At 28.6% G+C, this 144,179-nt stretch overlaps 4 protein-coding genes, 2 long non-coding RNA genes and 2 pseudogenes across 12 annotated transcripts; 5 read left to right on the top strand and 3 right to left on the bottom strand.

The window, feature by feature from the left end:
* Positions 1 to 6,818: 6,818 nt before the first annotated feature.
* Positions 6,819 to 8,878, bottom strand: LOC132947631 (uncharacterized; annotated as a pseudogene).
* A 5,535-nt stretch (positions 8,879 to 14,413) lies between these two features.
* LOC132947845 (uncharacterized) lies at positions 14,414 to 15,278 on the top strand. The gene is made up of 3 exons (XR_009664943.1): positions 14,414 to 14,499; positions 14,571 to 15,088; positions 15,185 to 15,278. It is a non-coding gene; the product is annotated as an uncharacterized LOC132947845 (long non-coding RNA).
* A 41,229-nt stretch (positions 15,279 to 56,507) lies between these two features.
* LOC132946570 (uncharacterized) lies at positions 56,508 to 63,237 on the bottom strand. The gene is made up of 5 exons (XM_061016615.1): positions 62,951 to 63,237; positions 61,154 to 61,784; positions 58,614 to 58,682; positions 58,408 to 58,500; positions 56,508 to 56,633 (listed from the first exon to the last, which is right to left on the bottom strand). Exons 1-5 carry the CDS (start codon positions 63,235 to 63,237, stop codon positions 56,508 to 56,510), a joined length of 1,206 nt encoding a protein of 401 aa, XP_060872598.1.
* Positions 63,238 to 77,479: 14,242 nt separating this feature from the next.
* Positions 77,480 to 101,007, bottom strand: LOC132947437 (lamin Dm0-like). 5 transcript variants are annotated; one of them, XM_061017717.1, is made up of 9 exons: positions 100,732 to 101,007; positions 82,031 to 82,322; positions 80,972 to 81,101; positions 80,717 to 80,905; positions 79,577 to 79,717; positions 79,138 to 79,512; positions 78,839 to 79,072; positions 78,652 to 78,748; positions 77,480 to 77,909 (listed from the first exon to the last, which is right to left on the bottom strand). In XM_061017717.1, the coding sequence occupies exons 3-8, from the start codon at positions 80,996 to 80,998 to the stop codon at positions 78,692 to 78,694; spliced, it is 1,023 nt and encodes a 340-aa protein (XP_060873700.1). In that variant the 5' UTR covers positions 80,999 to 81,101; positions 82,031 to 82,322; positions 100,732 to 101,007; the 3' UTR covers positions 77,480 to 77,909; positions 78,652 to 78,691. The 5 variants fall into 5 exon arrangements, with proteins under 5 accessions (XP_060873700.1, XP_060873702.1, XP_060873701.1 ...); XM_061017719.1 differs by having other exon boundaries at positions 78,839 to 79,003; XM_061017718.1 differs by having other exon boundaries at positions 80,753 to 80,905.
* Positions 89,179 to 99,488, top strand: LOC132947629 (serine/threonine-protein kinase ATR-like; annotated as a pseudogene).
* An 856-nt stretch (positions 101,008 to 101,863) lies between the features above and the next one.
* LOC132946194 (uncharacterized) lies at positions 101,864 to 104,499 on the top strand. Its single transcript, XR_009664681.1, has 3 exons — positions 101,864 to 102,077; positions 104,005 to 104,159; positions 104,247 to 104,499. It is a non-coding gene; the product is annotated as an uncharacterized LOC132946194 (long non-coding RNA).
* Positions 104,500 to 106,172: 1,673 nt separating this feature from the next.
* LOC132946768 (uncharacterized) lies at positions 106,173 to 110,091 on the top strand. Of its 3 annotated transcripts, XM_061016828.1 has the most exons (10): positions 106,173 to 106,298; positions 106,371 to 106,549; positions 106,934 to 107,123; positions 108,072 to 108,215; positions 108,471 to 108,584; positions 108,665 to 108,820; positions 108,913 to 109,026; positions 109,418 to 109,659; positions 109,728 to 109,887; positions 109,963 to 110,091. In XM_061016828.1, the coding sequence occupies exons 2-10, from the start codon at positions 106,535 to 106,537 to the stop codon at positions 110,073 to 110,075; spliced, it is 1,248 nt and encodes a 415-aa protein (XP_060872811.1). In that variant the 5' UTR covers positions 106,173 to 106,298; positions 106,371 to 106,534; the 3' UTR covers positions 110,076 to 110,091. The 3 variants fall into 3 exon arrangements, with proteins under 3 accessions (XP_060872811.1, XP_060872810.1, XP_060872812.1); XM_061016827.1 differs by having other exon boundaries at positions 106,186 to 106,549; XM_061016829.1 differs by lacking the exon at positions 108,913 to 109,026 and having other exon boundaries at positions 106,186 to 106,549.
* Positions 110,092 to 110,717: 626 nt separating this feature from the next.
* LOC132946767 (uncharacterized) lies at positions 110,718 to 112,897 on the top strand. The gene has a single exon (XM_061016826.1). The coding sequence runs from the start codon at positions 110,718 to 110,720 to the stop codon at positions 112,731 to 112,733; it is 2,016 nt and encodes a 671-aa protein (XP_060872809.1). The 3' UTR covers positions 112,734 to 112,897.
* Positions 112,898 to 144,179: the final 31,282 nt, after the last annotated feature.

The following is a 144,179-nucleotide window of genomic DNA, read 5'->3' as shown; positions in this document are numbered from 1 at the left end:
TTTTGATTCAATAGGTATATGTCGGGTCCGCATGTGTCAAATCAATAGGTAAAAAATCGAAAATCTTACGGATTTGCATCTCCAAATATTGGTTTACTTATCACATATATTTTTCGAAATATAACCATACAAACGAGAGACAGTAGGTACTTGCCACTGCGCAATATAGCGCATAATATATAGGATGAACCGATAACAATTAGGAGATGCTATACAAAAATATTGTCGGTTTGATTTTCATATACCTAGGTATGTACAGCTGTATGTAGTCTAAACATATGGATCATTATCCTATGTATCCTATTAGATTTAGATGAGCAGAGACGCTGAGTAATTGTGTACTCGTGTAGCTCATAAATAACTTTTAAATTTACCGTTTCACCTGGGGCAAGTTTTGACCGTCGAAATCTCTGAAAATAAACCTAGTCAAGAGCATAGGCCAATTGTGGTACACCTTGGTCTACACTCTATACACCACGGTTGTAAGCAGTATGGTCATTGGTCACAGTCTACGGAATTATTATTATAGATATAATATATATTAATATTATGTTATTCTGTCGTATGGTTGAGAGCGATAATAGTTGGTATCATATGGTATACGAATAATCTTTAAAAACGCTATTTACTAACTAACACGATTAAAGACTGTCTATAAAAGATACTTACTATAGTAGATAACAACGTATTTGATTGCTCTATAAATAAACGAAAGGGCCATAAGGGATCAGACCCCCGAATCCCTCCCCTCCCTTGTATGCGCACCTAGAGTAGTTCCATAATGGATCAACATTTTATATGGTTCCCCCGTACCACCGGTGAAACACGATTGCGCTCATTTTACCGATCAACTACACTTAAAATATTTCTATACATTTATAATACAATAATTAACAACTTGTTCGAAATTTGATTTTTGTATGTATAGACAATTTAAATATAGGTAGGTACTCGAAAAACTATTTTGCTTAGGAAATTGAAATTCAAAACGTACGGTTGTCTTCCAAACAATTTTCAAAAAATAATAACGATAACAGATTAATTTGAAATAGAATTATTTTTTTATTTATAGTTGAATGGAAAGACTAAAAAAATTATAGCATTATTATTTTTTTTTAAACAATTGTATTATTTCCTTTTTTCATAATATTTGTAGTAGAAACAAACCAACATATAATACACCCTATCAAGCCCCCTAAATAGGTATCGGGTAGTAGATTAGTGGAAAAGTATTATAATTTAGGTAGCAACTAAAATATAAAATTTTATTGAATTTTGGAACATTTGAAAAACTGGCACTCTTAAGTCATAATTAGATTTAAAATCCATTTGCAATTTGTAATTAATAAAAATGTTCCTATGCCTACACAACATTAGTATAATATTATTAATAAAGTTTACTCGTTAACATATATATTATATACTTGTTTATAGAAATGATAGGTACATTGAGTAACACTCCAACACACCTTTGATTTTTCTGTTTATAGGAAAATTGTAATAATTTAGAATCGTTATTAATTGTTGTTTTGTTCCAACACGTCTTTTATCTTTTCGTTTATAGAAAAGTCACAATAATTCGAATTAATTACACTGATATAATGTAGACAAAAGGAAATTGATTATAAAAATTATATTTTGTATAAAAAATATAAATAGGTATGGATTTAAAAAATAAAGATAAAGAATATATAGATGACCATAACTGGGATCGATATTTATCGTATGATATTTAAAAAAAATACTATATTTTAAAAACCCTATGCATCATTTAAATTTCACTTACGAGGTTTTAGGAGTTTATAGGTACCTACTTATCAAAAAGTCCAACATTTACCGAAGAATAAAAAAGTATATTACGTGATGAAAATAACAAATATTAACGCTCATTTAACTATATTTTAGATAAACAAATTAAGGAAGATTCTATAAGGCATAATGTTGTTTCCGAATATGATGATTTAGAGATCGATATACTTTATAATTAATTCCATTATTAAATGCTAGTATTTATCCCCTTTTTTAGTTTGATAATAAATATAAATGTCTTAAACAAATATATTTTAGTGTTCTTTTTTGATTTATACATTCATATTATGTATGATATAACAGTGTAATAATATTAAAATAAATGTATGTAGAAATTAATATACATAGGTAGATCAAAAAAAATTGTATTATAATTACCTGTCTATGTGGTTTTTTTACTGGGGATATCCGTAAACATCGTGTGACGCAATAGTCTATCGAATGTTTTAGAGCAATTTAATTACCTAGTTATTAAATACGATCGACGACTGACGAGCATATTTTTTTTCACACTTGCCAACCGTTTACAGAAGACGTTGATCGCTGGTCGGTACTCTCCCTGAAATAACTACTTATTCGAAATTCGATTTGTGTATGTATATTGTATAGACGCAATATTTAAATATAAGTAGGTACTAGAAAAAATATTTTGCTTCGGAAAATGAAATTCAAAACGTATATGTTGTCTTTCAAACCATTTTTAAAAATAATAACGATACAAAATAGTAAAACTACGTACAAAAAAATAACTCTCACAAAGTCAAAAAAATATTTTCAGAAACGTTTATGCTTTATTAACGATATAAGTGTTTCTGTTCAAAAACCCCTCTGTATAATATGTTATATAACTGAAACGCATTGTGATAAACTCAATGACATTTAAGATATCGCTCACAAGTTGTGGACGATGGTGGTGGTGTTTGTGTGTGTGTGTGTGTGTGTGTGTGTGTGTGTATACTGTATAGTGTAATATACACACATTATTATGTATATCGAACGACGACGGGTCGGGCAAAAGCCGGCTGCCAACGGAATAATAATATTATTATGTTTGCGAGAACGATCGCAGTACCCTTCGAATCCGATGGGTCCTATACATACTCCTACTATAGCCGCACCACTCCCTCGCACACATCCAATAAACATATTGTACATAGCTTTCTTTTTTTATTTTGTTTTCCCGTAATGTCATAATAAAAACGAGGGGCCATGTCCACCCGACCGTTAGTTACCAGTAAATAGTTATACGATTGTTACGCGGTATTAATAAGTATATATTATTTTGTCCGCAGTTACGATTGTTTGTATACCTATATCACTATACTTATAGATTTTTTACGACGGTTATATTATATTATTCATTCTAGCCGATATTAAAAAAAAATAGGTACCAAAACATAAAGGTTACCAAATTTCATATAAATTGTTGTACATAATATAATGTAATATGCTTGGCCGCTTGGTACCTACTATCGTAGTACTAATAGTAGATAAGTGGCTGCCAAGATATTATAGATACAGGTCGCAGATACTTTATTTGATGTTGAAGTCGTGGTTGTTGAATAAATAAAAGACAGTTGTTGTTTATTGTGAATTTTATTATATTGTTCGATAATTTTCTAAGTACAAAATAATGTTGTACAGAGTGGCGTGAAGGTGCTTGCACTAATGGGTGGTAGTACACGTCTGAAAACAGGCCGATTCGGGCTCCCTTTTATATGAAGTTCCCCATACCCCTTGCCTATAGATACTGTATCTCGGCTCACGGATGTGGTTTGTGTGAATATCGTTCCAGCCCACGCCTTTTATGACTTCCAGTATAATTCTGTGTATTCGATTTGAGATAATCATTTTAATATTTTTTATATTGAATATCGTCACGTACAGCGTTGTACTAAAAATAATCATTCTATTGTGTCATATTTTTATATTTTGAACATTGTGGTATACAGAGCAATTATATTGTTCCGTGAGTTTCTTAAACAAGAAATAATAATGTGATATTATTTACTAAACAGAAAGAACCCTTATTTCCGTTTCTATTATCCGATATATGCCGAATTACAGTATCTAAATTATAGTATAGTATAATTATGTACCTGTGGGATTTGTTTTATTATTAAGTAGTAACTTGCTTACTACAATAATACGGAATTATGTATAGCTTAATGGGTTGTATTAAAATACGTTTAGGAACCGGGAATTTAGCACACTCAAGCTTATTCTTAACTTGTTTAATTTCTTTGCATGCGAGTGTGCCACGTGACGTTACGGAAGACCGCCTGTGTGATGAACCCGAACAGGCAGCGGAGGCCGCGCCTAAACGGCCTAAGCGTAAGATGGCATTTTGGAAAAGAACAAAGCGTCTTTTCAGACGCATGTTTTGTTGCGCCTAACCTAATGGTATGTCTTGTGATACACAGCGGAAGTTATGTTAAAAAATGTTAAAAATGTAATAATGTAATAATGTAAAAATGTAAAAATGTAAAAATGTAATAATGTAATAATGTAAAAATGTAAAAATGTAAAAATGTAATAATGTAATAATGTAAAAATGTAAAAATGTAATAATGTAATAATGTAAAAATGTAAAAATGTAAAAATGTAAAAATGTAATAATGTAATAATGTAATAATGTAAAAATGTAAAAATGTAAAAATGTTTACTAGTACATAAAATTGTTATTCCCAGGTCCCACTGCAAATGCAGTAATAATTATGATTTACACAAATAAACGTTTTTGTAACATTTGTTGCCTATTTAATTGGTTTTTATTTGATATTATTATATTATTTGTTATTAATTATTATTAACGAACAAATCAACACGCTTGTGGAAAATTAATTAATGCGGCTTGTGAAAATCGTGACTATATTGTACTGCAGGTATACTTTCGTTGTTTTTTTTTGTAATCAGTTTAAAGATCTGTTTTTATCGAATGATCGACAACCAATAGTGGCTGAAATCGTTCGGTGAAGTAAGAGCGCTTACTCTTGTTCTAGGTCAGGGTCAGCAATTAGTATCCAAGGGGCCCGGATGATTTTAGGAAAAGGGTCCAGAAAACATTTTTCACTAAGCAAGTTATTTATAAGCTGCTATATAGATGTATATAAAGAGAAAAATAATGAAAAAAAATTCAGCTCTAAAGTAAAATCGGGGCCGGAGCACGCAGTGATCACGCAGTTGACTGCGATTCACACGTTCCACAGTCATCCTTAAAACCTAACATAACCTTTCGATTCATAGCAAAGTGCAAACATATATGTAGTTCAACGCGATCACCATTTTCCCGTGCTGTCCTCCGATTGCGCCATCGGGTTTCCAACCAAGTCCCACTCCACCGGGAGTGAAGACCGCACAAGTCTCCTCTTGGAGAAGGGTAGTAGTATCACCTACTACCCACTTGTGATGATGAGCGTTGACAAAGACCCTGAGGTCGTTTCAATGAACACAATTAATACTGAAGAAGAAAATTAAAGTAAAAATATATTTTTAGCTATTCATTTATTCCCCCCGTGTGTGTGCCATGATTCAGCCTTAAGGCAGCCTATTTTACCGACCGCTGAAATGTCTGGATGGTAGCAAGGCCGTAATATACCGGACGAGGAGGGAGTCAAGAATAATAATATATTATACAGAGTGTCCCACTGAGATCTGACAAATGAAATAACTTTTGTTCTAATTAATATTTTAAAAAAATTTCTTTTAAATATAATTCATAGACTACTGCGCTACATTTTTAGTATACATTTTTTATTTTTTATTTTTTAATACTGAAAATAAAAAACTTAAAAACTAATAAAAAAAATTTCCAAAATATCCAAAATAGCCAATTTGTAAATCTGATTTTCAGAAAAATTTATATCGTAAAAACATTTATTTAAGTCAAGTGGCTGATTTTTTACCATTTTTTTAAATATCAATATTCTCGTTAAGTAATATATGATCTAGTTTATGTTAGAAACATTATAATTTCAAAAAATATAAATCATTTTGAAATTATTTTATATGAACATTTTGTAACATAATTTCAAAATGATTTATATTTTTTGAAATTATAATGTTTCTAACATAAACTAGATCATATATTACTTAACGAGAATATTGATATTTAAAAAAATCGTTTATTTTGTGATCATTGACCATTGTACAGATTTAAAAAAATTAAATTATCGTTACTTAATAATTTTTTTATAAAGAATAAATATCTAAACTGACATAATGTCAATAAAGAGCTATCATCTGGATCATTTGCAACTATAAGCTTAATTTAAAACTGAAATCTATGATCAGTATTTAAAAAACTTATTATACTCCCGGGAAATTCCCGAAACTATATTCCCGAAAATTTGCCATCACTAGCCATGACCATCTTACAAACCATAATATGACGTTTTATGTCTTGTATAATTATTAATTTATTTCTAATTCTTACGAAACGTTAAAAAATTAATTAAAAATGTATTTGTCTTAAGAAATCTTGTGCATAGTTCTATACGTGTTCAGTCTTCAGTGCATATTGTATTAGAAAATTACATTTTACACTACAGTATAATAACTAATAAACGCTTATTTTTTACTTTTGTAATGCTACAATATTATATTCCCAAAACTCGTGTTTCTCGTGTTTCAAAAATATCACCGAGGAAAAAAGTTTCCGACGAGAACAAACCCTGTGAGACGTCCTCTTATTAAAAAAATATATTATTATAGTTAAGTAAGAGTATATATAGAGCGGTCCTCACATCGTCGTTAGCAGCTGCATCGGCGACGGAGGAAGATGACTACGTACATGGTATAATAATACGAACAATTTACTTCCCGGGGGCGAATTTAATTCTCCCCTCCTCACCCCCCTACCGCCCTGCATCACCGCGGCGAGTACGGATTTCGTCAAATTTTTCTTAAGGTTATTATTATTATTATTTTTTTTTCGTTCCTCTCCGTATTCCGTCCGAACCGGCGTGCGCTTCCGCGGCAACGGCGTCGCTGGTGGGAGGTGGAAGGCGCTAGTCGCGGCACAGCGTCCGCGAGTGTACTATTACTATGCGCTGCCAGAGTGGGTTAATACGAAAAATCGGTTTCGGGAACGTCTGTGTAATTGTAGCTGGTGATGTTTGTGGTACTGGGAAAGATGTAATATTAGTATCACGAGTTGGCAATGTGTATGGCAGTGAAGAAGAATGTATGTTTTTCGGATAACTTTGTAGATTATAATTATAATTGTAAGTTGATGGATCAGAATAATTGTTGTAGTTATTTTGATAAGGTGATGTTAGTTGTTGATTAAAATATCCATAATCTGCTTTAAATAATATATTTGACATTTCATATTGCACAATACTTCTTACTTGTTGGTTGTATGTTTCTAATTTCTTTCCAACAAACTGTCCAAATGATTGACTTTCAGTATTTCCAGCTGAGGCCGATGCTGCCGATTCCAGAATTTTAAACGCTTTATCTAATTTACTATTATCTTCGTTGATAATTTTCCTTTTTTTAGATGTCAGTGTTGATGTACCTTGATTTTCTGAAGTAATCTGTGGTTCCTCAGTATGAATTTGGTTACTTTCGCTTGGAGCATTTTCATCGGACATCTAAAATAAAGTATGGGGATTGTAAATAATGTACATAAGAAGAAATAAAAATGCATATGTAAATGTAACCTCTTTGTTCTAAACCAATCATATAGTTCAAACTGGGAAAAAAATACTAATAATATAGGTAGGCACCTACCGTATTATGATAATGATACCACAAAAATATTATTATGATTGATTTAACATGGAGGATAATTATGGATATAGGATAACATGGAGTGAATATTTTACCTACAAATCTTCATTCAGTATTGTATTATTTGCTATTGTCGACGCGAACTATAATTTCATATTCGTCGATGCAGGTTGCCAAGGAAGAATTTCGGATGGGAGGTGTATTTCAGGATTGTCAACTTAATAAAAAATTAAAATCTAATTCACTAGATTTACCATTATTAAAACCACTACCGGGCAGACGTAAAGAAATACCATTTTTTTTTATTGGAGATGGGGCATTTCCTTTAACAGACAACATAATGAAACCTTTTCCTGGCTTATTTTCTAAAGGCACGCCAGAACGAATATTTAACTATAGACTTTCTCGAGCCCGTCGGGTGGTGGAAAATGTTTTTGGTATTATCTGTATTTAGAGTTCTCCGAAAGCCACTGTTGTTGAACCCAGAAAAATCAGAACTAATTGTTATGACCATAGCACACCTTCATAATTTTTTAAGACGCAATAATACCTCAGCTGCTGTTTATACCCCCCAATGGAATATTCGACTTTGAAGTAAATTGAAACTTTATTGAAGGAACATGGCGGGAGACCAACAATGAAGAAATATCATCCCTCAGATCAATAAGAAGAGTACCACGTAAATTTACAACAAATGCGATGCAAATACGAGAATAAGTAATGCAATACTGTATTAATGAAGGGAATGTTATTTGGCAAGAAGAATATGCATAATCTAAATATTTAAAAAAAAATTAATTATTTGTTATTTTTATAGGTTTGGTTTTATATTTTACTAATTTTTACTGAAAATAAACATGAAATAAAAATATTTCAATATTTTTTAAATTATTTATATCTGTATAATAACTTCTAAATTTACCGTGCATCTTCTCAGACGAGGATTATCTTTGTCCATTAAAAACTCGAGGCTTTCAAATGCGAACCATGATGACACATACACGTCTTGAGTACCTGAGTGAACAAATTTAATCTTTAACCATTAAATAATTTAGTTTAGGTAATATTGACTTACCTGAACTGGTTCCTACACTTTTCCTTATTTTCATTTTTTCTCTTCTATGTGCGGCTTGTATCGACACCATTTTATTTCTACACTCATCCGGCGTGATAGCAGTTGAAATGTGATCGGAAAATTCACTTGCTATTCCATTCCAAGCTTCATTTTTAAAATCTTATTATAATGATTTTTGTTTGTAGGATCCCATATAATTTCCTTACTACGATATATTTCTATAAGTTTTAATACATTTTCATTTGTCCAGTGAGCCATCGTGACAAAATGTATAAGTAAACGAAAACAAACGACTATATAGTGTGTGATCGGAGGTTAATCGGCAACTAAATGTATATTGTAAAATGGTAAAATAAAATGTACGCTGTGATTTTGTATATAAATATATTGATTTACATTATAATAATAATATCATATGACAAGTCCAGTTATAAATAGTTATTTCGACAATCGATAGGCATAGCTGCATATAAGCATCCTTTATTAATTGTTGATACGAAATAAGTTCTCTCTCGAACTTCGTTTAAGTACATACGATGTACTATAATATAATAATATAAATAATATAGTATATTATTATTCGTATGATGTTACACGGTTATGTTCGTCATATCGTCCATACATGTTGTAACGTAAACGCGTATCACCCTTTGATGTTTCGCCAAAATACCGACAATCGGCGGATCGGCGGTTTGTTACAGAAGTATATGGTACAAGTTCGACGATTTGTTACACGCATATGACACACGAACACTGTTACATGTTACAAGTTCGCCGTTTTGTTACGCTAGTGTGTACGCGGCTTAACAGAACTGCAATCCGCGTGGCACCGATGGTACGTAAACACCGACTGTATACACGATATTATATTATTTTATAATAGCATAATAATAATATACGACGCACGAGCCGCGACGTCGGTCCGAGGTTTCGTATTCACCTCCGTTTCGTGTGCGAATTTTCCTCGGTCGTTGTTTCCCGCCGGAATTTGGACGGAAAGATTTATTGCGTCTCACTTTCAAACTATCAATCGTCGATATTTAACATTGTTTAATATTTATAATATGATATAGTTATTTACAATATACGCGGTCACGTCGTAAATCTTTCTAAAATACACGTCGAGCAAATAATATACAGTATAAAATTATTATTGTTATCACTGACGTTTTAATATCGATTTATACAACGGACAGTTCTCGATCATCCCCCCTGTACGCACGCCTATATACACCATACATAATTATATAATAGTATACAATGTGCCCAAGATGGAGTAAGGTCAAATTGCAATTATTTTTGGCGAATTGCGATCGGCTCAAAAAAGGTTAGGTTTAACTTCAAATTGAAGACCTGAGAGCAACAGCTTGACATCTCCAATTAATACAATTTTTCAGGAGGCACTTAAAAATGTTTTAAAAAATAACAAAAAATATATTTAAATCCAGCTTCAATTCGTATAAGCCCCCAGTGAAATATTGTTAAAATCAAATTTGTATGAACTCAATATCAAATAATAAAACTTGAAGATCTCTTGTTGTTGCACTAGAAATAATTATAAAACAAATAATATAGGTATACATATACTCGTAATAAATAAATAATTTTATTTACCACCAATATCATATCCATTTATATGATATATTTGTATTTAACAAGCGGATTTGTTTGGTTGTTGCACCAAACGATGTTGTTTTTAGATTCAGAGTAGAGCGATGAATGCAGTGCCGCAACAATAGGGTAAGCAAGGTATGCATTGCATTCCCTTGCTAGATTTTATGTTTAAATGAGGGGCCCATCAACAAGAAAAAAAAATTAAATAAGTTATTATTCGAAAAAAAAATGGAAAATATACCTTCTATAATATATTGATATTATTTTAGATATGTTTTATTATTTTGATATTATTCGAAAAACAAAAAATCAAACAATTAAATAATTGACATTTTTAGATTCTAGCGAAGCGATGAATGTATTGATTTTACAATGATGTGTGTTTTTTTTTTATTTTTGTGTCTGTCATCACCTTTTAGGACAGTAAAAGTGCTTGGATTTTCTTCAACAGTAACTTTTCTGACAGGAAAGTGAATCTAGTTGGTACTTTGGGGGGTCAAAAGTAAAAATTTCCCAGTAGTTTTCAAAAGCGACGTGAAAAACAAAAGAAAAATTAAGGAAAAACGGGAATTTTTACGCAAGATCTGTTTTCGAGAAAATCGATTTTGGTTTTTGGTGTAACTCTAAAACAAATGACCGTAGAGACATGAAATTTTGACTGAATGTTTATATTAGCATTTTCTATACACCATAAAATCTTGACTCTTTTTGAGCTGCTTACGGACATTGTCATTTTCAATTTTTTTAGTTTTTTTTTTCTATAAATATCAATAAAATTTTATCTGTTAAGTAAAAAAGCTTGAAAATTTAATAGAAGGCTCCTAGGTTATTGTTTCAAAGGCAGATGAAAAAAATTAAAAATCCTTAGTCACAGTTTTTATTTATAAGCATTTAAAGTTCAAATGTTCACAAAATACGGAAAACTCACGAAAATTAGCAAATTATTTTGAGTAGGTCCATTTCAATGGCCCCCCCACTTTCGAAATTTGAACTTCTGACCACGCCAAACGTTTGTGCAGAAATGTGCACCAAGTCCAATCGTTTGAGCACAAAAACTCCCAGTGCTATCCAAAAAACAAAGTGGGGGGGGCCATTGAAACGAGACACCCTCTTTTTGGAAAATTGAAATTTTTAATGTGCCAAAGGTTTGTGCATCGTTTGTGCAGAAATGTGCACCAGGTCCTGACATTTGTGCACAAAAACTCCCAGCGCTATCCAAAAAATAAAGTGGGGGGGCCATTGAAACGATACAACCCCTTTTTGGAAAATTGAAATTTTTATTGTGCCAAACGTTTATGCATCGTTTGTGCAGAAATGTGCACCAGGTCCCGACGTTTTTGCACAAAAACTCCCAGCGCTATCCAAAAAACAGGCTGCATGTTACTTGCGTCCCAAAAAAAAATATTTTTTTCAGGTAGTAAATTTGACCGGTAAGTTGCGTCCCGTTTTGGGGGACGCAAGTCAGCCATATTATTATCATCGATATTATCTTCAAAAATCATTAAAATCGATAGTATCGTGTCACTAAAATCGATAGTTCATAAATTGTACTGTATACATGTATACGATGTATACATGTGTGTGAGTGCGTGCGTTACTTACTTACAATATAGATACAATTTATCTATGATAGGTACTTTATGATAGTATATTATATTAATAACTTATGTGGGTATTATTTTATGTGAAGAAGGTATGGGAACATGTATACATAATACATCTTGTTCGTTGTTAGATTCGATAAGATATAGCAATTACGTCGATAATCTTTTGTATTTTACTCATATTATATTTTCACATTTTACTTTTATTCAGTATGATTCGATCGATTCGTCTTATTAGACCAATAGTTGTGCAATTACCTCTCAAATTAAAAAAAAAAAAAAAAAAGTTTATTTAATAAAATACGAATTTTTAAGCTATGGAAGAAATGTGTAGTTCTAAATTGGTCACGAATAATGGTTTTAAAATAATTGATGGTTACAAGTTCGGGTATCATAAGATGTTAAGCAATAACAATTTTCGATGGAAGTGTACGAATAAAAAATGCAAAAGCTATATGAAAGTAGACGTTCATCAAAATGTAATAAGTAATCCTACCTCACATACGCCTTATCATGCTCCAGACGACATCACTCGCCTCAATCGACAAAAATTAAGTAATTCTGCAAAACGAAAAAGCCTATCGGATCTTAGCACAAGACCATCGAAAATTATTTGTGCAGAACTTAGTGCTGGTGATGCTATTCAATGTACAGTTAATGATATAAATTTAGTTCGGAAAAACATTTATAACGCTCGTAGATCGATCCTACCAAAAATTCCGATGAATATAGAAGATGTACACAACGTATTACAAGAGCACCCTGTACTTACAGCTGAAAATGAAAATTTTCTCCTAGTCAATGACCGGGAAAATAATATCATATTATTTTCTTGTGATAAAAATATTAGTGTGTTGATAATATTGAAAACAATTTACGTCGATGGCACGTTTCAATACTGTGCAAAACATTTTTTACAAATGTTCACAATTCATGGACTCATTAATGATCATTATATACCATTAGTATTTTTTTTACTTCCCGATAAAGAAACTCAAACATATATTGAAGCATTTACGCACCTAAGGGAAGAGTGTGCAAAGCGAGGGTTTATATTTTCACCAGACACTGTATTTGCTGACTTAAAAATTTCAATACATACTACAATTCAAAAAATTTGGACAGAATCTAAAGTTAAAGGATGTCGCTTTCACTTGGCCCAATCCTGGTAAGACTTAATACTATAAATTAGTATCACATGAAATTAGTAATAATAAATAAAATTCTACTTTAATAATTAATTAATACGTAATTTCTATAGGTGGCGAAAAATTCAAGCTATTGGTTTAACTAATGATTTCAGAACTTCTACAGAAATCGGTAAATTTTTAAAGAGCTTTTTTGGACTACCTTTTTTACCTCCTGAAATGGTGAGTGATGTGTTTGTGTTTGAGCTTATGGCCATTATTCCGACTGGTTGTGAAGAATTTACAGACTATATATTAGATAACTATATTTCTGAAAATTCTAAATTCCCTCCTCATGTTTGGTCTGAATGTTCAAATAGTATAAAAAGAACAACAAATGCATGTGAAGCTTTTCACTCGAAATTTAATTCATATTTTTACTCTAGTCATCCACATATTTTTCAATTCATTGAATTCTTAAAATCATTCCAGATTAATACATATGTCTTAATTAATAGCGTTAATACTAAAAAGAAAGATTATAGAAAAAAAAAACATTTAAAATTAGATTACTTAAATAAACAAATTGAAAGTTTTAAAAAAAACGATATTTCACCATTAAATGTTATAACTAACGTTTCATTTAAATTTCAACCAATATAATAATTCATAACATATGATTTTTTTATTATTTTTTATTATATTATACTATATTTATTATGACAAAATGTATAACATGAATTTTTATATTATTGTTATTGCAATTGAATTGAACTGATAATTTATTATAACCATTTTTATTTGTATTAAATTTGTATCATCAATGTACATTTTTATATCGATTATATTAGGTATATCGGTCATAGAAAAAGGTATACCGGGACGCAAATACGCTATGACCTTTTTGAATCTTTTTTTTGCGGGACGCAACTCACCTACTGATAATAATTTCGGACGCAAGTAGTATGGTCCCAAAAAACAAAGTGAGGGGTATTAAAACGATGGTCCCCCTTTTTTGAAATTTTAAATATTTGTCATATTAATAAATGTTGTTTACGTAGGTACCTAATAGGTTTAATAGAATTTGACTATTGCCATGTAAACGTATGACAAATAAAATCTTCAAATATTTTTAATTTATCAAGAAAGCATTATCTTGTTCTAATGTTTTTGATTTCAAAATTGTATGAATAAATACAGTTTTTTCTTTATGCATTTCTTTACTTTATATTTTATATTATATTTTGTTGATGAAAATGTGTTTATGGACAGGTACCTCAACTCGACGTCTGTATGTCCGGTCCAATAATGTAAGTTATAAGTCATTGTGTATATTTTAATACAATAAAAGCATAGTAAAAAAATAATTAATAGACTATATTAATATAGTACCTACTTAATTAATTTAATATACCTAACCGTACCTGTATACATATAAAAATATTATAATAATATATTATTTATGTTTGAATTCATTAGAACAATGGCGTATCAGACGTCGCTCCCAAACCGGTCGACATCCATCTGCATAACTGTGAGTTGAAAACGTCTATATTTAAAAATTGTTATAGTATAATATTTATCTAATAAATTAATTTTCTTTAGCATTCCGCAAGAATGAGCGGTATAGTTTGAAAACTTACCAAAGTTATCTGGTGGATGTCGATACGTTGGTGAGCAGCCGTCGCACATAGGTCTGATGTACCTATGGAAAGTTATTATTGGATCGGTCATAATATTACGTTGAGAAGTTATCTGTCCATAAACTTATTTTCAGATTTGTAGGCCAATTCCGTTGCCATTTTTTAATCATTCTTTGTTTTTATTAAGGTTGAGGTGTAACAGCATTTTAGGGGCTATTGTAATTCCCACTTCCAGGACTTTATCATACATACAGCCGACAGCCCGATGACCTACATTTTTGTGTATTCTGGTCTACCCTATGATGGCCGCGAAGTAACGATCACGTCACCGTTTATCAGATTGCCCAGTTTCAAAGAGTCTCCAACAATTTCATCAGATAGGTACGCCATAAACCGTGGCCTAGCGCTGGGCCAGCATCATTTTGTCCGGATCAATATCTACAAAAATGACGTCCCAATTATTAGAAGCTAATAATATAGGTACTTAATATTTATTGTAATATAATATAATATTAAACTCATTATACCCAGTTATTACGATTAAGTAGAAATAATATTTTTCAAATAATATTACAGTGTCTTTGTCGAACAGTCAGCTGTACGAAGTTTCCGCTGTGCCACAAAACGGGTCGACGCCGGTCGCTGAACATGGGAATTCCTCAAGTCCACCCAGCATCGTATTGATGAATCAACAATACATCTTACATCTTACATCTATTATTGCAATCTTATAATTATTCACCTGAATGCATGTAATCCTGAATGTACAGTTAATTTATTACTACCCATCTACAAAGTCAATACTGTATTAATAAAAGTATTTATTGTTAAAATAAAATTGAGTTCTATATTATTTGTAGGTACTTAAAAATGATTTGGGTATAAAGGAAACATATTTTAATCATACAAAATTAGATAAACTAAAAGATAAAAATAATAAGTAAATACGTCGTGTTAAAAATAGTTTTTAATTAATATAGGTAGGACAGGTACCTATTATGTAGGTAGGTACTTATCCAAAACTCGTTTATCAGGAATTAAATAAAAAGGGAGGTCAATTAAAAAAAGGTGGGTAAGCGGATGTCACTCTGCTGTACAGTAGGTTACAAGTGGGTCACTGTAATGGATGGTGTTAAATTTGAATTCAATGATATAATATCATTGTATAAGAAAAAAGATTCTGAGCGAAAACGGTCCGTCAGCCTATGATATTACCAAGTATATTATTTTGATGATATTATAGTAATATAGTGAATAAAGTAATTTATATATAACCTATTTACGTGGAACCTTGTTTTAAATTTTTAATCCTTAGCTACAAAAGTTGAATATTTTATAAATTTTTAACTACAAAATAATTATTAAATTATAAATTTGATAAATGTTGTCAAAATTTGAACTTTAAATGCTTATAAATAAAAATTGAGCCAATGTATTTTTAATATTTTTTAACTGCTATTAGAACGATATATCAGAAGTCTTATATTAAATTTTCACGCTTTTTTACCCAACAAATAAAATTTTATTGATATTTATATAAAAAAAACTAAAATAATTGAAAACTGACTATGTCCGTAAACAGCTCAAAATAAGTCAAAATATTAGGAAAATGTTATGGTGTATAGAAAATGCTAATATAAGCATTCAGTCAAAATTTAATGTACCTACGGTCATTTGTTTTAGAGTTGCACCAAAAACCAAAATCGATTTTCTCGAAAACGGACTTTGCGTAAAAAAATCCCGTTTTTCCTTTGTTTTTCACGTCGCTTTTAAAAACTACTGGGAAAATTTTACTTTTGACCCCCCATAGTACCAACTAGATTCACTTTCCTATCAGAAAAGTTACTGTTAATGAAAATTCAAGCACTTTTACTGTCCTAAAAGGTGATGACAGACACAAAAAAAAATAAAAAAAAAACACGCATCATTGGAAAATTAATACATTCATCGCTTCCCTCAGAATCTAAAAAAAAAAATTGGAAATGACTCTGCTGAACAGTAGGTTACAAGTGGGTGACTGTTATGGATAGTGTTAAATTTCAATTCAATGATATAATATCATAGTATACGAAAAACGATTTTAAGTGGAGACGATTTGTCAGCCTAGGATATTGTATACTATATTTATATTGATATTATTAAATATTATTAATACCGTAGCCGGTTAAGTTGAATTATTATTATTTGTTTATTATCGTATTTGTATATGATAATATATTTTAGACGTTTCAATTACCCACGAATAATATTTTTAAAATAGGCATATGTATATATTACAAGTAACAACGATTTAAGAACGATATTGCAAAAAATAATTGCCGGAAATCATTAGTTTTTAACTGAAAACGACAGGGAAGTCTGAACTTGGCGGTCAGTCTTATTTTTAAGTTATATGTATTATAACTAATTGAAATTTTTGGTATTTTCATATGTACCCGGTGTACCACACTGCGCTTGCTCGAACAATTAAAATCAAAAACATCCCTCGACTTGTTATGTAAAACCACCATGGGTGGGTGTCAGAATTATTTTTGCATCATCAATTTTAAAACGTTGATTTACCTAGATTAAAAAAAAAATTAATTTGTAATACTTAAGCTCGGTAAACTTTAAGCGTTGTACGGGTGCGTAAAACACCGAAAATCGTGAACTTCGTAAGGCTATAGCAGAAAAACCAATGATTTGCAGGTAGTCGAGTTTTGGACAAGTACCTACATAGGTAACTTATAATAATTCATATTGTAAATTAATTAGGTACCAAAAAAATATAACTTCTCAAACACTTTGTCTATTGGCACTGGCGGGAGAATGTATTAGAATGTCTATAAACTTGCGGACCAGTTTGTATAGTTAAATTTGGCATGCGAACTATAATTTAAATAGAAAACCAGAATAGGTGCATTGCAGATCACAAAGATTTTTGTAAAAGAACATACGATTTATAAATATACCGTATAAGTTTACTGAGTATTTATATAATAATATATAAGTTCTTTGGATTTATCATAGTAAATAATATATTTTATGATATCTATGGCAATCGTCAATTGTCGAAATTCGTCGGCGACGGTTAACAATTCTAATAATTTCAGCAATACTATTGTATTATAAATATAATATATTGTATATTTTGATTTCAGTGAACAAAAAAATAATAGGCCACAAATATAAACGGACAGTTCGTTAAACCGGATAAGTTGTAACACAAACTCGCAAATTTCGTTTGATCAGGTTATTTTCATAAAATATTTCGATACTTTCAAGTTTCAGCTCATCGGAGTGAGATGATTAGATAAAGATGGATGAAGATAGCTGTTTCTTCGGCGATGGCGGCACTCTAGCTACGTTTCACCGGAAGAGTAGATGTTTACGAGTAAGTTTGTTTTCATATTATTACCTACTATTTTACATTTACTTTTTAGACTTAAATTAAATATTTATTGCCACGGACAATCTGTTAACTAGGTGACGTAGAAGCATTTATAAGTTTAATCCCAATAGCGCAATGTATAAAATACGCGAGACCGTCTTCGTTTCACCACGCCAAGTTTAATACGCACCTTTTTGCATGTTATACTATACGCCGGGTATCACCTTAGGTTTGCACGAAGTATTTAAAACAATATAATGTTATTAATCTTTATATTTTATATTTGTATATACATAAATATTAAATACATTATACACCTCATATACTTTATTAGCATACTTACACCTTTTTTAGTGTAGTTTATACCCTAGATGGCTATAGATATAGGTATTAAATGTCTTGCAATTATATATTTTACTATAATTATTAATTTCATTATAATATAATATAACAATACACTCTAAATTAAATTAGTTGTTATCAAGACAGACAGTCTTAAAACAAACTCTTTTCTGGATGTTTTCAAAACGTATTATGCTTAAAAAAAATTGCACAGTTGTCGTAGCAGTCAGTTGCTAGATCAACCCGTGTGACATCAAATAGGAATTAATCTTGTTTTTTTTAAATAGTTTTTTCGAAAAATATATGTAACATGTATAGCTCATACAATTATGAATTTATAGTTAATGGAAATGCGGATGTTTATGCTTCATAGATATTTTTTTAGTTAATAATCGTGTAAATTTGATTAAACAATAAGGTACTTACCTACTCATCACTAGTATCAATTTTATTATATTACGTGTAAAATACAACACAAGGTGCAGACTGCGTTTAAAAAATTAAAAACATAAAATAAAATATAAAATAATGTTGTAGTAGAAGCTTGAAACTGTAGTTTATTTTAATTTATAATCCAATAATTGGATATTAATGTAACCGAGAATGTAACTATTAAATTCATCATTGAATGATTATTCAGAGATCACTTTGGGATAAATGTAAATTAAATTAAAAATAATTAAAAAACATTTTGTGAAAGGAACAAGATTACTGCTAATATTTAAGTCTTAATTATTATAAACAAATAAATACAAATAATAGATTTTTTAATAGCTTTTTACTATTAACATTCAGTGTAAATATAGTTTCTGATCGACTTACCAATATGTAATAAACCTATATGTAATAAAATAATTATTCATATCAAATAATCCTAACAATTTAATGCAAGGATTCTCATAAATTGATCTTACAGCAGCCTTAAAACACCAAAAATACATTTGTACATCATTTACAAAATGTTAGTTCCCTATTATGGTGTAGGTATTAATACAAACAATAAATTGCTGTTTGAAAACACAATTTCGTATACCTATTATTATTTACTAAATACCTACAATTAAATTAAACTAAAAATAAACATATGATTACATACTGAGTGCCTATAATATAATATTATATATGAAAATTGAATCTTTATTAAGAATACTTATCGTTTACACACACCACAAGAAAAAATAATTAAAAATATTTAAAAAAAAAACACACATCATTGTAAAAATATAGTTGGTATTATAGTATTTGATGAATTTACTGTATACGTTTATGGCTTTATGTTAACTCTAAAATCCAGTAATCACATTTTTATTTAATAATTCATAAAATACAATATGCTCTTATAAAAATATTCTTGTGCTTCTGATATCTATTCACCACCTCAATCAATAATTAAATTGATAAACAAAAATAATAATTTAAATAATACCTATATCATATTATTATAATTCAAATTCAAAATTATAAACTATTTTGGTTTATTGTCTTATCAAATTTCAATGAACAAATTGGTCCTTAACACAGAACTCTTTGATATAAAAAGTTGCATTATATTATATCCGTGGATTCATCATATTGACGTTCCTAGTATGATATCTATCATTTATTTATTTAATCTATGGCAAATCTCAAAGTCGTTGCAGAAGACACAGTCGATTAAAAATTCTAAAATTTCAATAAGCAAAGAAGATATGAGCAAAAAACTTACTGCGTTTCGTATAATTTTATTTTTCATAAATCACAATATTCTAAGTTCTGGCTGTATTCTGGAGCGTTTCCTCGTGGGCGTCGCAGTTCACACACGTCACGGATTCCGCCGAAAAAGTCGATAGTTAAAGTAAGTTTGTTTTTATATTATTTTGGGGCTTAAATTTACTTTTAAGACTTAAAACCAGGGCTTGCATTTGAAAAAAAAATATTGTTTTACGTTGTTTACAATTAAAACGTTATACAAATTTTGAGTTTATCGTTATTCAAAATTTAAACGTTATTCAACTTTTGTGTTTATCGTTATTCAGAATTAAAACGTTATACAATTTTTGCGTTTAACGTTATTCATAATTAAAACGTTATACAATTTTTGCGTTTATCGTTATTTAATATTTAAAAGCATTTAGATACCCGTTTTAAAAGTACACAGGCCGCAATTAAAAAGTATATGACTATGACCTTTTTTGGGGACATAATTTCCCTATTCTGAGTTTTAAGTAGGTATTGTGTAATTTTATTTATTTAATTAAATGGGTTAGATAACCCAATTACATATTATTTACAAAATATAGAGTACAGTGATACAGATTAAATTACAATATACATAGTTCGTACAGAAATGGAAACAAAATAAATGATAAAACAGTATGATGATAATTAATCTTAAGTTATAAGTGATAATGTATTATTGAATTTAATAAATTGCCTAGGCTCTAAGGACTTTATTATAAAATAATAAATATAAAATATACAATTACACAAACACTGACGACTGAACAAATCTGAGCAAACTGATCACCGAACACAATAGTTGAATAACTTGAATGGTATAAATTCCGACCGTAGTACAGATAGTACAGTACAATATTATCAGAGTATCACTATTATTAGCTATTGGTAATTAAATTATTCTATTAATACCTTCTTATTAAATTTTAAAATAAATCTAATACGGGATCTCTCGGATAGGCCGGATACGGGATAAAATTAATTCTTGGATCGAATAAATAATTGAATAATACTAAGTATTATTATATAATTGGAAATTAATTATTTTGTTTAATGGAGTACAATATATACCGTTTTGCGTTATGTTTTGTTTAATGATATATCATATATTTTGTTAAACGTTACGTTTTGTTTTGTGTTATTTATTTATTTATGTTTATCGTTTTTCGTTATAATTACGTTTACAAATTTCAATCGTTTTTTATCAAATATAACGTTATAATCATAACGTTATTATAACGTTTGCAAGCCCTGCTTAAAACAAATATTTAATGTCACGAAAAATGTGCTATCCAAGTGTTGTAGGCGCATATTTTAGTTCCGAACTAGAAATGTATAAAATACGCGAGATATAAACGTCGTCGTGGTTTTTCCAGTCGCTGTTCGTAGAATAATTATAATTAATTGGTACATACCTATATAGGGTACTTAATTTAAATATATAAATATTTTGGTTTAATTTATAGAAATATATGTTATGACTTATAACTGATAATAGTCATAAGATACAATTTTAATTAATAACTGGTAATTTTTTTTCCAAATACAACGTTACCTATAAGTTATAGGTAACTATTAATTTAGTGTCACATACTTAACTTCTATTGTTTACCTAATATCTATATTCTATATCATAGGGATTAGGGATGTATAACCATGTACACATAAAAGTATATTCACGGAATGGTTAACTGCCTATCCTGACGTGTGCGCACTTATGAATAAGATACCTACTCATATACTCGTATAGGTATATAAATATACCTATATAAATAGTGTAATACTACATACACGAATGTGTTACCTATTATGTCCCTAAAAGTTCAACAGTTATTATTAAATTTATTTATTTTTTAAATATAGGTAGGTACATTACAAGACTCTAATTAAAATCACATTTTTTTTTTATTTTTTTGAACACAATGTTTTAAAAATAATTAATTAATATATAATTTATTGGTATAGTACTAAATAAATTAATGAAATAAAACAAACACAACTACTATAATTATTAGTAATAAGAATATATCCACGTATAAATTATTAAAATACAAAACGAACAAACGAAAAACGATTCTGAGCAAAGATATCGTTAACTAATAAATAATATTGAGATTAAAGTAATTTATTTTTCGGTAGAAAATCGGTATAAATATGAATTATAAATATTTTTTTATTTTCATACCATGATGCGTGTGTGAAAAATTGTTTATATTAAGTGTTTAAGATGTTAGATTTTGGTTCGGCTGATTGTCCATCCCTTTACTCTTCCGCATCAATGCATCAGTAATTATTATTTATAATATTTAAATATAAACTGCATTTTCTGAATTTTCTAAAACATTGCTTTCCAAGCAAAGAATTCGTTTCATATATTATCAACGAATTGAAAAATGAAATTAGAACATTTATATGGGATAAAGTCAATTTATAAAAAACTTATTAGAAAAAAATTAAATAAAGGTAATTTTTTTTCTTATATTTCTATTTTTTTACGTACCCATTATGTTCGATACTATAACTTCAGTCTTCAGTTATAGAAAACAACACTTGGCAATATGGAATTACTGTCGAATTTTTTTATTTTAAAATATTAAATAGCATCTGATCGACTGATGTGCTATAATGAAACTCAAAATATAACGAATACACTACCTATACACAGATCTAAATTCTATTTTATATTCGTTTAAATTGGACTTTTAATTTTTCTGGCCATTTTATTAAGCTTTGTAATATAAGTGCATTAAATCGTATTTTTAAGGCGTTTTTCTTATTTTTAATGCATTTAAATCCACGTCCTATTTATAACTTAACGTTATTTTGTATATACCAATCGATTAGTGTACACAATAAAAAATATAATATTATTGATGGGTTAATAGGTTGATAACTATTATGTAGGTAGGTACAGTTTTGTACGTTCAATGTATCGTTTTTAATTCATAAAGTAGCTAAATGAGTCAAATGATTTTGTCAAGGGATGGGGGGGGGGGGGGAAGATATGGCTGATTTTTTAACATGCACTATTTCAAGGGCTCTTAACCTAAGGGGTGCACCGCTCTAAGGAGGAGTGACACAATTTCGTAAGGGGGGTTAGGGGGGTGTGAAAATGTTTAAAAAAAAACACGAATTTATTTAGTTATTTTATTATTTAGGTAATACATATTAATTAATAGGTATTTCTTAAATTTTTTTATTATTTTATTTGAAACATTATTTTTAAATATTGGGATCAATAAAACTATTTTTATATAATTACTATTTTATATTAATTAGAATTTGTTTATAAACCAAGTAATAAATAAGTGGTTACCAAGTAAAAAAACCGTTATCTATATTATAAATTTGAATTCAATTTACCGCATTTGCGTCTAGTAGAAACAAATAAATGTTTTTTTGAAGATAATGTAAAAATATCCATCATCCATCGGTTAGGACCATATATATATTTTCTATGATTAGGACGGTGAGGTTATAATTATAAATAATCTATGGCAAATGACAATCGTCTGAGACGAACAGCGATTCCAATACGTACTCACATATTTCGTTCCATTCTGGTTATTAAGCTAGGTGCCTATTTTTATAAATGTCATTAATCTCAATACTTCCAGACTGAACTTTTGGATCGGATATATGAAGACGCGCGCTGCGTTTTCCTTGACGGAGACGCACAGCTCTGACACTAGACAATATTATACACTCAAAGGGACCGCGTTTCGCCGGAAGAATAAATAATTACGTAAGTTTTGTCCTACTACTCTGTTGACGCGGTAGACCTAATGTAAATATTTATTGTCAGACAAACTTATATACCCGCTAGACGTAGAGTAGTTTTTAAAATCCAGTTGTTATAGGTGTACAAAAATTAGGATATTATGAAAAATACCTTAAATTATAATACTTTGCCTACAACTGTTAATTTATTGTTATAGTAGAATAATTTTTAAAATTTTAAATCAATGATTAGGTAATGCTTTTATAAGTAGGAAGGTAGATTTTTATACCTACCTAACAAAATAAGAAAATACATAATGATTTATGTTATTTAATATGATTTGTAAGTACATAGCAGATTATACCTATCACTTGGTGACGATTATTTTTGTTTTATACGTTCTTCGTAATTCAGTTCCGTCACGATAGTTTTAGTTTTCGTTAAATGTGTAACATACATTTTCTATGCATACGGGATACGGGCATTAAATATTTGGGTTTTAAGAGAACACCTCAAACGTACGTTTTATTTTGGGGGTTTTACGGGATATACCTATAGGAAATTTTCTTCAAATTTTCACATTTCACTATTTGATATTGTGATATTATTTGTACCTAGGTGAAGTTTCTGTTTTAGAATCGATCGATATGTTACCTAGGTATATCACATTCATTAATTTAAATTCTGGTAGTCGAGTATTGGACAAGTACCTACGTAACTTATAATTCGTATCGTAATTTAATTACTAAAGAAATATAATTTCCCCAACAGTGTCTATAATAGTGTAAGCAGAATGCACTATAGAATGTCTATAAACTTTTGGTCTAGTATATGGTTAAAATTGGCATGCGACCAACAACTGGGGGCTTGTTCTGGAAAATTTAAATGATCTAATAAGGTTCATCTCATTATTTGAATTAAATTAATTTTTAAGCGATTGTTGTGTTAGTCAATTTTTTAATTTATTTCATTCAACACACTCGTCTCAGTTTTCTAGTACCTCTAGATTTCTCACAAAATTCATATCGATCATCTCACAGCTTTCATATTCAAAACCAAAAAAATATGTATTTTTATCTTATTTCAATCTTTTTCATCGAACACCATTATATATTACAGATCATAAAGATACTAGTATTGTATACTAGATAAGTTTCAATTAGCGAGATGTAGAGATAGATGGAGATGGAGCGAGATGTAGACGGATGAAGATAGCTGTTTCTTCGACGACAGCGTGTGCTGCAGTACAGCTAGGTTTCACTGGAAGAGTCGATGTTTATGCGTAAGTTTGTTTTTATATAATTTTGGTCTTACGTTTACTTTTTAGACTTGAATTAAATATTTATTGCCGCGGAAAATCTGTTAACTAAGTAACGTAGAAGCATATACGTTTACTACTGCCTACCAAAGGCGCAATGTATAATAATAATAAATTATACGCCAGTCCGAACAATCCAAACGCTGTCTTACTCGTAGTCGAGTTCTAGTTGATAACTGACTTGTGAATAAATGTAATTTTTGTTAGGTATAAAAATAAAACTAATAAATCCTTGAATACAACATTTAAAAATACAAACTCTGTGTAATAAAAATTAATATTAGGTATTTATTGGTAGGTTTATATAATACCTGTAGACTGTAACGCATAGGTCATTAGAATATTGTAGAACATTTTACTGCATAAGATGCGTGTTATTTCAGAAATGGCATTCGTCAGTGAACATTTTCAAACTGGGAATAATATATCATAAACAGATTGAAATGTGTGAACGTTTCAGTGTTTCGAAGACTAAGTTTCGTAACAGATTTTGATTCCGTCACGGGGTATGTATTTTCTTATTTCTCAGTAGGTTTTTTTTTTATTATAGTTAATTGATCAGGGGATGTATTGCCCGAAAATTTTCAATATTTGTATTGTAACTATACTGGTATAACACTATTCGGGCTATCAATAAAGTCGTGTTCAAAATTAGAAAATTGGTGAGGTATGATATTTTTTTAAGCAATTCTTTCGAGTAGGGAATTCGCTCAATGATATTTAAATATTTTCACCGATAATCAAGTACGATGACTTGTAGGTAACTAGAGACTGAGTGAATAGGAATTAGGAAGTGTGTGATATGGCGAAGATAAGGAAATGGATCAACAGGATTTCAGAATGTTTGGTGTATGAAAGGGAAAGATGAAAAAGAAATGTAAGGTTAGGGTAGGTAAGTGGAGTGAGAGTAGCAGATATGAGAATAATAAGTAAGGTGTTAAGGTACAAAAGAGGATAGAATAAGAAATTAATTAATTAAGGGCAGTGTAGGGTAGTGTACATATTGTAGTGAAAACAAGAGAGAATAGGTTTAGGTGGTTCGGTCACTGTATGATAAGAGATAGTGAGAGTGGCTATAGAAGTTAATTTAGGAGAGAAATGATGGACGAGAAGACTGAAGAAGAGATGGATAGACAGAATACCAATCATATGGAGGTGTGGAATGAGAGTGGCTGAACCTGTATATAGCTGTGAGAGACGGGGGAAGAAAAAGTGTAAAGGTAGAATAGTTATGTTAACAATGCCGAATACGTAGGAAAAGATCTTGAATTGCAAAGGCCCTATTGACTCTTTGGCTTCAACTAACCATAGGTTTACCTAACTAACCTTCTTATGACTCATTAGGACACTTTGAATAAAAAGATCCTGAGTTGCAGGTTGCCGAACTTAAGTGTTTGATTATCAAGTTGATTCTTTGATTGTTGACACCTTAATCCATGCTAGGGTTGATTCCCATAGATAATAAAGATATGGATAGTCCACGCCTATGTTAAATTCATTTGAGGCCGCGTTCCCGGGGTGGAAGGCAATTGAGGCTCCTTTATATTGATAGTCAATAGTCGATATAAGTATACTTTATTTGGCCTCAATTTATTGTTCCCCTCGCTAATAAGACCATTATGTCCTATCCAATATCTTAATTATCTATGATGGAGCCATACCCAGCTCACTCGTGTAAACTTGTTGCCGGTTGGGATGTCAGCGCACTATTTGTTTTCCATCTTTGACCCACGCGTAGCATACCAAATGTACGATTAAGAAAACACTAAAATGATTGGGTCAGAGAGAGAAATAAATGGTGCGCTAAAAATCCGACATCCTCTTAGTGTTATCAAGTTGAAAAAGCAGTTGATTGTTGATAATTTGACAATTAACATTAACTGTGATAGGTATTATGATTGGAAGTAAAAGTAATTAGCAGGGCTGTAAATTTAATGCAATGAAAAAGTGTTAAATATTTGCCTGCATGTATGCACTAAAAACAGGCAAATATATGCACTGAAATAATCAAAAATATGCACTTATAATTCAAAAAAATACTGAATGAAAACGTTTTTATTAAAAAATTTTTAAATTAATAAATTATAATTCAAATTGGTTTACAAAAAAAATTCTTTATTTACACACTTGGTAGGTAGGTATGTAGGTAGGTAACGGATGAACCGAAAATATAAAAACATTTTAAGAAAATAAGCATAAATACGAAGAAATCATGAAAACATGCAATTATATTAACTAACCAAAAAAAAAAAACGCATATTGGTAACGGTGTTGTAATAATAGGGATCTCCCAAAAAAAAATACGTACTAATAGTTCAAACAAATCATAAAAGCCAACTGTAATAAATATTAATTTATGAAAAAGTATATTAAATAGCATTATTATTAATTATTATAAATGAAACAAAACTATGAACTATGGACCGTGACATAATATAGGTATTTCTATATTTTTAGCTCCATAATTTTTGTTAAAATATTAGGAAAATGTATTAAGTACCGTAAAAGTGCTAAATTTGAGCTATTACTTAAAATATTATATTCATAACAAATTATCATAGAAGGTTAGGTACTGTTATTCCACATACTTATTATAGTTTAATGTAACTACAACATTCTAGTAGAGTCTGATAAAATTTGGTTCCACGACTTTGATCATACAAACTTTAAATACTAAACTATGGGTCTGAAATTTAGTTTATATAGATGTAAATAGTCCAAAACATATATTGCTTCAAAATATAAAAATAAAGTGTCTTGTATTGTAGTAGGTGGGTAACTTTCAAAAAAAAAAAACTAAAAATAATCATACTTGAAATCTATGTATAATATACGTATATTGTAATAAATGTTCAAATGTTTACTATAGTACATTATAAAAAAATAACTTAAGTTCAATATAATACATTATAACAGGTGTTCAAATAAACATTTCATACCAAAAATTTTGTTAATTCACACAGTCTCTCTTCAATTTTAAATTTTTCTTCAAATTATCTACGAAATATAAAAGTTGTAACGGTTAGGAATTGTACCTAATACGATTACATATATAAATAAATTATAATGCATGGATTTTTAGGTAATCAAGTTAATTTTTATTGATTCGTGACAACATTAGTTATAAGCTTTTGTATATAATATAGACATATAATAAATAAGAATATAAACAGAATTTCGGTGTAGTGTTAATAAATAAGAATATAAACAGAATTTCAGCGTAGTGGTAATAAATAAGAATATAAACAGAATTTAATTTCGGTATCGCGTATACTTCTACGGTTGGAATACGTCTTTTTAGACCATAATAATATGACTCACGGATTTTACAATAATATATTCCCATTCACAATTATAAATAACAAATTACTCACGGTTTCGTCGAATTAGATCTCTATAATATCGTACCCACGAATGAAGTCACGTTTAGTGTTCCGTAGGTAGGTATTGGCGTGTGATGAGGACGACGGTTGCAATATGATTGTCCGGCGTCGCACTCTATGTCGTAATAAATGATAATGATATTAATTCGTTCGACGGCGGTGGTATTGAAAGCGTTTAAAGTCGATAAGATTATACGTTTGGACTACACGGCCCACAATCACGGCGGTGGAACACGCGATAACGGTGAATACGGTTCGGAACGATCGCAAGTTAATACGGCGGCCGTCAATAAAAGACGTGCTCGACCGATATTATTATAATGTACGTAGCGGCGATGGGTCGGCCCGTTCTAGCTTGCCACGGAAGGTAGCTGAAAACGTGGTGCGCGGCGATGCGAGAAAAATGAGTGTCGACGGCGGCGGCAGGCGCTCTACTCGCTCTGACCCGTATTACGATAGTGTACGCAGCAGAGATGGATCGGCACGCTCTAGCTTGCCACGGAAGGTAGCTGAGAACGTGGTGCGCGGCGAGGTGAGAAAAATGAGTGTCGACGACGGTGGCAGGCGCTCTGCTCGCTCTGACCCGTATTACGATAGTGTACGCAGCGGAGATGGATCGGCACGCTCTAGCTTGCCACGGAAGGTAGCTGAGAACGTGGTGCGCGGCGAGGTGAGAAAAATGAGTGTCGACGACGGTGGCAGGCGCTCTGCTCGCTCTGACCCGTATTACGATAGTGTACGCAGCGGCGATGGGTCGGCCCGTTCTAGCTTGCCACGGAAGGTAGCCGAGAACGTGGTGCGCGGCGATGCGAGAAAAACGAGTGTCGACGGCGGCGGCAGGTGCTCTGCTTGCTCTGGCCTCTGACCCGTATTACGATAGTGTACGCAGCGGCGATGGATCGGCACGCTCTAGCTTGCCCACTGAAGGTAGTCGAGAACGTGGTGCGCGGTGAGACGAGAAAACGAGTATCGACGGCGGTGGCAGGTGCTCTGCTCGCTCTGACCCGTATTACTCGACGGTGCCACTGTGTGAAGGTTAGCTCCGAGTAGTCTAGGCCGAACGCATCAGTGGTTCTAGCCTTCCCAAGGGTGGCCGAGAACCGCTTTAGCATTAACCTAAATAACCAGTGGCTACTGGAGTTAACGATAGTCCCTTTCTGTGTTGGCCGGGCTCTCTTATATGTACTTAGACAGCAGACCGTGCGTGTTAAATTAACGATATTTTTTATGGTCGCCAATGCGTTTGTTATTGATACGCAACTGTTCCGTTGAAAAGGCCGCGCTCTACGGGCAACGGTGAGCGGCTAGCTATATATTTGTACGGTGGTCAGCGGTTAGGTAACGCGTCGTTCGTTTTATACTTAGTTATTCCGTGTTCGTAACAAAGTTTAGTAAATTGGAAGACTTGATTAAGTATTTAATCATTTATCTAAAAGAGATGTGCCGGGTCGCCACATTACTATATCGAGGGGCCATGGTGCAAGTCCATAAAATATATCATAACATATATTATATTAGAAATACAAACTTAATATTTCACTAACAGTAAATATTATAAAAAAAATATTACGAAATGTACTAGACTTATATTATATTATGATTGTATTAGTTATAAACTCTTGAATTAAGAGTTATGTTTGAGGATTTAATTAATTTCCTAAAAGGAAATGCCTCAAGGTTGCCTAAGTAAGTTGAGGGACCGTAGTTAAAGTGCCGTCCACCAATAAAGTAGATAGAGAGTCGTTGATCGCTTTTATGTGCTTCAAATTGTTTACACGAGTGAGCTGGGTATGGCTCCATCATAGATAATAAAGATATAACATAATGGATAGGACATAATAGTCTTATCAGCGGTCTGATCTTCGAGGGGAACAATTGAGGCCAACTCGAGTATCGACTATCAATATAAAGGAGCCTCAATTTCCTTCCCCTCCGGGAACGCGGCCTGAAATGTATTTAAAATAGGCGTGGACTATCCATATCTTTATTATCTATGGGCTTTATCCATAGCATGGATTAAGTTTGTCAATAATCTAAGGATCAACTTGATAATCAAACACTTAAGTTCAGCAACCTGCAAATCAGGATCTTTTTATTCAAAGTGTCCTAATAAGTCATAAGAAGGTTAGTTAGGTAAACCTATGGTTAGTTGAAGCTATGGTAATGATAGACGACTACCATCACCGGTCGTGAGCTTTGCGATGATCTTTTTCTACTAACTATCAAGGTATTCGATATTGTAAACATAACAATGAAAGAAAATATTTAAATATTATTAATTTGGTTAGGTTAGGTTGGGTTAGGATAGGGCAGGAAATTAGATGTTAACTAATTATCATAGTTTTTAACACGGTCTTAAAGACTGTCAGCAAGAGTTGTACCAGTATAGTTATTAAAAACTTAAATACAGCCAACATTAAATAATGATTTTTTTACCACAACAAATTATAAAATGTATTATAAAATATAACAAATTATTATTTTATTAGGGTTTTATAAGGTTTTCAATACTTATGAGTTTTTGTAAATAGAAAATGTATAAAATCAATAGTTTTAATTTAATATATGGTTTTGTGTTTTAATATCCTATTGTCAAAGAATTCTCAGGGTTTCCTTTCCACATTTTTTTACATTGTACTAAATCTAACTTTTTTCAGCACATATTTACAAAGACTAAAACAGATATCTGACTATGTTTTTATTTGCATTTAGACTTTATAGTTTGTAATTTAATATTGACTGTAGACCCACCAAACACAATATTATTTTAAGTTAAACATTTTATGTCCTTTATAAATTACAATCACATAGTAGAGTCCGTGCAGGACCTTTTATCATTTAATTTCTTTGCATCCTTTATAATTTACATTCATTTTTATACATTTTCTAATACATATATTACCGTGATACACCTCTGATCGTAATAACTGTTCGAATTATTATAATGTAAACAAAACCTAGTTCTTGGATTGTAGTTAATATGTATTGTAGTATTTAGCTTCCAGCGTCTTCTTTTGTTTAGTGTTATTTCACCCAGATTTCTCAAACATTTTTTTTTTCACTTCATTGAACTCTAGTAGATTTTTTGTATAGAAATTTTTCAAGATTAACCGACTATACCTGGGAATAAGCTGAGTACCTGTGTACATAATATATAATTTGAAAAGAGACTGGCTAGGTTCTCTCACGTTCCCCATTCAATTAATTTTTTTATATATTTAACTTTTTTTGATTCTTTTATATATATCTTTTTTTAAAACATTAACAACCTGGTACCATATGATTTTTTTAAAATTTTTTATCTGCATCATAAAATGCGTTTGCCTGCGGTAGCCCACGTTCACCTTTCAATTTTTTTTCATAAATTTAATTAAATTGATTTTTAATATGAATATTGTCAAATTTGTGAGTCTTCAGAGAATTTTTTTCTGTTATTTAATTCCTATCTAGATCTTTCTATATTGATTTTTTAAACACTGACAAGCCGGCGTCGACACCCTCCTTCATATTTTTTTTTGTGATTTAACCTCTAGCGAAATATTTTAAACGTTGACAATCTGCTACCCTTGAATAATCCTTATCTTTAATGAACTAAATATATTAAATAGTTTTTTCTTTTTAATATTCTGGGCATTTTAGTTTGAACTTTGAAATGTATTTTTCTTCGGTACAATTTATTAAAATTTTTTTTTTGGTTTCCTAAAATGCATTTGCCTGCGGAAGCCAACAACCTCCTTCATTTTTTTTTTTAGGATTTAACCTCTAGCCAAATATTTTAAACATTGACTATCGATTACCCTTGAATAATCCTTATCTTTAATGAACTAAATAATTTAATAGATTTTTTTTGTTTAAGAATATGGGCATTTTAGTTTGAACTTTTAAATGTAATTTTCTTCTGTAAAATATTTTCCAAATTTTTTTTTTTTGGTTTCCTAAAATGCATTTGCCTGCTGGCGCCAACACCCTCATTTAATTTTTTTTTTTAGTAATGTAACTCTTGTTGAATATTTTGTATTGACTTGAAAATTGATAACTTGGTGCCCTATGAATAATCATTCTTTAATGAATTAAATGTTTTTAATAGTTTTTTTTGTTTAAGATTCTGGGCATTTTAGTTTGTACTTTGTAATGTATAATCATACAGTTAAATGTAATCAAAATTTTTTTTGGTTTCCTAAAATGCATTTGCCTGCAGGCGCCAACACCCTCCATCATTTTTTTTTTTAGGATTCAACCTCTAGCCAAATATTTTAAACATTGAATATCGAGTATTCTTGAATAATCCTTATCTTTAATGAACTAAATATATTAAATAGTTTTTTCTGTTTAAGAATATGGGCATTTTAGTTTGTACTACGTAATGTGTAATCATACAGTTAAATTTGTTCAAAATTTTTTTTTGGTTTCCTAAAATGCATTTGCCTGTGGGCGCCAACACCCTCCTTCATTTTTTTTTTTTATGATTTAACCTCTAGCCAAATATTTTAAACATTGAATATCGAGTACCCTTGAATAATCCTTATCTTTAATGAACTAAATATATTAAATAGTTTTTTCTGTTTAAGAATATGGGCATTTTAGTTTGTACTATGTAATGTGTAATCATACAGTTAAATTTTTTCAAAATTTTTTTTTGGTTTCCTAAAATGCATTTGCCTGCGGGCACCAACACCCTCCTTCATTTTTTTTTTTAGGATTTAACCTCTAGCCTAATATTTTAAACATTGACTATCGATTACTCATGAATAATCCTTATCTTTAATGAACTAAATAATTTAATGGATTTTTTTTGTTTAAGAATATGGGCATTTTAGTTTGAACTTTGAAATGTAATTTTCTTCTGTAAAATATTTTCCAAATTTTTTTTTTGGGTTTCCTAAAATGCATTTGCCTGCTGGCGCCAACACCCTCCTTCATTTTTTTTTTTAGGATTTAACCTCTAGCCAAAAAATTTTAAACATTGACTATCGAGTACCCTTGAATAATCCTTATCTTTAATGAACTAAATAATTTAATAGATTTTTTTTGTTTAAGATTCTGGGCATTTTAGTTTATACTTTGTAATTTGTATTCCTATTATTAAATTTTTCCAAATTTTTTTTTTGGTTTCCTAAAATGCATTTGCCTGTGGGCGCCAACACCCTCCTTCATTTTTTTTTTTAGGATTTAACCTCTAGCCAAATATTTTAAACATTGACTATCGAGTACCCTTGAATAATCCTTATCTTTAATGAACTAAATATATTAAATAGTTTTTTCTGTTTAATATTCTGGGCATTTTAGTTTGAACTTTGAAATGTATTTTTCTTCTGTAAAATTAATTTAAAATTTTTTTTTGGTTACCTAAAATGCATTTGCCTGCGGGTGCCAATACCCTCCTTCATTTTTTTTTTTAGGATTTAACCTCTAGCCTAATATTTTAAACATTGACTATCGATTACCCATGAATAATCCTTATCTTTAATGAACTAAATAATTTAATGGATTTTTTTTGTTTAAGAATATGGGCATTTTAGTTTGAACTTTGAAATGTAATTTTCTTCTGTAAAATATTTTCCAAATTTTTTTTTTTGGTTTCCTAAAATGCATTTGCCTGCGGGCGCCAACACCCTCATTTAATATTTTTTTTTAGTAATGTAACTCTTGTTGAATATTTTGTATTGACTTGAAAATTGATAACTTGGTGCCCTATGAATAATCATTCTTTAATGAATTAAATGTTTTAAATAGTTTTTCTGTTTAAGATTCTGGGCATTTTAGTTTGTACTTTGTAATGTGTAATCATACAGCTAAATTTATTCAAAATTTTTTTTTGGTTTCCTAAAATGCATTTGCCTGCGGGCGCCAACATCCTCCTTCAATTTTTTTTTTATGATTTTACCTCTAGCCAAATTTTACAAACATTGACAATCTGGTACGCCCTTGAATAATCCTTCTCTTTAATGAACTAAATATTTAATTAGATTTTTTTTTTTAAGAATATGGGTATTTTAGTTTGTACTATGTAATGTGTAATCATACAGTTAAATTTTTTCAAAATTTTTTTTTTGGTTTCCTAAAATGCATTTGCCTGCGGGCGCCAACACCCTCCTTCAATTTTTTTTTTATGATTTTACCTCTAGCCAAATATTTTAAACATTGACTATCGAGTACCCTTGAATAATCCATATCTTTAATGAACTAAATATATTAAATAGTTTTTTCTGTTTAATATTCTGGGCATTTTAGTTTGAACTTTGAAATGTATTTTTCTTCTGTAAAATTTATTTAAAATTTTTTTTTGGTTACCTAAAATGCATTTGCCTGCGGGTGCCAACACCCTCCATCATTTTTTTTTTTAGGATTTAACCTCTAGCCAAATTTTTCAAACATTGACAATCTGGTACGCCCTTGAATAATCCTTCTCTTTAATGAACTAAATATTTAATTAGATTTTTTTTTTTAAGAATATGGGTATTTTAGTTTGTACTATGTAATGTGTAATCATACAGTTAAATTTTTTCAAAATTTTTTTTTTGGTTTCCTAAAATGCATTTGCCTGCGGGCGCCAACACCCTCCTTCAATTTTTTTTTTATGATTTTACCTCTAGCCAAATATTTTAAACATTGACTATCGAGTACCCTTGAATAATCCTTATCTTTAATGAACTAAATAATTTAATGGATTTTTTTTGTTTAAGAATATGGGCATTTTAGTTTGAACTTTGAAATGTAATTTTCTTCTGTAAAATATTTTCCAAATTTTTTTTTTTGGTTTCCTAAAATGCATTTGCCTGCTGGCGCCAACACCCTCATTTAATTTTTTTTTTTAGTAATGTAACTCTTGTTGAATATTTTGTATTGACTTGAAAATTGATAACTTGGTGCCCTATGAATAATCATTCTTTAATGAATTAAATGTTTTAAATAGTTTTTTCTGTTGAAGATTCTGGGCATTTTAGTTTGTACTTTGTAATGTGTAATCATACAGTTAAATTTATTCAAAATTTTTTTTTGGTTTCCTAAAATGCATTTGCCTGCGGGCGCCAATACCCTCCTTCATTTTTTTTTTTAGGATTTAACCTCTAGCCTAATATTTTGAACATTGACTATCGATTACCCATGAATAATCCTTATCTTTAATGAACTAAATAATTTAATGGATTTTTTTTGTTTAAGAATATGGGCATTTTAGTTTGAACTTTGAAATGTATTTTTCTTCTGTACAATTTATTTAAATTTTTTTTTTGGTTTCCTAAAATGCATTTGCCTGCGGGCGCCAACACCCTCCTTCATTTTTTTTTTTAGGATTTAACCTCTAGCTAAAATATTTTAAACATTGACTATAGAGTACCCTTAAATAATCCTTATCTTTAATGAACTAAATGATTTAATAGATTTTTTTTGTTTAAGATTCTGGGCATTTTAGTTTATACTTTGTAATTTGTATTCCTATTATTAAATTTTTCCAAATTTTTTTTTTGGTTTCCTAAAATGCATTTGCCTGCGGGCGCCAACACCCTCCTTCATTTTTTTTTTTATGATTTTACCTCTAGCCAAATTTTTTAAACATTGTCAATCTGGTACCCCTTGAATAATCCTTCTCTTTAATGAACTAAATATTTTAATAGATTTTTTTTTTTAAGAATATGGGTATTCTAGTTTGTACTATGTAATGTGTAATCATACAAGTTAAATTTTTTCAAAATTTTTTTTTGGTTTCCTAAAATGCATTTGCCTGCGGGCGCCAACACCCTCCTTCAATTCTTTTTTTAGGATTTAACCTCTAGCCAAATATTTTAAACATTGACTATCGAGTACCCTTGAATAATCCTTATCTTTAATGAACTAAATATATTAAATAATTTTTTCTGTTTAATATTCTGGGCATTTTAGTTTGAACTTTGAAATGTATTTTTCTTCTGTAAAATATTTTCCAAATTTTGCTTTTTGGTTTCCTAAAATTCAATTTCCTGCGGGCTTCAACACCCTCCTTCATTTTTTTTTTTTAGGATTTAACTTCAGGCCAAACATTTTAAACATTGACTATCGATTACCCTTGAATAATACTTATCTTTAATGAACTAAATATTTTAATAGATTTTTTTTGTTTAAGAATATGGGCATTTTAGTTTGTACTATGTAATGTGTAATCATACAGTTAAATTTGTTCAAAATTTTTTTTTGGTTTCCTAAAATGAATTTGCCTGTGGGCGCCAACACCCTCCTTCATTTTTTTTTTTAGGATTTAACCTCTAGCCAAATATTTTAAACATTGACTATCGAGTACCCTTGAATAATCCTTATCTTTAATGAACTAAATATATTAAATAGTTTTTTCTGTTTAATATTCTGGGCATTTTAGTTTGAACTTTGAAATGTATTTTTCTTCTGTAAAATTTATTTAAAATTTTTTTTTGGTTACCCAAAATGCATTTGCCTGCGGGCGCCAACACCCTCCTTCATTTTTTTTTTTTAGGATTTAACCTCTAGCTTATATTTTAAACATTGACTATCGATTACCCATGAATTATCCTTATCTTTAATGAACTAAATAATTTAATGGATTTTTTTTGTTTAAGAATATGGGCATTTTAGTTTGAACTTTGAAATGTAATTTTCTTCTGTAAAATATTTTCCAAATTTTTTTTTTTGGTTTCCTAAAATGCATTTGCCTGCGGGCGCCAACACCCTCCTACAATTTTTTTTTTTTAGTAATGTCACTCTAGTTGAATATTTTGTATTGACTTGAAAATTGATAACTTGGTGCCCTATGAATAATCATTCTTTAATGAATTAAATGTTTTTAATAGTTTTTTCTGTTTAAGATTCTGGGCATTTTAGTTTGTACTTTGTAATGTATAATCATACAGTTAAATGTAATCAAAATTTTTTTTGGTTTCCTAAAATGCATTTGCTTGCGGGCGCCAACACCCTCCATCATTTTTTTTTTTAGGATTCAACCTCTAGCCAAATATTTTAAACATTGAATATCGAGTACCCTTGAATAATCCTTATCTTTAATGAACTAAATATATTAAATAGTTTTTTCTGTTTAATATTCTGGGCATTTTAGTTTGAACTTTGAAATGTATTTTTCTTCTGTAAAATTTATTTAAAATTTTTTTTTGGTTACCTAAAATGCATTTGCCTGCGGGTGCCAACACCCTCCATCATTTTTTTTTTTAGGATTTAACCTCTAGCCAAATTTTTCAAACATTGACAATCTGGTACGCCCTTGAATAATCCTTCTCTTTAATGAACTAAATATTTAATTAGATTTTTTTTTTTAAGAATATGGGTATTTTAGTTTGTACTATGTAATGTGTAATCATACAGTTAAATTTTTTCAAAATTTTTTTTTTGGTTTCCTAAAATGCATTTGCCTGCGGGCGCCAACACCCTCCTTCAATTTTTTTTTTATGATTTTACCTCTAGCCAAATATTTTAAACATTGACTATCGAGTACCCTTGAATAATCCTTATCTTTAATGAACTAAATAATTTAATGGATTTTTTTTGTTTAAGAATATGGGCATTTTAGTTTGAACTTTGAAATGTAATTTTCTTCTGTAAAATATTTTCCAAATTTTTTTTTTTGGTTTCCTAAAATGCATTTGCCTGCTGGCGCCAACACCCTCATTTAATTTTTTTTTTTAGTAATGTAACTCTTGTTGAATATTTTGTATTGACTTGAAAATTGATAACTTGGTGCCCTATGAATAATCATTCTTTAATGAATTAAATGTTTTAAATAGTTTTTTCTGTTGAAGATTCTGGGCATTTTAGTTTGTACTTTGTAATGTGTAATCATACAGTTAAATTTATTCAAAATTTTTTTTTGGTTTCCTAAAATGCATTTGCCTGCGGGCGCCAACATCCTCCTTCAATTTTTTTTTATGATTTTACCTCTAGCCAAATTTTTCAAACATTGACAATCTGGTACGCCCCTTGAATAATCCTTCTCTTTAATGAACTAAATATTTAATTAGATTTTTTTTTTTAAGAATATGGGTATTTTAGTTTGTACTATGTAATGTGTAATCATACAGTTAAATTTTTTCAAAATTTTTTTTTTGGTTTCCTAAAATGCATTTGCCTGCGGGCGCCAACACCCTCCTTCAATTTTTTTTTTATGATTTTACCTCTAGCCAAATATTTTAAACATTGACTATCGAGTACCCTTGAATAATCCTTATCTTTAATGAACTAAATATATTAAATAGTATTTTCTGTTTAATATTCTGGGCATTTTAGTTTGAACTTTGAAATGTATTTTTCTTCTGTAAAATTTATTTAAAATTTTTTTTTGGTTACCTAAAATGCATTTGCCTGCGGGCGCCAATACCCTCCTTCATTTTTTTTTTTAGGATTTAACCTCTAGCCAAATATTTTAAACATTGAATATCGAGTACCCTTGAATAATCCTTATCTTTAATGAACTAAATATATTAAATAGTATTTTCTGTTTAAAAATATGGGCATTTTAGTTTGAACTTTGAAATGTATTTTTCTTCTGTAAAATTTATTTAAAATTTTTTTCTGGTTTCCTAAAATGCATTTGCCTGCGGGCGCCAACACCCTCCTTCATTTTTTTTTTTAGGATTTAACCTCTAGCCTAATATTTTAAACATTGACTATCGATTACTCATGAATAATCCTTATCTTTAATGAACTAAATAATTTAATGGATTTTTTTTGTTTAAGAATATGGGCATTTTAGTTTGAACTTTGAAATGTAATTTTCTTCTGTAAAATATTTTCCAAATTTTTTTTTTTGGTTTCCTAAAATGCATTTGCCTGCTGGCGCCAACACCCTCATTTAATTTTTTTTTTTTAGTAATGTAACTCTTGTTGAATATTTTGTATTGACTTGAAAATTGATAACTTGGTGCCCTATGAATAATCATTCTTTAATGAATTAAATGTTTTAAATAGTTTTTTCTGTTGAAGATTCTGGGCATTTTAGTTTGTACTTTGTAATGTGTAATCATACAGTTAAATTAATCAAAATTTTTTTTTGGTTTCCTAAAATGCATTTGCCTGCGGGCGCCAACATCCTCCTTCAATTTTTTTTTTATGATTTAACCTCTAGCCAAATATTTTAAACATTGACTATCGAGTACCCTTGAATAATCCTTATCTTTAATGAACTAAATATATTAAATAGTTTTTTCTGTTTAATATTCTGGGCATTTTAGTTTGAACTTTGAAATGTATTTTTCTTCTGTAAAATTTATTTAAAATTTTTTTTTGGTTACCTAAAATGCATTTGCCTGCGGGCGCCAACACCCTCCTTCATTTTTTTTTTTAGGATTTAACCTCTAGCCTAATATTTTAAACATTGACTATCGATTACCCATGAATAATCCTTATCTTTAATGAACTAAATAATTTAATGGATTTTTTTTGTTTAAGAATATGGGCATTTTAGTTTGTACTACGTAATGTCTAATCATACAGTTAAATTTGTTCAAAATTTTTTTTTCGGTTTCCTAAAATGCATTTGCCTGCGGGCGCCAACACCCTCCTTCATTTTTTTTTTTTTTAGGATTTAACCTCTAGCCAAATATTTCAAACATTAACTATCAAGTTCCCCTTGAATTATCCTTATCTTTAATGAATTAAACATTTTAAATAGTTTTTTTTGTTTAATATTCTGGGCATTTTAGTTTGAACTTTGATATGTATTTTTCTTCTGTAAAATGTATTCAAAATTTTTTTTTGGTTTCCTAAAATTCATTTGCCTGCCGGCGCCAACACCCTCCTTCAATTTTTTTTTTATGATTTAACCTCTAGCTAAATATTTCAAACATTAACTATCGAGTACCCTTGAATAATCCTTATCTTTAATGAACTAAATATTTTAAATAGTTTTTTCTGTTTAATATTCTGGGCATTTTAGTTTGTACTATGTAATGTGTATTCCTACAGTTAAATGTATTCAAAATTTTTTTTTTGGTTTCCTAAAATGCAGTTGCCTTTATAAATATTGAATATTGATTTTGAAGTTTTTTTGAATTATTCAATAATATTTGAATATGGAAATAGATATTATTCATAGAATACCTACATAAATACATTTTTTTATTGGTATCGCCATTCGCATAATTAGTAGGGACTTTTGGTACAGTAGGTTGGGTTTTTTTAGTTTTTTAATACATGATAAATTCAAAAAGTAGTTCAAAATTTAATTTATTCAAAAATTAATTTGGCGCGAAATTTTCTTTTGTCAATCTTAATGTCGATACTTTTTTGAGAATATAAATTTGATTTCAAGTCTTGGCTGCGTTGAATCTTGAAGACTTTAAGTCGATACGACCAATATTGAATGATTTACGTTTTCGATTTAATACGAATTTGAAAAGCATATCAAACAATTTAAAAGGCTTGACTGCGTTGTATCTTAAAGACTTCAAGTCGATAAGACTATTATTGTTGAAGTTAGGATTTCAAGTATTTTTAAAAAAACTCCAAATCTAAAGTTCAATTTTTGGAACTGAGATCAGCTATGATAAATTCTCATTAAGTACCTACTTGAGCAAAAGTATACAAATACTTTTTAATCACTTGAATACGCGTATTTTACATACTTTTCAAAACAGGTATCTGTATTTGAATACTCTTAAAAAGTATTTTTTCTAGTAAGTATTATATTAATTGTTAAACTAACATTCTAATAGAGTCTTTCTGAGTCTTCGTAAAGGTTAATAGACGGAAAATAAGAGGAGAATTCATGGACAAAAAATGTGAAATCTCCCTGTAAAATGCTATACAGTAAATATTTTTGTGTGAGAGGCAAATAGGCAGACAACGAGTTTGAAATCTCTCCATGACTTTTGTTACAGTAAAATCATTGTGTTCAAGTGGGACATGTGAAAAAAAAACGTACTGTGAACATACAAATGTATACTACTCACAAGGGCCGGATCTAGGGGGGGGGGGGGGGGAAGTCGGGGATTTATCCCCGGGCGTATAATTTTCGTGGGCGTATTTTTAAAGTCTTAAATTTGTAAATTGAAAATTAAAGATGGACATTAAAACAAAAGTCAAAACTAGGTACAAAATAATAAAAGTAAAAACTAATAACATTGTTTTAATAATTAAAAAGGACAAAATAAATATGAAAATATAGGTACGCAGTGCCGTGGAAATAGGAAATACCCGTCCGTAACTGTCAGCGGGAGTGTACGCGCCTTAGTCCATCATAGATTAATGTACTCTCTGATTAGTGACATAATAAAGTCTGGTAAAGATACTGTTGAAGAAAATCCAAGCACTTTTACTGACCTAAAAGGTGATGACATAACAGAAACAAAAAAAAAAAAATAAAAAAAACAACACATCATTGTAAAATCAATAAATTCATCGTTTCACTCAGAATCTAAAAACTATCCTATTGATAAGTAGCCCAAGTCAAATTGAAAATTATGTTTTACATATCATACCTATTAAAATAATTTAAAAAGAAATTTATATTCTATTTGGTTAGGTTTTTTTATTACAAACTGTTTTTTTTATATAATTTATTTTTATAGTTCAAGATATCAAATAAACAACCGGGTTCTTATTATTTTGGAAATTTATAAAATGTAGAATGTAAAATGTAGATATTTTAGTATATACATATTTTAATCCATAAGTTAAAATCTATGATAAAGTAAATTTCTTTATCATTTTATAATCATTATATTACAATTTTAGTGAATTTTCAGTACATTATCACATTTGATCCATTGTATTTTTTCCGTTCCTAGTACCCCCGTACATGATATTAAGTTTTGATTGTAACAAATATTAAAAATTAAAATTGTATAATATTGTTAGGTAGTTTTAGTATATTGTAAATTAAATATTGTTCTTTTACACTTGTTCTAACCTAATTTAGATTTGTAAATAAATAATTCATACATGTTATTATTATCAATATATTATTTATTCTAAACCTGGAACTTAGAAATATTGACCACAGATTTTAGTTTTAAATACAACATTAAGAAGTGCATCTAAAACTATTACTTGAATAGTTTAAAATTTAAATTTTTTATTTTTTAAGTTAAAATCATTTAAATTATTTGTGGTAAATAAATTATTGGTCCAGTATATTGCAAAAGATTTTATAAATGTTGGTCCTTACAATACAATAATTTTTCGTAAAAAAAAATACTAATTCTGGTAATCTCCCTGAGATGGCCGTATTTTTTTAATTTTACTTACGAGAAATTCGGTTTTTTCAACACATCGTAAAAATTTTTTTGTGTCACCTTATTAGTTATCAGTTCTTCTTATCGCCCTCCAAAACTGCTATATAAAATATATTTTTAAAATATATCAGTTAATATATATCAGTAAATATAATCAGTTATGTTTTTACAGTGATTTAAAAAAAACACTATGTTATTCACTCGTTTTGCTACGATGAAAATAATATATATTATATACATTTTTAATTAATATTCGTTAAGAATAGAGAATACTAAGTAGAGGTTTTTAAGAATAGTTATATAGATCCAAATAACTTCTAGGTATCACTAAAAAATTGTAATTTATTTTTTAAGCCATTAATGCTGTAGCAAAACGTGATATTGTTTTAAACTTAAGAATTAAACATTTCATTCAGTAAAATACAACAAAGTGACTTTGTCAAATAACAATATACATACTTATATACTCGTATACAATGGTAATATAATGTAATTACCTAGCTACTACCATCCATGTGTAAGGAGGAACATTTAGGTAAACCGAAAAACAAAGATTTTTAAAAACACCAAGCACTACGCATCCAATAGTCTTTATTGTGCCAGTATGACCGTTTTACAGCACACAGACAGAGGATTTGGTTTTGCGTAAAAGGGAGAGGGGTACAATTTTTTTATGGAGAGTTCAAATGGGTACAAATCGGGTACAAAAAAATGAGATATGTTAGGGAGGGTTTTGACGATTTACGGGTGCCAGGGCGACGCACCTGATAGAAACGTTCAATTATATATTTTATACAATATGATTTTTTTGATATAATATTCGATTAAATGTCGTTGTCGTAGAATTTAATGCGGGCCGCCGGTTGCCGACCACTGGTATTGTGTGTATTGAAAGAATTCAGATTTGTTTGTTTAATTAATATAGTATTAAAACAATTTTGTTAATTTAACACAAGAAATCGATAATATTTTTAATATTTATTAAAAAAATTAACTTAAATTATAAACTTGCTATATATTTTATTATGATTGCTTCTAACAGTAATTCAAGAAAGATAATGTGTTTATTGGTGCAAATGTATGTTTTCTTGCCAATTATAAAAATATTGAGTGCTGAGTGGGTATAATATTACATATAAATAATAATGTTTATTTTAGTAACAGTAAAAAACTGTTTGAGGGATACATTTTCAATTCAGAATTAAATTAAAAGTGTAAAATTAAATGTTATACCCAAAATACGTATTATAAAATGTAACAACTAATTAGGTTAAGTTGCGTTCGGTTGTATACGACTTAAGCAATTATTATATTAATTTATAACTTTTTATTTTTAAGTTAGTATTGCTAACCTGTGGTTATAATTTATAAGCGGTAGTTATGTTTTTAGATATTTTAAAATAAGATTTTTGTATTTGTATTTTAGAAACACTGGTATTTAATTTTTAAATAACCTAGGAATATTTAAAACATAATATTATTATATTATTCATATTATTATAATACAATATTTAAATATAATATATTATGAACCTATTGCCCTACTATTTCTAGACGTTTACATGGCAATAGTAAAATTCTATTAAACCTATTAGGTACGTAAACAACATTTATTAATATGACAAATATTTAAAATTTCAAAAAAGGGGGACCCTCGTGTTAATACCCCTCACTTTGTTTTTTGGATAGCGCTGGGAGTTTTTGTGCACAAACGTCGGGACCTGGTGCACATTTCTGTACAAACGTTTGGCACATTCAAAAATCCAAATATTCAATGTGGGGGGCTACCGTTTCAGTGGCCCCCCCATTTTGTTTTAGGGATAGAGCTTTCAGTTTTTGTGCACAAACGATTGGACTTGGTGCACATTTCTGCACAAACGATGCACAAACGTTTAGCGTGGTCAGAAGTTCAAATTTCGAAAGTGGGGGGGCCATTGAAATGGACCTATTTTGAGTTGAGAATTCATAAAAATTTTTCTTTTTAAATCTAAGATTTGAAAATGTAATATAAGATTACTCATAAGTTTGTCTACCTTTATCAAAAAAAAATGTCTACAAGAAACTTGAATTCAATTTTTATGAGCGTCTGAAATTTATATTTTTACAACATTTGATATTCACTCGATATAAAATATTTCGGCCATAAAATATTTCGCATCAGGGCCCCACAAAACCTAGTTGTGGCACTGGATGAATGTATTGATTTTACAATTATTTGTGTTTTTTTTGTGTGTCCGTCATCATTCATCACCTTTTGGGACAGTAAAAATTCTTCGATTTTCTTCAACAGCATCTTTTATGGTAGGAAAGTGAATATAGTTAATAATTGGGGGGGTCAAGGTCGTCAAGGAAGAACAAACCAACAATTAAGGAAAAACTGAGATTTTTCAGCAAAACCCGTTTTTGAAATATTACGATTATTTTTTTTAGCTATTCGTAAGTATAAGAAAATGTCATGTTTTATTCGTTTTTTTTATTTATTGTCGTCAAAATTTTTTTTAATTAATTTTGGTCAAAAAACTTGAAAATATAATACGTATTTTAACCGTAGGTGCTTGACATTTTCATCAAATGTTTATTGTATCATTTTCTATACATGATAAAAATTTCAAAATAATTTTACTCGTCTTAAGTTATTTATAGATATTTGAAAATGGTTTAGTATTTTATTGTATTAATGTTAATAAAATTTTATTCGTTCGGTCAAAAAGCTTAAAATATAATACAAGTTCCTTATAAGGTGTTATACTTATAGCAGTTAATAAATGTTAAAAATCCATAGGCACGATTTTTTTTATAAATATTTAAAGTCAAATTTTGACAAAATTTATAAAAATCTCAAAAATGACAAAACGTTCAATTATTATGCTTAAGAATTAACATTTTAAAACATGGATTCTTTAAATTATTGATCATACTGTAACTAAAAAATCTATTTTTACAGACATTTTAAGTTCAAATTTAGAGAAAATTACATATTCCAAATTTAAAACTAAGAATAACAAATTTAGTTATTTTGTTATAATTTAAAAATATTATTCGTGGGTACCTACCTACTTGAGACTTTTAGAGTACATTATTATATAACAGTGCCTATACAGTACCTATACACATCGCAATGACATTTTCAAATGCAATTAAATTTAGTCTACTATAGTACTAATAATGTCTAAGTCTAATAAAAAATAAATTACTTTAATCAAAATAATATCATAAGACTTACTTAGTAACAATATAGGCTGACAGACAGAATCTCAGAATCGATTTTCGTATACAATGATTTTATATATTTGAATTCAAAAAATTAAACACACTCATTACAGTTACTTGTTTTAGCATTGCATTACCTCTCTATACACCTAATGTACAGCAGAGCGTTACCCAATTACCCGCTTTTTTTGTCTTAAGAATATGCAATTAAAAACTAATAATGTCGAAAATATGGGTATATCTTGTATTCTTGTTGCTTTCAGAATTACACGCGCCACTTATTCCAATAATTTTACTATAATCAGTCGACAGTCAGAAGAATAATTTTTACGTTTAAAGTTTATTGTTTTAATTAAAATAAATACATATAGCTACAATTTAAAAAAAAGATATTGATAAGTGGCTGCCCCAGTGAGTAACTGTAATGGATATGTTAAATTTTAATTCAATGATTTAAGATCATTGTATACGAAAAACGATTCTAAGCGTCAGCCTACATTACTAAGTATATTTTATGTTATAAAATTGCTATTAAAATTATTTATTTATTATTTACAAATGTTGATGATAAAAAAAATATTAAGGATTGGTAATCTCAATTTTTTTTTTTTTTTAATTACACTAACAACAATTTATGAGGAACCATGTATTCAATTTTCAAGTTTTTTGATCAAGAAAAAAATGTTTTATCGACAATAATAGAAAAAAAAACTAAAATAAATCAAAAATTGTTCATGATAGGCTATAAATGGCTCAAAAAGTGTTTGAAAATGTATCACGTATAGAAAATGGTCACATAAAGATTTTGTGAAAATGTCAAGTTTCTTGTGGTTATTAATTTTTAATTATAAGTACTTACTAAAAAACTTTTTAAAAAAAAATAAAATCTATTTTGTCAAACATTGGTTTTGCGTAAAAATTTCCATTTTTGATTAAATTAAAAAAAATGTTAAGTGAATGAGAAAAAATCGCAATTTAAACAAATAAAAGAGATTGTCAATTCCTTATATGAGGGATATTAGGATATTATTCGATAATTTTATGAATATTTTCAAAAAACGCATACCCTTCGGGCCTCCCCCCTAGGACACGTTGTAACGACTAAAGTTTTTATTATTTTACGACAAGTTTTCCCTTGCAATGTCCCTTTTCTTATAGTTTCATTTTCATGTTCAATTAACAATAAAACAGTATTATACGGTCGAAAAGATGAAGTGTCTTTTGTCTTTTATATAATTATTATGCAAGTAAACAATCGATAGGTGTAGTGCGTTAATGCGTTATAATATGCATTTATAATCATAATGTACGCATCTTATTGTGTATTAAAGATTGGTAGCCGGTAGGTATTAAAAAAATAAAAATAAATGCACACGTGTATACCTATTCAGATTATACTGATCGGATATGTAACGCGGTAGCACGTTTAAATTTTATAACATAAAAATATTATAATAAAAAGTATTGTGTTTTTGGGTCGGCTACAACTTTTTTTTCTGAACGATTTTCGTAACGCTTACCTATAACTTATAAGTTATAACATTTATTATTGTTACCATGGTTGTAGTGATAATATTGGTATCAAATACTTCAATCTTACGAAATATAATCTACATTCCTCTTTTGAGTATGGTTTCCATTGGTGCAATTATTAGGGATATGCTGAGATGACTTGTGCACCCCCCAGTTTAAAATATGCACCCCCAAAAATAAAAGACTTTTTCATTATATATTTTGATTATTTTTGAGTAAAAAATAAAAATTATCAGTAAATACAAAAATGTTGTACTATAGCTACTATGTATTGTATATTGAGGAATAAAATACGTAGGTACTTCGCTATTATATATTCCCAGCTATAACATAATAATATTATGAAATAATCTTTAGTTTATTTCATGTGTTGTACAGAACAGGTCACAGATACGTAGTTATTACCTATTCGTGTAACAATAGTCATAGTATTATTATATTATCAGTATTGACGAAATAACTTTGTACCCCGCGGGATAACGAGATTTCCTCTTTATCTTTGGCAGGATGAAAGACTGCCTATGAATGCGAGGGCGTTGACATTGCCTCCTTGTTTATAATTTGTTATTGCAGTGTATTGATTATTGAATATACTATCATAATAGGTATCATTTATCTCAAAATTTTTGTTTTTTTTAATTTTTTTATATTCCTACGTGTCTTACAAATGGTGCCACACTGATGTTTAGAAAAAAATAATTTTCTTATGTGATTTCGTCATAAAGGGAAGCGTCCGAACATTTCTCCAGCCCCCGAGGTTTCGTACATTTGCGCTTAAACCACCTGTGATCTGTATCCCTCCAAAAGTACCATGGTTTTATATTATACAAGTTTTTAATCTTATTATTTGTGTTATCTGTAACTTCAATTTACTCGATGTATAGGATGCTGCAGTGTCGCGTATGTTTCCACACATGTTTCAAAAACATGAGGTATTACCCGTGGCGTGTTTTTTTTTATTTTGTGTCCCCTGTAGGCCTAATCCACATCGCAAGCGAGAACACGCGAACGCCGGTGAAACCGGTCGATTACAATAATAATATTGTAATTTACATAGATCGGTGTAGCGAAAATTGCACTTCTCTCATATAACATTTTCGTTATTTATACATCAATAAAATATATTTTAATATAAATAGTAGTAGTCACAATTTACTGTTACAGTTTCAAAAACTGAATTTACAATTTACTGTTTAAAAATGGATAAGTAGTACAATAGTACATAAATATACATTTTTTTATTTTTTAATAATAATGTAATTGTTAAAGTATTAAGAACCTTTATATTAAAAATTTTTTTTTTTTTGTTAATATGGGTCTTATTTTGACAACCACCATGGATTTCTCCATTTATTTGGTATGGGTACAGGGTCTCGTATCCACAAAGTTTTCTTTTTGGTTTTACTGCCTAGTGATTAAATTCGCGCGTGTTTGTTGCGACAGAACTGAATGGAAGTATGTCATCGATATGAGTGGCTGATCCGATTTCGAACTATCTATTGATGACGGACTGCCGAAATTTATGTTATTATGTTTTAAAAAGGTCACATAATTATAGAGTACTATAATAGTTATCTATCGGTAGATCACGCTGTCGACGCTGTTCCCCAAACATTTACCACAAAGAACATTATCGGCCATTAGGTATAATATACTTTATATACGTATCCACTTAAATGGATCTCTCGTAGTGACCACTTCATAGTTCATATATTAATAATATGTTGTTTAGTGTGCGTGTTATAATATAGTGTATTATACGCACAATGTACGAATAAATACGTTATTATGTAGATGAAGCGTATTGGATGTCGGTGGGCAGAGCTGAGCTGAACGACGCCCTGAACGTGGTGGTGAACAACAATGTGGCGAAGAACGTGATCCTGTTTATCGGTTACGGGATGGGACCGAACACGGTAACAGCTACCAGAATTTACAAGTACAATGAGAGCGGACGATTGACTTTTGAAGAGTTCCCGCACGTGGGCTTGCTTAAAGTGAGTAGGTACACAATTGCAATACATCGGTTGTATTATATACCTATTACACTAATACTATTCTCATAAATCATAATAAATATGGTATATGGTACAAAGTGAATCTTTTAAGAGTAAATAACTTTGAATAAAAAGTTTTGTACATAATGCGAAGTCATCGGAGCAACAATGTTGCAAAATCGTTTTATAAATATTTTTTATCAATATCGGTTTTGGTTTTTACTTATTTGAATGACGCAGCAAACATTTTTAATTTCAAAAGCAGAATTTTTTCTGAGAATTTCAAAATGTAGGTAGGTACAATTTTGAATGAGTAAGTTATTTAGTTATAATTCTGTGTATTTACGAGGACAACGGTGTCGTGGACCTCGTGGTCCTTAAGTGATCGAATAATGTCAAGCCAAACAATGTATAATATTATATACACGGAAACGGTCACTAAACCATTTATGTCACCAAGTCGTTTTTTCACCGAAGGTCATTATTTTCAATGGGTGACTACTGACTATTGTCAGCTATTGTTAAAATCCAACATAATTGTCATGCAATTATTATTTGGATCACTGCAGGAATAGGAAACAGAAGAAGCAATTTTATAAAAATGTCATACTATCTCGATGTTTGTGACACACGCGCTCTGTGTAATGTTGTATATACTTTTGTCATAATACACATAATTATAGTAAGAAGAAACGTTGTTTTAACCAGGGCCTTGCACCCGATTTAACCCGAACCCCTAACACCCCTAAACACCTTTAAAAAATCAAACACCCGAAACCCGTATAACCCGAATGATTTTGTTTTCAAAACACCCGTGTTAACCAAAACCGAATAAATATTCGGGTTAACCCGAAATCCCGAATAATTTTTTTTCTCATTCTTCATGCGACATATTATTTCGTATGTATTTCTTGTGGTGAGTTCGATTTTGTAGAGTTAAATAATCAATAATAATAATAACAGGAACAATCTAACAAACAATCATGAGTAATTTCTTGAAAATAAAATCCATTAAAATGTTTAATAATTTAATTGATTCTGATTAAAATATTAAGTATTTAATTATTTCTCATACCTATTATATGATATAATTTATTACTTTATTACTTTATTAGTAAAATAAATCCAAATATAGCCAATAGCAATATAAAATAGACGTGGTCTCAACAAAACTGAAAGTATTGACAGCCGTGACCAATAACTATAATAACTTGTGTTATTTCATTATTTGCGACGAACTTCCAAAGCGGAATTACCTATGTCCTATAATATCTAATTTAGTAACTCGAATATTGTAATACGCGGCTATATTTATTATTTACCAGTTTTTCGGTAATCACGAAATCATAATTTATATTTTATTTTATTTGTCTATGGCTCAATAAGTCAGCGCCCCTATGGCCATATATTTTAAACATTTTAATATTTTATTATTTATTATATCCATCGACTTGGCATGGGGGAAATTGTACTATTAATACAAACTATTAAGTATAAATGTATAATTTACCTTATATTATGTATTATTAAATTTCTGTGCCATTCAAATATTTCGCTAAACAAAATTATCAACATTGTCTATCAGTTATTATACGTTAAGATTATTTCCGAGTCATAGTTGTAAATGTGTTAACAAAATATTTGAATTTTACAACCTAACCTATGCTGTCAGTTAATGCCTAGGCATTGACAATATTAGCTACTATTGTTATGAATTTATGATATTGGCTAAGCATTTACGTTATTACATAATTTACATCATCGAAGGTAACATATATATATATATATATACTTATACATAATATATCAGGCGCCTAACCTATATAGCGTACCTATATATTATACTTGTTGGTAACATTTTTAAAAATTTTATTTACACAATTGTACTCATCAGCAGCCGCTTTATAATTACAATTATTTATTACTACAATATTACCTATAGGGCAAACAGTTATGAGATAATAGCGTAGGTAATATCACATATTATCAGTAGACAGTAATAAATTATAATCTTAGAATATAAGAATTATTATCTATTTTGTTATAAAAATATTATATTATTTTATGTACCTACTAGGGTTATATTTATATTATTATTATTCCGATATTTTTACATAATGTAAATACCATTAAAATATATTCAACCAACTTTTCTAAAAATCATTTATTTTGTGAGTATTAAAATATAATAATTATACGATATTTAAATATGTAATTTAATTTAAAATATGAGAATTCTTAATAGCATTACGAATTTCAAGTTTTTACGTAAGTATGCATTCTACAAAAATATCATCAAAATAAATGTCTACTATTTATAATGATCGTAAATTTAAATACAGTAGCTAAGTGAATTCATTTGTTAATTGTTATACCTAAAAATAAGTGAATTAGTCATTATTAAATATAGTGTCGTGTTTTTTATGCACACTTCTGTTGTTCTGTGTAAATTGTTATTAATGATGCTGACATAGAATATTATTGCAAATTAATTTTACACATGTAAATATGTAAATTTGTTACGTATTCATCCAATTGCTAAACACAATTTTACTTACAAACCTCTTATTTAAATTAAAAAAAATCTCAATATTTTAACGACTGTATAAGAAATTTAATTTCGTGATTTTTCATTATAATATAGTTATAGTTTCCTTTAATAGTTATTAATAGATACAGTATATAGATATATACGTCTACCAAACACATTTTTGTGCATACTACATGCAAATCAATTTTAATAACATTTTAGATTTTGAGCAGTGCGATGTGTGTATTGATTTTATACAATGATGTGTATTTAATTGTTTTCATTTTTGATCATGAAGAATGTATTGATTTTACAATATTGTAATATTAATGATATGTGTGTGTTTTTTTTTGTGTGTCTGTCATCACTTTTTCGGGACAGTAAAAATGCTTCGATTTTCTTCAACAGCATGTTTTCTGATAGAAAAGTGAATCTGGCTGGTAATTCAATGTGAGGAGGGGTTAACTCTAAACAAAATAACCGTAGATACATGCAATTTTATGCATGAAAGTATACTAAAATAGGATATAAAGTCTTATAATGTAAAATAATGTAATATAATATTATGAAATTATATTGTGTTGGGTAATATATACGTGCGGAATCACATTTTGCGTTTCAGACGTATTCGGTCAACAAACAAGTGCCGGATGCAGCGAGTTCAGCAACTGTAATGTTCACGGGTGTAAAGGTCAATCAGAAGACTATTGGCCTGGACGCGAATTACCATATCAATGATACAACTCACATATACCTATGCGTTTTATTGATATGTAAGTAATAAGTTTATAATATTATGGTATAATATTTGTAGATAGGTATGTGTGATGTTGTAGGTACCTACCTTATATTATATTATGACCATGACGTATGTTCGTATATATATGCATGTATGTATGTATGTATGTATGTATGCATGTGTGTTTGTACGTAAGTGCGTATGTAAGTAGGTATTTATAGATACATGTGCGAATCCTTAAACGTTTGATGGGTTTAGAGTCTAGACGAAGGAATACATATAAATAATATATATATACATTTAAATATTATGCTGACGCACATGTGATAACTGATAACATAGATAATGATGACACGGCGGCCCTTGGCAAGGTGTAGTGGTGGTGCGGGGATATCTCGTACGTATGTAGCGATAGTCGTAAACACCAGTTAAATGAGATAGAATTTATCATTAAATCATATGCGAGTGAGTTGCACAGCGGTGAGGTTGTCGTTTGAGATGCGAACGACTCGGCTTCAAATCCCGATCTGGTATATGAATTTTTAAATTATTTTCCTCGCGCGGCGGCGGCTAATTGATAGTGATGAGCCGGGTGGTGTGCGGGTGTGGGATAGATGGTGGGGGGGTATTGGAAGAGCGTGGCGGGGGGGGGGGGGGGGGGTGTCGTATACGTATGTGATAGATTGAACCATGGGTTGAGCCATCAGGTATAGGGTTGAGCCAGCAGGTTGAGGTTCCAGAAATCTCTTTTTTATCCTACTTATAGGATATTATATAGGATTTCATAAAAATATAAATAGTTACGAACAAATATAGAAATAATACTGTGTGGTGTACACAAAAAGTTAATTTAACTACCTATACTTAAATATGAGGAAAAACTTATTCCAACGTCCACGAATTCAGGACATTAATTTTATACATTGTGTTTGTTGTTTGTACTTTGGATTATTTATCAATCAGATTTAAATATGTAAGAAATGTTAATGATGCCAACAAACTTGCAAATGTATAAAATATAATAAATATAGCTAGTTATTTTATAAACATTCGTAATTTTAAGAAAATGTATTTTCAATACTAAAATATATGCAAGTGAATTATTTTATACGCAAAAACAAATATTTGTTGTAATTAATTATGAACTAAATTACTCCAAACAATTGAAATAGTTGAAAAAATAAATTAGGTATACTATAATTTCGTGACAAATTATTACTTATTTAGTTAAGCTAATAATAATTATTTTGTCATAATCAACATAATCGTCAGAATATTTGATTAGGTAGGTACCTATTTGTATAATGTATATAATTTACCTACGATTTACCTATATTGATTTAAATAATATCAAAAATAAATAAATTAAAACCTCATAATTTATCCTGTTTATGGTTAATCAGTTATTGTTATTTTATGTTAAAAATATTAATAAATAATAGGTATATACGTATTATATATATAGGTAAATATCTAATTAAATTTCAAACATCTGCACTTTTATTTTATTGTTTCGATAACACTCCACAACACTCCATCATATTATTATGATAAACTCAGTGTTTGGCAAGTTCCTTATAAAAAGGAATTCTTTCCAATCCTCGTTATTTTTAAAAAAAAAGGAATTCGTTCCAAAAAAAAAAAATCGTCGTTCCTTTGTCGTTCCTTTGGAAAATGAACGAGTTCCTTTTTTAGTTCCAAATAAAATAAATATTCTTATTTCATCACTTATGTTTTTTTTTTCATATGCATTAATTAATTTTTAATTATGATGTATAACTGCAAGTATAGGTACATAATATTTTATAATTCTATTTTGAGATTTTCTTCAAAATTAAATTGTTGGCCAACGTATGTCGATTGTCTTAACGTCGATACTCGATAACAATCACTAATTAGCAATACAAATTATACACATTAAAAAAAAAAATCTTAATTTCAGTTATTTACATAATTATCTGTGTAAATTATTGGAACTAGAAAAGAACGAACAATTTTGTTATTTTTCCTTGAAAAAAAGAACTAGTTCATTTCCTTGTTCTTTTTTTATAAAAAGGAATTCGTTCTAGGAATCTGTTCCTTTTGGAACTCGTTCTTTCCAAACACTGGATAAATTACAAATCATTAATACGTATGTACCTACTTACTTAGGTCTTCATATTTAACACATTTATTACAATGCCATACTCGACAACTACTGTACTTACAACAGATCTCTACACACTTGTCCATCTTCTTTTTTTTTTAAACAAGTTTATATTGACAACAAGGAATAATAATGGTAATATTATAACTTCACTAGTGGAGTAGCCAACGATTTTTTATGAGAGTTTAACATTTTGTACAAAAACTAACCAACATGAACATGATAATGAAACATCATTACAGATTATAAGTGTAAAAGTTATTTTTTTTAACATAAATATTAAAAGAATCAACGGAATTAAACTTAAAAAAAAAACAATAACGTTTTAATTGCAATAAGACGAAGAAATGAATGACAGTCGGCAACGACACGCGCGCTTAAAACCTATCATTATAATGGCCTTCTATTATATAATTTTATTTGCTTTGACGCCTGTGAAATTGCCCTTTTAAAAAAACTATTTTACTATATTATATTATGCAGGTATACATTGTATAGTGTATACGCTCCGGGAGATGATGTTTTTATTGTGTGTGGGCACGCGTGTGTATAATAATATGTGTGTACCTATGACAATAATATATTACATTCGCCGTCGTTAATTTAATTTTAACTTTTTTACTTAACTGGTTACTTTTGAATTAACGTGAAATTAACCAATTCATTTTTAATTTTCAGAAGTAAAACGAGTTAATTTATTTTGTTTTTAATTTTATTACATTTCACTATTTCAGTCTATTTCGTTTTTATGGCAAAAAATATTAACCGTGAACTGTTTAAAATTAAAAATTTAATATTTTTCCAATCTAGCTTCTATGGAAATACCATATCAAGTATAAACACGACTATAGTCTACAATTTAGTTTTGGTTTGGAAAAAAATTAAGTACACTAGAGTTGTATAAAAAAATGAACTATTTTAACATAATAAAAAGTTAACAAAAATTGTATATTAACTTGTAACTTACTGAGTTAATCTATAATTTGATTAACTTTTAACTTTTTGTTATTGGTGCATAATATTAACTTATCTTAACTGAATTAAAAAAAAAATCATTAATTTTCCCAGCCTTCGTGTAAGGACCGGGAACGAACAATAATATGCTCGAACCTAACCTATAATACGACGAAGCAAAAATAAAATACAACATTCAAATTTCACTCAAACCAATTTGAAGCCGTAGGCGTTATCTCACAGTTCAAACGACCGTTTTCAAAGATACTAGACTGGATAACTAAATTTAATAATTACAATAAATTAGGCTTAGGTCGATCATGATTGAGTTTAAAAATTAGAAAACGTTCTACAAAACCATGATTTTTAACTTAGGCTATTCTAAGTAGTAAGTACATAACAATCTTTATAAAAATAATAATAATTTCCGAGAAAATAAGTACTTATATTAAAGTATATACCTTAAAATTAATCACCTTTGTGTATACAATTATTATAAAACAATATATTTTAGTATAACAAGTCTATATTTTTACGCGTTTCAATTATTAATTAGAACTCATGTTTCAAGATATTATATTTCATATTATACTATCATAAATTACAATGCTTATAATATTTCTCCCCCTTCATAAGAAACTAAAATTGTTAATGTATAGGGCTAATAATAGTATTATATTCAACTTTGTAACTATAAAGTTTTAATTCAATATTTTAATGATTGCATGCGAAATAAACGATAGGTAATATGCACTTAATTGAATTTTGTGGCATAAATTTTTTTCAAGAACGATTTAGTGTCATTGTTAAATTTCAATATCATTGGGTGATCTTTTATCTGTAACAATGTGATTGTTCCACTAATCAACAATACAAGCATCTGTGAACAAAAAAAAAACGATATAACTAAGTAGGTACTCAGAACAACAGACTAGGACCTAGAACTACAGACCTATAATAAATACAAAACACAATTTTAAGACATACCTATTTGTAGTTTAACGGATTAAAATGTAATGATTACATCAGTGGTTCTCAAAGTATCACATGTTTACTCTAATGTAGAATACCTATATAATGACCGTAGGTGTATCGAAAACGTGGGGACCATAGTTAAGTACTAATTGAGCACTAAAATTTGACACTTTTACGGGAATTAGTGGTTTTCACGATCCCCCTTGCTTACGTATGTACAATGTATACTAATAAAAAATCGCTCAGTATTAATTAAAATATAGGTGTTAATTATAATATTATGTTTTTGGTAAAAACTTAAATGATCGGGCCGAATAGTAACTTGGTTTGTAGCCGGGACCCAATTTACCTACTACTATTTTTTACGCGGGACTCAACTTACCGCTTTCAAAATGTACCAAAATTATCGCGGACCCATTTTACATAGCCCCATAATTTCAGTATCGGTTCCAGATAATTATACCGAAAAGTATAATTATTTAAAATAGATACCTATCTAGAATGAAAGTTTGGTTAATAGTATGAGAAATATTAGAAAACTCATAATGATCATACATAGTTTATGCACAAAACAGTAATACCTACTATTAGTTATTAATTTATGATAAATAAAATAATTTTATTTTTGAACCTAAAAGAACCTATTCAATTTAAAAATTCCCGTTCGGTTCCGATACTTCATTTATTAAAATAAAGATTTCGGTTCGGGTTCCGGTTCCTGTTCTTCAAATTTAATAGGTTCCGGTTCTTTTAGGTTCGGTTCTAGTCCCTGCTTACAAGTGCTGAACAAAGCAAATTGTAGGCTCAAGATATCCCGTTTAGCCCCGTTTGTTTAAAAATTAGAGTGAATTGACCTCTTATACAATTTAAAGTTAAGATTATCTAGGGAATCTTTTTAGTTTTTTTTATTATACATTAATTTTAAAGCGAGTTATGAGTATTTTAAGATGTACAAACAATTTACATTTTTTAAATGCTCGTAATTCGTTCTAAAATTAAAATATAATAAAAAGACTATGAGATGCCCTAGCTCAGTGCTTCTCAAACTAGGGGCCGTGGCTCTATAGGGGGCTGTGCCTATATTACTTGGAAGCCGTGAAATATTTATTTTATTTAAACTATTTTCTTTTCTTTTTTAAACGTTTATAAAAAAAAAAACACTCATTTATTTTTTACTTACAATTAAGTGGGCTAGGTTATTTAGTTATTTAACCAACAGTATCATTAATAATTGTCAATAATTTATCGCCGTTTGAAAAAGTACATGATTTTGATTAAGGGGGCATAGTTGATAATTGATAGTTTTATATTAAATTTAAGGGGCTCCATAACAAAAAAGTTTGAGAAACACTTCCCTAGATAATGATCTTTCCTTTAAATTTTATAAGACGTCAATCCACTCTAGTTTTTTAACTAACTAATATAAACGTGATCTGCTGAGTGTACAATTTGATATGTTACGCATTTGTAAGACGGAGACAGTGTCTACGTAACGTCCTCTTAAATAAATTATTAAAAGTTATATTGAAGACAACAAATAACAATACGACGAAAGAATACCTAATAATAAAACATTAATAATTAACATAAAGATAATGACCGGTGTAAACAATTATAATACACTTAGGTATTATGAATTAAGATTGGTTTATAAAGAAGACGAGTGTTAAGGTACTTACCGTTGTGACAAGATTTAAATTGATATTGAAAAATCCAAATCCCGAAATTCGGTCTGAATCGCATACAAAGATTTGATTCATAAACATTTTGATCTGGATAATAAATTATTAATATAATAACAAATTAAAGAAATCATGGGTAGGTATCCTACGTAGTTTTCTATAGTAAAATAAATACTATTATATTAATAGAAAATCTAAATTACCTGTCTTTTTTTGTCTAAGTGTAAATTTGAAATACGGTATAACCGTAGGTATGATATAATCTCCATTCTCTGTAAAATAATTTGAAAATACTTTTTTTTAATGTGATTGTCTATACTCTATATGACTATATTATTATGTTTAATTTGGTATTACAAAATATTTAATTTTACGTTTGTATAATTATTATAACCGTGTTGAGAGTTGATTTAGGTATTTCAATTTTCGATTAATTGTTTTTCTTTATTTTATACCTACCTCATGTAGATAATTAGTTATGTTAACATAATATTATTGAAACACAATTTCCATTTTCAGAATATTGTAAGCGTAAGTATAATATAGCGATGTATACTTAAACGGAAATGTTATGTTATTGCAGTCTACACGATTATTTATTAATTATTATTTATTAGATATTTATATTTTATGAATACAGTGGAAATAGAATATTTTTTTTGTATATAAAATGTACGGAATAGGTAAATTGCGTCGTTGAAAAAATGTCACATGTCTTATACTAAGAATATTTACAATCTGTGTTAGAATAACACAATAAGCAAATTTGATAATTTATGTACAATATTTTAACTTTGAATAATATGAGGAAGGGAGGCTAACCAGTGATAGAACCCAACACATTTAAAAAAACATATTGATACGTATTCTATTAGTTTGAAGTCAGGAAACAAAAATTGAATAATTTTGGAAAAAAATAATATAATTTAATATTATATTACATTATTACGTACCCATATATTATAAGAAAATATGAAAGAATTGCCAATAAATTATATAATACAAAAACCATACCACGCGTACACTACTCGATATTTTATCGCGCGAGGGAAATCTATGAATCATAAATAGACAAAGAGAACGTCTATTTTGCAAAATTGGTTTGAAAAATAAATATAAAATATCTGTAACCCGTCAAAAATTATATTTATTTTAAAAATATTCGTTTCTACTTTGTGCAGGAATTATCATGCACAATTTTATTAGAAAAACCGATATTTTTAATAATACCATTATTGATACAATTATTATGTGCCAGTTCTTATTCAGAAAATAAAAAGATTTCTCTATGCATTAATCCATTCATTTTGCAAAAATATTCCTAGCCGTCATTTATGTAGGTATAGGTACAAATAATATTTTTCCCAATTAACACAATTTCCACAAGTAATTTACAAATAATGTATAAAATACCTACTAACATACAGAATTAAAAATAGGACGAAATTTACTGCAGAGACTCTATGTATAGAATCTATATATATATATATATAAATGGAGCGTGAAAAATTTTTGTTACTTCATCAATCGAGAACGGCTGGTCCGATTTGGCTCAAATTTTTTTTTAAGATGTTCGTAATTGTCAGGAGAAGGTTTTAGGAAATTTTAGGAAAATCCACCGGAAAAGTAGGAAATCAGGATGTAAAAAATACATTACAATGGCGCAACAGTGTATTATAATATATTGGTTTCTATTGGTTAATTTGTTGATTTGTATTATTATTTTTGACCTTATCTTTATATATATAATTCTACTATATCTGTGTTCTGATTGAACTCCTCCTAAACGGTTGGACCTATTTGAATTATGCGTTTCGTTGACGCCCCGGATTGTTTAGATTCACAAATCATCCCCCTAGATCCATCCAGAGGATGTGCTCAAGCGGAGATTTAGAGATTTACGGTGGAAATTTTTGTTTATAAATGGTTTCCATGAGTTTTAAAACTATTTTAATAATAATTATTGGTTGCCGTAAAATCAGTGTATTCATCCAATGCATTTAATTTTGTTGTACGCTGTGTTTTGATATAATATGTATCGCAATTAAGTAAATATTGAGCGTATTATACTCACATATAAGTTACGTACATAAAACAATGCCACGTCTTCGTGGACGAGGAGAAAATATTTGTCGACAGACTCGGCATTCACAATTAGTCCAGCCGTTTAGGAGGAGTTCAGTGACATACTTGGTATAACTTTGATATTTTAATGTTAAATCATAAAGTTACGTACAAACAGCATGAAGTCCGCGATCTAACGCAGTTAGATTGCCTACCTGATAATATACTGCTGCGAATCAGAATTTTTATTCCAGGCAACAGAAAAGTTAAGATACATTTTGAACACCATACACCGAATATTAAATAACGAATTCAACAAAGTTTGAGTCATATACATTTAGTACATTCAACGGGAAAGTCAGCTAGTTATTATATAAATATCGTGTCATAATATTATATTAAAAAATAATATAAATAATAATATATAGGTATACCTACTTAACAATACATTAAAATTAAGAAATTTGACTACAAAATAATAAATAACAATTTAACATGCATAATATTATCATGAGTATATAATATTTTATCTTATCTTTTAATTCGATGGGTTCGCTTTAGAAAATATAGGTAAGTAGTAAGTATTTTAAAATATGATATTTAAGTATAGGTAAAACATAAACATTTTAATATAAATAAAGGCATAGTGGTTAAAAAAAATATTCTTTGAGATACCTACCTTCTCGTTTATGAATGAAACAAAAACGATAATAGACATCAAAAACGTGATAATTTGTACGTGGACCATCAGCGGAAATATTAGATCCCACAGTTTTGGGGATGGGCCAAAGAAGGTTTCCTTGTTGATAATAAAGTAAATACTGAGAAGTAAACTGATATAGCTGGATGTGAAGAAACCCAAAAGCAATGGACCGTAACCAAGAGTAAACATTTTTAACACGTCGCAGAGTTCAGAGTGTAACAGCCGCGTGTTTTCCATCAGATCCATTATTTCGATGTGTGTCCATTGGCCGGGTACATCAACTAAATCAGCAGGAAGACATTTCCAAAAATCGTTTAACGTCTGGAATCTGACATATAAGTTTTGAAGAAAGAAACACGAAGAGATCGTAACTACATAATCCATAACATATGGTATGGTGAATATTGCATGGTTTGTCATTAATGCTATGTTTTTTATCTGCATGGGCCAAAAATATAATAATATGAGTTTAAATCCAATAAAGTAGGCGCATAACGAAATAAAAACAGTTTTCCAACGTTTTTTTGTCCATGAACGATGTGGTGTCATCAATTTTGTTGAAAGTTGTGTAATTTTTAGATCAAACTCAATAATGCCATTAATAAATCTGAAATCAAAAATAATAAATACTAATTAATGTTATCAATTTTTTATTACGACAATTTATGTATATATATATATATATGACAATATATACTGTTCTTAAGACATTTAATTTGAGTCACTGCCGGTTGCCCTAATAATTGAAAATAGATGTATAAATGAAATATTTTATATTTCTGTTTAATATTACTGAATGCTAGTACATAATTAATTATGTTCTACTTTTATGATAATACTAAAGTAATACACCTCAAATGATTTAATCGCACTCATATTTTGCACAACTCTGTACTGGTTCTGCAGTAAAAATGCTTTTATTTTCAATTTTGGAGTTTTTTTCGTAGATAATAAATCTAGTTATTTCATGAAGTATCTAAAAATATAAAATACTTTTCAAAATAATCGTGAAACAATTAAATGAATTGCGGAATTCTATTTTTGGTACAATTTAAAATAGAATAATTACTGTAGATACGTAGGTACATATAATTGGTACCTAGTTAAAGTTTTCACTGCTATTATTTCACCGTGGTGTGGACTTTACAAGGTGGGAGCTCCTTAGGTTTTGGTTAAGGTTTTGTCTTTTGTGAACCGTGCCGTATTTACTCTTAATATGATCACATAATAATATTATTATTTATTTGTTACAATAAAATTAATACAAATAAAGCCAATTGCAATTTAAAAATGAGTTAACAGTTATATAAGAATAAGAAGTAAGTATAATATTATTATTATTTGGTCTGGAATCATGCCAAAAATCTATTGGGACATTGAGACATTGTCATGGGTAACTTTTTTTTTTAATTTGCAATTTTGCAACTACCTAACTACCTATCAACTTATCACTTGACATTTTAATAACGTAACAGCGGATATCCTGGCTTTTTTCCTCGTAAGAATAATGCCATAGCGCAACTCTTAATCTTAGATAACACTATAATTATAAGTCTCTAAGAGTACAAATGTGCGTAGTTCGTGGTAAAGGTTGCACAAACATATTCTTTTGACTTTGCCATCTGGCGTAAGTACTTACTCCCTATAACTTATATTTAAATTCTATTTGATAAACCCAAATTTTATTAAACATTTACGGAAAAAAACAAATTTTACTTCCTTGAATAATATATTATATAAGTACTTATGTAAAAAATAATAAATATTACATACTTGATCGTCCATACTGATGACATTCTAGCTGCGACAATGATAAACCAAAATTTTACTACATATATTATTTGAAGAATATGCAACTCTTGATGCGATTGATAAAAATATGTATAAGTGCATAACAATAACACAATCATCCGAGCTATTTCTAGAAATGTGCAAATCTTTGAGTTTCTATTCCGATGCAATAATCCAGTTGACTCCACGGTATACGAAACATCAATTAAACCTATACACTTGGATAAAATTAAAATAGGTCTTAAGGTTAAGTGAAAAACAGTCGTCATTTCGATATAGTTTTTTACCAAAACTGCCATTTATGTAAAAAATAACAGTTCTATTATGTTAAACATTATAAGCAACGCGAAATTTAATAATAACACTTACATTAAAAAGCCGCCAAAACAATAACAAACATCATTAGGTATTTATTAATTTATTATCCCTCATTGGAAATTATTTTTCTTGGAAATGACAATTCCCGCGAACGTTTTAAATGAATAATCATCTAGTCTAAGGGTGGATTTACACATAGCAAATAGTCACGTGCCTATCCGCCTAACGCACAACATTTTTTGGAGGTGCACATTTATAGAATTAATTTTTTAGTACCTAATTTTTTACTTTTTAGTACCTATATCATTTGTTAAATAATATATATTCATGAAGCCAAGATAAGGAATATTTTTAATTAACAAATTAACTTTTTCAATATTTTATATAGTATTTACATAGGTAATAATCTATCTATTAATTGATATTTATTAGTTAGGTGTTGGTATAATAATATTGTGAATGTATACATTTTTTAAATATAAAAATAGAACTCTAGAAATCCGATGTTTTGATAGAAATAATACATAATAATAATTGACATCGTTACGACGATCAAATATCATAAAATTGATTATAAATACTATTTAGTTGTAATGCTTAAGTCCGCCCCTGATATAGTTCGTAGTAATTATCATCAAACTAATAAAATATGCAAATTTCATGTTCAAATGTGTAGATAAGTAACTATTGACTTTGACATTGCACAACATTTTAAAAGTGGAAATACTTAGGTAAACTCTAGGTACTTAGAGGGAAACCTTAGTAAATATATTATTAAAGTATAATTATAATATGAATACAAACAATACAATGAAGAGAGGTCATGCACTCATGTGTACAACAAATATTTGTTTGCGAAGTGACGTGAATGCAATTTAACTAAATAGCCATATAGGTACCCACATATTATTATAAGTTAAAGTATAGGTACTGTAATGATAGCCACTCATTATAACTAATGGCTAAAAAGAGTGTCATTATCATAATCCTTAATATATACATATATATCATAATATTGTACCTATATACAGTCACACATATGTTTATATTATAAGTCAGACATCTGTGGTCATATATTGTTATGTACTTATCTAAATAAACTAAAAATGTTCGATCGGCTCGGACGACACCCTTGGTGGCAGTCATAGCCCATAGGTACCCACGTGATGAGCTTTTTTGTGTCTTAAATAAAAAATATCTTTCAAATATCTCTTATTCTCTTATATATTCATTGTATTCTTAACTAATATTAAACAATAAGTAAATCAATATTAAACCTATAAATTCTTCTTCCTCCCGTCATCGAATGTATAACAAGTACCTATGCAGTTCAATTATGGTGAGTTCATATTTTATTATATGATAAAATACTTATAAAATAATAATATATACGTAATATAATATAATAAGGTAGAAACTTAGAGTGTGTAGTGTGTAGTGTGTACGCAATAAATATAAATAATAACACCTAAATGATACATAAATAAAAAGAGATAGATATGTATTGCATTATATTGCACGCACATTCCTCTTTTACATACCTATTACAAATAACACCCAAACTCGTGGCTCGTAGGTAACACGAAAAAATATAAAAATATAAAATTAATACATTTAAAAAATAATAAACAATAATTAAAGAACGTACAAATATAATTACCTTATCAAACAACAAATTATTAAGGAAACTACTGACTGATATAAACGTAATGATAATTTAAACACAAACACTTCATCGATCTATTCAAAAGATTCCTACCAATTATACTTATGCAAATAAACAAGGCGCTCCGATATGTTTTCAGTGTGGGATTCCGGGACACATAAAAATAAACTGTATTACCTATTTTGTACAATAAAACTGATGGTTCCGCAGATAACTGGGTCTGCACAAGAACGCCAATACAATACCAGAAACATACTTTTAAAATATAACGTCAAAAAGGTGGGCAAGTGGATGTCGCTCTGCTGTACTGTAGGTTACAAGTGGGTCACTGTATAATGGATGGTATTAAATTTGAATTCAATGATATATCATTGTATAAGAAAAACGATTCTGAGTGGAGACGATATGTCAGTCTAGGTATAAGACATATTATACACTTATCTATGGTATTAAAAAAAAAATTGACCTATAATAAATTCCAAATTAATCATATCACAATATCCATTAGGTACATATAACGCGTTATACATCAACAACAAACCGTGATACTATCATCATAATATATCGATGAAAATATTACAAATTAGAAGTTTCAAGTGCCCACGAATAATATTATACAATCACAACAAAATAACTAAAATAGTTATTCTAGGTTTTTATGTAATTTCGTCCAAATTTGAACTTAAAATGACTCTATACAAATAAACTGTGCTTGTGTATTTTTTAGATTTTTTGGTAACCGAATTATCTATTTACATGGAATCTTGTTTTAAATTTTCAATCCTTAGCTATAAAAACTGAACATTTTATAATTTATTAATTACAATGGTTGATAATTTTCGAGATTTTGATAAATTCTGTCCAAATTTGATCTTTAAATGCTTATAAAAAAAAACTGTGCCTATGAATTTTCAATATTTTTCAACTGCTATTGTAAAAATATATCAGGAGTCTTGTATTAAATTTTTACACTTTTTGGCCCAACAGATAAAACTTTATTGATATTTATAGAAAAAAAAACTAAAAAAATTGAAAACTGAAAATGCCCGTAAACAGCTCAAAAAGTGTCAAAATATTTTCAAAATTGTATGGTGTATAGGAAATGCTAATATAAACATTCAGTGAAATTTTCATGTATCTACAGTTATTCGTTTTTGAATTACAAGAAAATAAGGAAATCGGTACATGAGAAATCGAGTGAATATCTAATGTTGTAAAAATATGAATTTAAAACGCTCATAAAAATTTAATTTGACTTTCTTGTAGAAATTTTTTTTTTGATAAAGTTAGACAAACTTATGAGGAATCTTGTATTAGATTTTAAAATCTTAGATTTAAAAAGAAAATTTTTTATGAATTTCTAACTCAAAATAATTTGCAAATTTTCGTGATTTTTCCGTATTTTTTCAAGATTTGAACTTTAAACGTGTATAAAAAAAAACTGTGACTAAGGATTTTTAATTTTTTTCATCTGCCTTTGGAACAATAACCTAGGAGCCTTCTATTAAATTTTCAAGCTTTTTTACCCAACAAATAAAATTTTATTGATATTTATAGAAAAAAAATTTAAAAAAACTGAAAACTGACAATGTCCGTAAACAGTTCAAAAAAAGTCAAATTATTTTCAAAATTGTATTGTGTATAGAAAATGCAAATATAAACAACCAGTGAAAATTTCATGCATCTACGGTCATTTGTTTTAGAGTTACACCAATAACCAAAATCGATTTTGTTAAAAATCGATTTTGCGTAAAAATTCCCGTTTTTCCTTAATTTTTCTTTTGTTTTTCACATCGCTTTTGAAAACTACTGGGAAATTAAAATTTTGACCTCCCCAATGCACCAACGATATTCACTTTCCCATCGAACAAGATACTGAAGTCGAAAATCGAAGCATTATTTCGACTACTTATCGTGTACACAGACACAAAAATAAAAAAAAAAAATAAAAAAAAAAATAAAAAAAATAAAAAAAAAAAAAAAAAAATAAAAAAAAAAACACACATCGTTGTAAAATCAATACATTCATCGTTTCACTCAGAATCTAAAATACAAATAATACTATTTATACTTATTATGATAATAATAAAGAAATAATTAAAATAGAATTATTATGAAAAATAAATTACCAAACTTCTACATTTTTATTAGATACAGGGGCGAGTGTAACACTTATAAAAAAAACATACTATTAAATGTAATTAATGAACTTCAGAGAGCGAACTCTACCTTGAAACGACAAACAATTCTTAACTAAACATTTTAGAAACAACTATGTCTCGGATAAAAATAGGAACAATAGTAATAAATAATTATAGATGACAATATAATATGCAGACCCGTAATAATAAGAATATACATAATGAAAAAAATGAACACAATTCTAGATTTAAAAAATAATTTAGTTACGTTTAATTATAAAAGAAGGCATACCAATAAATACCATACAAGACACAAACAATATTATACAAAATAAGCAAAAAATTAATTTTCAACAATTTCTATTACAAAATTCAGAAACGTATAGTACCCACCAAATGAAGTATTCAGAACGTTCACTAAAAAAACTAACTTGTTCACGTTCACGTTCAGTCCTTAAAAAAGCAACTCCTTCACGTTCGTGTTTTTCAAACGAACGCGTTTATTGGGTCGTTCATTTAATTTTTTTTATAAATCGTTAGCCCACAGTCAATATAAAAATGGAAAACCCATAAACATAATAATAATGACATTACTGCTAAATAACGTATTACTACGTTATAAACGTTGTTTTTTTAACAACTTCAAACTATGTAAAAAAATATTTTCAAAAACATTTATACTTTTTGAGGTAATGACTGTTTTACGCTTAATGAATCACCCTGTATAGAAATATATGAATAAAAATAAAGTCCTTAAAATACCGAAAAATCAAAATAGCATTATAGACATCTTTAAGTAAAACTGTTTATAATTACAATTAAATAACACAACACATAATCTTTTTACATCAATGTTTACAATTATTGTAATTTTTACTGTCAAATATTAGTATTTTATAATATGTAAAACCCCTTTAGGAAAAAATACGTATTTAGCACTAGACTAACAAAAACATAGCCAAGACATCAGCATTTTTTATACTAACTAAACTATTGTAATATTATAATATATTAATTAAATTTTAGTAAAAATAATAAAATATAATATTTATATAATATGATATATCCATTTATAAGTATGTATGTCATGTCTTTGTTCTATACCCTTTGTAATAAATTATAAATTTATAAATTTCAAAATACATATACTTAGATTTTTTAATAATAAGTTCAAGTAAGTTATTTTTAAACCAGGTATTAATTGTTTCCAAGGTGCGTGTAGCCAGTATATTAACTACATTGTTTGAGGCACCGCTAACCAAAATTAAGGTATCATCAGCTAAACTAATTATTTTAGCTTTTAAATTTAAGCCAAATAAACCATTTTTATAAATTATAAAAAATAAAGGTTCTAACACTGTACCTTGTGGGATTCCATATTTCCATAGTTAATTGGTAAAAAGTTACTTAAATCGTTATCCACTCTAACAGCTTGATATCTTCCAACCAAAAAAGATGAGAATAGATTAAGTGCTTTACCGCGAACTCCAGCATATTCAAGCTTACTGATTAAAATATTATGGTTTACCGAATTGAATGCTTTTTTCAGATCAAAAAAAATATCCATTATTTTATCATTTTTATCTAAATTGTCCCTAATATATTTATCTGCTTGATTTAAACGTCAATGGTTGATTTACCTGACTAAAAACCATATTGGTTTTTTGAAAAAATTTATTTTTTATTAAAAAGTCGTAAAAACGTTCTTTTTTTTAATTTCTCAAATATTTTACTAATAGATAGTGAAAGTGTAATAGGTCTAAAGTTGTCACAGATTTTCTTATCGTCTGTGTTGAATAAAGGAACAACAACACATTTTTTAAAAAATCAGGAAAAACTCCACATCCAATAGTCTTATTAAATAATAAAGAAAGAGGTAAAGATATTTGTTTAGACGATCTTTTTAAAAAATAATTTGTGATTCCATATTAATAATATGAACACTCATCTTTTAATAAGTTTAAATAGTTCTCAACTTCATCAACTGAAATGAGATTTAGAAATAATGATTCATCTTGTGACAATTATTATTTAAATATTTCCAATCTAATTTATAATAACTTTTTTTAAAATATTTTTTGATATATTCTTGCCAACATTGGTAAAATAATCATTTAGAATATTACAAATTTTAAATTTGTCTTCAACTATTTTATCATCATTACTATAAAGCTAGGCAATCGGAATTTTAGTTTATTTTTATCATCAATAATTTCATTTATAATACGCCATGTAGATTTAGTATTTGAATTTGCTTGTATGATTTCATTTTGATAGTGTAGTATACGTGCATTTTTAATAACAATTTGAAGTAGATTTTTGTATTTTGAGAATTTAAAAGCAAAATTTAAATCAAAAGGCCACTTTCGATTTTTTTGTACATTTTTTCTTTTTTATTAATTGAAACTAAGATACTCCCTGTTATCCATTTTTTTAGTTTAATAAAATTCCGGCAATTTTGTATTTTAACTTATATTGTACAACTATTTATAAAGTACTAATTTTTTAATTAAACATAGTAAACACGAGAAAACGCGATTTCCCCCTGTCCGTGCTGTAGTAAATTATGTATTGCTATAGGTACAACTGTACAAGTATTCGCTGGAATCATATTTATTTTTCAAAATGAGTACCACAATGTTAATTAAATTATAAAATACATTTTAAACTAAGTATTAAAAACTTGTTATCCTTAGTTTTGGTTGTTATAATAATGAATATTATTGGTAACGTTGACATTATTAAAGTATATATATTAGAAATTCGATATTATTTTCAATTAGTGATACTATAGTGATTTGCTCTACATGCAAATGCCTTTTATTGACCACTTGTCACTTTTAGTCCTGTACGTAAACCACTATTAAATACAACAATTCCCCTGATATAATAGGTATGGATGAGCGGAATGATGAGTGTATTGATTTTACAATGATGTGTGTTTTTTTTTTATTTTTTAATTTTTGTGTCTGTGTACACGATAAGTAGTCGATATAATGCTTCGATTTTTAACTTCAGTATTTTGTTCGATGGGAAAGTGAATATTGTTGGTGCAATGTGGAGGTCAAAATTTTTCACAAAATTGATGTTGGTTTTTGGTGCAACTCTAAAACAAATGAACGTATAACATGAAATTTTCACTGTGTTATTTACGGCGATTGTCAGTTTTTATTTTTTTTGTCGGTTTTTTTTCTATATATATCAATAAAATTTTATTTGTTGAGTAAAAAAGCGTGACAATTTAATGCAAGATTCCTGATAAATTGTTACAATACGAGTTGAAAAATATGAAAAATACATAGGCATAATTTTTTTTTATAAGCATTTAAGGTCAAATGTTGACAACGTTTATCAAATTTATAATTTATTAATTATTTTGTAGTTTAAAATGTATAAAATGTTTAACTTTTATGGCTAAGGATTGAAAAATTAAAACAAGGCTCCACGTAAATAGGTTATATATAAATTACTTTATTCATAATAATATCATCAAATATACTTGGTAATATCATAGGCTGACTGACCGTTTTCACTCAGAATCGTTTTTCTTATACAATGATATTTTATCATTGAATTCAAATTTAACACCATCCATTACAGTGACCCACTTGTAACCTACTGTATAGCAGAGCGACATCCACTTATCCACCTTTTTAATAGTCATAACTCATAACTCATAAGTAATTACTATTGTTATGTAAATATGTATTAACTGTACATCTTTTTTTTTTGTACATCTTTTTCAAATTATACCTTTTTACCAAAGGTAATCTATTATTTCTATCAAAAGTTACATAATTGCCTTGTTGCGTGCACCCGTCTTACAGGAGATGGTGATAGGAAATGATGATAGAAGAAGCGTCAAATGATCAACAATTTGTTGTTCGATGTATTATTTATTAAAAATTATAAAAAGACCAGTTAAATTTATACTGGTTACCTGTTCGAATTAACAACGAATACTGGTGTCTTAGAAAATAAGCGATTGCTCGAATATTCTCTAAGCCCGAAATACGCCATTAACGAAAATAATCTAAGTCCAACAAAATTAGTGATTACCATAATCGAAGGGGTACATGAGTGCGTACGTACGATGGCAAGATCACGTCTGTCACATCTGAATAATGGGCCGCTCCCGGAGCTCCTTAGTTCTATCCCCTAGCTTTACTAGATCCTTGGCGGGCTGCGTCGTTGGTTCTCACGGTCCGTGGGGCCTTCCATAATTAGATGGTTGACTATTTCGTAGTGCGAACAGCGACCTATGACTCAGGGTTGCAGATTGAATATTTTTCGTGGCGTCAAAGTTATGAAGATTATGTTTAAATGATGGCGTAGAGGAGAACATTTTGGGTAAAATGATATATTATTCACCAAACCGATTATTTTATATACATTTATTATTATACGTAAAACATCACTACAATAAGCATTTAAAAAAAATTCAATCACTTTTTTTATTCAAATAATATGTTTTCAATTTCAATTCTTCAATATAAACATTATACAAATTATAAATTTAATACATAGAATATAAATCGAGACGTATTTATAAATAATATATGTAAAAAATAATGAAAATCTTTAGCCTGTGTGATGCAGATTGAAACAACTTATATATATGTATAAGATTTACACGTGCAGAATGTACCTAGTGATCTTTTTTACTTCCTTCAATGCCTGTTTTGATCCAATTGCTGTTCTACTTTGATAGCAGTGGAAACATCTCTTTCTGATTTTCTGTGTCTACCACATTTTTCTGTTGTTTCTTGGAATATGTGTTTGCTGTTAACTCTTGCTTATTGAACTTCTTGTGGTCGTTGATTGTCTAATCCAAGTATTGTATCAACTAATGTTTCTCGAAATTGTGTTATCTTCATTTTTTTTATCAGAATTAATTGTATTGTAAACTATTAAAGCATTTACCATAGCAGTTCCAAACAGTATTTCTGTCGCCACCTTATGGTACCAACGTATAGACTTACGAACAGCTGTACTATAGCTAAACAGTTTATCCGATAGATCAATTCCCGCTTTTCCGGAGTTGTAATTGACAATTATCTTAGGCCTAACTATCGATTCTTTTTTTTTGTTCTTTTTTCCTGTGTCAATCATATCAATATTATGTTTGGTCGACAACATAGTTACATCCCTTTTATCACCCCATTTCGAAACAATAACACCGTCTGAATTTTCCTTTCCAATTATTTCCCCGGGACTTAATACATATTTTACCACAGCACGGACATGGGAAAATCGCGTTTTCTCGTATTAGGGGAGGTGTACAACATTTTATTTTGGTTGTACCAAATTGTACAAAATAAAGTATATAATACTGGATAATTTTGATATTCAGTTTCAAACTTGGCAGTGCTGAAGTAACGGTGCTACTTATTTTTGTTATTTATATTAAGGAAATTATCGAGGGAATCTAAAAAAAGATCAACATTGTAACTTGATGATCTTTATATTCTAGTAACCCGGTAGTTAATGTTATTAAATAAGATAATTATATATTTTTATTTTAACTTTTAAGCATACATTTTTGAAAATAATTTAAATGTTTGTTATTAATTTAAAAAAAAGGTTTTTTGGTTATTTCTTAAATATTATGTTTATGTATTTGTTAAATATGAAAAGTTCTGAATTTGTTTTATAATCATTAAAATATTATAATCATATCATAGTATTTCATGATAATTTTTTTTTTTTGAATGAAAAATGATTAAAAAAATAATGAACCTAGAGTAATTTCCAACCATTCCAAAACTGACGAAAATTAGCGGAAAAAAATATATAATATAAGTGCGAATAGTTTTTCTAGTATTCGAATATGTTTTAGATTTTACAATGACGTATGTTTTTTATTTTATTTTTTGTGACTGTCACCACCGTTTGGGACAGTAAAACTATTTCGATTTTTTTCGACAGTATTTTGTTCGAATTCAATGATGGCTGGGGGGGGGGGCTACTTCATGAAAAGAGGTCGGTGCCCCGTGTTCAGGGGCCCTACAATGCAGGTAATTTGTTTAATATGTGTATACATTTTTTTTTAAATTTAATTAAATAATTATTTACTTAATTTATTTTTGTATTTGAATTCAATGGTAAATCATTGTATACAAAAAACGATTCTGAACGGAGATGTTGTGTCAGCCTAGCATAAGCGGTTGTACAAATAATAAAGTCGACTTTATTTTTTCAAATGGTAACCACTATATTTTTTTGATGGAATCCGGTAAAGCTTTTTTCTGAACATTTCGGCAGTCAAATGATTTTGGTTAGCTAGGTTATTAACTATGGTCCTCTGAAGTTTAGTATAATATGCATTAATACTTTTAACTGAAATTTCTCATTTAGGAACAAGAGCTAAATAATTTTTTCTTATATAAATACTAAACAACCTTATTATATACTTAAATAGTTAAATCGGTAATCTAAAATGCTAAAAAAAAAAAAAAATTGACCTACTATACCTACTTACTTAAATAATTTTTTTTTTGAAAACTATCGGACGCGTTAAAAAAATATATTTTTGGGATAAAGATGGGCCCCTAATGGACCGTTCCCCCCATGCCCCCCTTAATCCAGGCTTGCAGACTGTTGTTAACAGTTTTACAGACATCAAACACACACATTATTTACGGTACAAGATAATCGGTAATCATCATCTGTTGATTTATATTATATATTATAATATATCCCCAAAATAAAATATTACATTTCCTAATAATATATAAATGACGATAAGCAAAATGTCAATATTAATAATAATTATTATTATTAGAAATCGATTTTACAAGTTTTATTTATAGATACAATGTTTAAAAGATTATAAAATAAAAAATAAAAATATTTCGAATGATCGAAATGTCAAATAATCCAAATAATTATCAAATAAATAATATATGAATGTAGGTAATAGATATCTAATCTTTTAAAAAGCCTATAAACATAATATATTGTTTAAAATCGTGATATAAAACAAAATAATATTATTGTTAATTTTGGAAAATTATTTATTATATTTTAATTTTTTTAATAAAAAGTAGGTATACTATACTATTAGTATTATATAAAAGTCACATTGGTACAATTGAATCATTTTTATTTTCATTTTTTGATATTGGTAATAATGTTCTTCCAACATGTTATCAGTAATATTACATTTTGAAAGAAGTGTTCTACGCCCGAAAATCAGAGCATTTTTATCATCCAAAATGTTGCTGACAGACAGACAAAAAACACACATCATTGTAAAATGAATGCATTATTTCGCTCCACTCAGAATATAAAATATATTAACTGTATAAGTATGTTTTAATAAATTTTAATAATATTTAAAAAATTGTATCCATTAATATAAATCGGGAATCAGGAAAAATAAAATATATCACTACTAGCTGTTAAATGGTAATTGGTATCTGAAAAGTATCTAATGATTGTCAACTATTATTTAAAACAAAATATTAAGTGTAAGTATTTACCATCTAGTTCCATGAACATCAAGGGCCCCACTAAAAATATTTCCCAGGGCCCCAAAATACGTAGTGCCGTCACTACTTCGATAGGAAAGTGAATATGTTTGGTGCTTCGGGAGGTCAAAAGGTTAAAATTCTCAATAGTTTTCAAAAAGTGAAAAACAAAACAAAAATTAAAGAAAAACGGTAATTTTTACGTAAAATTGATTTTGCCGGTTTTTGCTGTAATTCAAAAACAAATAACTGTAGATACTTGAAATTTACACCACCATATGTTTATTATATCAATTCCTATTGTAACGAACCCAATAATATACATACTATATAATTGTGATCGTTTCGCCAAGGTATATTAGGTAACATAAAGATTAGATAAAGATTAGCATTTAGATATATAAATCAATGTCATACATTCTATTAAAATACGCTGTGAGAATATAACGAGCGGGCGTTGGGATCTTGGAACCGCATTTCAATAGGTCCTACAATCTCACCTGAACAGGTTAAGAAAATAGTAACCAGATGGCCAAATACTCAGAATTAATATTTGAATACAGTGATCAAAACGTAGTACGTATTTCTGATTTTCTGAACAACTATTAAAAAAAAGCCTACAGAAGAAATATAATCATAATTATATGAATATGATATGATATATGGTTATTACTTATAACATATATACGTAAATAATGCACAGTATCTAAATATTAACGGATGGCGTATAGCATATATTGAAAATTTGATAATGGGATACGATTCTTGGAGTAGCCAGGCGTGGGAATGTATCGATAATAAATTAAATAACGTCCTGTGAGGTCTACGGATATATCAATAGACTAGGGGGAAGTAGTAGAGCATGAGGCCCTATAAAACCAGACCCGAAACGACCTGTAGATTAGACGTGATTTACCATGGTACATGCGAGCACCTTCGCGAGAGACAGTATAACGATTTTGTCAATTTGGACTAAGAGTGTTTTGTGAAGAACAATTTTAAATATACAACTTAAACTTTTCAACAAAGTCTAATTATTTATCAACCTACCTAAGAAATCCTCCACCAACGGTCTTGCTACCTGCAACTTATAAGCTAAGCAATTAATCCAATTGCTAGTTCATAACACTATAATTGATAAAATTTTGAAAATATTTTGATTCATTTTGATTTGTTTGTGGATATTTTAAATTTTCAATTTGTATAGTTTTTTTTTTCAATATTATTTGTTGAGCCAAAAACCTTGAAAATGTAATACAAGGCTCTTGATATATTGTTACAATAGCAGTTGAAAAATATTAAAAATACATAGGCACAATTTTTTTTTATAAGCATTTAAAGTTTAAATGTTGACATATTTTTACAGACATTTTAAATTCAAGTTTGGATGAAATTAGGTATTAAAACCAAGAATAACGTAGTTATTTTGTTGTAATTTAGAGTATATTATTATATTTTACGCACACAATGACATTTTCAAATGTAATGTTTTTTACAAATATTAATTTAACCTACTGTAGTAGATACCTACTTTACCTAGATACCTAGTATAATGTCTAATACTAAAATATATTACTTAAATTACAATATGATATCATAAAATATACCTACTTAGTATTATATTATAGGTCTTTGCTCAGAATCGTTTTTTATATACAATAATATTATATTATTGAATTCAAATTTAATAACTTCCATTTTTTTTGAAATGTATTTGAATTCATATTTGGAATACTGTCATACTCATTTATTCGAATACAGAATAAAAGTTGTTCTTTACAAGACTGCCACACACCATAAAAAAGGCAACGATAACTATATACATTTTATTATAAGTAATATTCTAATATATTATGTATTTATATTTTACATTGGACAGCAAAGGAATATAATATTTCTGAAAATCTAGAAATAATTAATATAACAATAATTGTACGAATATCTATAAAACATTTAGGTTTGACTATTATTTTGATTTTTACAACTTATTCAATATTATTAATTGTTGGTCTTCATAATTTGAAAATAGATGGTACAATGATATCTTATATGTTGATGAAACAGTTATATTGGTTAATGAAAATAATAATAATGAGTAATAACTTATATAAATCTGCTGTCTTGTAAAATATAGTTATAAATTTTATTGGTTAGATAATAACATGCTAGATCTTAATTTAGACAAATATAACAATTTTTAATTTTGATTGTCTAATGATACTAAAAATGTTGTTCAACCATTATTTATTCATACAACTAACTGTTTACAGTCTGATACCTGCCAATGTACAGGCATTAAAAATGTTAATACAACTATATATTTGGGCGTTATTGTTGATGAAAAGCTCAAGTGGCATAATCACATTCAACCTGTAACAAGCTTAATTTGTAAGTTATTTTATATACTTAAGAGTTTAAAGTACATTTTAAGTCAACAATTGTTGAGAATAGTTTATATATATCTTGCTCAATCAGTGATGAGTTAGGGTGTATCAATATGGTATGGAACATACAATACACAAAATATTAGAGGTTACAATGCGTACATTAATATAAATATTATATATATCAAAAGTTAATCTACCATCTTTTAAACATAGTTACAACACTTGGCTTAAAACGCTATGTAATTATAATTATATATAAGTGAATAAGCAATTTGGAAAAATGCGTACTAAATATGTTGGTATTCACTTATGTAAAAATCTTAACATAGGTATAAGTTATAAGTTATAGTTATAAGTTATAAATACAAATAATCTGCATGTAAAATATATTATTTCAATTGATCTAAATAATAGTGATTTTATATAAATCCCTTCATGTATCTGATCTCATATAAGTAGTAAACTTGTAACAATATGATAGTATAATAAATAAGTATTATTTTGTATATATGGATTATAAATATTATATTTAATAGTAATTGTAATAGCATATTGTATAACATTTATTTAGTAACAATGAGTATTTGACTCATCATAATATTTTATTTATGATCATTATATTATGAGTTACAAAATTGTTTATTTTTACTTAATCAGTAATTTAGTGAAATGTTTATTTTAGTTTTTGTATAGATAAATTAGTACAAAGCAAAATATAAAAAAAAAACAAAAAAATTAAAGTAAGTAGAAAGTAATAATAAATACTAGGTACCTAGTATAAAAAAAAATCACGCCTTAAAAAAAAAATTAATGACAATTAAAAATCAATTAATAACACGTGATGAACTAATAAATTACAAATTTATTTTAGTATTTTTATTTTTTAGATCACTCTTAAGACTATAATATTGAGTATATCTTCAAATGACAACAAATTTGTCGCTCTATGGGATCTCCCTAAAAAAAAAAAATTAACATTATAATAACAGCAGTGACGTAACAGGAATTTTATTGGGAGGGGGAGGATATAATTTTATATTCATTATTTCTGAGATAAATCGTAGGGTAGTGCCCCGCTCACTAATATTATAATATGTATATAATTAAAAAAAACTAAAAAAAGTTTTATAATTTAAGAGGACATGATTCCCACATGTGTTGGTCTCCGTCTTATAAGTGCGTAACATAGCAAATTTCACGTAAAGCAGAACACGTGTAGCTTCGTTAGTTTAAAAATTAGAGTGAATTGACCTCTTATAAAATCTTAAGGTAAGATTATTATCTATACAACCTCATGGGCTTTTTATTATATTTTAATTTTAAAGCAAACTATGAGTTTTTTAAAATTGTAAATTGTTTGTACATTTTAAAGTACTCATAACTCGTTTAAAAATTAAAATATAATGAAAAGCTCATGAGGTTGTCTAGATAATAATCTTACCTTTAGATTTTATAAGAGGTCAATTCACTCTAATTTGTATATGAATATCTATATGGGAGGAAACTAGTGTATAAATTCTTGGGAGGCAACTTGTATATAATTATGAATTACCAGATCATTGGAGGTAACTAGTGTATATTCCCCTTTTTATTTACAATAAGGATAGGAAGTGATTCGTATATTTTGGGAGGCAACTAGTATGCACCGGGTATAAATGTGTGCTGCTGCCAGGTAGGTATAATATTTTTTACTACTTACTGATTGACAGAGCAATCGTGTTTCATAATCACTATATCCTTCATTGGATCGTGAAAGAGAAACCTAGCCTTTTTTTAAGTTTATGAGTTGCTACTTCCTGAAAAGAAACATAATACAGGATGTTTATTTTTATTTATATTAAATAAAATTAATAATATTTAAAGTAATTAATTTAAAATTTGCATACTTGTCCCTCAGGATTTAAAAGTATTGTAGCCATATAATCACCAACAACCCAAGCTTGAATGTCCATGATAATTGATCCAGCACTATATTTATGTATTTGATTACTGGCAGTAGAAGACCATACAGTTAACGAATTACCAGCTCCAAGATTTACCGATCCATGAAACTTGAAAACAGTAGAAACATTTTGCTCAACAGTAGTGCGTACTAATTCATATCCTCTCAATGCAAATTCCTAAATAGTAATTATTGTTTTTTTATTTCTTAATTAAAACATAAATTTGAGTATTTCATTCCTACCTTTGATCCTTTGTTGTATAATTGTACAAACTGTCCATCTGGACACACTTCCCCAATTTCAATATCACTAGTTGATGAAACAGTGATAATATTAGAAACTTTATTGTCTATTTCGCCACGCCCAAACAATTTACTTTTTTTGACACTTGGGCCGCCAACTACAGACGGATTTGGAGTAATATCTAATCCCCTTTGTTCACTCACTAATAATTTTCGATAAGTGATATTTTCTATATTCATTAAATCTTGATGTTTTTCTACTTTCTTGGAAATATCAATTTGCATGGCTGTTAATTGTTGATCAAGTACATGAATTTCAGACATATAGTTAGGTCCTTGAAGTACTCTTAACTGTTCTAAATCGTTAATTTTCCTCTGAAAAAAAAAAATGTTTTTATTATTTAATAATACAAACAACAATTTATATGTGTATATATACCAAATAATTATTATTAGAGGACAATAAATTATCTCTTGATTTTGTTAATTCAGTAATAGGTAAATTGGCCACATTTACATCTTCTTTAATTGCATCCAAAGTACTATTTTTGTGTTGCAATTTATTTTTCAAATGTTGAATCTAAATGTTAATTTTTTTTTAAATATTCATTAATTATGGTTGTTAATTTTATTAAAATACTAATATTGACAGTGTTTTGTTAAAAGTGCGTATAGATACCAAATTTCAATTTTTTTCAGGAAACAAAAAAATTTATAAAAATATATTCAATTTTAAAGAAAGAACATTCATGTACCTATACAAATTATTAAACATGAGAAATCCTGGAATTAAAATTGCTTATTATATTACCTTACCTAAATGTATATTAAATGTTATATTAGTTTAAAAAAAAATAATGTGAATTATGCGTTTTTAACAATTTTAATTTTATAAACGCACTTTTATAAACATGTACATTACTAACCACTGTGTACCACTATGTACACTGAAACCTTGATAATTCGAATCAGTTGGGGGCGAAGATATTCCTTCGAGTTATCGAGGTTTCACTGTGATAAATAGTGGTATAAGCCTTTTAAACATTTTAATTTCTACAAATGCAAAGTATTTATAATGTTTTGATAATGATGACAATAACTTTTTACTTCTTGAATTCTCTAAAATATAAGCAAATCAAAACCTATCTTAAGTCAGTGCCAGCACTAATAGAGTCTTTTTTTATGAGAAATGAATGATTATTAACTATGCATCACTGATATTAAGCACTCACGTCAAAATTCCTAACCATTGTCATAATATTTGAGTATAAAGGTGTTTCACAATAGTTTATTTTTTATATGTGATCCTATTGCATCCTATTGAGTTTTAGTGATCAGTTAATTCAGAAGTGCACCATCTGATTTTATATAATCTGTGTAGAACTTAGTCAAACTACTTAGTTAAACCTGGTAATATACAAAGGGAAATAATAATTATTATTGTACACACTGCAATAAGCATACATGGAGTATGGTATAAGCCCTTTCAACAATGCTACCTATATTATTTTATTTTCAAAAAGGGCACCTGGATATCTTTTAATTGATATTGCCAACTTAATTTTCTGTATTCAAATACCTGATTTATCTGAAATTTTCGATAACGTCGATATACCTTGTTCTTATTCTGATTTGTATTATGTTTAGCTTTAGCTTTAGCCTTGGCCTTAGCTTTTAATTCATTAAGTAATCTAAAATGGTATTTTTCATTTAAACGTCGAATTTCATCTAGGCTTCTTGTATCATTGAGTTGTTGTTCAATATAATCCTATGAAGAACATAAATGTTTAATGCAAAAAAGTATGTATAATATAATATTGAGCATTAACTTTACATCTTTAAATTGGAAAATGTCCATCATGCTTTGATTTTTGTTTTCAATTGTAACTCTTTGTAAAATTTCTTCTTCTAATATTTTTTTGATTATCCTTAACAGTTTTCTTCTCTAAAGCTGATTCATAGATCTATAAGAAAATACTGATAAAATAAATTATTGATAAAATACCCCATACACAGTGCCCTAACCCTCAGCTACGGAAAACTTATCCATAAGGAATAGAAAACCTTCTCAGGATAACTAATATCGTAACAAGGTTCCCCCGACCATGTTACATATTTGGTGGAGGCACAAAAGCTTTGGACACTTAAATGTACAAAGTTATCAATAACCTTGGGTTCTGTTTGGTTTGTATATCTTTGCATAACTAACGTAGTTATTAAATAAATAATTTTTTATGTAAAAGAAAAATATGGGTTTGTGGCCATTAAAAGCCGTGCATTTTATTTAAATATTTATTATTTGTTTTAGTAAAAAAAAATAAAAATAAAAAATAACTCATTCATTAACATTTTATAATATATAATTATTCATTAAGTTAACAATTAAAGTTTGAGTTAGAAATGTAGAAGTATTTATGAAATAATATTGTATTTATGGAGAAAAAAATGCATATAAAGAGAAATACAAACAATCAAATTGCAAAGGTCACTAAGGATAATATTTTATTTTATTTTATCAAATTTTACCAAATCATGTTTTACTCAATTATGCCATGACTAAATAATGTTGTACAAAAACTTAAATTTGAAAAAGGAATAGGTAGAGTAGGTACTTTACTAGACTTACATAGTTACATTAAATAAGTACTCCAATTTAGTCAATTTAAATCAAATACTTGAATATGCTAATTATTTTATTGTAAAAATAAATAAAGAAAGGTGGACAAGTGGGTACCACTTTTCTGTACAGAAGTTGTTGAATGTGTTATAGATTTATAGCATGTCACGCAAAGACACATGGGTAGGAATAAATAAAATAATATGTATGTACATCTTATACTTATTCTTGACGTAGAGCAGTAACAACAGGTTAATGAACGTATGAATTCCTTACCGATTGCGTGTTGTAGATACGGAACATTTAATGGGTACACCGAATGAGCTGAGTATTGTTGACCATTGTTGAGGAGCTGTAAACAACGCCAACAAGTTAGAGGTGAATAAAACAAAACCGAAGAGATGAGCAGTGAGCACACACCGATGACGACGACAAATGATAAGCATAGATAAGTATACTAAGCCAAGCGTCTGGCAACAACAAGCGTCTAGCGACAGGGAATCCGAATGACTGCAAGATGGCCGACATCGTTATCATGATCAGCTATCACCGACTTTATTATCATTTTCTAATCAAAATCATGATGAATAAAATTAATAATATTAATAATAATTGGGTATTAGGTAATTATATACTATATTAAAGTTGGTAACCCGTTGATATTTCAATTAATTAATAATTATTAGTTTTTAAGATTTTTCTTATATTACCTATGAGTTAGCACCGATTATAAATCTTAGGTTATGAATTCAGAATTACTAAGTGCATAAAGTACATTGTACAATTTATTATAGTTATTATAATTCCATGTTTTATAATTCGTATAATGAAATATTGAAATGGATGTACAATAGTTACAATAGTTAGTAAATAATAATTAGTTGTCAAACAAGTTATAATTGTTGTATGCTGACTATCAGAGATCTATAATATGTTGAAGTATTTGTTAATAAATAGACATTTATTTTATGAATTTTTATTTAATTAAATACTTATAACACCATTAAACAATTTTACAATACATATTCAAATAGCACATCAAAGACATTTATGATTTGTGCAGATAAGAATAATAATTAGATATCTATATTTATTTTTCCTCACATTCTATGCATTTGATTTCATTTATGTTGGACATGTTCTTAAAAACCTAATTTTGAACAAAATAAAATATTGATGTATATTTATTGTATTTACACAAATCAAAATGTACTTCCTGCAATTCCAATTTTAACTATAAGAATTATATCTGTGTTCTCTCGTTGGGTTTTTACGATATTTTAATTTTGAAGTGACTATGAGTATGTAAAATATGAATATTATAAAATGCACATAATTCACTTACACATTGAAATATCATAAAAACCCAATGAGAGACAAACATAGATAATCACAGATTCTTTCATTTAAGTTTGATAATAGTTAAATACCCTCTAATATTTAAGCTAACAACACAAAATTAGAAATGCAGGACAACACATCCTCGGGTATGACATCCTCTTGAGTAATGACTAATGACTATTAATTCATTAATTTAGTTTATCAATTGAAAATTAACTATTCAACGAATAATAACTTTTGTATCTGATTTACATGCTACATAATGTTTGTTTAATTTTTATAGAAAAACAATAATGACTGCAATAATATCAAACAGAAAGCTGAGCAAGAAATAGCTAATTTAAAATTAGAAATTGAAAAGCTGAGTTTTAGAAAAAACAATATGGATCTTTTATTAAACTATTTCACTTCTAAAAATACAAAAAATTCATCAAAAGGTGTGAAGTTGGATGACCAAAGCTAGATTACTGTTTTTTTGTAAGACTAGTAGGCAGCGTTGGATAGTAAAGTTATGCAAATTACAAATTACTGTAACTAAATTACTCTTGCAGTAACTCTGTAGTAATTTCATTATTATTTATTTAAATTAACGCAATTGTAAGAAAATTACTTTTTAAAAGTAATTTAACCAGCGCTGCTAGTAGTTACACAAAAAGTATTTCTCTGAATTTATTTTTTTGTTCAGACTCAAATTATTGTATTTTATTTAAAAATAACCTATGGATATTTTAAAATTCTTATAAGTCCTTAAAATAATAATTTTTATTTAATAATATTATTTACATATTTCAAATTATGCAATTGTAACGATTTATTTATTAAAAAAAAAAATATATTCTGTATGAAATAAAAAACTAATATTATATTCTATAAAATAAAAACAATGAATTGATTTAACTTGATTATTTAATTTCTTTTCTTCTTTTCTGTTACTGTTCCGTATATCTTTTTTCGTTTGTTACAAACAGATAAATTACAAGATGCATAAGACCTGATAGTAAAATAATGTTTTATAAGCTTATGTTTGACATTTGCAATATTTTTCACAGAGCGGGTAATTAATTTTAATGTTTTTACAAATTTCATCTACAGTATTAAAATTTGAGTTAGGTATGTAAAAAGTGGGTTTTATATTTTCTATAGACTAATTCACAATTAAGTATTAAAAGTACTGTATTGATACAAGGTTCTTTCAATCCTCCTTTATTCAATGATTTTGTGTAAAACTTGTATTTTTCTGGAAGACTTTTAGTTTCTGTGGTGTTGCACATGAACATTACAAGATACTTTTAATATTGCATTTGTGGCACTGCCAGCCAAATGAAATACAATATACATATCATATTCAGGGAGAATTTTAAATGCCTCTGAAATGTTTTCTACATAATCTAATAATTCTAGTGATTTAACATTACAAGTCTGGTGAAGTATATCAACAGAAGTACTATTGAAGTTCTCAGGAACTCTTTTAAAATGATTTAACAAAAATGTATCACTCGTTCATGTAATTACTACGTTTTACATCAGAAATATACTGTGACATTAGTATCATTTTGAGGGCTCTGAGGGATTGAATTGCATTTTGAGTTTGTCCAGACTTACGACGCATTTGGGAAAAAAGGTTTTCGACTGCATCTTGGGTGAACGATGGAACAATATAAAATCAAATCCGTTACAAAACAATAACTTGCTTGTTTCAATAATGGATAATGAAGACACAATGAGACCAACATTCAGAGGTTTCCAACCATTTAATCCAAACTCAGTCTGTTCAACTAAACCAATAAGTTTTTGAAGGAAATCATATTTTTTTTCCTTGTTTCTTTTTGTTATTGATGTTTTCCGTAATTTGCTTGATGTTAACGTAAACCATTCATCGATTAACCGAATAAAATGAGCAGTGGTTAGTGCATCTTTAGGTAACAAGTTACAGTTTACAGAAGTTTCTACAGCAGCTGCAGTTTTCAAAGAGAAAAATCGGACGGCTGACCCAACATTCATTTTTTGAAAATTATTTGGATAAATGACCTCTCTTTTTAAATGATGCAGTAAGCGAAGTTCTTCATCTCTATTTGAATCCTTCCGCTGTTCAATATTCCACAAGTCTGCCACAAACGTGCATTGCACATATTCTGTAGGTAGACCTTTTGCTTCACAGTATTCTTTAGGTAATTTAATTGAGCTCCTTAATGCAGTATTTTTTAAATTTTTAATCAAATGACATACATCTGGCATAATAAACACATTATTACCATCATAGGTAAAATAATTCTGTCGAATACCAGTTTTTGGAATTTTTACGCCTAACTCTTTCCATAGTGATCTGTTTTTCATTTCCCATATCAGAAGATAGCAAAACAACTTTCAAACCAGCTTTTTTACAAAACTCTATGCAATCATAAATAAACTGCTTGGTTAATTCAGGTGCAGGGGACCCATCTGTAATATGAGCACCAATTACTTGTTTCCAATTATTCTTTACACTACGTAGCAACACTAATAAAAATTTAATAGTGTTACCAAGAGTAATCTTTCCATAACGTTTACCTCGGTTCTTATCATATTATGATTCATCGCAGCTAATTTCCATTTCATCAAGCGAAATAACACAGAACCTGTCTTCTTTCTCCAACTGTTGAACTTTAAACACTAAAGGTTCTAACATTGATTCAAGCAATCCAAATTCCAATTTAAGACCCTGTAGTCGACGAGTTATGGTGCTATAGCAGAGTAACGGAAAGTTCATTTCTCTTAAATATTGATATCCATGAACACCAACAGCAAAACAAATTTTTAATGATTTCATAATTGTTTCATTATTCCATTGCTGTACATTTGTTTTGTTAGAAAGAACATTTATTTGCTGTTCAGTTAAAAATTGCTTTAAAGCAATTTCCTTTTCAGCAGTTTCTTTTTTCAATGTTTTGACTTGTTTTTTTAGTTCAGCAATTTCATTGATACACTCATGGCAATTAATACACTGTAATTAAAAGTAAGTAACATATTTTTACAGGAATCATTGTTGAAAAAATAGCTAATTTTACTGTAGAAGTGTACTTACAGATTCTACATTTGAACTGTTTATGTCTTTTGAAGTATCTGCATTCACAATAACAGTATCTGCAATCTGGCAGAAAACATTGTCTTCAACAGTAACAGGTCTCTATTAAAAAATTGTAAATGTAATTTATTTAATGTAATTTAATTAATGGTTGTACCACCTAATTAACTGAACTATTGGTAATTAATTAAATAATTTAATTTTTTTGCACACCTTATACTTTGATTTTCTGGTCGTCATCGCCCTCTTTGGTGGATTTGGGATGTTAAAAATAGTGGGACCTGCGTCCCATTTTAACTTAACCCAGCCATCTATTCTGTTTTTTTCAAATTGGTTCTCCTCAAAATGAACCTAGTAGGTTTTAAATAACAAACATTAATGGCAGAAATAACTAATTAATTAATAAAATATAACTAGTTAGGTAATGAATTAAACCATAAATATTTACCTAGGTATATTAATTTAAATAATCGGACAAAAAAACCAGGCTTACTCTTCTACCGTTGGACAAAAAGTCTGAGCACATTTTCATTGTCATTCAAATATAGTCCAAAAAATAAATATTTAATAACTATAAATATTAAATAGTATATAATAACTTTATAAATATCTTATTAAGGTATATAATATATTTAAAAACTGTAAATATTATATTATATATACCATTTTGATTACTTTTTCCTATACTTATTATTCAAAATAGTGGTAAATTAAATTAATTATTATTATGGTACAGTGATTGATGTCTGTATAATAATTGTATTAAAAAATTTTTATATTAGTTAAAGCCAAAAGATTTATATTAGACTTATATTTTGTCTTATACATATTTAGAACTTAACGTTATTATTTGTAAACTGTAGCCTGTAGGTAAGTATAAAGAATAGTAATCAAAAGAAACTGAGTCTATATTTTTGTACCTCTTCTGCAATTATTAATCCATATTTTTTTCCGGTCTTGTTGTGCTGGAAACCCAAACAAACGTATACCCTGAGAACTGCGATTAGTGCAATTTACAGCAGAACACGACATTGTGAATTTGTGTCAAATAAAAGTCGGAGAATAATGAATATATTATTTAAACAATTTAATTTTGATAGACAAAATACAAAACTATTGTTATCAGATAATGTATTGCAACTAAATGTGATGCACATACTCATACTTATAGTGCCTTACTGTCGCTAGACGCTTGTCTGGCAACAGGTGATGGCAAAATGCTAAACTTCGTTATCATTATCAGTTATCACCACCTCTGCCTAACCTAACCTACCCGGTTGCAAATAAGCATACCATACATTGCTAGAGACCCACAGGAAATCGAGAGCTCTCATTGGCTGTATTACATTATGATAACATTATACAATAATTATCAATATTCAATGTTAAATAAAAATATAAGTTTAAAAATAATAATAATAATACAATAATACATAGTACATACATTAGTTAACACTTAACAATATAATATATTTATATTACAGAAAGGTTTAGTATGTTGTATAGAAATATAATATAATCATCATACTCATAGTATAAAATCTGCTGAAAGTCTAAGATTCATTCCGGCTAATGATGATGTAAAAAATATGTTTAATGAGTACTTTGATAGTGGAATGGGTATAGCAGAATCTCAAAGGTATCATGAACAGTTATTGGAGTTAAAAGAGAATTTCACATTGGAACAGTTTGCTAACGGAGGCATTAATCCATGTTATCGTACAGTTCATAATTGGCATGCTATTTGTAGAAGTTTGAATTTAGGTCCACATAGTGGTGATGGATTAATTGAGGTAAATATTAAAATATTGCAATAGAGAATAGTATACATAATATTTTATTCAGGCAATAAAAATAAAGTTAGAACAACCAGAAATAGAACAAATAAATGAGACAGAAACAAATGATACTATTAATGATACAACTAATTATAATGAGACTAATGTACAAGAATTAAATTTAATAGAACCCATACCAAGTACCAGTAAAGAATCAAATGATAACAGCAAATTTGAAAATGTATGAAACTTATTATACCTCTGTAATACTTCTTATAGATCATCATCAACAGGAATAAAAAAAATAGAGCAAAGGCTTAAAAAAAATTAAAGTAAAGGGCAATGGGATAATTTTTTACACACTGCAGGAAATTGTGTACCATTGAGAAATTAAGATGGTGCAATTATTAAGGTTCAACCTACCACAATAGCTCGACGAAGTGTAGGTATAACAAAAGGTAGCAAACGGTTATTAGCTGGTAGACCTCCGTTAGGGGAAAACGCTACTAAAAAAAGAAAGAGAAATTTGAATCTTAATATTAATTCTAATCAGCCTAATGAAATTTGAATTTTTTGAACTTATATTTTATTATTGTTGGTTACATTATTTTAATTGTATAACTGGCTGTATGTACATACCTCTAAAGCATTTATTGTTAATTGTATTATTTTAATTTTAAAACTGACTGTATGTACCTACTCCTACACGTAATTTGAATTTTTAGAACTTATAAAACTTAAAATTTATTATTATTAATTACATTATTTTAATTGTATAACTGGCTGTATGTACACACCTCTAAACGCAACTTGAATTTTAACTTTAAGAACTTTTAATTTGTTATTGTTATTTTACATTATTTGAATTTAAAAACTGAATGTATGTACCTACTCCTACACGTAATTTTAATGATAATAACTAATAATTTGACTTGATCTTCATCAGTAGATGTATTTTGTAAACATTTTTTAATTATTTACTATTAACTTATTAACTCTTGTTATTTTCCCACAGTGTATTTAAATAGAATATATGACATTGATTTATATATCTAAATTACTATATGCTATCCCTTAAGGCGAAACGATCACAATAATATGGTATGTATATTATTGGGTTCGTTACAAGCCGTTGATCACAGATCACGGGAGTTCCTCGGCGTTGTTAAATACTATCGGACACACGGAAAAAAAAATATAGTAATGATAACCAGAATATGATAGACACCACCAAGGTTAGGTAACATTTAAATATTATTATGAGCAAGTATTCTGCTTTACTTAGTAAGTAATTTTGTATAGTAAAAATTTAAATAATTTTAAGAATGAAATTATCTAATTAAATATTTATTTTCAGATGATAAACAAATAATGCAAAAGTATCTTACTTATATTAGTCATATACAAATTAATATGTTGTGCAATTGGAGACAAAATCTTGTTATTACATCACTTTGAAATAAAAAAGTATGTGAAACATCAATTCTAAATTTGCCATTTTTATTTCATAAGCAAAAAAATCAAAATATTTCTATTTTATTTGAAATAATTGAAGATTTTGATGAGACCACAAATATTGTGTTTGTTAAAAACCTAAGAATTCTCATGTGCGCTATGTATGGGAAAACGATTATTCAATATAATAAAACTACTTGCCAAGAAGAATTATTTTGTATTGATTGTGATTGAAACAAAATTCAACAAAATTTGCAAATGTGTTCAATAGACGATACTTGTAAAATAATGTTAAATTAATTTTGGAAAATATTACTTTTATCATTTGTAAGCAATTTGAATACAGTCATCAGAGGTGAAGTCATTAAAAACATACCAATGATAATAAACCATCAGTTCTTTGACAAAGACAAAGAAGTACGCATTCAGAGTTCAAAAATGTTAAATTCTATTGTATTTGAAAAAGATTCATGTGGAAATAGTGAAATATTTGAATCAGTTTTTTATCAAATGTTAAATATTCTTTGTTCAACTGTAAATAGTAGTCTCGATATTTTACGATATTTTAGTTTATAAGTGAGTTATGAGTATGTAAAACATCAATATTTTAAAATGCTCATAATTCACTTAAAAACTAATATATCGTAAAAAAAACCACCAAAAGAAAACAGATAATGTTGTTACTTAAAAGTTTGATAAAAGGTCAATTAAATGTAATATCAAAACTGACAGCACCCTATTGAAAATTTGCTATGTTGTACGTGTGTAAGACGGAGACAACACATACGAGTGCAACGTCCTCTTAAAACAAATGTTTTAAATTCATGTTTAAAACAAGTTGTTTAAAATATTGTGTTTTAAAGATAACAACCCTGACCATTTTACTTATATGAAATTTATGTTTTCAAATTAACAATATGTACAACAATCTTATACATTTTTATTTTCAGTGTGCCAATTGACTCAACTATACTTCCATCTATGGAATTCGTGTTTCTATTTTTAATTCATCCAAACTCTTCATATAGAAGTGTGGCAAAATTGTTTATGACTGAAATTGCTGCAGCCCATAAAACAAAATTTTTAGTAATATTTGATAGATATGAAACTGAATTAATGCAATACATTGCTAATAATTTAGTTGCGTGTTATCATACTTACCATCCCAACATTGATGTAAAAAAAACATACAACAAATTAGGGTTCACACATAGAGATATGTATGCAATAAAGCAAATTATCAGATATATATTTCCTTGGTGTATTAAAAAGCCAGGAACAAGGACAATTTTAAGTGAAATTGCTTCATTATCACAAAAAACCGAAAGTGCTTTAGTAAAAGAATCAATTAAAGTAAGTATTACATTTGTACAATTTTATATTTTTATGTTAAAATAATAATATTTTATTTATTACTAGTACTGTTTTTCTCATATATTACTGTCTGAAGATATAGACATTTGTAAGCAAGGCTGTTTACTTTTAAAAGAAATAACAAATACTCCCTTGGTGCATTTGGTCAGACTTTCATTTACTGCAAGGAAAACTATTTTTTATGAGTATAGTGTAAGTATAATAAATCATTTTATTTTTTAAAGCCAATCATAGCTGAGATACTCACTCATTTCCATTCAAAACATGATCAAGCTACTGAAGCTATTAAGATAATACAAACCTATGATGTTCTATTTAATGTAAAAAATGATACTTCAATTGTTAATTTTGTAAGTATGTTTTTGATATAAAATATATTAAATTTAAACCAATATATTATTCTAAATTACCATGCATGATAAAGGATATTAAGCTGAAGTAGCCGAATATATAAAGGTTTCATTTTTAATAAATTTTGAAAAGTTCATAAATATGATGTATAATATTATTAACATAAATGTTAATTTATAAAATAATGGTTTAATTTTGAATTTTCCCTACATAGTTATAATATTTCAGCTAACCCTATTTAATGTCCAATGTTCTATCTAAAGTTTATAATATAACAGTGGGCTTAACATACTGTACATAATATTTTAGTAAAAACTGTGACTTGAATTTTTATTTTCAGGCAGATTTTCTATCTCTAAGATTTTTGGGTCTTTTAATGATTTTAGAATCAAGATTAGTAAAAAATTCCTCTGATTCTATCAAGGAAAACATTCTATTATCATTAAGGGATATTTTCAAACTAATGGGCAGTTGTTTTGTGACACCAGCAAGGTTTAAAATATTGGCTAAATCGTTAAAAAACAGCGCTTTCGTATACCTAGGGTTAAAAGCCTGGGATTAATTCATTGGTATGTTTCTCATTGCCTAACTCTTCACTTAGTTAAATACAAAATTATTTATTGTTCTTAGTGTTCATATGGAAGTGTTGGGACCTATGTTGAGTTCCATATTTGTGTCTCTGTGCCATTAATAGATATTTATCCAAATAAAGTTGCCAATATGTTTTATTTTATGGTCAAAGAGAATGAAAAATATCTGGAAAATCATATAGCAGAATTATATTTCTTGGACCCACATCCAGCCAATCGTATAGTCTACAATATTGTTCAAAAATACACAAAAAATGTATTGTATGTTTTGATTTTATTATCAAACTACAGTAACCAATAAACTGATTTTGTTAAATTATATATTTTTAGCAAACAACCGTTGAATAAGTTATTGGTTTGGTTACTGGACATTGTGGCTCATACAACATTGGAAGTTAAACTTCATGGCTTAAAACGACTACATTTAGAACTATCAGTTCAGCAGTCCGAAGTAACTAAATTGATATTGTCTAGTGATAATGTTAATTCTGTAATTATTGAGGTAAAAAATCATGTTGTATAATATATAATAGACATTTTAATTTATCTAATATATGTTCGGTTTGATTAGTTATTAGAAGTTTTAACTGAAAATTTACGACATCATGATAAAAGAGTGAGACTTGCTAGCAGTGAATGTTTAGGAAAAGTTGGAGCATTAGATCCTAGTTATTTGCCAAATAATATTATTAAAGAAGGTACATATACTCATTAGTTAGACATAGTTTTAAAAGAGATCTATCACTAATAATTTTTACTTTATAAACTATAATATATGATATTATGTTTGTTTAAATATTAAAATTATTGTTTAAAATTGGTTGATAAACATTTTTGTTTTTTACATAATGCATGCTTTTTTACTTAACTACAATTTAATTATTTAACCAAAATTGTATACAGTAAATAATATTTTGTTTTTAAATAAAAATCCATGTGAAAAACTTTTGTGTCATTTAATATAATATGTATAATTAGCTTATTTTACAACTCTACTTATATTTAATATTTTTCAGGACGAAACAAAGAGTTTCCACTAAATATAAAAAGCAATGACTTTTCCATACGTGCAATAACCATATTAGGACAAGGTTTACAATCTGCTAGAAATTCTCGATTCATGGATTCTTTTGCAGTTGCAATACAAGTATTACTTCATATTCATACACTTAAGTACATAACTTATTTATCATTAATTTTTTAGAAAATTTTACAAGTTTATAATGTGAAGAAAGACTCGGAAATCTGGTCATCTATTCCAAGCACATTACACGAAATTATAGATCCACTTTCTTCATCTCGCTACACTCTGGAAACAGAACAGTACCAAACAGGAATGCCACACCCAATATTTGGGTATTAAATTATTATTTATTTATTTCTCCAAATCTAACAAATAATATAAATATATTTCAATTAATTTGTTAGATCTGGAAAAAGTGGTACATTAAACTTGTGGGCTTATAATTGGGTCAATCGCCTTGTTCCTTTGATTACTGATGAATATGCCAAACGCATTTTTGTGTATTGTAAATCAAGCATACGATCAGATAATGAAGCAATGCTTTTATTTTTACCATATGTTTTACGTAAGTTATATTATAATTTATTTTAATATTATTATTAGTAATTAGTAATATTTTTTTTTAAATGTAGTTTACACTAGGTGATTTTTCAAGCATGCTCACCCCATTTTAATGTTTAAATTATACATTTATCCAAATTCTGATTTTAAATTTTTAAGTGTAGTTAACACGGTCGACGCTGCACGTGATTTCAGAAACGACAGAAAAAACAAATCTAAAACCCATACCTTTAAAATTAAAGTTCGTTGTCAATGGCCTATCTTAGTTTCAGAGTTTATTAAAAAAAATCCGATTTAATTATAGCGTATATAAACATAAACGTTTTTGACGCGTTAACTCGTCACCAGCCCATTGGAATAAACTTTGTTGACGCGTATACGCGTCAGTGGCTTTGAAAGTGTTAAAGACGATATTTTAAAATACTTAAATTTTTAACAATATTTGAGAAGTATCTAGCAGTGTTACCTTCTTGGGTTTTTAAATAAAAATGTACATGTTTTAATTTCAATTGTGAATCAAATGATTTTTCTGAAAATGTCTTCGTTGTGCAATTGAAATTTGAACGAACCGGATAATTTTTTTGTTGAAATTATTGATGTATTATTAAACTATTTAATTTTAAACTAAAAATGAGGTGAGCACTGAGCATGCTCGATCCTGTATAGTTTACAAATAAATTATGAATTTTAATTTTTAATTTAATACTGCAATTTTAACTAACCCAATAAATGGCAGTAATACAGAGATGACGATAATCGTTACATTATACATAATACTATTGATTATAAATACTAGTATTTATAATCAATGATAATAAATATATTATTTTATAAATAACTTAATTTGTTTTAGGATGCAGCTGCATGTTATGAAAAATTAGCACAAATGTATTCCGATCCTAGTTTAGAATTTCATAAAGGTATGGTTAAATGCTATTTAGGCATTGATCAACCATTCACAGCATTAAAAATAGCTGAAGGCTTAACAAACATCAAGTAATATATTAATTTCTTAATATTTTTAATATTTCATCGTTCATCCTTTTAACACTGTTGAAATCAAATTTAAGATCAGATTGTCAAAACACATTATTTGGTGAAAAAGCTGAAGCAACATGGAGTCTTATGATGTTTGATAAATGAAAAGAACTTTTGACTGAAAAACCACTAAATGCTAATGAAAGTTGGGGTGTTTGTATTGGTCAAGCCTTAGTATACTTTTTACATAAAGATAAGAACAGTGTACGTAAAGAAATTTCCTCTATAACAAACCTGGTCACTGAATCTCTGTACATGTCAATGGTTGGATCTGCCGGATATAAAGAGGCATATCCATTTATTGTTAAGTATGTTTTTATAGAGAATATTTGCTTACTGTCTTTCATTTTTATTTATCATAGGTTGCACATTCTGAATGAGATGGAACAAATATTTGACACCATACTAAAAATTGTTGATGGCGATACATCCACAAATATTAAATTAAAAGAACTGATTACTAATGAAATGGATGAACGACTACAGTGTTTACAACCTCAGGCATATGTTTTACAGCAAGTTCTATGTATGCCTAGAGTTGTATTAACTGCTGCTCAACATTTAGTTACAGACGAACAAAAGCCTATTATCAACCATCAAATTGGTATAAGCTGGCTGAAAAGTATTAAAGTCGCAAGAAAGTATGTATGATTAAGATTTTACAACTATTAAGAACGATAAATTAACTATCAATAATTTATCATCTATAATAAATACATTCAAGTTTAAAACCAGGCCAAGTCACAAATGTTCCATACAAAACTAATTACTTTAATTTATGCTTTCACAAATACTTTATCAAAGTCCCGAGGTTTCTATTTAAAGCTCAAACTCTTAGCTTGTGACTAGCTAAGGCCTCTGTTTTAACTTTTCATTATAAGCAAAGTATACAATTTATAACAATTTAATCCCATTATGTTATTAATGAATTATTCCACTAAGACTTTTTCATTCAAACATTAAACATTAGAATAATTTACTTCTAAAAAAAAAACATTCGATAAAAAAGACATTGGTGCAAAAATCAGTAACCAGTATCACCACTAACCAAATCTCAGGCAATCCGCTTAGATACCTGGGAATGAATAAATTGCTACAGATTAATATTTCTTTGACTTATCTTATGTTATGAGCCCCTTCTCTTGTCAATTATCTTAAGATCACATTTTTTTGTTTCATTCCTTCATTTTTATACTAAAATCAAGCAGATTGTAATATTAATTGATTATATTTAGATCTCTAAATTTTCAACAAGCATATTCAAATATATTAGCAGCTGAAAAGTATAAACCTACAGAACTTTTTATTGAGAAAGCTAAATTGTTGTGGAAAAAATCTGATCAAGGACAAGCAATTGCAACTTTAAAAAAAGGGATTAATATACTTTTTCCAAATATGGACATTATTAAAACTTTACCATGAATATGTGATGAAAAAATAGAAGAACGAAAAACATGTACCTCTGTATGTACAATATTTTATTAATTTGTCATATTATTTATCATGTCTATAGTAATCATGGATTTGGGTAATTTATTTCTAAAGTTACCTCCTAAAGGTTTCACTATTGTAAACATTTCAGAGCTAATAAAATGTATATTATTAACAGTTTTAATTGTAAATTTAAACTGTTTCTTCTTTTACATTAAATTTATTAACCGTGGAATGATACATTTGGGAACAAATAAATTTTATTTAGTTGGGAATGTTTATGAAGAAAGAAGTTAAATTGGCACTAATTTCTGCCCATTATAAAATGTATTAATTTAAATTTTCAGGCTTTATTATTATTATCTAAGTATAATGACAAAACTGTAAATGTGGATTTGGAATCTAATTTATCAAATATCGAAAATGCGTATGAAATGTTTGGAATGTGGGAAAAAAGTCTTGTTAAGTTGGCAATAAAAATTTTAGAAGGATTTATGTTGCGATTGCCGACATTTATGTTCCTTACTGCTTTTTCTCAAATAACATCTAGAATATGTCATCCTTTAGAAGAATGTTTTAAAACTTTGACTGATATCATAGTGAAGTGCATACTTGACTATCCCGATCATTCTCTATGGATGCTCATGACTCTACATAAAGTATTAATTATTGATATTATATTAGAATTAATATTTATTTAATTACAAATTGTGTTACAGTCACCATTTACTGTAAGACTGAGTAGATTCAATTCCATTCTCAAACATTCAAAATTAGTTAAAGTTAAAACTTTGTTGGTCCAGTTTATGGAATTATTTGAAAATTTATCGGAGTTGTGTAACACAAGTCCTCAAAATGCACCATTTGGTGTTAAATTTCCTCTACAGAAAATTGCGAAAAATCTACCCCGTTTGCTTACAAATGGTTATTTTAGCAACATTATGGTACCAGCCCAAAAGTTTCGCACTTTGGTATTACCACGCATCAATTCTAATCGTAATACAAAACACAATCCATTTCCGGAGTAAGATACTAATAATTAATACTTTACATTTTAATATACCAGTTTTTATTATTTTAATGTAATATTGTTATGTTTAGTGATCTTGTTTATATTCATGATCAAAGATCAAAGATGAGGTTTATATTTTTAGTTCACTTCAAAAACCAAAACGCATTATAATTTTGGGTTCTGATGGCAATGAATATCCAATGATGTGTAAACCTAAAGTAAATTGTTCTATAAAAAAGTACCTATGTAGTATAAAAATATTTATGTTTTATTATAGCAGTAACGATTTTAGATGTGCTTTTAAAATAAACGTGTACACTAAGTTTGTGTATTTAATGTATGCATGTATTGATTTGTATAATTAATGTTTCACGTGTTTTGTAAATATACATATACACAAAGTTTGTGTATTTAATGTATACATGTAATTTATTTGTGTAGTTAATGTTCCACAAATAAATATTATTTTTATTAAACAATATTACATTTTATAATATAATAGGATTTAGGAACTTTAAATAGATTATATTTTTAACATATTCAACATATCTTGTAAGTTATGACCTTATAAAAATGTATAAACCTTTAATTAATGACACATCTATGCGTGTATTTAAATAACACAAACTTATACTCGTGAAACTTTAATGCCACAAACTAATACAGGTATTTCAAAACTACACAAATTACACGTGTAATCACATACAATAATACATATATAGGGAGCAATATTTTATTATAATTTTTTTTATTGATAGGATGACATAAGAATCGATTCTAGGTTAATGGAGTTTAATAACATTGTTAATATGTATTTTAAAAGAGACCCAGAAGCCAGGGATCGAAATCTTTTTATAAAAACATATGTAAGTATTTAGTTGTTAATATAAAACATTTTATCTTAAATGAATTAACTTACTTAATTTTTAAAAATATTTAATTGTTGAAAATGTATAGAGTGTGGTACCTATGATACTGGACTGTGGTCTCATTGAATTAGTTCAAAACATAGTTACTTTGCGAAGTGTTATTTTAAATTGCTATGAAGCAATTGGAATTAAAGTATCAAAAAGCACTTTACAAGGACTGGTTTGCAGTAAGCATATTTTTTAACCATATTTAAATAAAGGAAAATATATTATGATTAATTTTATAACTATTTCTTTAGATATAAAAGATTCTTTGGAAAAAAAAGATCAATTTTTGTAAATAAAGCAATACCAAATCATCCACCTGTTTTTAGAAATTGGTATCTTAAAGAATTTCCTAGTCCAGGAGAGTGGTTAGCAATCTTATTAAAACTTCATTTAAAGTGTTGTCAATTTATAATTGATTTATTTTTTATTTTAGGTACCTATATAGCTAGAAATGAGTTTACTAGAACAACATCAGTCATATCTATTGTTGGTTATATACTGGGACTTGGTGATCGTCATGGTGAAAATATTTTATTAGATTCAACTAACGGTGGTGTGGTTCACGTTGATTTTAATTGCCTATTCAATCGAGTACATATAACAAAATATACATTAATTATCTAGAGGACATATTTTATTAGTTTTTATAATTAACTTAATTTTAATTACACAGGGTGAAAAGTTTGAATGGCCAGAACGAGTACCATTCCGTATGACTCATAATATGGTAGATGCAATGGGAACTGGTGGACTTGAAGGAATGTTGTCCAGTGCTTGTGAAATAACTAATCGCGTTATGCGATCTCATATAGAACAGTTGGTTAGTGTACTTAAACCATTTTTATACGATCCTTTAGTCATGTGGACTGGTCGTGACACAATAGTTGATGAAAATTCTGAGATGGCAAATGATCAAGTAAATATATTTACTATTACCATTCATTTTTATAATTTTGTATATAATAAAATCAATATTATTACTTAAAAGTAAGGTCCAGAATTTTAGGTTTTAATGTATTATCATTACTGAGCATTACTATGCATGACTATGCTCTATGCATTATTGTATGAGTAAAATGTGGATGATTTGATCAACATGGAGTTTTTTTCAATATTTGAGAATATTTAGTTACTTAAGCATATTAATATCTTGGAATATTATGTAAACAGTGAGAAAAAAATACTTATACGTCTTAATTTACAATTATTATTGTAATTTTAATTTTGAGACTTAGCTTTACAATTTTTTCTTTTATGTCCCAATGAATTACATTCTATTTATATAATTAATTATTAGTTTTTATCTTATAACAATCTAACTATGTTTGTTTTTTAAGAATATAAGTATCATATATATAAACTTTTTTTGAACCAACAAATCTGGATCTTACTCATAAGTAATAATAATTTACGTATATATTATTTAAAAAAAAAAATTATTAAATGGTACTAAATAAATATATATCTATTTAAGCTAAAGAACATTTGAACAATATTGAAATGCGTCTTTAGGGATATGTAAGAGCTAATTTATAAAACTCTTCCATACCACTTTCAGTTGCAGGACAAACACGTACACTTATCGAAGAAGCCACTTCTGTTGATAATTTATGTCAAATGTATATAGGTTGGAGTGCATTTCTATGATACAAGTGATAATATTAAGTGTTGTTTTATCATTAATTTATTATATAAGATTTATTCTATTTTAAGTTATTTTAAATCAAATTCACACATTGTCAATTGTATTTTTATATTCATTAAGTAATTAATATTATTATGATTGCAAAGGCATATCTATAAAAAATTTTTGATACCTTTTTATTTTTAATAAATGTTTTCAATAATTATCGTTATTTGTCTATATTTCATAGAGTACCCATGTTCTGTGTTTAATAATTGTTTTATGTATGTTTCTTTTGAGTCTGTATTTACTAAATGTATGTTTTCTGTCTATCGTGGACATGTATACAGTAGCAGCCAAGGTGCTTGGGCTGCCCTTGCAATTTTCGAAAGACGCTGGTTAATCAAATTTTAAGTCAGATGAGTCACAACTTTTATTTAAAAAAAAAAATGTCTTTTATGCATTGTTATAATTACTTTAAATATATGTTCAACAAAATTAGGTAGTATCATTATTTTGTTAATTATTTGTATTGTCGAATCCATTTCCCGACTTTTGAAAAATCCTATACTATAAAAACATAAAACAGACAATTGTGCAGTTTGCATCTATTTTTGGATATTATTGTTGTATTATTTTTTGTATTGTAGCTAGGTAGTGTAATCCAGGGCTATAGATGAATAATATTTTTGGGGTTAAATTTATATTTTAAAGGTACCTACTCAAAATATTGTAGATTATTAATTGCTAATAGATAGTACAGACTTTTTTAAAATTATTTAAATATTGAATTAGGAGGGGTAGAGACTGAAAAAATATACAGCCTTGGGTTTATAGGGCTTTTATTGGAATTGAGTGGTTTATGTATGCCATAACATAAAACGTTCGGTCACATCTCCTAAACATGATTTGTTGGCAAAAAATGTGTAGGGAACACTTTTTTTCATTTTTGTTTGGTTATAAAAAAAGAAAATTGATTTTATTATCACATATATGAAAGAGTATGGCGATGCTGCTGTGGGAAAAAAAATGTCTATTTAAAGTATACGTGTTCAAAGTTTAAATATGTGATATTATGGCGTTATGACGTGATGGTAAAATTACAGATAAATAAAAACAATTGTAGATGGCCTCATTTTTAATTTACATTTATAATGTAAATGGCTGTATTCATTCATAGTAGATGCTTAAGAATAAGTATAGCTTAAGTTATACTTATGACTCAAATGAGATTCATAAAAGAGACTTTGACTTAAGAAAAGAAAAAGGATTAGTTAAATTAAGGTTGGTCGAGACCTACCTACCTTAAGCATTGCTTTTAGTTATTATCACACATTTTTTATTTTTTAAATTATCAAAATTAGCTTACAGTATTATTCTTAAGCATCCATCGGTGCCGGATTGGGAAGAAATTACTTACCGGGCAGTCCGCATGGATCGGCCTACATCTTTCGAATTTTTTAATGGCCCACCGGATTTTGGTCGATAACCTGCCGGCTTAGTCCGGGTGTCGACTATAAATACGGCCCTAAGCGTTGCTTTTTCAAAAATCCATTATTTTAAGTGGGTCGCTATGTTTATGTATCTAAATTATGGTGTTGTCGTAAAAGAAAGGTTGAGAAGCACTGCTCTAGAGTATAATCGTAAACTCGTGAGGGACTATAGCACATAGGACAGAAGAAATTCAAAATGTTTATTGTTCACAAATATTAAAATTTGACATTTATTTTATTATATCAAGAAATTATTATATTATCATTATCATTATGTTATTCTGTGATATTATTATCAGACTCTATCAGTTTTATCCACTATCTTAAATTGTGGTATCGCAGAAAAAGTTTTATCAATTTTATCAGATTGTAGCGCATGCTACTATCACTCGGTGCAATAAAACAAGCCGAGTGTAGTGCGGTGAAACCGCTGACGAACACAATTTTATAACTATAAGTATTTATTTAGTGGCCTCAGATTTTTTCCATTACTTTTTTCATTATAGGCTATAACACTGCATAAATAACCTAAACAAAATCAATGATTATTTACCGAGGAAAAAAGCTTGTAAATTATAATTTATAAATAAAGTGATGCATTATTCATTATTTATTGATATGTACCTAATACCTATATATATTTATTATAACAGGTACCTAATATTAAATAAAATAATATACATTATTATTATTATTTTTCGTACAGGGACCTCATTTAAAACTTTGGCCCCTGGGCCTCAAAATGTCTTGATCCGGGCTTGGTTGTAGGCGTTTTATCTATATTGCCCGTGAGTATTCTCTCGAACGAAAACACAAGTTGTGCTGACATCGTCTTATAGTAGTTATAAGAATTTCGAGAATTTGTAACTACAAGTATTTATTTTTACGAGCATGCATTATTAATACCAACAAATTATTATTATTATTCTCCACACTTGTACCGTATTCAACCATAACACGTAGTACGTACGGTATCAAAATAAATTATTTTAATTTAGCTATTATATGGCTTGTGGCAACAAGAAGTTAATTTAATTTATTTTTTATTTTTTATTTATAATATTGTTTTTATCATTTAATTTTTTATTGATAAACTTATAACTTAATTTAAGCGTGACATCCTAGTGTTAAATTTTAATAAACGTCTTAGTACTTAACAGCATCACCGGTATTATGTATAGTACCTACTACGACTTAAAAATTGAGGATTTTTCGACGATGTATTGTGGATACCTACAGTTTATCGGCACCGCCATTTCCGCGGTTTATATAGGTATTGTATGCTGAATCTCCAATTTTTCAAAATAGTTCTTACTACTTACCCATTTTATTTGCAATAATATGATACAGTTCCGCAGAGGACCAAGTAACCCCCCCTCCCCACCACCATTTGCACAACTTCCACATATTTTTAATTTTTTTAGCAATACTTAATTCTTTTTTTCAATCAAATTACACATTATTCTCACATTTTTTCTTTCTAGTAATAACAATTTATATTATATTATAATTATTATAATATAAAATATCCTCACTGACAAACCGTCTCCGTTCAGAATCGCTTTTCGTATGATTATTATATCATTGAATTCAAATTTAACACCATCCATTGCAGTGACTCACTTGTAACTTAATGTACAGCAGAGCGATATCCACTTACCCACCTTTTTTGCATTGATATGTAAATATTATTCAACACATTTATCACTTACAATTATTACAACTCCTGTCTATTATGAATAATAATATGTAATACTATAAATTATAATTTTGTTTTAAGTTTACCTTTAAACATGACTTGTCTTATAATTAAATAAAAACAGGTACATAATATTTTATCCTTAAAAATAGTTAAAAAATACTTTTGAACTATTTCAAGACTTATTTTTCTGCCTAATAAGATAAACATTTATTCAATTAGAATATAATTATATATAATTTGAACAATACAATAGAGACGTCATTATAATAAATAAAAATTTATAAATAAAAATAAATATCAAATATTGAAAATATATTTTTAAAAACTTCAATAACTTACATATGACTTAGAACGATAACAATCATTTAGTTATTTTTTTTCTTTTTCTGTACACTATGCCACTATTAAAAGGTGCAGAAACATAAATGATTTTATAAATTAATAATTTATTTTGATGTTTATCAAATTATTTACATTTTCGTTTTAAAAACCAGAGAAAACTTATTAAAAACTGAGTAAGTACCTATAGCTTGGTTTAAATAAATCTTTCTTTTTTTTATTTCGTGGTTTTCATATTAATCTACTTATTATTTAACTAAATAAATATTACATGGAGATTGGAGAATACCCAATTTTAATGAAATTAATTAAATATCATTTAAATGTACTCTTCCCTCCATATGTTTGGTACATAAATCCACCGACCAAGCCACCAATATATGTATGGGTATATATAGGTATATGTACCAGGAAAATTAAATAAAAAATACTATAAAAATAATTATAATCACTTATTTTAACATAAGGATATTAAAAACAATTAAAGTTAAAATCATAATTCTATTTTCTAAAGTTGAATAAGCTACATCAATAAGTTAGTAGACCATTATGTTTAATGAGCAAAACAATAACGGATTGCAAATTTAATAAATTGTAATAACACGATATTTTCGTATAAAAATATTGAGAACGTAAAAAATAACTCTCTAGTCTAGAACATACTATATACATATTGTAGTTTTATTGTTTTTATAAGTCCACAAAATTGTTTTCCAAAAATCAATAGGCAAGGAAGAATATTTTTTGAAGTGGCTCATTTTGGAGCCCTAAGTTAGTCAGCCCGACGCCTATTTATGAAGTAAAAGAACGTTTATCTATAAGTAATTTATAAAGATAATATATATATATTAGTTTATGGTATAGGTTATAGGTAAGCAATTTTTAACCAACTGACGCGTTCGAATAATTTAAATAAAAAATTCATTCGTAATAATTAGTGCTGAATGAAAAATTCATTATTTTTCGGGAAGTCCCGTGCAATGCTTCTCAAGTACCCTTTATATATATATCAGAAAATAGAAAACTTGAACTTTTACTTTGTATTTTTTTTACAATTGTTTCTATCATTTTGTCAGTTTTGAGTGCATATATATTATAAATTATACTATGCATTTATTGATTAAACTCAATATTGGTAATTCAAAATTTTAAATTTTAGCACAAGAAATGTCGTCCCGAACATTCATCATTCAATTTGTCGATCGTTTAACGTTCTATTTATGACATCGATACGTTGATAACGTCTTTATCTATCTATAGTACGATTAACGGCTGTTGTGCGTCCGGGCCTCAAACTAGTAACAGCCAATATAGGTCAGTTATTATAATCTCATTTATTTCGTAAAGTTCATATTTTCGTTTGTCCGTGTAGTGTACAAAAATGTTTTGGTTATTTTTTAGGGACACTATTGCGGTTAAAATGGCATCACTTTTCACCCGAAGATCTTCTCCACGGATAATGAACATAATGGACTTTATAAAAAAAGAGAATTTTCGCTCTCGACGACCGCCTAGCCGGGATAAACGAAACAAATGTGCCAGTAGGTGTACTATCTACAGCTGGGCCTTAAAGTGGTACAAAATTCCAGAGGGGGACTATATTGTCTCCATAAAGTTTTAAGCGTTCAATATTATATAATTGTGTGTATATATAACGAATAAACAATAAACAGTGATTGAGTAAGCATCAGTACTTTTAACTCTTAATAATTTGTAATTAATTTCATGTAAAATTTAAATCTCAAAATATAATACTAAATTGTTGAAGAGAACGTTAAAGGGGACGCTTTTTAACCGACGTCAGAGGTAGGGAGACCCCCCCCCACCACTTTAATCCCTGATATCTAATCTCTATTTACAATTAGAGTCATCGCATAGATTATAATATATTGACGTGGGCAATCGTGGTTATCGTCTCGACTTAAGGGCTGAAGTTTCTCTACGATAACGGCGGCGTGGCACACCTATATAAATATTATATACTTGATCGAGTGATGAATATTCATAATATTATACTCAGTGTCGGGTAGTAACGTAATGCAAATTAAAAAGGTGGATAAGTGGATGTCGCTCTGCTGTACAGTAGGTTACAAGTGGGTCACTGTAATGGATGGTGTTAAATTTGAATTCAATGATATTATAATATCATTGTATAAGAAAAACGATTCTGAGCGAAAACGGTCAGTCAGCCTATGATATTACCAAGTATATTTGATGATATTATTGTGAATAAAGTAATTTATATATAACCTATTTACGTGGAACCTTGTTTTAAATTTTCAATCTTTAGCCATAAAAGTTAAACATTTTATACATTATTAACTACAAAATAATTAATAAATTATAAATTTGATAAATGTTGTCAAAATTTGAACTTTAAATGCTTCCCGGTGTGCAATTGAGTGACTTAAACTACTAAGTGATATTCTGTTTAGATCTCAAATTTGACTTCCCCGGTTTATGTCTATTAGCTATCCCGTGGATATTACTAAAATCCCATCTCAAAAAAGACTTCCCTGCGTAGGCTTATTAAAATTTAAATTGTAATGTAAAAGTATGAATCTCTATGTGAAGTTGTATAAAGGTCTCAAAATTGACTACACATTTAAATTATATTTATCATCGCACGGAGTTCACTAAAATCGTATTACAATAAGGACTTCCGTGCGTTGTGAAATTTGTAATTCCTATGCGAAGTAAAAAAATTAAATAACTATGCGAAGTTTTATTAATGTCTCAAAATCAACTCCAAATTTTAATTTCTATCCGTCATCACATGGATTTCAATTTGTGTTGATCAATCTGTGATTACTATAATAATTATACTATGTAAAGTAAAAATGTAATCCCCTATATGTATATATTTTTAGAGGTCTCGAAATAAAAAATTTCTATTCTTCATAGTAATAAATATAAATTATATTTGCTTATATGCATGAATATAGTTGCATAAATAATAACCACGGATATATAAATATATTATTGGTATACCTAAATAGTATATAATAATAAATATAATACATCGTAACATTCGTAACGTAAGCGTAGGCCATTGGCGACGAGCGTTATCGGCTATCGGTTTTCGTAAAATTAGTAAATCTATATAACTGACTATAATATATAGATTAAATAAAATAATAACGCATAATGTATACTCTAAAAATAATATAATATAATATAATGTATAATATGTACGAGTAGTATGACTGCCCAGGGTTTTATCCTGATGGTTTTTATCGTTCAGATTGTGTCTATTGAGAATTTATTATATAATATATTATAAAGTATTTATAAATATTGTTATCGATGTGACGATGTGATGCACTGTATTCTTAGAAATTAAAAGACGGCCAATCGGTATTGGATGTCCGTGACTCCGTGTTGTTTACCACTTCGCCATCAGTTGACACATCGAGTTTTGACGGTTATCCGTTATCGTCATCTACCTATTTTGTATACTTTCTTTATAATCGTGTAATGTCTATCCTCAGTGTTTAATACTTAAATACCTGCTGTTTACTGTAGTTTGATCTGCGTCTTTGTGACTCGTGTACCTACCTACTGGCTACAGCAGATGTACAACTGTGCAAGTTATACCAAGCATTATAGGTACCAGATAATATTTAGTTTATTGTACCAATATCGTATTGGTATACCTAACTTGCAACGACTACACACTAAAAATTACGATGGCTACAAAACAGGTAATTATATTTTTCAATTAATATAATAATAGTTTTAATTATAAATCTACTTATATCTACACATGTTTGAGTTATTTTCTTATTACCTATATTATATTTAAACTCTATATACATATCCCTTAAACCAACACATTATTAACTGTATGTATGTGTATATTTGAAGGCAGGTTTAAAAACAATTATTACCAATAATTACAATTTGGTACCTACCTAATATATTTATCATGATGAAATTGAGCATTATAAACAGGACCAATCAATAGGCAATAATTAATATACATGTGTAATAAATACTAATTATTAATTTAATAGGTAAAAGAATGACTATTGAGATACATTTAAATACCTATATAGTCCTATAAATTATTTAATTTGTTTCTATAGTCATGGACTATAGGTTTATTTGAGGAGGAAAACAAGTACTCTGTACTTCCATCAAATTGGTTGATCCGGGTTGGTGAAAATGTATTTTGTCAATGGCCAAAAAAAAGAATAACCGATTCAATGATTAAAATGGCAGAAAAGCCAACAAAAGAATGGACACTGTTTCCGGTAAAAGTTATTGAAGAAGATCGTAAGTAATTTTAAGTACCTATCTACAACCTACCTATATAATATAATTCTATTTTTTAAATATATTGTAATATATTATTATCATAGACACACAGGGCTGTGATTTTTTAGGGGCCAAAGGGACTTATACCTGAATCATATTACCCATATATTTGTCATAAATAGGTACCTAAATTACCAAATTCAATTTTAGATAATAATATTTTTGACAAAAATTTAAAAAAAAAATTAATAATTCACTATGTGCACTATGTAGTTTAATATTGTGTATATATAGCAAGGCTTCAAAATGTTATTTATAACGTTATATTTTTGAACAAAATTTCAATAAATAAAATTAATGTGTGTTGTTTATATTGTTGACTCTAGGGCCACTACTTGGTTTTAATATAATGGCAGCTAATCTCTCTTAAAATTATATTGGCAAGTTATTATAGCTATCAAGTTCTTTATATTGATTATAAATATAAAGAATACAATTATAATTTAGAAAATAAAAATTGTTTTTGTAGTATAATGCTTACTGTTAATAAATTAAAGATAGTAAAATAAATAAATTGATCTTGTTATTACTTAATTAATGTTTTTGTCATTTCATTTTTAAAATGTATTACCGGGTGTAGCACAGAGAAACCTGACTTAACAGACACCTGTATATAACGGACATCTAGTGTCTATAACAGACAATTATTTAGGTCGTGACTGTCTATTATATACAGGTTTCACTGGACTTATAAATTATAATATAAAATTAATAGCACAGAATAGATGAAAATATTTTCTGGGCTATGTACTTTGCTTTAGGATAGAGTATATACCTATTATAATTTGATAATTTACTTTTAATATATTTATTTAGGATTATTACTTTTTTTAATTTGTTAAATTTTTAGGAATTTTTAATCTGCAAATTGAATTTAATTAATACTGAGTATTTACTGTATTCTAGTTACTTATGAACAAGCTATCACAAGAGAAAAAAAAATATTTTTACAAGCATCAGAGTCTGATAGAAGCTTAGGACGTGGAAAAAGGAAACGAAAAATGAAATTTAAAAAGAATGACAATTTAAATGATGACTTTGATGAAAGTGGTAAATTGAAAACTAAATTCCCTATATTTCTGTGCAGTGTTAGATATTTAATAATAATTAAGGTGATATGTTTTTTTATAAATTATTTTTAAAATATGGGTACCTTACAGCTTATTAATGAATAACAATTTTTTTCTTAGTCCTAACATAATTATTGTTATTTAGAAAAATCAATAGGAGTCAATATTTTTATATTAGATAGTACCTATTATACGTTATAAATATTAATTATATTATATGTATATTATATTATAGATAGTAGTGCAGTACAAACACCGATAAAAATTTTAACTAACAAAGAAAATATGAATGGTATATGTGTACCCTTCATGCAGAACGAGAATACATTATCAAACAATATTATTTCTGGTAGATATGAATATTATCACGTTTTTTTTTTTGTAACTAATTATTTTTATTTTTAAAATTTGAAATTGTACATTTATTAGATGCAATTGAAGTACTGAATTCTATTCCATCAAATATGAATATTCAATCATTTCAACCTGATGATTCTGTAGCAACTTCTTCCCATAATATTGACACACAGTATGAGTTATTAGATAATAATTCTAATGACAAAATATTGTCTACTAGTGTTGAGAGTAAGTTAAAAGGCTCAATTTTTATAATTCTAAATTACAAACATGATTTCATCATCTAATTTTTTTATAATATTTACTAATCCAACATTTAGCCAATATTGATGTGAATGCTGCAAACTGCAGTCAGTTTGGACCATGTAGCCAAAAAAATTCAATCCATTATTTTGACGATTTGAGAAATGTTTATGGGAATAGTACAAACTTGGGTAATGCAACATATTATCAATTACCATATTATCTATGTATCTATATTTAATTATATGAATATTACAAAAATGTAATCTTATAAAAAATTTCAGTAATCTCTGTTGTTAAAGAATATCAATAATAATAATTTTAAAAAAAAAGCCTGAATGAATATCTTTGACATTTTTGTTTTAGTTGCTTACATATTATATAAAAGGAAATTACAAAATTATAGTTTAAATATCTTATTTGAAATGACTAATGATATAGTAATTCTGAAAAATTAGTAAAACTATAGGATGTTTAATTACTATTTTTTCTTAAATAAATCGATACTTGTTTCACTTATAGCTATCATATAATGTATCCCAATAAAATTATTAATTTTAATTTGTGTACTTAATGTTATAGATGAAATGGTTGCAAAAACTATTGATTTATGTATTTCAACTAACTCTTATGTAAAAAGAATTGATGCCCGAATTGACAAAATAGAAAAACTTCTTGAATCTAATACAGCAGGCGGCTATTACCGCAATTCTCAACAGATGTTCGATGAAGACTTTATCTCTCTTTTTCCAATGAAAGATATACAAACTATTAATGATGTTGATACAAAAATTAAAAATGATTCTAAATTTGAATGTCAAATGGTAGGTACATAGTATCTATATATATACACATGTATATTCATGTTTGTTGTTGTAATGTTTTTTTTTAGAAAGCATTTATTACTACTATTGGTGGTACTGACATAAAAAATTTTGTAAAAAGAATTCTTCATCGAATGTTCACAAACGAATTATCTTCAAAATGTTCCTGGACTGGGTTCAGAACAAATTACAAACTAGAAAATTTGAAATTGATGAGTATTATAAAAGGTGAGGTAGCTTGAAACATTTATTTTGAATGTCAAGCAAGTTTTATATTATTAACTTTTTTTTTTGGTTTTCAAGACATTGCCAGAGAACATTTCAAAGGAACTGATATATCTTTTGAGAATCACGTTAAAGATTGGTTTAGGCACGGTACTCAACGTTTATCCAGAGAAAAAGAACGGCAACAATAAATGAACAAGATTGTTTTTTTCCATAATATTTTTTATTTTATACAACTATATTACTTTATTTAACTATTAGTGCAATGCAGATACTATTGCTTTATTACTTTATTACAAATGCTTTACGTTTCTCCAGAGAAAAAGAACGGCAACAATAAATGAACAAGATTGTTTTTTTCCATAATATTTTTTATTTTATACAACTATATTACTTTATTTAACTATTAGTGCAATGCAGATACTATTGCTTTATTACTTTATTACAAATGCTTTACGTTTATCCAGAGAAAAAGAACAGCAACAATAAATTAACAAGATTGTTTTTTCTATAATAATTTTTATTTTATACATCTATTTCTTTATTTTATTATAAATGCAATGCAGAGACTATTGCTTTATTATTTAATATTTTTGTATTACTATATTTCATAAATAGAAATAAATTACCTGTAATAATTAATAATATGAATTATGATCTTTATCTTTATAGTTTATAATGCTCAAAGTATTTTCACGGTGATGTTTTTTATTTTATGTTTTACTATAATATTATTTAAATATCTGACATAATATTTTTTAATAAACATTTGTCTATTATGAATTAATATTTTTTTAATATCGTAGATTAAGAAAATTAAGCCACTGGAAAATATGTCAAAAAGAAATTTCGATCGGCATATTCAACAACAAATCCAAATGGCATCATCGTCAACCATGGTTAAAAAACCAAAACTCCTTAATATAAGTTCTGCAATTCCAAAAGGTAAATCTCTAAGTATTCAATCTCCATCAGTTGTTAGTGAACAGTCAGAAGATGTAGCCGATATTCCTTTAATTTGCAATATGTCTTATACACATTTTCCTGAAAGTATCAATTTTTCGAATAAAGATGATGATAATAATAATAAAAAATCAAAACTTGTAGACAGTCTAAAAAAAATAATTTCAAAGTACCATGTATCGCACAATTTTGTAAATGAGTTATTGTTAATTTTAAGAGAAGAGGGATTGGATCTCCCAAAGGATGCAAGAGTTCTTTTAAATACACCGAAACATCAAAGTATCATACATATAAATCCAGGATCATATATTCACTTAGGAATCAAAACTATGATGTTTCCAATACTAACAACATTTATTTCTGATTTTTGTAACACTTCTATAATAAAATTATCATTAAACATTGATGGATTACCAATTTCTAAAAGTTCTAAGGCATGCTTTTGGCCCATTTTAATATCTATAATAAATAACACCAAATTATCTAAATTAATTATACCTATAGGTATTTATCACGATAAGTATAAAAAGCCTGATTGTATTTCAGAATTTTTAAACCCTTTTGTAACAGAAATGAATGATTTAATAACTAATGGTTTCTATATAAATAAACAAAAATTTACATTTGAAATTTCCCAAATCATCTGTGATGCTCCCGCAAAGGCGTTTATTCTTAATGTTAAACAATTTAATGCTTATCATGGTTGCAATTCATGCACAGAAGAAGGAACATTTCTTAACAGAATGACATTTTTAGGAATGGACTCAGAATTAAGAACTGATAAATCATTTCGTGAAAAAACTGATGTAGATTATCATAAAGGCAACAGTCCGTTATTACATTTTAAAATTGATATTACATTATCAGTAGTACTCGACTACATGCATAATGTATGTTTGGGTGTTATGAAGAGAATGCTACAGTTTTGGTTGAAAGGACCAAAGCCCGTTAGACTTTCTAAAATAGATATTGACATTATTTCTTCAGAACTAATAAACTTAAAAAAAACATTTCCTGCAGAATTTTGTAGGCTACCTAGATCGCTTGAAGAAGTTGAATTTTGGAAAGCCACTGAGTACAGATCATTTTTACTCTATACTGGGCCTATTGTTTTAAAGGGGAGATTAAAGAAAAAATTCTATGAACATTTCATTATTATTCATACAGCTATTCGCCTTCTTGCATCTAATGAGACTTGTGTAACTTATAATGATATGGCTACAACTTTAATAAGAAAATTTGTCTATGATTATTCAATTTTGTATGGAAATGAATTTATAACGTATAATGTTCACAGTTTAATACATTTATCTCGTTTTGTAAAACATCATGGACCGCTAGATTCTTTCAGCGCATTTAAATTTGAAAATTATTTGCAGTTTGTTAAAAAAAGCTTAAAAAATACAACATTTCCTCTTCAAGATATATATAACCGTATTATAGAACAGAAAGAACTTCAAATACAATCAGTTATAAATAATTGTTATCCTATTTTAAAAAATGAAATCCATAATTATGATGCATTTTATTTATACAATCCACTTATAACTTATTATGAAAAAATTATAACCGATCAATTTTTAATAAGCTCTACAAATTTAAAGAATGGTCATTTTATTTTAAAAGATAATAGTATTGTTGTAGTAAAAAAAATTTTAAAATATTCCAATGATCAAATTGAGTTAGGAGTAGTAAAATATAATAGTTATTCTGTAATGTCTAATACCCCTATTGAATCAAATATTGTTGGAACATTTTATGTGAGTACAACAGATATTTCTGATCTATTTTTTGTTAAATTAAAATATATTAAGAATAAATGTTTTTTTGTTACTATACCTAATGACAGGGCTGTTGTCATTAGCTTATTACACATTAGTGAGTAATTTCATGTTGTACTAAATAAAGTTATATTATTTTTTTTTAATGTAATGAATAAATAAATACAATTTTTTTAAATATAAAAATATGTCTGTATTTAATAATGTAACTAATTGTATTACTTTAAATCATTTATATATTATTTTGTTTAATTTTTTATTTATTTTAAGCTCATAATAATAAACATCTTATTTTATTAACTGTAATTATATGCTGTTCTTTCATTTCATTAATAAATATGTCAAGTTTAAAACATTTTTACATATTATGTTAATTGAGTTTAACTATTAGGGTGTGAATAACATTGTGTGAACGTTTTGGAGCTGCTGAAGTGAGTCATATATATGATATCAGTATCCACTACTTATATGGGTGCCTATTTTATAATAATGTAAAAAAACTGGGCAAAAATTAGCTGGAATTTTGAAAATTGTGCTCCCCCTTCTGTTGTGTGATTTTAAGGAGCATTATTCAATTTAAACAGTGGGAATAATATTTTGGTAATAACCACGGACCTCTAATGGAAGTTTTTTTGTGTCAACACATGGCTGTTATCATTTAATACTATATGATTTATATAGGTCGTCTATGAGTAGTTAAATATAATGTAACATAAGTGATGTTCTATAGTAGTCACATATGTGATCACCTTGTGCAGTTTTTAGGTAGTTTATAAAATATACAATAGAAGGCTTTATTGACTTCCTACAGTAATTACATTTTGATATCGCATATGTACCATCACTCAACCTGGCGTTTGGCATCCATGTCGCATCTCAGAGAAGTAAATAGGCACTTGTTTGTAACTTCACAAGTATCAGTGGGATAGCTATGTGACTTCTATTACATGGGATTTCGCACACCGGGTTATAAAAAAAAATTGTGCCTATGTATTTTTAATATTTTTTATCTGCTATTAGAACAATATATCAGGAGCCTTATATTAAATTTTCACGCTTTTTTACCCAACAAATAAAAATTTATTGATATTTATAGAAAAAAAAAACTAAAAAAATTGAAAACTCACAATGTCCGTAAACATCTCAAAAAGAGTCAAATTATTTTCAAAATTTTATCGTGTATAGAAAATGTAAATATAAACATTCAGTGAAATTTTCAAGTATCTACAGTCATTCGTTTTTTAATTACAATAAAATAAGAAAATTGTTATATGAGAAATCGAGTGAATATCAAATGTTGTAAAAATATAAATTTCAGACGCTTATAAAAATTTAATTTAAGTTTCTTGTAGACATTTTTAGATTCTGAGCGAAGCGATGAATGTATTGATTTTACAATGATGTGTGTTTTTTTTTTATTTTTTTTTATTTTTGTGTCTGTCATCACATTTTAGGACAGTAAAAGTGCTTGGATTTTCTTCAATATTAACTTTTCTGATAGGAAAGTGAATCTAGTTGGTACTTTGGGGAGTCAAAAGTAAAAATTTCCCAGTAGTTTTCACAAGCGACGTGAAAAACAAAAGAAAAATTAAGGAAAAACGGGAATTTTTACACAAAATCTGTTTTCGAGAAAATCGATTTTGGTTTTTGGTGTAACTCTAAAACAAATGACCGTAGGGACATGAAATTTTGACTGAATGTTTATATTAGCATTTTCTATACACCATACAATTTCGAAAATATTTTGACTTATTTTAAAATGTTTACGGACATTGTCAGTTTTCAATTTGTTTAGTTTTTATTTCTATAAATATCAATAAAATTTATCTGTTGAGTAAAAAAGCTTGAAAATTTAATAGAAGGCTCCTAGGTTATTATTTCAAAGGCAGATGAAAAAAATTAAAAATCCTTAGTCACAGTTTTTGTTTATAAGCATTTAAAGTTCAAATTTTGACAAAATACGGAAAAATCACGAAAAATAGCAAATTATTTTGAGTTGAGAATTCATAAAAATTTTTCTTTTTAAATCTAAGATTTGAAAATGTAATATAAGATTACTCATAAGTTTGTCTACCTTTATCAAAAAAAAATGTCTAGAAGAAACTTAAATTAAATTTTTATGACGTCTGAAATTTATATTTTTATAATTTATTTTTTTATATTTTATATTTGATATTTACTCAATTTCTCATGTAACGATTTTCTTATTTTATTGTAATTAAAAAACAAATGACTGTAGATACTTGAAAATTTCACTGAATGTTTATATTAGCATTTTCTATACACCATAAAATGTTGAAAATATTTTGACTCTTTTTAAGCTGTTTACGGACATTGTCAGTTTTCAATTTTTTTAGTTTTTTTTTCTATAAATATCAATAAATTTTTATTTGTTGGGTAAAAAAGCGTGAAAATTTAATATAAGGCTCCTGATATATCGTTCGAATAGCAGTTGAAAAACATTAAAAATACATAGTCACAATTTTTTTTTATAAGCATTTAAAGTTCAAATTTTGACAACATTTATCAAATTTATAATTTATAAATTATTGTGTGGTTAAAAATGTATAAATTTTAGATTCTGAGTGAAACGATGAATGTATTGATTTTACAACGATGTGTGTTTTTTTTTTTATTTTTTTTATTTTTTTTTTTATTTTTTTTTTTTATTTTTGTGTCTGTGTACACGATAAGTAGTCGAAATAATGCTTCGATTTTCGACTTCAGTATCTTGTTCGATGGGAAAGTGAATATCGTTGGTGCATTGGGGAGGTCAAAATTTTAATTTCCCAGTAGTTTTCAAAAGCGATGTGAAAAACAAAAGAAAAATTAAGGAAAAACGGGAATTTTTACGCAAAATCGATTTTGGTTATTGGTGTAACTCTAAAACAAATGACCGTAGATGCATGAAATTTTCACTGGTTGTTTATATTTGCATTTTCTATACACAATACAATTTTGAAAATAATTTGACTTTTTTTGAACTGTTTACGGACATTGTCAGTTTTCAGTTTTTTTAAATTTTTTTTCTATAAATATCAATAAAATTTTATTTGTTGGGTAAAAAAGCTTGAAAATTTAATAGAAGGCTCCTAGGTTATTGTTTCAAAGGCAGATGAAAAAAATTAAAAATCCTTAGTCACAGTTTTTTTTTATACACGTTTAAAGTTCAAATCTTGAAAAAATACGGAAAAATCACGAAAATTTGCAAATTATTTTGAGTTAGAAATTCATAAAAAATTTTCTTTTTAAATCTAAGATTTTAAAATCTTATACAAGATTCCTCATAAGTTTGTCTAACTTTATCAAAAAAAAAATTTCTACAAGAAAGTCAAATTAAATTTTTATGAGCGTTTTAAATTCATATTTTTACAACATTAGATATTCACTCGATTTCTCATGTACCGATTTCCTTATTTTCTTGTAATTCAAAAACGAATAACTGTAGATACATGAAAATTTCACTGAATGTTTATATTAGCATTTCCTATACACCATACAATTTTGAAAATATTTTGACACTTTTTGAGCTGTTTACGGGCATTTTCAGTTTTCAATTTTTTTAGTTTTTTTTTCTATAAATATCAATAAAGTTTTATCTGTTGGGCCAAAAAGTGTAAAAATTTAATACAAGACTCCTGATATATTTTTACAATAGCAGTTGAAAAATATTGAAAATACATAGGCACAGTTTTTTTTTATAAGCATTTAAAGATCAAATTTGGACAGAATTTATCAAATTTATAATTTAATAATTATTTTGTAGTTAAAAATTTATAAAATGTTCAACTTTTATAGCTAAGGATTGAAAATTGAAAACAAGGCTCCACGTAAATAGGTTATTTATAAATTACTTTATTCACAATAATATCATCAAATATACTTGGTAATATCATAGGCTGACTGACCGTTTTCGCTCAGAATCGTTTTTCTTATACAATGATATTATATCATTGAATTCAAATTTAACACCATCCATTACAGTGACCCACTTGTAACCTACTGTACAGCAGAGCGACATCCACTTATCCACCTTTTTAACTTTTATGGCTAAGGATTGAAAATTTAAAACAAGGCTCCACGTAAATATAAATTACTTTATTCACAATAATATCATCAAATATACTTGGTAAAATCATAGGCTGACTGACCGTTTTCGCTCAGAATCGTTTTTCTTATACAATGATATTATAATATCATTGAATTCAAATTTAACACATAAGGTCAAATCATAAAATATATATAAACAATTTAAACACGGAAAATAAATAATAATAAAAAAAAAGAACGTTTTCAAAAAAATAAAAATAAATTACAATTACATTTATTAAACACTTTTGTTTATAAGGACACTAGGACAATGCATTTTAACAATAAAATATAATATTATACACAACACTTTTTCAGTATCCACTAGGTACTCACCACTATATTTTAGCCGTGGCAAGGCATGAGACAATTTTAAATGTTAAATATATTACAGGTACTTTAGGTAGGTACTTCAATGCTGTGTGGCATACAATATTATTGTATCATTGATTATATTATGACAACAATTATTACATTCTTACAACAAACGATTTTGAATTGAAATAGATTGGCAATTGGCAGATTTTCATCACACTTTTCAAAATTCAAAATTTTTATAAGAAAAATTATTCGATGTATTTATGTTGAATACCTACAATACAATAGGTGGTAAAAGTATATTTGATGATATTATTGTGAATAAAGTAATTTATATATAACCTATTTACGTGGAACCTTGTTTTAAATTTTCAATCTTTAGCCATAAAAGTTAAACATTTTATACATTATTAACTACAAAATAATTAATAAATTATAAATTTGATAAATGTTGTCAAAATTTGAACTTTAAATGCTTATAAAAAAAAATTGTGCCTATGTATTTTTAATATTTTTTATCTGCTATTAGAACAATATATCAGGAGCCTTATATTAAATTTTCACGCTTTTTTACCCAACAAATAAAAATTTATTGATATTTATAGAAAAAAAAAACTAAAAAAATTGAAAACTCACAATGTCCGTAAACATCTCAAAAAGAGTCAAATTATTTTCAAAATTTTATCGTGTATAGAAAATGTAAATATAAACATTCAGTGAAATTTTCAAGTATCTACAGTCATTCGTTTTTTAATTACAATAAAATAAGAAAATTGTTATATGAGAAATCGAGTGAATATCAAATGTTGTAAAAATATAAATTTCAGACGCTTATAAAAATTTAATTTAAGTTTCTTGTAGACATTTTTAGATTCTGAGCGAAGCGATGAATGTATTGATTTTACAATGATGTGTGTTTTTTTTTTTATTTTTTTTATTTTTGTGTCTGTCATCACATTTTAGGACAGTAAAAGTGCTTGGATTTTCTTCAATATTAACTTTTCTGATAGGAAAGTGAATCTAGTTGGTACTTTGGGGAGTCAAAAGTAAAAATTTCCCAGTAGTTTTCACAAGCGACGTGAAAAACAAAAGAAAAATTAAGGAAAAACGGGAATTTTTACACAAAATCTGTTTTCGAGAAAATCGATTTTGGTTTTTGGTGTAACTCTAAAACAAATGACCGTAGGGACATGAAATTTTGACTGAATGTTTATATTAGCATTTTCTATACACCATACAATTTCGAAAATATTTTGACTTATTTTAAAATGTTTACGGACATTGTCAGTTTTCAATTTGTTTAGTTTTTATTTCTATAAATATCAATAAAATTTATCTGTTGAGTAAAAAAGCTTGAAAATTTAATAGAAGGCTCCTAGGTTATTATTTCAAAGGCAGATGAAAAAAATTAAAAATCCTTAGTCACAGTTTTTGTTTATAAGCATTTAAAGTTCAAATTTTGACAAAATACGGAAAAATCACGAAAAATAGCAAATTATTTTGAGTTGAGAATTCATAAAAATTTTTCTTTTTAAATCTAAGATTTGAAAATGTAATATAAGATTACTCATAAGTTTGTCTACCTTTATCAAAAAAAAATGTCTAGAAGAAACTTAAATTAAATTTTTATGACGTCTGAAATTTATATTTTTATAATTTATTTTTTTATATTTTATATTTGATATTTACTCAATTTCTCATGTAACGATTTTCTTATTTTATTGTAATTAAAAAACAAATGACTGTAGATACTTGAAAATTTCACTGAATGTTTATATTAGCATTTTCTATACACCATAAAATGTTGAAAATATTTTGACTCTTTTTAAGCTGTTTACGGACATTGTCAGTTTTCAATTTTTTTAGTTTTTTTTTCTATAAATATCAATAAATTTTTATTTGTTGGGTAAAAAAGCGTGAAAATTTAATATAAGGCTCCTGATATATCGTTCGAATAGCAGTTGAAAAACATTAAAAATACATAGTCACAATTTTTTTTTATAAGCATTTAAAGTTCAAATTTTGACAACATTTATCAAATTTATAATTTATAAATTATTGTGTGGTTAAAAATGTATAAATTTTAGATTCTGAGTGAAACGATGAATGTATTGATTTTACAACGATGTGTGTTTTTTTTTTTATTTTTTTTTTTATTTTTTTTATTTTTTTTATTTTTTTTTTTATTTTTTTTTTTTTATTTTTGTGTCTGTGTACACGATAAGTAGTCGAAATAATGCTTCGATTTTCGACTTCAGTATCTTGTTCGATGGGAAAGTGAATATCGTTGGTGCATTGGGGAGGTCAAAATTTTAATTTCCCAGTAGTTTTCAAAAGCGATGTGAAAAACAAAAGAAAAATTAAGGAAAAACGGGAATTTTTACGCAAAATCGATTTTGGTTATTGGTGTAACTCTAAAACAAATGACCGTAGATGCATGAAATTTTCACTGGTTGTTTATATTTGCATTTTCTATACACAATACAATTTTGAAAATAATTTGACTTTTTTTGAACTGTTTACGGACATTGTCAGTTTTCAGTTTTTTTAAATTTTTTTTCTATAAATATCAATAAAATTTTATTTGTTGGGTAAAAAAGCTTGAAAATTTAATAGAAGGCTCCTAGGTTATTGTTTCAAAGGCAGATGAAAAAAATTAAAAATCCTTAGTCACAGTTTTTTTTTATACACGTTTAAAGTTCAAATCTTGAAAAAATACGGAAAAATCACGAAAATTTGCAAATTATTTTGAGTTAGAAATTCATAAAAAATTTTCTTTTTAAATCTAAGATTTTAAAATCTTATACAAGATTCCTCATAAGTTTGTCTAACTTTATCAAAAAAAAAATTTCTACAAGAAAGTCAAATTAAATTTTTATGAGCGTTTTAAATTCATATTTTTACAACATTAGATATTCACTCGATTTCTCATGTACCGATTTCCTTATTTTCTTGTAATTCAAAAACGAATAACTGTAGATACATGAAAATTTCACTGAATGTTTATATTAGCATTTCCTATACACCATACAATTTTGAAAATATTTTGACACTTTTTGAGCTGTTTACGGGCATTTTCAGTTTTCAATTTTTTTAGTTTTTTTTTCTATAAATATCAATAAAGTTTTATCTGTTGGGCCAAAAAGTGTAAAAATTTAATACAAGACTCCTGATATATTTTTACAATAGCAGTTGAAAAATATTGAAAATACATAGGCACAGTTTTTTTTTTATAAGCATTTAAAGATCAAATTTGGACAGAATTTATCAAATTTATAATTTAATAATTATTTTGTAGTTAAAAATTTATAAAATGTTCAACTTTTATAGCTAAGGATTGAAAATTGAAAACAAGGCTCCACGTAAATAGGTTATTTATAAATTACTTTATTCACAATAATATCATCAAATATACTTGGTAATATCATAGGCTGACTGACCGTTTTCGCTCAGAATCGTTTTTCTTATACAATGATATTATATCATTGAATTCAAATTTAACACCATCCATTACAGTGACCCACTTGTAACCTACTGTACAGCAGAGCGACATCCACTTATCCACCTTTTTAACTTTTATGGCTAAGGATTGAAAATTTAAAACAAGGCTCCACGTAAATATAAATTACTTTATTCACAATAATATCATCAAATATACTTGGTAAAATCATAGGCTGACTGACCGTTTTCGCTCAGAATCGTTTTTCTTATACAATGATATTATAATATCATTGAATTCAAATTTAACACATAAGGTCAAATCATAAAATATATATAAACAATTTAAACACGGAAAATAAATAATAATAAAAAAAAAGAACGTTTTCAAAAAAATAAAAATAAATTACAATTACATTTATTAAACACTTTTGTTTATAAGGACACTAGGACAATGCATTTTAACAATAAAATATAATATTATACACAACACTTTTTCAGTATCCACTAGGTACTCACCACTATATTTTAGCCGTGGCAAGGCATGAGACAATTTTAAATGTTAAATATATTACAGGTACTTTAGGTAGGTACTTCAATGCTGTGTGGCATACAATATTATTGTATCATTGATTATATTATGACAACAATTATTACATTCTTACAACAAACGATTTTGAATTGAAATAGATTGGCAATTGGCAGATTTTCATCACACTTTTCAAAATTCAAAATTTTTATAAGAAAAATTATTCGATGTATTTATGTTGAATACCTACAATACAATAGGTGGTAAAAGTAAACGAAAAATCAATTTTATAAAACAACGTCATTTTTATTAACTATAAATAAATTGTATTTGTACTGTACCTAACCGATAGGTATCTTATCTTAACAAGGAAATGAAAAATCAATAACAAAATGAGACGTTCTTCTCGTTTCCTGTAAAGCAGTGATTTTTGGCTTATTCCCTTTTACCCGCACGCCAAGGTTTAAATTAATATTGATTATTATAAATTTAATCCATAATTCTATGTAAATAAGTAAATATATAAATTACTTTATTCACAATAATATCATCAAATATATTAGTTATATCATAGGCTGACTGACCGTTATCGCTCAGAATCGTTTTTCTTATACAATGATATTATATCATTGAATTCAAATTTAACACCATCCATTATAGTGACCCACTTGTAACCTACTGTACAGCAGAGCGACATCCACTTACCCACCTTTTATTTATTTTGAATTCAAAAAATATTACAATACCTTTGTCAAACCATCTTGCGAGCTGAATTAATTAAGTTGCCGCCGGCGCCGCAAAAAGGGTCTATGGCGACTTTTACGTTGCCCCATTTCTCTGCCATATATTTACTACTCTGCCATATATTTACTAAGCAGCTCCGGACAGACCTAGTAAAAATATTCTATAAAACGAAACCATACATACGATAATAATATATCTTTCTTATTTTTAACATGATATGATACATATATTTATATGAATGTTTTTTTTTAGATACCCTTGTCCATTAGAACATCTTCATACAATTTTGAAAATAAGGTATATCTCCATTTCCAAAGTTTGAATGTGCTTGGTCTATCGGCATTATAAAAAAAACATTATTTAATTTTTGCTTTTTAATCATTATACCTATAGGTAAATGAATGGACTTTCAACACGGTCCGGCATCGGAGCGACATCCGACCTGGCGCCGGATATCGCCGTGGGCGTCTTCTCTACACGGTCAGGCAGTGGAGCTACGTCTGCAGTGTTGTCTAAGACCTGGACAATCGGACCTTCGGCGACAGACTTCTGCGGTGTCTGCTTTTCCAGTCGGCTAGAGGGTCCTAGTAACTACACCATGGAAAACATGCCGCTTCCGATCGACTGAGTGGTGAACCAAATTACTACGGCGAGCGTCGAGGTCGCTCGTCTCACGAAACGCGACACCATTTCACCGTCGACCGTGCCGGCGGCTCCTGGGAAAAACTTTTCCAACGCACGTTGGACTGCGGAACTCCTTACCACGTGGGGGATGAACATCTCGAGTCCTGAGCACAATTTGCAGAGTAACAGTCCTAATCCGAACAATTAATAATAGATCACAACAAAAAATAAAAGAATAGGTATTCTATAGAGCAGTGGTTCCCAACTCAACAATAGGCACGGACCACTTTTATAAATTTTTCACCGTCACGGACCACTCCCTGATTTCAACCCTCCCCTCTTTATATCACTTATTTTTTTTATAGTTTTATATATAGTTTATAATTTCGAGGTACAAATCAGAAATCAGAAAATCAGAAATACAGTTTATGTCGTGGAAAAATATTTTAACTTATTTATTTGAAAATTTAATTTGATAAAAAAAAGCTGATACAAATTTAAATTTTACATTTTACGAACTTATATTAATCAACTTATTCAATGAGAAAAATATGTAACAAATTTATATTATTGAGTATTAATGTGACTTATTAGGGCGCGCTTCTTTTACCAGTTGTGAAATTCTTGGAACGATGCTGTTGCTTAGTGCCAGTCGCATATCATCACTTGGATTCAGACGATTTTGTTGTTTATTTTTTATAGATAATAGTGAAGAAAATCCTTGCTCACATAAATATGTGGTTGAAAAAACCACGAGGAAACGTAATGCTGTTTGCCGAATGTTTGGATATCCCATGGCGTTTTTACACCAAAACTCTTCTAAGTTTGTACTAAATTCAAACGAACTCTTCAAGTTGCTGTCGTTCTGAAGATCTATTTTCTTTTCGGTGGCATGTTTAATAGTAATATTATAGTATAATATATAATTATACAAACAAATAAATGTTAATTAATCAAACAACGCACAAGAAAATATGTACTTTCCTTACGAAGTCACGTAGTATACTAACTTACGATATGACAAATAAATATAATACGAGTAAAATAATAATAGATAAAATACTAATGAAGATAAAATACGAAACGAGTAGGTAATACCTACGTAATAATATTATGGACAGATTATGAGACATAACTAGTAATAGTTACCGTAATAAAGTAGTAAAGTGGAAAAACGCAGATAAATATTTATCACAATTCAGCTATACCCGCATGACCGAATGTTATTTATATCCGTACATAAATTGTCATCGGTCGCGATAGTGTGTTATCTGGCTGTTAGGCGCCAAGCCATTAATAATAAAAAATATCAAGTATAATTTCGCTCATTTTTTTAAATTAAAACTTTTTTATTCGCGGACCACTTAAGATGAGTCCACGGACCACCGGTGGTCCGCGGACCACCAGTTGAGAAACACTGCTATAGAGCAACAAAAAAACATCTATATTGTGAATATGTGAAGAGCAAGACTCGGCGTTATATTATATACGTACATAATTAATTTTTCCCGTCTCAATATTTATTATCCACAAAAAATCAAAAACATCAAACAACTACTGTCTTATGAACAGTTATAATTCCTAAATATAATTAAAAATTATATAATATACCAAACTACTGTGTAGGACTGTACTATTATATTATATTATTATTCTCATAATAAATTGATGTTATAAACCTAACCTGTTTTGTTATAAAAATAATAATAAAGATAAAATTATTTTCAAAAAGTAGGGCGTTACAAATAACGTTACTTTTTTCTAAAAATAGTTACAAAATTTGTCCGTAACGACTAATAAGTAGTACCTAGGTACATTATTAATGAATTAATGAACACATGAACCAATTGTATAAGTATTAATTCCTGGGATCTTTATAACAATATTGTTGATTACCTATTATTTATTATAAAAACAATCAGAATCGTAAAAAAATTTAATTTATTTTTAATTTTCTCAAATATCCTATCCACTTGTTTTTATCATACATTATACAATATACATTCATAACTTATTTTAATAACGCGGAAATATAACATGCATTACTCCATAGAAATTACTTTTAAAAAATAATTTCGTTACAATATTGCATTAATTTAAATAAAATAGGTATAATGAAATTACTACAGCGTTACTGCAAAAATAATTTCATTACAGTAATTTTAGATTCTGAGCGAAGCGATGAATGTATTGATTTTACAATAATGTGTGTTTTTTTTTTAATTTTTTTTTAATTTTTTTTTAATTTTTTATTTTTGTGTCTGTCATCACTTTTAGGACAGTAAAAGTGCTTGGATTTTCTTCAACAGTAACTTTTCTGATAGGAAAGTGAATCTAGTTGGTACTTTGAGGGGTCAAAAGTAAAAATTTCACAGTAGTTTTCAAAAGCGACGTGAAAAATCGAAAATCTGTTTTCGAGAAAATCGATTTTGGTTTTTGGTGTAACTCCAAAACAAATGACCGTAGGGAAATGAAATTTTGACTGAATGTTTATATTAGCATTTTCTATACACCATACAATTTCGAAAATATTTTGACTAATTTTGAGCTGTTTACGGACATTGTCAGTTTTCAATTTGTTTAGTTTTTTATTCTATAAATATCAATAAAATTTTATCTGTTGAGTAAAAAAGCTTGAACATTTAATAGAAGGCGCCTAGGTTATTGTTTCAAAGGCAGATGAGAAAAAATAAAAATCCTTAGTCACAGTTTTTATTTATAAGCATTTAAAGTTCAAATTTTGACAAAATACGGAAAAATCACGAAAATTAGCAAACTATTTTGAGTTGAGAATTCATAAAAACTTTTCTTTTTAAATCTAAGATTTGAAAATGTAATATAAGATTACTCATAAGTTTGTCTACCTTTATCAAAAAAAAAGGTGGATAAGTGGATGTCGCTCTGCTGTACAGTAGGTTACAAGTGGGTCACTGTAATGGATGGTGTTAAATTTGAATTCAATGATATAATATCATTGTATAAGAAAAACGATTCTGAGCGATAACGGTCAGTCAGCCTATGATATAACTAATATATTTGATGATATTATTGTGAATAAAGTAATTTATATATTTACTTATTTACATAGAATTATGGATTAAATTTATAATAATCAATATTAATTTAAACCTTGGCGTGCGGGTAAAAGGGAATAAGCCAAAAATCACTGCTTTACAGGAAACGAGAAGAACGTCTCATTTTGTTATTGATTTTTCATTTCCTTGTTAAGATAAGATACCTATCGGTTAGGTACAGTACAAATACAATTTATTTATAGTTAATAAAAATGACGTTGTTTTATAAAATTGATTTTTCGTTTACTTTTACCACCTATTGTATTGTAGGTATTCAACATAAATACATCGAATAATTTTTCTTATAAAAATTTTGAATTTTGAAAAGTGTGATGAAAATCTGCCAATTGCCAATCTATTTCAATTCAAAATCGTTTGTTGTAAGAATGTAATAATTGTTGTCATAATATAATCAATGATACAATAATATTGTATGCCACACAGCATTGAAGTACCTACCTAAAGTACCTGTAATATATTTAACATTTAAAATTGTCTCATGCCTTGCCACGGCTAAAATATAGTGGTGAGTACCTAGTGGATACTGAAAAAGTGTTGTGTATAATATTATATTTTATTGTTAAAATGCATTGTCCTAGTGTCCTTATAAACAAAAGTGTTTAATAAATGTAATTGTAATTTATTTTTATTTTTTTGAAAACGTTCTTTTTTTTTATTATTATTTATTTTCCGTGTTTAAATTGTTTATATATATTTTATGATTTGACCTTATGTATTTTTTAATATTTACACAGTCGTAGGTACAACACTGTTAGGTACCTACAACCTAATGTTTTCCCACCATATTGAATGAACCATCACTACTTTTTTACCTATTATATATATTATTACTTACCTAAAACTAGCCTAAAACTTACCTAAAGGGTACTTCACCTAAAATGGTATATTTTGTTTTATTTCACTCACACTAATAATATCATTTAAAACTAACACAGATCCCGGGCGGCTAAGATGAGATTAGAAATTACCTAAATGTTATCCCATAAAATATAATAGCCGTAGCGAGACCCTTTTATTTGTTATTTTATGCACAGAAATATTTGGTAAGCTACTGAATATGAATGTCTGGATTCAAGAATAATTATAGTATACATATACTTTTATATTATTATTATTTAGTATGTTGTTTTAAAAATGAATTTTTTTCTATATTTACCTACTTAATAGCTGGTACCTATACTGTACCTGCAGTATACATTTACATACCTTGACGAATGTCTCTAGCAAGTTTGATGAACTGCAAAGGGTCTAATGAACAAATTTGATTCGTTCCCTTTATATTTCTGTCCAGTGTGATATGTCGTTCAATAATCTGAAACAACATTAATATAATAATTACAATAATAAATTAATATTTAATAACTTCGTTAAGAATTAACCGTAGTTTATAATATTAACTAATATATATAATAAATACCATTATTTATAATTACTATTATTCAATACTATCGAGTTCCGTCGTTAAATGATCGGTGTACCTAATTCAATTCAGTTTCGTTTAATTATTGGTATATATTTATTGAAACATAATGGTATTGATATTTTTGGTGTATCTACAATAGAATTTAGGAGAGGTGCATCAGGAAAATGAACAATATACAGGATGATCCATTTAGTGTCAGACACTTATAATGAATATCTTATACGACGAATGCGTCATACATTTTCAGTTAAATTACAGTAATCACCCTGTATAATAACCACATTTATAAAGTAGATATGTATTGGATATAGAAAAAACTATAACATACAAGAGTGTAAAGTTGTAGTGCGAGGGAAATTATAAAGAAATATCTTCAATATATAAGCTGTTGTAAATTTAACAACATATTAAGACTAACGGCTATTAATTATAATAGCATTTAAAGCTAGATGAAGACATAAGGTATATGAGACTATCAGAAGTGTTAAACGGCAAAGAATACCCCATTGCATCTTGCTGTTCAACTCTGTTTATCTGAACTTATTAATAATTAGTAAAAATAAAAAATTATTCGTTACCTATTTTCAATTTATAGATTACCTAATAAACTTAATTATAGATTGTTAAAATTTGAAAAAAATATGGATGTAAATCATGTGCGCCTCATTATTTAGTACCCACCTTATATCTATTCTATTTTTTTGAATAATTAAATATTTTGATAATACAATTTAATACATTTTCATTGCAATGTAGGTATTATGTAATTGTATTACTCTAAATTCTAAAACACTATAAACCGGACTCTCAACACTTGTCTATATAACGGACAATTTAATGGTACATTGAGTTCCGTTATACAGCAGTGAACAATTATCTGTTTCAATTATGTTGTACATAAACTTAAAAGCAAATTCAATTAATAAACTGATTGTATACGTGCATAATACGAAGTAAATAATTTCCGTACGTTTATTGAATAATTTCTTTATTTTAACTACATTAAATTATTGTTAAATTAAATTAAATTAGAACAATGTAAATTTTATCTAAATCCAAATTATTAACACTGATTTTGAGTCAATCGGACGAGTCGGTGGGGTTAACTTCATAAACGATAATAACAGGCTACGGACACCCTACACCGAATATTAAATAACGAATTGAACAAGTTTGATTCATATTGAGTTGATACATTAAACGGGCAACGAAGTTCGCGGGATCAGCTAGTATATTATAATATATAATATTTATACTAAAAGCGCAGCACCACCTTCAGCAATTAATGTACTTATTTGGCAAAGGATAGGCTGGTCTATAACAGTAAAAAAGGTCTGAGACCTAACAATGAAATATTATGTATTTCATTTTATATTGTTGAAGTACCTACCTATTAATTAAAAACTATTTTTAACACGACGTATTTACTTATTATTTTTGTCTTTCAGTTTATCTAATTTTGTATGGTTAAAATATATTTCCTTTGCACCCAAATAATTATTAAGTACAAATAATGTAGAATTCAATTTTATTTTAACAACAAATACTTTTAATAATACAGTGTTAGATGGGTAACAATAAATTGTAAATTATATTAAGTAGGTAATATTATGAAGGTATACATGCATTTAGGTGAATAATTATAATATTGCAATGATAGATGATAGATGATAGATGATAGGTGATAGGTGATTCATCAATACAATGATTCTGGGTGGTCTTGAGGACTTGCGACCGGCGTCGGTTAGGTTCAGTGACCGGCGTCAACCCGTTTTGTGGCGCAGCGGAAACTTCATACAGCTGACTACTGTTCGACTGCCGACTGTAATATTATTTGAAAATATTATTTATACTTAATCGTAATATTATATTATATTATAATAAATATTAAGTAACTATATTATTAGTTACCTAACAATTGGCATGTCATTTTTGTAGATATTGACGCCGAAAAGATAGTTATGGCCAAGCAAAATGAGGTATCTGTCTATAAAGACATTTTCAATTTTTCTAAGGCTGGCCCCAACTCCGTTGCACATTTTCCAACACTATAGACATTTAAAATATAAATTATAGTTCCAGATAAATAATAATATAATTATATTTAAGCTAAATGATGTACAAACCTCATTTTTATCAAGGTTTTTGGGAAGGTGTAACAGTATTTTTGGGGCAATCGTTTTCCCCACTTCCAGAATCTTACCCATGCACAAAGCTAACGGCCCGATAACATCCAGTTTGTTATATTCTGAACCTCCCCATGGCGGCGATGTGACTATAACATCACCCTTTATCTGATTAGCCAATTTGAAGAAGTCTCCGACAACGAATTCGATCTTTTCCAGTACGCCATAAATAGCGGCATTTTCCTTGGCCATAACTATTTTGTCGGCGTCAATATCTACTGCAATGACTATTACAAACAGAAAATATTACAATTATTAGAATCCGCAGATAATAGGTACCTATATACTTAATATACAGTGTTGGGTAGTAACGTAACGTGCGTTACTCGTTACTGTAACGTAGTTACATTTTTCAGTAACGTTATGGTAACTTCGTTATTATTAATTTTGGGTAACGCAAGAGTAACTACGTTAATTATTTAGAAGTAACTTAGCAAAAGAACGCGTTACATTATAAATGTAATTATATTAATAATTTAAGTAGGTATTTATGTAATTACACAATTTTCACAGTATAATCTAATATAATTATATAAATATACGATTTTGTGTTAATATTATTTTCAATTTAACTGATTATAAACATCGATTATAGCCTATACAGGCAGCAACTGCCAACTGCTATAGTTTATTTATTTTTAGATCACATCTGATAAAATATGTACATCGATATGGTATGTCCGTGTTACGGACAGACGGTCGAACGGATTACCGATAATAACTATTGGTAGGCCGGAGCTTATGTCAACAATAAACAATTCATAGTTATATTATCAGTTATCACAGTGGTCATTTGTTGAAAATAACATTAATAACCTAGTACCTATCTATATTTGGACTGTACTAACAATATTTTTAAATTAAACCAGAAAATCCAGGCGTCACGACATGCCGTCGCCTGTCGTATCACTTCCACTTCCAGTTTATTAGTTTTATTGACATATTGTTGAATCTATTTCAGTATTTGTGTAGCACTCGCTCACTGGACTGGCTCACGCCGCTCACTACACAATTGTAAATTGTGATACATTTTTAAAATGTTCTAATGTTTACTGTCGCTACTCGCTTTATAATTTAGACTTTTTTTTTATGAAACTTAAATAACACAAGAGTAACGTCATTGTAACTAGTTACTTTTGAGTAAAAAATGTAACGTGACGCATTACTTTTGTACTCGAGTAACTATCAAGTAATCTAGTTACCTATTTTATTTTGTAACTTGTAACGTAACTTAGTTACTTTTAAAAAGTAACTTACCCAACACTGTTAATATATTATTATAATATATAAGTAGGTACATTATAGACAATTATTACATTTCGGTAATTACCAATTAAGTAGAAATAATATGTTCACATTTTATTTCCACGAAAACGGTTTTATTTATTTTTAATGCAAAAAATATTACAGTACCTTTGTCGAACAGTTGTGCAAGCTGAATTATGTTTCCGCCGGCGCCGCCAAACGGGTCCACAGCCACTTTCACCCGGCCACACTTTTCCGCCATATACAAGCTAAGTGTCTCGGGACAGACCGAGTAAAAGCTCTCTAAAAAACCAAACATACGATTATAATATATATCATTTTTGTTTTTAACATGGCATGATACGTATATAATATATAAAGGTTTTTTTTACATACCCTCGTCCAACAGAATGCCCTGGTCGAATTTAGAAAACAAGGCATGTCTTTTCTTCCAATATTTATAAGTAATTGGTCTGCGGGCAATATAAAAATACAATATTTAATTTCTGATTATACCTATAAGTAAATGCACGTACGTGGTATCGACCCGCGCTGCTGACGCCTTTTTCACGGTGCCAACGTGAGTACCATATTCCGTGGTGACGGAACTGCCCGGTACCGGAGCAACGTCCGCAACCGTGGTGTCTATGGCGTGGATCGGACCTCCAGCGGCAGACTTAAGCGGCGTCTGCTCTTCGGGTCAGCTGGAGGGTCCGATCCACTCCACTGCCACAAACATAACGGTGCTGATAGACTCAGCAATGAGCCAAATGACAAAGGCCAGCGTCGCAGTCGCTAGTCTTGCGTTATCCATCGCGATGGACACGCAACGCGACGCTGTTTCCCCGTCTGCCAAAACGGCGGCCCCTGGCACACGTCTTCTCCATGCCCGTTGCACTGCAGGACTCATAACGATTTTGGCGATGAACGCAGTCATCGCGAGTCCTGCGTACAACAGGCAGAGCAGCAACGCCAAGATACTCATAGACAAAGTGCCAAACACGGTGACGACCAGCATTGACGTCAGTCTTATAACACCTGCTGTGAGATTGTCGTCCTGCAATAAAATAAAAATTAAAGTCAATAATTATTCAAAATTAATTCGTGACACACGCACGAGAGGCTTGCAGCAGCGTTTTTCTATATAATATCAAATCATACTTACGTTTTCTTCGATGCACCACGTGGCTAACATTGTCTGTACCCGCGTGTACCGTACCTTAAAGTTTTCTAGTCCATATGTCATGACTATTGAAAACTTTAAGCAAATAAACAAACAAGAAAAAACAGAAAAAAACTAAGTAATATGAACTAAATAAAAAAAAACAAATCTAGGTTATCTTAAATTAATACAAAAAATTACAAGAAATTACAAAAAAAAAAACAGAATACTTTTGCACAAGATAGAAAGCGCAGTGGGGGTTTTCAAAGAGCAAGCTCGGCGTTATAATATGAGATACATAAGCGGCTTGGCGTCTAAGAAATAAATGTCATAATTTATCGTGTGTTTACGCCTTTTATAGGAAAAATTTTGGCCGCACACACCATTGGTAACAAACGTGACTGTTTATATACAGCCAGCATGGAAATTTTTTACGAGAAAAAAAGCATTATTTTATATTAGCCAACAAATTTACTATAACCTGCCCATAAAAATACGCGAGTACATTATATGAAACCTATACCCTACTGTGCAGGTCCAGGACCGTATTTACAATTTTGGCACCCACGTTTTTGCTCATGATTTATTTGTCACGTTTCAATATTTATTATCCAAAAAAAATCAGAAACAACTGTCTTATTATTACTAAATATAATTAAAAACTATATAATATACCAAACAACTATGGACGACTATATTATTATCATACCATATTATTATTCTCATAATAAATTGTTGTGACAATGCTCTTTTGCAGAGTTGAATAATATTTAGATAGGTACCTGTTTTGTTATAAAATAATAAAGATAGAATTTCTATAGCGTACCATAATCTAACATTTGTTATTAGGTATACATACAAGATTTATTGAATGCTTCAATGAAATTCAGATAATGATGGAATAGTAAAAGTGGTTTTAAATATTTTAAAAGCTGTGGGGTTGTAAATAATATAATATTATTGTCGTCGTTAATTCAAACAGATAAATCTTTGGAAATGTGTACTCATATATTATAATAAGCCACGTCTTATTTTAGTTAGACAGTAGAAGAATAATAATTATAACAGCTCGCACTTGTCACGTAATGCTGATTTAGGCAAGTGTATGTTTCTATAATTATGCGCTTCCGCGAATTCGGGGTTTTTTTATATTTTAATTAAAAAACCAATATATGTATACTTATCATTACGTCTTGTTAAAAATAATAATAATAATAAAATCGTATCCACACAACGTTTGAAAACGCGTTACTATGTTTCAATGTTTGGAAAATAACAAACAAATCGTATTCGAATTTTTGTGAATTATTTTTCGATCGTATTTTAAAAATACAGAATAAATCCTTATCAATGTAGCCTGTTGCACTTTTGCGATTCACGTGATACTACATAATAATATTACCGCGTTCCGTGGGCCGTGCTTATCAACTTATTGTGAGACCCACCCGGGCAGACTCACGTAATAGTTAAGCACGGACTGGACGTTAAAGTTCTAATACTCGCGTATAAATGACATTGCGACCGACGGCTATAGGCTGTCACTCACTCATCTGTGCTGTAGTATGACCCACCCGGGCAGACTTACGCGACACAGGTTTTGAGACATCCCACACGAACTTGAGCGAACGGTTATAAGCCGGTCAATGGTACAATAGTTCCGGCATTGTATCGATCGACTTTTGCGTCGCATTCCACGGGGCAATAGTTGGAGTATTCTGGCATTATACACCGTTTGCCAACCTTCGCTTGAGTATTCTCACCCATGCCCGTCGACAATGCGTCGGTCGCCGTGGCCGTTCTATGTTTTCGTCGTTAAACATGAATTTCTATACCTCATCCATCTCTCTGTAAAAATCGACTCGGAACTCCCAAATACTACATGCAGCCACTTGGGGACGTACGCACCGCGCGTATTGTTTGTTTGGCCGAGAAACTCGCGGAGAAGCAAATTGCACCCTTAAGAGGTGAGTTAAATTTGAAATATTAGAAAGAAATATACCGGTACGTCTTCGCGTGTCGTTTACCCTTATCAAAATAGCGACTGTAAATAATATAATTGTTTACCAAACACCTTTTTGTGTTTGCATTTACAGGAGATATTATGATGAAGTACCTACTCTGCGCATATACGTGGTACGGACTGAACTTTGGAGATGCCTAGACAAAGCTTCTGGCCTGACGGAACGTGTAGCTGCTGTGACAATGCCCTTCACGATCGGACATCTACCGAATTCGACAATAATTCGTCGTTGGATTTACACCCACATGCAGCCGGTGGCCATAAAGGTCGACAGTTATTCACGTACCCTCAACACCGGCACCGCGGTTACCAACGCTCCACCAACTACTTGGTAACGGTCTACTTAGGTATTAATTTATTTCAGAAGGCGGGCATAATGCACCGCTCCTCGACTGCGGGTGGGAGGTCATGTTATCGGTGCGAGTAAACAGTTGCAGGCGTTTGCCAAATACATATTATGTACCTATTAATGTATCATCCGTACAATATTAATTGTAATAAAAATATGTAAGCAGATTCTGGCTGTGACCGTTTTTGGAACTTTGATCCGGCTGAAACTACAACGCGTGGTGCAGAGCAAATTAATTAATCGATATCCAACAGAAATTCTGAATTCGTGATTATTATAATACCTAATATTTGGATTCGCAAGTCATCCGATGGTGCGCCTCGCACAGTATGTATAGTTAAATTGCCATTATAAAATATCAAATTGCGATAATTCACTATATCTATGCTTACTCTTTGCTTATTGACCATCTGCAATCAGCACGGCTGTCATTACGACGTATTTTGTGACAATATGATTTATATTATGTATCTTATTTATTTGCAGGTTGTCTTTATTGTCAATTATTTTCGAATCGTATGCAACATACATTTGTGTGTTTTGTAAGTCGTTCACTCGTTTATAATGTATTAATATATTGTTCAAATATTCGTATTTATAAATGTATAATTAATCGATTATTATACGACCATATTCTGTTTCAAAGTGGGCGTAGATCATGGCAAAAAACACCTTAGTCAGTAAGTATATACCTATTGTATAAAATACTTCAAACTGAAAAAATGACCAATTTATAGTTTACATGACACGTAATCAACAAAATCATTTAAAATAATGTTTTTTCAGCACCATATTACATTACCATCAGACATCATGGTCCAAACAACTTACTCAAACTTCCTGGTTGTCAAAAATCTTTGAAATTAAGTGAAAATCAGTCTAGTAAGTAATTGTTGAGTATATAACAACAAACGTAAATATCAATTCAATTATGTCGAATAAGTATTTTCGTTGTTCACTCATTGCCCTATTTATTTATCTAAAATGCCAAACTGTAAGAATACGTACACAAAAATCCCTTACACTATTATATTATAATATATCATTAAGAAATTAATATTTTTTTTTTTATTACCTAGGTGTATAGTATATTAACAAACGATGAAACTTATTGCATACCAACGTTAAGAAATTAACTACCTAGTTGTCAAATATTAATATATTAAGAGGACGCTCGAGGACGCTCGACTGTAATATTATTTACACGTGGTAAAAATAATATGTATTGAGGTCGCCTAATTATAACCGTTATATTTTAATATTTTTAACTATTCAAATCTATTGAGAGAATTGAAGGTGGTGATTTAATGAGGGGTCGCGTATAGGCAAGTCTTATACTCGTTACGCAGTGTGGTTGTGTGCGAAGTAAATGATAATTAGTGTGCGTAGATACGTACGGAATCCGCCATGAGCCACTCTCGAACGCACACGCACATGTCAATCGAGAAAAACGAAATATATTCTTCTATGCATCGCCTATAGAAACTACCAAAGTTTGATTGTAATTTCGGAAAAAAGGGTTGAATTCGCAAGCCCCTAGACTATGCTTTGTAGTACCTGTTGCTACCAGGGTGGCTAAATTGCACTTACTGTTGCGTGTTACATCCAAAAGGATTTGAACAATCACAATTTTTTAAAGAGTTGTAATTTTTTAAGGGAAACGAAGTGCACGGGATCAGCTAGTTTAAATATAATAAAAATTAGTTTATCTACCATATTATCTAGATCATAAGCGTGCACACAGGAGGGGCCGTGTCACGGTTAGGTTAACCTAACGGTGACCTAACCGAAATTTGTATACATAGTAATACAATAATATTATCATAAACTTGTTTGAACTTTCAGATTCGGCATTTATTAAGATTATAGACAGTAAACTTACAAAAAAATTAACAAACACATTAATTCATGAACTTATTCCATTTCTTTGTGCAAGCTAGATAAACTCGATCAGTGGTTGCAAATTATTTGTATAGAAATTGATGATATTAGGTAGGTACCTAAAAGTAAAGTTGTATGAAATATAAGATATAACACAATTCAGTAACATAATAAAAATGTATTTAAATAAAAAACAAACCTTCGGTCACTTAAAGCATGATAAAAATATACACACACTAGTATTAATAATTATTTAATTAATTAATTGATTAAATAATTAAATATGGAATCATGAGCTGCTTCAGTGAGATGGTTTTTTGATTTTAAATACCCGAAAAGCGTTTTTAAAGATGGCAATTTCTTTTTCTGACGTCTAACAGTTTTGTTTAGAACTTTAGTTTTTTTCTTTGAACCATGATCTGAAGTGTAGCCTTGTTAAAATGTCTTTTAGCTCTCCTTGGGGTAGCTAGGTTACATATATGGCGGAAAGTTTGTACTATTTGAGGTGGAAAAATTTTTAACAAATCACATAAATTGTTATTACAAAACACATGTAGTTAACAGACATAAATAATAATAATAATAGTTATGATAATAAATTGTACAGGTTTCGTGAATTTTTAAAAAATCCACTGTCAATTATAATTCATAATTTAGAAAATTTAAAAATTTAAAGTATGGCAATTTATTTCAAGTAGGTAATTGTGTATTTGTAATTATTTTATTATTAAAACCATCTATTCTTAAAATAGTAAATTCATATCCATATTTAAACATTTTTGGATTAAGTTTAGTAGCTTGGTTTTGGTTCATATTGTATTTTAGTGAATGGGCTATTGGGTTGTGTATGGATTGTATAATATGTTACCAAACTCATGCCTTATACTGATTGCGATCACAATTCGTGATCTAAATTTTTGATCGATTTTATTTTATCTTATCTTGTATATTTTCTGGTTTATTTATATCGTACAAAGTGTTCGCGATCAATTTTTTTCAATTTATTTTCATCGTACAAAATGTCCGCGGTATGCAACAAAACAATAGATAGTACAAAGTGTCCGTTCACCATTATTTGTTGGTTGCTCTAGGATAATGCATTCCAAGTACATGAGTTTCATCACAGTTTGTATTCAATTAAAACACAATTTTTAAATTCTTCTAAATATTTTTAATAAAATAGCTATTTCATAAAATTAATTTTCCATTTACGGAATTATATCTATATACAGGTTTCCCAAGTGGCAAAGTAATCTATGCCCGTTTAAAAGTCAATTTTCGATATTTTAATTACTAAACTCAATAATTCAAATTTAAAAAGTAAAATATCACAAGTTTTAGTGCTAAATATTGGACATAGAAAATAAAATATCGATTCCATTAAAACATACTTTTATAGTCAGTTAAATTTTTTTTGTTTTTTAAAATGTATATTATGCTTGTGGGAACACGTGAACCTCTTACCAATTGTTTTTTAAATCCGAGAACGGAGCAATGAATGTGTTTATTTAAAATTATGTGTGGTTTTTTCTGTCTGTTTTCAAATTGTGGAGCAGTAAAAATGCTTTCTGGTAGGAAAGTGAATGTAGTTAGTACGTTGAGGGGGAAGGGTAAAACTAAATGTTATATTTGAGTAAATACAGCGATTCTTCTTATTACAGCAACTAAAATATATTCGAACACTTCGAACTACAATAAAATTGGATATTTTAACGAGAAATAATAATGATGAGGTAGTTAGATAATATTATTCACAGGAACCAGAAGTTTTTGCTTTTTAAAATATGACACTGCAATAATAATATATACTTAAATATCTTTTATAAGCGATTTTAGGTATTTGTTTTAATTTGTATTATAAGATACACACAAATACACAATACGTCACAATACCCTCTACAATATGTTATACGTGCAAAGTTACCTTGGTATCTTCAATATTATTATACTTACAATTGTGTGGAAATGGTACACACGTATTACCTATATTTTAGCATACTATAATATTATTAGACTTTTATAACATGTGACAACATTTAATGCGCAAGTACATCTTAGGGGGTTTGGGACACTCACTACTGACTATATAAGCTACAACTGGAGAATAAAACGTTGATTGAGTTGATGATCTGTTTTTAAGTGTAGATCGAAATGACCAGTTCTTAGATAAAATATAGGTATAATAGCCACCTAGCAGTAATTCTCTGCGGTAGGTAGTAATCGTAAGTTACAATTATATTTTTAAGAAAAAAAAAACATTGAAAATATTTTACTGAATGTATTTATTATTTACACGTTTGTTTAATAATTAAATACAACAGAGGTAACTAATTTTTTATAAATCATATTATTATAATTAAAATACGTAACACATATTGTGTATAAAATTTTAAATGTATAATAATATATATACCATAACAAAATTAATTCAGTGATGTGATGGCAATAATTGACATATTACTTGGTTTCACGCACAAGTAATTCAAGTTTAATTTATTTGAGTTGTACTATTACATTCTAGTATATTATTATGTAGTTAGGCATTATTACTCTCTATAAAAATCAATAACAGGTATAAATATATATATATATTAACTATTAATAATTCAATTAATTATTAAATATACACGTTAAATTATATTGTATTATATTAAATATTAATAAACTTAAAATCATTTTTGAAGATAGAAAAATACAATGGCAACTAAGTTGTTGAGAGATTATAAAATATAATTCTCGTTAAAATTAAGGACAACTGCTGCATAATGCATGTACGAGTATATTATGTACACTGTAGTATAAATATATCTTATTTTCAAAAACAGGTAAAATCCAATATTTACCTCTCCGAAATAAATGATAATTTAACTAAATTATAGTATAATATAATAATATACTATGCATATTATATTTATATATTGATACCTTATTATTATTTTAGAAATTTAAACTATTTTCCAGAATAATGTGATCCAAAGTTGGACGGGGGTCCTCTCATGTGTGGCTGGTGTTTGGTGGTGCCCGAATACCGATTACCTGTTCGCGAATGCACAATAGCATAATGGTCACTATTGGTCGACATGGACCGAGTCGAATTCATCGTAGAGCCACCAGATACGTATCCCGGCTTACCATTTAATGAATACCTATAAATTTCAAAAATTTAATCAATGGTTGTATCGATATCAAGTATTTGTTATTGTCATAGGTATTATGCTTAAGCTGTAGCTGACGATCACTAAAATAATATTCACAATCAAATCGCATTATCACTATTATATAGGCATTAGTTTTTAATTTTTATCGTATTCTGCTCAATACTGCAGCTGATGGTTTTATAACGATATTATGTCTATTTTAGTAATGTTTAAAGAAAAATGTAATCGATTGTCGCATTCACGGAGGCGTGCGATCTGAGAGGATGCAGCTGCCTCCGCTGAGAAATGCACTGCTAAGTATTTAACGTAATATTGTAAAAACATTCAAGTATTTTTTCAAGGACACCGTATAATGTTATGTAATAATAATATAATGTAGATTATTGATTTCGTAATATAAAGGAATTGAGGGTTTGGAGGGGATAATCTCATCCCCCAAAACCCCACGATCTACTCTAATATACTGACTCTACGGCCACTAAAACATACGCACTCCTATGCGTGTATTCAGTGTTTCAATATAACCCACCTACGTGGTAGGGTACTATGGATATACATTGTATATTATTTAAACATATTATCTATGACCTGAGTGGGCAGTAGAAAATCGGAATGCCCTTCGTTTTTACCGAGTGATGTGCTACCTACTAAAAACTCGCATTGTTTTAGTACTTGTAGGTACTCGCGGATTACCAACCACCAAGCTGGTCCGTCTGCAGTCATCGTCGACGACCGGCAGACAAAAATAAACTCAGTGGCGTATTTACAGCGATTCTATCTGGGTAGCCATGCTCAATTAAATGTCTTAGTGGTGGGGGGACGCTGTCGGAAGTAACTCAAAGTGAAGTGCAATGAAACAGAAATCGTGGCCCGCCCAACTGCGGAACCAAGTTTTTTTTGTCTTGTTTTTATTTCGTTAAAAATACACCACACGGTAGTAGTTATATTACATACGGCGATTCACCAAGCATGCTTACCCCGTTTTTCTTCTTGAATAATGCAGTTATCATAAAATCTGAGATTTGGGATATTTAAACTCAAAAACCATATTTTCAAATTATTGAGATTTTTTTGTATTAGTTAAGGATTTTCCTGTAGAGATAGAAACTTTTGTTTTCGTTACAGTTATAAATTATAATATACGCTATTAATATAAAAATATAATATCGTAATCGTATTCAGAGTGATTTTTTAAGCAGCTCACCCCAATATTTATATTTAAATTCTCTTTTTACAAAGTGGTTTACCTTTCTCCGCGAACTTCACGTAACGGGTTCAACATCAGCACCAAAATCAGCTATAGCGCCAAAATTTAGTGATGATGTACCTAGTGTTATTCTGTACCGTTTTCAAAATTAAATTAATTACTTAAAAATTTTTTTTATAGGGATTCAACTACGCAACCGATAAGGAACAAAGGTTCAACTTTTGACATTTTTAACATCTTTATCTCGACCATAAACTAACAATAATACAAAAACTAAATACCTAACTTACCAAGCACGCACAATAAATAAACAGTATACTGGAAATAAATGCGGTCGTGATTTATCTCCAGCTGCAGACCAACATCAGTAAGAAAGTTGTACATTTTTTTGATTAAAGACATCTCATCACATCCTATAATAGCCGACGATGGATAAAGACGTTATCGCTTTAATATTATAATATAGAACACGATTGGACATTATATAAGGTACGGATGAAAAATCCTTATTACTATAGGAAGATATATTATGAAAACAATAATTCGCTTGGTATAATATTTTTAATTTCCTATTTTACGCTAAAAGCTCGTAAGTATAGGTACTAAAAATCAATTAAATTACCTGGAATGGTAGAAATTGCAAAAACAAAAAAAGTTCATCTTTGAAGTATATCTGTTGCATGAAACGAATTATGTACTTGGAAAGTCTGATGTCTGGGTGCACCCAAAAAACAATGCACTTTCCATCGAAAAAAGGGAACTATTTATTATTACTGTTCGCCGCAGGCGTTTTGGCCGTCTCGATTTCATTTATCCCCGGACAACGCCGCGGGTATAGTTTTTAAGTACCTCTGGTTAGGCTCTGGTAACCTATATACGACAGTTAGTCAAATTATTTACCGATTTTGGCTTCTAAAAACGATTTCTCGAGTAGATTATCTTATTCATTTATATCGCCGTAGCTGTATTATATACATATATGCATATTATTTTAAAATCAAAAAGCGAACATCGCCGCCGCGGGACCCGTCGTCGCACCGCTGTTCTTCTAATTATATAATTATATTTCTAATATAATTCGCATGATCTTTTCGTGCCACGCCAGCGGGGTGTACTCGGCAAATCACATTAAGGAATTGTCGCTGCAGTGTTCGGAGATAGGAGAAACGTTACGCGGGACGGCTGCAGGAGGAAAGCCGTTATATTCGCGCGAATGATTAATCGCGGTATCTGCGGTTGTGTGCATAGGTAAACCGGGAAACCGGAAGCGAGCGGTGCGGCAAGTACATAAACTTGCGAGCACACTGACGTAAGACGTGCGGCGGGGACAACTACGGTCGTATATATGGTGTGGGGAGGGGAAATTAATTAAGTCTTTGTCTGTCCAAAAAATACACCGCGTACGATCCGCCGCCACCGCCGCCAGAGACCTGCACCTCCGCACAACCGCACAACCCCACCGCCATCGCCGGTGGATAATTTTATCTCCGCCGTCGACCGATGATTAATGCGTTTACCCGCTCGTTTGACAATGAGCAGCGAGCACACACACACACACACACACTGGTGGGAGAGCACACGTACGTACGTATAATAATAATAATATAACCTCTTGACAGTTAATTTCGGTTGACGGACGCGTTACGACGCAGTGTGCGTACGTATATAGGTCTCCCGACGATACTTCGAATATTTAGCAATTAGCTTTCAGGCTCGTCTCCAACCCTCGCGGGGGGGGAGGGCAAGTTCTACTGCTGCAGTCACGCGTCGTCGTCGTAACGTTATTCTTTTTTTCTTCTCTCCTCACTTGGCCGTCCTCTCTTCCTCCCCTTCGAATACTAACGCATGTATGTAGGACCCAGCACACGCGCCGCGATAACATAATATATTATAATACACGCGGGCTCGAACAAAACGATTACGTGACTTAAGTTTAGACGATGTACAGGGGGATAGCACGCGCTGCAGTCTCTTCGGAAAAAACTATGACAATCGTTTGGACGGACAAGATAATGGCTGATTGCGATAAAGGCGCTGCAGGAAAAGGACACGGAATCCGGTAAACCGCCGAGCCCTCCTTTACCGCCTGCAGGACATATGCATCTCACCTAAAGCGTGACCCAAGGACCTCGCACGTTTTACCATCGATACTTTGGGAATCTGGCGTTCGAGTTGAAAGAGCCGGCCGCCTTTAATAGATATAAGAATGTATAATATGGAGCCCTATAGTATAGTGGGCCTATATAAAACCACCCTTTAACGACGACTATTAGGACTCTAAGGAGTAAGGACCGGCAGACTATCGTGTCGTAACAACTCAATCAGACGCAGTTTAATATACATCAGACTTTGACATACCATGTTTAAACGTATATATCATAATATTTGAATCATTGAAACAAATTAGTTTAATAAAATAACTTTTCGATCGTATTTCTGAACGTTATACGCACGCGTGCTTGAACGTTTCCAATTCGTTTGTAATTTTGTGTGCGCTTAGACTTGGTGTAATAATTAAAATATTATTATACGCTTGTACGAAACATATTACAATACCGTACGGCGGCGGTCGTGTGTATAATATCATTATACGCGATCATTGTTCATACGCATTATTATTATTATTATTATCGAGTACACGCAAAATAGTATAAAATACAATATTACATCGTACCGCAAACCCTTTTCGACCCATGTTATATAGTGACGAATTTAAAACTCGTTTAAACTACTTGACGGTCGTTTGACCATTTCCACTATACATCGGACACGAAACGCCCCGATTGTTGAATTTTAAATGCGGTGGGTAAAATACGCGTTTACACATTATTCTTATTATTTATTTTAATTTTAATATATTATTGCGACACGCAACCCCGTCGACTCTGCCGAGACTCTAACTGACCGTAAATTGTTATACCATTTCGACACCCGCGTAACTCTACACACATTTATTGGAGGCGTGTTTTGCGAATATTTTTTTAGTGCAGTGCACACTTTATTAATATCTACTTCACAATAATTATTGTTACGTACCAACTGATCGTCAAAAGTACGTCAATGTGAACGAACAAGCACTATTGCGATGTATTTCCAGTGATAATAATATATATTATATATAATAAATATTAATTTTTGTTCTAATTTACATATTAAAAGTAGGTATATAGGACGTCTTGGAGAGCCCTTATTGTTGCTGGCAATTTCAATATATATTTTACTTGGTTTTGAATTTTTCAGATGATGAAAATATAGGTCTAAAATATGCTAGAAAGTTTACGGCACCGGTAAGTTACATTTTTACAAAAAAAAATGTCTCATATATTAGTTTGAAATAGGAAAAGGGTGGTAAATCGTTTTCAAGCGCTGTTTGCCTGTTAATGTTATTGAGACTTAAGAGTATAAAAGAAAAGAAGCGTCTTGCGACCTTCCAAACTGCGCTTGACAATTCATGTAAACAGCGATCTATAGATATTGAGAAAAAAATAGATTTTGAAAATGTTAAATTTTTATCCATTTCGATAGCTGCGAAGACCTGTTGCTTGCAATTTCAATAGATATTTTCCTGTTTTTATGGTTGAATTTTATGGTGGAAGGATTTTGAGTGAATTTCAAAACTAGGTTATAGGAATAGTGAACGACGATAGTGAGTTTCATATATTATACAAAATAAAATGTTCGTTTGTCATATTAATACTATGCATTGTAGTTAAATTATAAAATCAATAATAGGAACTTTGCTATATCGGAAAACATTTTTTTGAAGTGCGTATTTATTATTGCCGTATCCACTGTTAATATGCCATACGTCACACCAGCCCCCTCCTCCATTTTCAAAATATTGAAATCTTATTTTTCCATCAGTATTAGCATCTATATGCTATCTGTACGAATTTGTACGCAGTGATCAAGAATTTGTTTTCAAACCTTCGATGGACTGGCGTGCTTCACACTTGATTACTCGTTTACTTTTTATACAATGATATTAAATAATAATATGTGGACATAGTAGGAAAACGGCCAAAAAAGTAGTCGTCGGAGAGGGATAAAAAAATAGTTGATATAATATTTTATGACAAAAAA

This window comes from Metopolophium dirhodum, chromosome 6, assembly GCF_019925205.1.
Source record: "Metopolophium dirhodum isolate CAU chromosome 6, ASM1992520v1, whole genome shotgun sequence".
Classification (NCBI taxonomy): Eukaryota; Metazoa; Arthropoda; class Insecta; order Hemiptera; family Aphididae; genus Metopolophium; species Metopolophium dirhodum.
This window is presented reverse-complemented; position numbering and strand designations above follow the sequence as displayed.

Bases quoted from the DNA above. Each gene is read 5' to 3' on its own strand.
- LOC132946570 (XM_061016615.1), bottom strand. From the start codon at position 63,237: ATGACGACTGTTTTTCACTTAACCTTAAGACCTATTTTAATTTTATCC. The intron at 61,785-62,950 runs GTATGTAATATT...TTTTGATTTCAG, and splicing joins TCATCAGTATGGACGATCAA to ATTTATTAATGGCATTATTG. The intron at 58,501-58,613 runs GTAATTTAGATT...TTTATTATCCAG, and splicing joins ACTTAGACAAAAAAAGACAG to ATCAAAATGTTTATGAATCA.
- LOC132947437 (XM_061017717.1), bottom strand. From the start codon at position 80,998: ATGATGGACATTTTCCAATTTAAAGAT. The intron at 79,513-79,576 runs GTATATATACAC...TTTTTTTTTCAG, and splicing joins CCTCTAATAATAATTATTTG to AGGAAAATTAACGATTTAGA. The intron at 78,749-78,838 runs GTATGCAAATTT...GTTTCTTTTCAG, and splicing joins TTTTAAATCCTGAGGGACAA to GAAGTAGCAACTCATAAACT.
- LOC132946768 (XM_061016828.1), top strand. The intron at 107,124-108,071 runs GTAAGTAATTTT...ACTGTATTCTAG, and splicing joins AAAAGTTATTGAAGAAGATC to TTACTTATGAACAAGCTATC. The intron at 109,660-109,727 runs GTAGGTACATAG...GTTTTTTTTTAG, and splicing joins CTAAATTTGAATGTCAAATG to AAAGCATTTATTACTACTAT.
- LOC132946767 (XM_061016826.1), top strand. From the start codon at position 110,718: ATGTCAAAAAGAAATTTCGATCGGCATATTCAACAACAAATCCAAATG.